The sequence below is a fragment of the Gavia stellata genome, chromosome 11, assembly GCF_030936135.1.
Source record: "Gavia stellata isolate bGavSte3 chromosome 11, bGavSte3.hap2, whole genome shotgun sequence".
Classification (NCBI taxonomy): Eukaryota; Metazoa; Chordata; class Aves; order Gaviiformes; family Gaviidae; genus Gavia; species Gavia stellata.
This window is the reverse complement of record NC_082604.1, coordinates 19755332-19885076: the sequence shown is the minus strand read 5'-3', so window position 1 is coordinate 19885076 and position 129745 is coordinate 19755332. Positions and strand designations below refer to the sequence as shown.

The window sequence follows — 129745 nt, the reverse complement described above, 5'->3', positions numbered from 1 at the left end:
ATTACAGGCAGGGTTGCAAGCAGTGGGTATGGGCATGGGGTACAGGCAGGGGTGCAGGCAGGTTTCGCAGCTTCACTGCTCCTCTGCTTCTGCCCTCAGGTCCATATTGCAGCCCAAGAGCCTGTCCCCAGCACCTCCTCACCCGGGCAGTGCCCAAAATCATGTCCCCTGTCCCCGTCCTGGTCCCCCTCCCCAGCAAAGGCAGCCGGAGGCAGCCCACAAATGGCTGATGTTGGGCCCCCAAAGGCCACCCCGCCGGATGGAGGCCTGGCCACGTTTCAAAGGCATGCTTGTGTTGTACAATTTATCGGCGGCAGGAGATAAAAGCCAAGCGGCTAACGAGGGGGGGGGGGGGGCTGCACCCCGCTCCAGGGAGCTTGGCACCACAGGCACCGGCGACGTCGGGCTTCGCCACGCTGGGGGCACGGGCACCTCCCCGGCCATGGTGGGACAGGGGAACCCCTCCAGTGGGTCCCATTTTGCACTGGGATGTTTTGGGGGTGCCCCAAGGTGGAGGCAGAGCTGGTGCCACCCTGTGGCCTGCTTTGGGGGCACCAGCTGGATGCTAGCCCCTCGGGTCCGCCTGCCCTGGCCACCCCGATGTGCAGAGACCCCAGGGGCTATGGCATGACCAGAGCAAGGGGAGCCCAGGGTCAGCTTTTGGGGGGCTTTTCACCCCCAGGGACTCATGGCCTGGGTGCCCACCACAGCCCAGCATGGAGAGGTGCAGCGGGCATGGGGGAGCCCTGGGTAGGGGAGGGCTAGTCCCACGGTCACAGGGGCAGCGCCTGGCGCCGGATCTGAGGAGGGTTTATTTGATCCCAGATAAGGAGGCGACGCCAGGCACCTGGCTGGCAAATGGGTGCTTCCCCAGGCAACGGCACCGAAGGCAGTGTTGACCCCCCCAGCGCCTGCCAGCACCCACTCCGGGACCATCTGCTTGCCCCCCGGCAACATGGGGCTGGCGTTAGCCGAGCATATGGGTCCCCCTGGCCACCCACGCTCCAGTGGCACAGCACGGCATGGCACAGCACGGCATGGCATGGCACAGGGTTGGTGAGGCAGCAGGCACATGGGCAGAGCCAGGGCAGATGGGGATGTGGTGCAGGGAAAAGTGGAATGCCCTGTCCTGTGCCAATCCCAGCCGGATTTAAGCCAGGGCCAGCCCCCACCAGCTGATCCTGCCCCACAGGCTGCCTGGGTGCATGGCCGAGGAGGGGGCCTGGCACCGTGGCCATGCCGCACAGCTAGCCCTCGGGGGCTCGGGGCTGTGCCAGGCTCCTGCTGCCACCCCGGCCCCGTGGCATCTGGGGGGCACCTGGAAACCTGCCCCTCCCCGCCCTCCACCAGCTGGCCCCACGGGTGGCTGTGTGCCCATGACCCCCGTCTGGGGCCGTGCCCACCTGCGTCCGGGGTCAGGGCTCAGCTGTGCCCCAGTCCTGCAAGGGCAGGGAGACAGACGGTGCTGCTGGCTGGCAGGGGCCACAGCATCCCTGGAGAGCTGCCTCACCGGCTGGTGAGCACAGCCCCAGCTGCCTGCCGACCTGCACCGAACACGCCAGGTCTCAGCAGGGGCAGGCAGGGCCAACCGGGTGGGATAAGCCCAGGGTGAAGTCTTTGTGTCACTGTGAAGTGGCCATGACAGCATCCAAGCAGGGGGCACAGCCATGCCAGGGCCCCCCAGCCTGAATCACACCAGGCTTCCAGCGAGTACCCCTGAGCACAGCAGCGACTGGCACCCAAAAACCAGCCCTGGGCCCCACGCCACCCTGCCCCAGCTGGTTGGCCCCCACCTAGTGGGTCACATCCCTCCAGTACAGCACCCTGGCGATGCTGGCGGGGGTAACTGGTCAGAGTGGTGAGCCTGGCTGGGGTTTGGGAGGGGGTCCCCCTACAGCACACCCCGGGGGTGCTCTGCCATGCTCAGTGTATTGCTGCCACCCCCTGGCAACATGCACAGCCCCTGGTGCCCCCCACAGCCCCCCCCACAGGGGTACCCAGGCCCCTCGCAGCCCAGCCCTGCACCCCCCAGAGTGGGCAGGGGCACCCCAGGATGCAGGATGCCAGGGAGGGTGCAGGGAGCTCGTGGGGGGGGGGTCACACCCCACGCATTGCACTGGGCGGGGGCCCTGGGCATGGCCACGCACATGGCCCCACGCTCAGGCAGGGAGGTTTGTGCCCCCCCCAAAGTGGGCAGAGCAGGGATGCGGTGTGGGGCTAAGGGGGGGTCACCCACCCAGCTGATGATTTGAAGGAGCCGAGGTTATGTCCCAGCGCATTAAGGCTGTCCCCGCTGAGTGCCACCGCCGCAGGGTGACCCCTCTGTGAACCGCCCGCACGCCCCCCCCGACCAGCCGTCAGCCCCCTCATGCCACCCCCCCGTCACGCCAGCATCCCGGCTGTGTGTCACCGTGCTGCCCCGTCCCGCTGCCTGCGCTGCAGGCACACAGGGGGATGCACTGGCACCACGTTGCGGGAGGGAGACGCGGTGGAGAGGTCACACCTGGGTGGGTCTGGGTATCACAGACATTTTGTGACGGGCATCCCGTCGCAGTTGCTGGGGCCACCTCGGCTCCGAGTACCACCCTGAGCAATGTCCCAGAGACGTCCGGCTCCCGGGGAAAGCATGGGCTAGGTCCCCCCACAGCCACCTCGCTGCAGGCACCAGGGCCACGCATGGGGACCCGAGTCCCATAGATGCCCCCGCTCACGGCCTCGCAGTCCCCAGCGAGCCGCTGGCATGTGCCGCGCACACGGCGCCATGCCACTCGCCTTCCCCGGTCCCTGTCACACCGGGGCACCTGCCCCCACCACTCACCTCCGTGCCAGCCCCCTCGGTGCCACATTCGGGCGGGCACCCCCTGCCCAAACGGGGCGCAGAGTCCCCACTGCCGCGTCTCGCCTGAGCCAGGGCAAAACCGGTTAAGGCAGGCCAGCAGTGGCATTCGGGGGCCAGGGGGGTGCCAGGGCCGAACTCTCGACCCCGCATCGGCAGCTCCCGACCAGATGCCAGGCGTGCAAGCACCCCGTGGCGCCCCAACGTGCGAGCCGCCTCCAGCGCTGCCAGACACCCCCCCCCCCGCTCCCCTCACGGTTCACCGGCAGGCCACGGGTGATGGCCGTCGCCCGTCCCTCCCCCACGGGGCTGGCGTGGGAGGGGGAGGGAGCCGTCAGGGGCTGCAGCTTCCCGGCTGCATCGCTGGCTGAGGCTGCGCAACTCATGACACTGATGCCCAGCTGCGGCCGGGGGAGCCGGGTGAAGCCCCTCTGTCCCACGCCTCGAGGGGGGGGGAACGGGAGCTGCGAAGCCCCCGTGGGGCAGTCCGGACCTCCCCGGGCGGGGGCCGCTGGCCGGGACGGCTCCGGGCTGGGTCCCGCCCGTGGCCGTGGGCGACGCCGCGGCGTGCGCGGCCCCGCGCAGTGCCATCCGCGGCCTCGCAGCTCCCCCTGCCGGCAGGCGGCCGGGCGGGCCAGGGCCCCCCCGCGGCACGGGCACCCCGAAGGCGTCCCAGCGCGGAAGCCTCCCCGGGGACAGGCTCTGCGGGACCCTCCGGGGACAGCCCCAATAGTGCGGCCACGCCAGGGGCGCTGGCAGCCCCCCACTGCAGTGCCCCTTCCTCTGCAGCGCACCCCCCCTGCAGCGCACCCCCACTGCTGAGCACCCCCCTACTGCAGCGCACCCCCATTGCAACGCCCTCCCGTTGCACAACACCCCCCCCCGCAATGCACCTCCACTGCAGTGCGCCCCCACCCCACTGCAATGCCCCCCCATCTCACCGCCCCCCTTTGCAATACCCGCCCCCCGGGAATCGCAGAGCTCCGCAGCCGCAGTGCCGCCGCCCGCCCCGGCTCCGGGGGTGCCAGCCCGTTCCCAGCCGGGAATCTGTCGCGGCCCGGGTGCTCGGCGCTGCACAGCGCGGCGCAGCGTCCCCCGCCGGCAGGGCGGCCCGGGCTGCAGCCGATGGTGGGTGCCAGGGCCGGCGGGCACTAGGACCGCGCGGACACCCGCCGTCGGTCGGCAGCAGTAAGCGGGCGCGGAAATCGCCCCGCCCACGCTGAAGCTACTTCCGCCCCGCTGCGGAAGGGCGCCTGCCTGGCGGCGCGCGGCGGAAGTGAGTGTGCGTCATCGGCGGGCGCCGGGCCGGAGAGGGTGGTGGAGCCGCTGCCATGGCCGGGATCCTCTTCGAGGACATCTTCGACGTGAAGGACATCGACCCCGAGGGCAAGAAGTTCGACCGCGGTGAGTGGGGCCCTGCGACGCCTCCCCGCCCGCCCGGCCCCGGCTGCTCCCCGCCGGGCCCCAGCCCGGGCCTGCACCGCCTCAGGCCGGGGCTGCTCGGCGTTGCCCTCCCGCGGGGTCCTGTGTCCTCCCTCAGCCCGGCCTGCCTCCCACCCTCGCCTCTCCTGGTCCCCCCCTCTGCCCTTCCCGCTGACGGAGGCCCCTGTGCCCCGTCCCCTCGCCATTGTCTGGCACCGGCTCCACCGTGTATTGCTGCACTCCGGTGCACCCTGCTTCCCCAGCCCGGCTTCTGTGCCCCTCCACACCCTTGCGACCCCCGGTACTCTCCATTCCCCACCCCACCGTATTCTTTTCCCTGCTGCACATGCCTCAGTCTGTTCCCAGGATCTAGCATCTGTCCCTGAACCCTGTGCATCCCTTCCCTCCAGATAGCTCGGGTGCCAGCCTTGGGTGGTGTGGGAACAAGAATGGCCTGGCTCCGAGACCCTGTTCCCACCCAGCCCCTGGGGATCTTCTCTGTCGTTGTCCCTGACTCTGCTGCTCTCCCCAGTGTCCCGCCTACACTGTGAGAGTGAATCCTTCAAGATGGACCTCATCCTGGATGTGAACATCCAGATATACCCCGTGGACCTTGGTAAGCCATCGGGCTGTTAGTCCAGAGTGTGCCAGGCCTGAGCCAGTGTCAGCTTGGATGGGCAAGGTTAGAGAGGCACGTGCTGGTGCTTGGAAGAGGGAGACTGAATTTGCTGTCAACAAGGAGTGAGCTGTCTCAGACTTCCTTGGGTCCCTGTGCTGTCCCCAGGTCACAGGAGGTGCTGGGCACCCTTGGTGGGCTGGGGCTGAACTAGATTCTGGTTCGCCTCACTGTATTTGTTTGGGCTCATCTCTGGCCCCTTCCCCAGAGATGCTGTCTGGTGAAACTGCCTCAGCTGGTGGCAGCCAAGCTTTAAGGGAGACCTTTGGAAATGAGCTGCAGTGGCAGCATATACTAAATGGGTGAAAAAGAGAGTCTTACCCTCAACGAAGCACAGAAGGGCTGGAACTGGTGGTGCAGGGTCTCACATACATGCCTGGGGTCTAGACAAGCCCTCTGGGACTCTCCTGCGCATCTATTGCTGTGTCCCTTGAAAACACTAGCAGTGGTGTCCTGGTGGCCTCTGTGGTGGTGAGCAACGTCTGTGGGGAACAGGGAGCCAGGGGATCCAGTGTGATCTTTTCCTCATTCCACACAATCCTGTTGGAGGACTGAAGGCAGGGATAGGGTTTGTCCTAAACCTGCCGGGGGGGCTCCTTGTCACCACCCCAAGATCTGCTGTGGCTGCTGCTGCTCTGGCTGTGCCCCCTGCCTTCTCACCACTCCTCTGCCCTCTCCTCCCAGGGGACAAATTCCGCTTGGTCATTGCCAGTACCTTGTACGAAGACGGCACCCTGGATGACGGCGAGTATAACCCCACGGATGACAGGCCATCCAGGTACGGGTGTCCAGCCAGGACCCACGTGGGAGTGGATGAGGGAAAAGGCGAAGTGCTGAGGGGTTGTGAGGTACCTTCTCCCAAAGGATGCTCAGCTGGGGGAACACCTGGGTTTGACTTTTCTCTGAGTTCCCGTCATCCCGTCACAGGGCAGACCAGTTCGAGTACGTGATGTATGGCAAGGTGTACAGGATCGAAGGGGATGAGACCTCCACGGAGGCAGCCACACGCCTGTGAGTGCCTGTCAGCAGGACGGGGGGATGCGGTGCCCCGGGGTGGTATGGGGGAGGCACCAGGATCCCAGCCTGGGTCTCCTGTGGGATTCCCCACTCTCACCGCTCCTCTCCTCCTGCGCCAGCTCTGCCTACGTGTCCTACGGGGGGCTGCTCATGCGGCTGCAGGGAGACGCAAACAATCTGCATGGGTTTGAAGTGGACTCTCGAGTTTACCTGCTGATGAAGAAGCTGGCCTTCTAGGAGGCCTCCTGCCTCTGTGGGCTGCTCCAGAGACGTTCTGCTGACAAGCAAGCAGAAGCCCTATGACCCCAAATCCTGCCCCAGCTTCTGTGCTGCCTGGTCCCTCCGGAGCTGGGGGAGGAAGGGGCAGTCCCACTCCTCATCCTGGCCTCTTCTGACTCCTGCTGGAATCCACAGCCCCCTCCTGCATGGAGAGAGGTGCCTGATGGCCAAGGGGAGACCGTGCTGGGGGCTCTGCGGTCCGGCCTGCTGGGCGTCTATTCCCACCTCTGCCTTCCTGTGCTTCAAAAGCAGGTTCAGCACCAGCTCTGGCCAGGGGCAGTGGGACTGGGACAGCCAACCTGTCTGCCTTGGGGCTGGGGACCGCTTCCTAAGGAGCTATCCTGAGGCAGGCGGAGCTTGTTCTTTATTAAACTAGGATGTGTTTTCTAGGTCTGGCTCTGCTGCCTGAGAGATGACGCTGATAGGGAGGGGTACACCTGCATGGGTGCAAAGGGTGCCCGTACCACTTTCCCAAAGGACAGGCAGTCCAAACCTGCCACGGGCTCTTCTCTGCCACCCCTCTGGGCACGATGCATGCTGGGGCTAGGGAGAGGCAGGTGTGTTCAGGGGGTGAGGAGTGGTAGCTCACATCCCCGAATGGAGTCTGGTGCTCTACAGAGCCTGTCTGCCGTGCAGAGCTGGCGTCTGCCGCAGGAGGGAGCTGGGCATTGGGGAGAGATGCAGAGCACATCCCTGAAGGGCTGCCTCTTACTGAGGCCCCTTGGGGTGTGCAGTCCCCCTGCTAGGGCCACAGCAGGGAGGAAGGGAGGACACAAAACACGCTCTAGAAAAATAGCTCTTTAATTGTACAGCATTCACAGTAGAGGGGCCTGCTTGGGTGGGAGCAGGGCCTGCGCCTGCTGGTGCATGGGTGTTGCTGCTGTCTGCCTCTGGGCCGTGTGGTCTCTGAAGGCTTGAGGAGCAGGAGCCAACCCTATTCCTGCGGGCACCTTCCTGGGCACCTAGAGCACAGCTGGGTGTCTGGCAGGATTACTCTGACCTGGGATTGGGGGTGACCCCTGTGCGCAGCCTCACCGGGCCCCGCACCGGGGTTCTCTGCCACCTTCCTGGCCTTGCTTGCATAAGTCCTTGGCCAGGTCGTGGAAGAAGAAGCGCAGCTTGCCCTGTATCAGCTGCCGGTAGGTGAGGAAGATGCTGGTGATGCGGGTCTGCTCCATGGAGCGTGGGGAGCAGCCTGGCTCCCCGGATCCTACCTGAGGGGCGAGAGTGGGACAAGAGGGGTGACAAAACGCCATTGTACCCAGCCCAGGGTGGTCTGGTTCACATGGAGAGGTCTCACCTTCCAGCTGAAGGTTTGCAGGAGCAGGAGGAAGGAGTTGGCGTGTCGGTAAAGCTGGTTTAACTGCCTGGTCCCACACTCCTCGGTCACCTGGCCCTGGGCCCCCGCCACGGCACCCACCAGCAGTGCCAGGTCACACAGGATCTCCTGCCGCTTGGTCTCATTCTGGGGGAACAGGCACTGAGCGGGCTGGCACAGGAACATGGAGCTGATTCATTCCTATGCCCACCCTAGGTCTGGATAAGGTCCTCCACCCCGCTGTGCCACCAGGTATGTCCATAGGCATCTTGTTTAGCATTTCTGGTGCCTGTGCCAATCCCAGGGGTTCCTTCTCCAGCCCCGTGGGCTCCCTGGTGCCAGCACCATCCTCCCAACCCCTCTCACCGATTTGGATTTCCACTGCTGGAGGCTGAAGTCCACCAAGGGCAGCACCACGGGGCGGCTGAGTGCGGGCAGCGCCTGGCACTGGGGGGCAGAGGAGATGCCGAGGTGAGATACCAGGAGCTACGCCCATCCCTGTCTTGGTTCTGGGGGGACTGTATTCTCACCGCTCTCTTCTCCATGTCCTTGGCCTCCCTGATGTACTTCTGGATGAGTCTGTTGTCGCAGACCAGCTGCGTTGGGCTGGCGTGGCCGTCTTCCATGTGCAGGAGGACAGATGTGAGGAGGAGCAGTCCTGCGAGAGACAAGGTTACCTTGGGCACTGTGCCACCCTCCCTAGGCAGCTCCAGCCCAGGGCCATGCCTGCAGTGGCAACCCCTCGCCCAGCCTGGTGGTGGCCTTGATGGCCCCGTGGTGGGGGCACAGGGGGAGGTCTAGGGGGGCTGAGGAGCGCCTGGTGCTGCCCTCTGGTCAGTCAGCGCGGGTGCCTGGTGCTCACTGGGGAGAGCTGGGGTTTCTGTGCCAGTGGTGCGTCCTGAGGGGCCACACGGCTATGTCTGTGCCAGGTTTTTCGGCTCCACTCCAGACTGGGCTGCAGGCAGGGAGCAGAGCCACACTCCCTGCACAGTCCCGGGCCAGCCCTCCGGATCTGTGCCAGGAGCAGCTCCAGGCGTCACGTGCGCTTCGGGGAATCCCTGCCTGCAGCGTATGTCTGCTCGCCGCTGCTCCGGCCAAGGGCTCGCCTGCCGGCACTGCCTTCCCCAGCGGCACCAGCACACTGCTGTCCTGGGCACCTCTCAGCTGGGTGGCTGCTGTGCCCAATGACTGCCCATCCTGGCAATAGGCACGTCCTCTCCACAGGCCCTCTGTGCATCCACCTGCCTTGCTGCCTGCCTTGGTACTACACCTGTCCCCAAAAGCCCTCGGCACAGCCTGTTTCCCTAGGACGGGCATGGAGAGATGCTCAGCTGCCCTCGCACACCAGGAGTGGCCAGCTCCAAACAAACCAGAGCCATCCTTGGGGTTTGCTGCCCACTGGTGGGGCTCATCTCTTTGGGTGCCCGTGCAAGGTACGTTCTGGCTGTGTGGGCACGGTGCTTGCTGCCAGTGCAATGCCCCTTCCTGCTCGCTCCCGTCCCCGCTTTTAGCCGCACACTCACTGTTCAGCTCCATGCTCAGCTGGGGGCTTCGGCCCTGCATCTTCCACCCTGGGGCCAGCAGCTGCTCCCCGGCTCCCGTCCCCCTTCCATGGAGGGTGGCAGTGGCGCGGGCTCCCCCCGAGCCACCCAGCCGGGACGGAGGGCCGGGGGCCAGGAGCACCCTCCAGGCGGCACAACGCAGCTCTCTGGCTCCGGGCCGGCCGCCCAGCCGAGGCAGCGCGATTTCCTGTTGTGTCGCCACTGACCTTCGAGCAAAATCGCAGTGGGGGCCCCGGGCCCGGGGGACGGCTTCCTGCCTCTGGCCGCTTCCTCCCTTGGCTCGGGGCGCGGGAAGGGCGTCCCTAGGCACTCTCCCGGGCTACTCACCTGCCCCTGGCCTGAGCTCTTGGCAGCCGGGACCTCGGTGGTCAGCGCCTCAGCTGTGCCTGTCCAGGGTTACGTAAAGGTGGCACTGGTACCAGCAGAAGAGATGGCATTGATGACCCTGCGCTGGGTGGCCCTGGAACCGTCAGCCCTGATGGGGTCCTGCTCCCAGCTGTGGCAGCCAGGCATGAAGGCCACCAAAAACCCTCACCCAGAGGGGGGGTCCAACCCTGGTGACAGTCACCTATAGGTGGACCTCATCCCTGGTCACCTTCAACCAGAGGTGGGACCCAAGCACAGTTACCCTCTTCCAGAGGTGGACCACAACCCTGGTGACCCTTGCCCAGAGGTGGACCCCATCCCTGGTGATCCTCATCCAGAGGTGGACCCCAACCCCAGTGACCCTTGCCTCGAGGTGGGCTCTGACCCCTGCATCTGTCACCCAGAGGCAACTCAGGGAGCTGGAGATCCCTGGCAGGGCTGCAGTGCATGGGGACCCCTGGGGAGGGTGATGGGAGCACAGGGGCCTGGCTGGCATGGGGCCCCCGGGGCTGTTTCACCAGGGGTATTGGTCAGAGGGGCAGGTGAAGCACCCGTGGACATCCCCTCTCTGTGTGAGAGAAGCACCGGGGGTCTGCCCAGTGCCAGGCCCTGGCATGGCCATGACCCAGTCCCCCCCAGGGCACTCTGACCTGGAAGTGGGGGGGGGGCAGGTGTGCACACCCCCATACCCGTGTATATATGCACGTGTGTGTCCGTATGGCACACGTGTACACACACTCCATGTGCACCCTTAGACCTGCGTGTGCACATACGCACTTCCTGTGGCATGCATCGGGGTGCAGGCTCAGATAACCCCCAGGGTCGGGCAGCCTCCCCCACACTTCCCTTTTGGGGGGACCCCCCCCAGCTCACATCCTCTTGCCCCCAGTCTCCCCGCAGCCCGTGCGTTTCCTTCTCACACCCGTGCTCTCGCACGCTCCCACCCCTGTCCCTGCGGCCGGCGGTTCCCGGCAGCGCCTGGCCGGGTGACAACAGGCAGAGTAAACACCTCAGCCCCGCTCTGCCTGCCCCCCACCCCGCTCGGCCCCCGGCAGCCCACCTTGCGGGTCACGGGGTGCATGGACAGGGGGTCCAACGGGTGCCGTGGCTGTAGGGACGAGGCTGGCAGCCTAACTTGCCTGTGGCACAGCTGGTAGCTGCTGGAGCCACGAGTACCGGGGTCAAACACCGCCCGGCTTCCCCTGCACCGCCATGCCCCGTCTCTGCAGACGTGACAAGCTGCAAATGCGCCCCGCCGGCACCCTCAGCCCCTCTGCCAGCACTGGCCCTGCTCCCACTGCTGGCCCTGTGCCAGGCCCCTGCTGTGCCCAGGTCCTCATCGCTCCCTGGGTGCAAAACCCTTCACGATGCTGGGCTGGAGAACTGCGGTGCCCTGTGCTCCCTGCTTGCCCTCATAATTAGGCAAATGAACCCATTGGGGGAAACTTGAGGCTGACTGGTACTTGGGAAGATGCTTGCTGGACCCCAGTGGGCACCAGAGCACCCCAATTTGCCTAAAATAGTCCCTTCACTCCAAAATGTTCCTTTTCAGTCGTGCCAGAAGCTGACGGGCAGCAGGAGCCCCTGGCCAGGGGCAGCCTAGTATTCTGCTAGAAAGGGTAATGCCAGCATTTGCTGCCCACGCCAGGGGAGGCAGAGGGGGATGTGGGGGGGAGCCCCTGCTGCTGGCCCACCACGTTTCCCCCAGACCAAATCCAGGGATTCCGCGTGCCCTAGAGGGCAGGGGAGCAGGGCAGCGAGTGGGGCTCAGGGACCCCAGAAGGGCATGGGGGCTGTGGCCGAGGCGGGCAGGGCTCTGGCAGGGGGCAGGAAGCTGGGCGGGGGCCATGGGGCTGCACAGCTGGCCAGATCCCGGTGCCAAGTTTCCCACCTCTCCTTACAGGGTGCAAAGTGTCGGGAATCCCACTGCGGGGGGCAGCCGTTCGCACCCACTTCGCCAAGGTGCCGAGGGGAGCTAGAGGTGCCAGGCGGTGGGGGGACTGGGGGGATGACCACGGGCGGGTGGCACAGCTGCTGTCCCTGCAGGCCACCCAGATGTGCCCAGTGGTGGATGTCGGCACAAGGCAGGGGGGGCATGGGAAGCAAACCTGGGCTTCCAGGGATGGGGGGGGGTGGTCCCAGCCCTCTTTGAAGCCCCCATAAAAGGGTCCGGCATAAAGGGAGGAGAAAGTCAAAGGAACAAAGAAAGCGGCTAATCCCGGCGTGAGCAAACAGCCCCGTTTGCTCAGGGCCCAGCTGGCCCCAGGGCCAGAGAAAGGAACACAGCAGGGCTCTGGGGGTGCCAGGCAGCGGGGGACCCTTTACCCAGGCTAACCCTCTCCCTGAGTGCAGGCAGCCCCGGGAGCTGGGTGCCCCCTGCCCCCTCCAGGCCTTTTTTTACATTTGCAAATTGCCAATAAACATCCATGGACAAATCCTGCTCCCCACGCTCTCCGCACCCTACATCGCTCCCTGGCAGCCTGTCATGGCAAGGCACCACGGCGCTGCTGGGTAAAGGGGCACCTTGGCTGGGGTGCCACAGCTCAGGGGTGAAGGCTGGCAGGGTTTCCCCCACCTCTCCCAATTCCTGGCAGGCCACACACTGCTTGGCACCCTGGCACGAAGCCCCCGGTTCTGCCTCCATGGGCAAACCCTCCAGCCACTGCCTTGCACAGGGCACTCGGTGCCGTGGCCCCACTGGCATCCAGGGCGATCCCACCCTGCCCCTTCCCCCATCCTGCTCCTCAGCCAAGCTCCCCACACCGATGCAGGGCACAGGGGGTGCCGGGAGGGCACCTCGCCCCCTCTCCCTCCATCCCACGGGGTGGCGAAGGGGTTAATGCCAGGCAGCCAAGCCGCAGGTGGGCGCAAGAATGAAATTCCTTCTCGCTGTCCTGCGAAGTCTGGGCACAAATATTTGCCTGCATGTCCGGTGGGGAGGGGGGAGACCACCATCACTCTGGGAGTTTGCTAATCCCCATGCCAAACACGGCCCCCCCCATGCCCTGCACGCCCCCCGCTTTCCTCCCGCCGGGGTCACCCCACAAGGCCTTTGGGGAGGGGACATTTGGGACCAGAGGGACACCATCGCTTTTGGGTGCTCCTATACGCAGGGAGCTCGATGGAGTTAATAGGATGCTGGGAGCAGGCACGGTGCCCCAGGGCACAGCCAGGATCTGCTTGGCCTGGCAGGCAAGGCTGCTTTGGGGTCTCCATCCCACTCCCCCAGCTGAGCCGTGCCCACTGCAGCAGGCTGAGACGAAGGCAAGAGCCCCAGTCATCCCCGCAATGCCGGCAATGCGCCCTCCATAATAAACTCCATGTGTTCGCAGAAGGAAAACAGCCACTTTTCCTCCCCTCCATCACCCCCCCAGGCTGCATCCCCCTCCCCGTACCTGCCACCCCCAAAATCCCCTCCATCCCCAGACCCCCCTGGCCTTCGTCTGGGGCAACCCAGCCCTGCAAGCCGCCTACCAGTTGTGCAAATATTGCCGGAACGGCTGTAATCCCCGTGTCCAACGTGAATTATGAGATATTTCCACCCATTACGACAGCCCCCCCCGCCCCGCCGCGTGTGTGCGAGGCCGGGGGGATTAGTCACGGGGCAAGCCGCGCTCGGCACAAAGCTTTGGGGAGGCTGACGGCTCTCTGCACCCCGCGCTGGGGCGGGTCGGTGGATGGGGGCTCTTTTTGGAGAGGGGGGGTGCCCCCTGAGCCTTCCCGGCTCCAGGCTCACGCCTGGCACGGGGATGAGGAGGGGATGTCGGGGTGCCAGGGCGGCGGTGGGAGGCTGTGGGAAGGCGGGGCCGGGCCATGCGGTTTCACCTCGACCCCATCCCCGGGGAGCGGAGGCTCCTTCCTGCCGCCCCAAGCCCGGCTCATGTTCAAAGCCGCGAGCAGGCAGCGGCTAATGAGCCAGACAATGGGGAGCTGCGTGGGGCAGGAGCGCTGGCGAAGGCCCGCCACGACGCCCCCATGCCAGGCACGGCACGGCCCCGGCACCGCGGCCTGCCGGGACCCTCCGTGGGACCCTCGCCACCGGGCCGAGCATGTGCCCACGAAGCCCCGGAGGCACTGCGGGCTGTTTTGGAGGGCGCCACCGGGGTGACCCACCCGCGCTGTGCCAGGACGGCACCCCACAGGGCCGCCACCTCCCCACCCGGGGACGAGCCAGGCGCCCGCTCCGGGTAGAGGTGCTGGAGGGTTGTGGGTGCCAGGCGGGGTGACGGGGCTGCCCGCAGCCGGCCGGCTCCATCCCCGTGCGGCTCCAGCTGCCCGCAGCCGGCGGCCCCGTTGGGGCTGTGCCGGCGCCAGGCCCAGCTCCGGAGCGCCTCAGAGCCGCCTTTGTGCAGGGCGCTGCCGGCACACATGTGCGGGCGCTGGGAAGCAGCTGGCGGGACCGGGACCCTTTCCCAGCGCCGCCCCCGGCCGGCGCCACCCCCTCCCCGCCGGCACAGGGACCCCCGAGGCTCTGGCAAGCTGCCCTCTGCCCCTCGCCTGGGGGCACCCCTTGGCATTCCCAGAGACAGCCAGGGCATGGATGAGGAATGCCCGGGCATGGCTGGGGCATCCATTTCCTCCCTGCCCACCTGCCCCCACTGCGGTGGCGATGCCCCCTCCCCGGGCAGGGATGCCCGGCACCCTTCTGCCCTGCCAGGCCCCGTGCCAGCATACCGCCCCAGTCCCAGCCTGGCAGTGCCAGGACACCCTTGCACCCCCCCCCCCCTCACGCTGCCACCCCGTGCCTCAGTTTCCCCCATGACGGGGGCCACGTCCAGGCAGGTTCCTCATCTAGGCAGGTTCCTCGTCTCTCCTTCCTTTCCTGGGGAAAGGGGAGGGAGCTTCCCCCACCGCTTCCCTGCATCCCGCGGCCAAGCCAGGAGACTGTGACGAGCTCTGGGTGCGCGGAGCCAGCGCTGGATTCCTGGCACCGGCGGAGCGGCCGAGAGCCATCGCCCGCCTCCTCCCTGCTCAGCCCCGCTCACGTCCCGCTGTTCCCCAGGGCTGCTGCCGCGCCGCAGCGGGCACCGCGTGGTGACGCTGGCACAGCCACGCAGACCCCAGCCCTCCCCTGCCCACTGCACTGCCGGATCGCAGGCCAGCGGGGACTCCAGGAGAGAGGAGAGGGGACAGGTCAGTGGCACCTCTGGGGACAGTGGGGAGGGCACAGAGCCGGGGGGTGCCATGCTACTGGGCATGGTACCCACTTGCAGAAAGTGCTTGCAAGCAGCAGGGCGTCGGGCACAGCCATGCCCGGGGGATGCCTGGAGCCCTGGCGCTGTCCCAGCCCTGGCAATGCCAGCAGGCTGTCCCGCCGGGGGAAGCCCAGCTGCTCCTCGCTGCCTTGTGCCAGCACCAGATCCTGCCATGGGGCAGATCCCCAGCACGGCCAAGCCCCCGCGTCCCACTGCCCTCCCTGGGAGAGGTGCCCGCTGCACAGGGACGCGTGCCAAACTAGGGCAGGGAACGGGATGGAGCGGCTGCCGGCGAGCCAGGGATGGGCAACCCCATGTGGGCTGGCATCGGAGGCACGAGGCAGTGGACTGCAGCCCCCCCAGCCACTCGCTGGGCTGTGGGGAGGCCCAGGAGGAGCCTTCTGGGGAGGCAGGGGCCTGTTGTGCTCCAGCTGTGCCGTGTTTCCCTAGCTACACCGCGCAGCTGGCCGGGTGTTTGTACCGCCCGGAGTTGATTTTGGCAGCCCTGCGCTTCCCCCTCTTCCCCTCCCCACCCGCCTTCCCCTCCCCGGGCGCCCGCCCGCCGTGCACCCGCCACCCCTCCCTGACGCCGTCAGCAGGGGTGGCAAGGCAGGGATATGGGTGGCACACGCTGGCTCCCCTCCCCACCGGCCACCCCCCGCCCCACAGTGTGTGCCTCAGTTTCCTTAGATGGATTATGCTCTCCCCAGGCCTTTCCATGGTGTCTGCTCGCTGCCCACCGCCACCACCCTCGCCAGCCCGGGCACATGTGGGTGAAGAGTGGGACCAGTGCTGGGTGCTGCTCTCTCAGCCTCCTCCACGGCTGCTCCCTCCTCTCCCCGGGCAAGGGAATGCAGGCATCCAGGCTCCTGTCCCCCCACAGCCACTGTCACTGGTGGGCAGGAGCCTGGGGTCCTGCTCTGAAGCATTCCTCTGCCTGGGGTGGGCAGCAGCCAGAGGGATTTGGGGATGTCGAGGGGACAAGTTGTGGGGTGCGTGTGACTTTGCAGAGTGCCGTGTGGATTTGGGGGGGCCGTGCTTTGGGGGCCCATGCTGAGGGGTGCTGAGTGGATGGCGGATCTGTATGTCCTGGGGAGGGGCTGGAGGAGGGTGGAGAGGTCTGCAGGTGGTCCACTTGCCACAGGGGACTGTGTGGATGGATGGTGCCCTGTAGTACCCCATGTCCTGGGGTTCCAAGCAGCCTGGGAGGGGGCTGAGTGGATGGAGGAGTGCCCAGGATGTCCCATGCCTGGGGGGCCCAATGAGCCCTGGGGGGCTTATGCCTGAAAGTGGGCTGTGTGGATGGGGAACCCCCAGGATGCCCCGTGCCCAGGAGATGCCCCATGCTAGGGGAGAGTCTATTGGATGGGGGGGGGCATTTGAATTGGGGTACCCTAGAAATGCCTTATTTCTGAGGGGGCTATGTGGCTGGGGGGCTCCCAGGGGGCTCATGTCCTGGCAGGGGGGGGGGGGCATGTGGATAGGGCTGTACCCTGGATGCCCAGTGCCCAGGAACGCCCCAAGCTCTGTGGAAGGGGTGTGGATGGCCGTGGCGGCATCTTGGGTGTTGTGTGGATTGGGGGGGATGTCCCCAACACGGCCGGCCCCTGGGGGTGCCCCGTGCCCTGAGGGAGGGTATGTGGATGAAGGCATCCCTCGAGTACCCCGTGCCCTGGGGCTGGCATGTCAGTGGGGATGTTCTACACCCGGGGGGTATCCCATGCCCGGGGGAGGGGGGGCAAGGGAGGGGGGGGGCCCCCAGGACACCCCGAGTCCGGGGGTACCCCATGCCCGGCGGGGCAGCTGCGTGCCCCGGCGTGAGGCAGGATGGCCCGTGCCCGGCCGGGGCGGTGGGGCAGGGGCCCGGGGGGGGGGGGGTCGGAGCGCGGCGGGGGCGCGTCCCCCCCCGGCCGGCCGCTGCCTGCGCCTCATTAGCGGGGCCTTTGTTTGCACAGGGCTCGCAGCTCCCGCTTGCCCATGCCGCCGCCTATAAAGCGGAGCCGGAGCCGGCGGCCGGGCAGAGGCGGCGGCAGCGACAGGCAGCGCCCGGCCCCCCCTCCCCGCCCCCGGCCGCCTGCCTGCCCCGGCCGGCCGGCACCATGCGCGCCGCCCTGCTGCTGCTGCTGCTCGCCCTGCTCCTGCCCGGCCGCGCCGCCCGCCCCAAGCTCGCCCTGCCCATCCGGCCCGACACGGACCCGCTGCCCCCCGGGGGGGCGGCAGGTAGGAGCCCCCCCCTTCCTTCCCCCGCACCCCCCTGCTCCGGGCACCCCCCGTCCTATAGCAGCCGCTGCCGCATCCCCCCTTCGTGCATCCCGCTTCGTGCTCCCCCCCTCCCTGCCACCCACGGTCCCGTCCGTGCACCGCATGCCTGCACCAGCACCCCCTTTTCCTGCACCACCACCCCCTTTTCCTGCACCCCGCATCCAGCTCCGGGCCCCGCGGCTGACCGGGACCAGCACCGGGAGCGGGACCGGCCGCCGTGCCCAGCGGGCGGCGGGGCGGTGCCGGCCGCTGTCCGGGGCTGCGGCAGGGGGGTGCCCGCGGCCCGGAGGTGACCGGGGGTGGCGGTGGTGGTGGGTGGGTGGGTGGGGGTCTCCGCAGGCTGCGCCTTCGGGGGGCACTTCTATGCCCTGGACGAGACGTGGCACCCGGACCTGGGGGAGCCCTTCGGGGTCATGCGCTGCGTTATCTGCCACTGCGAGCCGGTGAGTGCCCCCGCCCCGGGACCCCCCCTTCCCCCAGGAGATCCCCCAGGATCTGGCCCTGCTGGGGAGGGGACTGGCGGGGAGGGAGGTCGACCCCTTCATTCAATACACTCCCCCCTATGGAAAAGGGGAGCGGGGATCCCTCTAGCCAGCCGGACACCTGGATGTGTCCCCCCCCGCCGCGGCAGTGGGGAAGAGAAGGGGGATTTAAAGGATCAGGCTTCATTCCTCCTCCTCCTCCTCCTCGGGGATGGCCCCCGGCCGCCTCCCTCCCTCCGAGCAGCCCCCCGAGGCCGGGGCTGGCGGGGCCGCGCACAGCTGGGCAGGGGGCTGGGGGCCGTGAGGAGGGGGCCGGGGCTTGGCTGCCGTACAGGCAGCTGGGGGCTGTGCAAGGTGTCCGGGCTGCCCGCGGGGGCTCCAGATGGGCCGGGATGGGGGGAGCCGGGCTGTGCCGGAGGGGGCACACCTTGGCACGGCCCTCCCGGGCTCTTCCCACCCCACCCCACCCCCCCCCCCCCCGCAGCAGAGGAACCGTCGGGGGAAGCCAGCGGGGAAAGTGAACTGCAAGAACATGAAGCAGGACTGCCCCGTGCCCGCCTGCCCCCGGGCCACGCTGCTGCCCGGGCACTGCTGCCACACCTGCCCCAAAGGTGAGGCCAGCGGGTGCCTCCCTGTGGGGAGCCACCCTGCACCCACAGGGACCCCCGGGGGCACGGGAAAGGGGACAGTGCGTAAATCCCCCCAAAAGGTGCTGTTTTCTTAGTTATGGGACTTGTCAGTGCCTCTGGGGTGCCCACAAGGTGCTGGGCAGGGGGAAGCCCCCTTAGATACAGCTGTTCCTGAACCACCCTGGGAGGGGTGCAGAGAGGGTGCACAGGGCTAAGCAACCTGCCTGTCCATCTGCCTGTGCCCAGTGTGCCCCCCGTCACCCCAGCACAGAGCCCTGCTGTGATTTGCAGGGTACATCTCTTTCTGTCTCGGGAGGGGGGCCTTATTATTGCCCCCCCACCCGAGCTCTTGAGCACAAGCAGCCTGGTGCAATGGTCTCCCCCTGTGCCCACCGCATGCCAGCGTTGCCAGGCCCCCCGGAGAAGAGCCCCGTGCCCCCCTTCGACACCTTCGAGTACTTCCAGGACAAGGAGGACGACCTGGACAAGCCCTACAACGACCGCTCCTACCTCAGCTCCGAGGGGCTGGCCCGCGACGATGCCCGCACAGGTGAGCCATCCGCCCAGGTGGGCAGCAGCAATGTGGGGCACCCCCCTGCACTCCCCACCATCATCGGCATCCCCTCCCCAGAGTTCGTGGCCTTGCTGACGAGTGGCCCGGAGCCGTGGCACCCCACGTCCAGCGCGGTGGCCAAGGCTCGCTTCACCCTGCTGCGCTCCTACCTGCTCTTCTCCATCAGCTATGAGCGGTGAGTCCTGTCCTCTGCCCAGGCTGGCACAGTGGGCACTCCCCTGGAAAAGGGTGGGGTGCAACGGTGCTTGTGCCTCAGTTTCCCTTCCAGCGTCCCCCCGTGGTGCCACAGCCTTGCATTGGCAGGGCGAGAGATTTGGAGAGGGGGGCGATGTGCTGGGGGTCCAAGCCGGGGGAAGCAGCCAGGATTTCGGCACACCCACGGCGCTGGCCCGGCCTCACCCCTTCGCCTCCAGGTCTGGAGCAGGAACAAACAGAACAGCTCCAGGGCTCCCGGAGGACAGGGGCACAGCGGGGCAGAGGCGCCGTGCTGCCCTGAGGGCTCTGCCGGTGGGCATCGCCGGGGCACTGCTGCCAGGGTCCCCCATCCTCGCTGTGCCCTCCCCGGATGCCTGCTGGCAGCGGAGCCTCTCCTCTCCCTCCCTCCTTCCCGCTCCAGTTTCTTCTGCTCTTCCTCGCTTCCAGGCCCCTTTGCATAGTAAAGTGGTGACTAATTTCCAGCTCTGACCGGAGGAGCCAAACGGAGCTGAAAATGCTCCTAATTTACAGCCGGGCCTGAGCGCTTGACTCCTGGCGGGTCCTGCCCTGCCGCCTTTCCCAGCGGGGACCCCAATCCCACTCGGTGCCAGTTTGGCATTGCTCTGGGGTAGAGGAGCCCAGGGGACCCGTGCCCAGCTGGCATCTGGTGGGACGGCAGCGTTGAGCCAGCCCGGCCGTGGGCAGGCAGAGCGTGGCACTTGGCACCCCAGAAGGACAACATCCTTCTCTTGCCCACCCCAAATAGCTGGGAGACCCCCATGTGCCCTCCCCAACACATCCCGGTGCTGAGCGAGGGTGGTGGTGTCGTTGCTTACCCCCGGGTGCCCACAGGCTGGGGCGGCCGAGTCGGGTGCGTTTCAGCGACCCCGAGGACAACGTGCTGTTTGAACACCCCGTGCAGAAGAGCGCTGCCCCTGAGGACGGCATGGTGAGAGGGGCTGGGAGGGCAGGGGGGCATGGTGCCCCTTCCTCCCCCTGCCTGGGCATGTGGTGCCCCCCAGCCCCTGCCCAGCCCTGTCCTCGCCCACAGCTCTGCGGGATGTGGAGGACGGTGTCCAAGGCCAATGTCCAGCTGCTGCGGGGGGAGCAGCTCCGCGTGTCCCTCATCACCCGGGCGCAGCCCTCCGGAGAGGTCCACGGGCACATCCTCAAACACCGGGCGCTCTTCGCAGGTAAGTCGGCTCCTGTGTGCCCCCCCAGCCGGGGCCCACCGGGATGCCCCTCACACCCCCTCTCCACGCACAGAGACGTTTGGTGCCATCCTGACCTCATCGGACCCTGCGCACCTGGGCGCGGGGGGCATGGCCATGCTGACGCTGAGCGACACCGAGAACAACCTGCACTTCATCCTCATGGCCCGGGGGCTGCTGGAGCCCAGCGCTGGTGGTGAGGGTGGGCACAGGCACCCCGCGAGACCTGGCACTGCCTGGGGGGGTTGCATGGGGCTGCATAGGGCTGGGGGGGGGAGGCGTGCATGGCAGGTTTGTAGCTTGGGATGCATGGGTTGGCACCTGTGGGCTCAGGGTGGGTGGGTATAGGGGCTGTGCATGGCATGGGGGGGGTTGAGGTGTGCATAGGGGTTGTGGCATGATTTGGGGTGTGCATGGGTTGGGGGTGTGTACCTATGGGGGGGTGGGGCCAGGGGGTGCTGGAGGGCATAAGGGGTGTGTGGGTTGGTGTGCAAAAGGATGGGTTTGGGATGTGGGTTGTGCAAAGATTTGGGGGGTGGGAGGTGGAACGGTGGGGGTCACGGTGAGTACAGGGGTCCAGGCATACAGGACAGGCAGCTGGAAAGAAAGCGGGGGATCGGGTGCAGGGGTTTGGGGGCAATGGGCACAGAGGGGTGGGTTTGGGTGACAGAGGGACAGTGGCTGCAAGCCCCTGGTCCAGCGGGTTCAACCCCCTCTGCCATGGCCAGAATCCCCGTGGGTCCCGCTGCGGGTCCGCATCCTGCACCAGGCCCAGACACTGCGGGAGGTCCGCGCCAACATCACCGTGGAGGTAAAGCCGTCTGTTCCCCCACATGCCCCGGCAGCTGCGGTGCCCGCCGTGCCAGGGCTGAGCCATGGCACCATGCCCCCCCCAGCAGGACCCTGAATTCGCGGAGGTGCTGAGCGAGCTGTCTGCCAGTGAGCTGCAGTGGCTGGTGCAGGGGCAGCTCCGCATCGTGGCTGAGACGGAGGGCCAGCATGCACGCCAGCTGGCGGGCACCATCACCACTCGCCGCAGTTGTGACAGTGAGCATGGGACGGATACCCCGGGGTGCAGCGGGGGTGGCTGTGCCCCCCCCCATGCCAACCTCACACACCCCACCCGTGCCTCTCTCCCCGGGCTGAAGCCATCCAAAGCGTGCTGTGCGGAGCGGACGCCTTGCTGCCAACTAAGACGGGGGCCGTGGGCTCGGCCAAGCTGGCACTGCATGAGAATGGCACCCTGGAGTACCAGGTAAGTGGGGGACACCTGTCTCCCTCCTTGGGGTCCCAGGGGTGTCCCATCCCCCTCCCCCGGCACTGCCCCTCAGCACCCTTCCCACAGGTGCAGGTGGTGGGCACCGCCAGCGAGGTGGTGGGCATCACTCTGGAGACCAAACCCCGGCGGAAGAACAAGAGGAACATCCTATTCGACATGACGCCCAGCTACAAGGATGGGCTGGTGAGTGCTGGGTGGCACTCGGGGGGATGGCATGGGGACCTTGGACGAGTCCCCATCCCAACCCACGTGGTCTCCTGCCGGCGGCAGGCCCAGGGCGCCTGGCAGAGCCCCAGCGCCCGCGATGCCCATATGCTGCTGCAGAATGAGCTCTTCCTCAATGTGGCCACCAAGGACTGGACAGAGGGCGAGCTGCGGGGCCAGGTCATCTCCTTGCCCTACAGCGGCCTGCTCGCCCGCTACACAGGTACCTGGGGGGCACCAGGGGTGGCGGTCGGGGCGGTGGGGCAGCCCTCCCGTCCGCCACCTCCCACAGCCCCTGTCTGTGCACAGAGATGCCCGTGGCACTGGCAGGGCAGCTGGTGTCCCCCCCGGTGAGCAGCGGAGCCGGGGGGCATGCCTGGCTCTCTCTGGATGAGCACTGCCACCTGCACTACGAGATCTCGGTGGCGGGGCTGGGCCGCCCGGCCGACGGCACTGTCAGTGCCCACCTGCATGGGGTGGCTGAGCTGGGCGAGATGGGCGCCCGTCCCCACCAGCACAAGCGCCTGCTCAAGGGTTTCTACAGCACCGAGGTGAGGCAAGCACCTGGTCGGGGCACCCCACAGCGGGGACCGGGCCAGCCCTCATGCCCCCCACCTCCCCGGTGCCCCTCTCGCCCCGGCAGGCGCAAGGGGTGGTGAAGGACCTGGACGCCGACCTGCTGCAGCACCTGGCCCAGGGCACTGCTTTCCTGCAAGTCAGCACCAAAGCCCACCCCCATGGGGAGATGCGGGGACGGGTAGGTCCCCACCTGGGAAGGGCACCCCTACCCATCCCTACCACTGCCCAGGGTCTCCAGCCAGGTGACACTGCCCAGAGCAGGGTGGGAAGGGAAGAGGATGGGGGGCACGCCATGGCACAGTCCCAGCAGCCTGGCGTGGTGTGTACTGTGGTCGTGGGTGCTTCCTCCGCCAGCCCTGAGCATGGAGGGCAGGCGGGCAACTGCATGGGAAGCAGGGTCCCCCCCCGGCAGTGTCAACCCTCCTGCTCCATGTCCCCATCCAGGTGCACATCCCCAACCGGTGCCATGCAGGAGGGACCCGCCTGGCCCCGGGGGAGGCCGAGCTCTCTGAGGGTGCCAAGGCCAGGGACCTGGAGCAGCTGAAGAAGGACCCCAATTCCTGCTTCTTCGAGGGGCAGCACCGGGCACACGGCACCCGCTGGGCACCCGACTATGACAAGAAGTGCTCCATCTGCAGCTGCCAGGTACGGGCCAGGGAGGGGGGCAAGCTGGGGGGGCAGCACCTGTCAGCAGTGCCCCCCAGTAATGAACCCCGTATCTGCTGCCCCCAGAAGCGCACGGTGATCTGTGACCCCATCCTGTGCCAGCCCCTCAACTGTACGCGCCAGGTGCACCCCGAGGATCTGTGTTGCCCCATCTGCGAAGGTATGTGGGGGCCAGAGGGGTCCCAGGCAGGGGGCTGGGGAGCAGGGGTGTTCCCCATGGGTACAAGGTGGGGCGTCCCTCTCTGAGCATCTGCACCCCCTCATGGCCTCCCTCTTCCTTGCAGAGAAGAAGATGGGGCAGGAGGAGCTGAAGCTGGAGCGGGCACGGGACAGTAGTGAGGGTGAGTCCCAGCAGGCACGGCCTGAGCAGGCAGCTCTGCCCCCCTGGCCCCCCCAGCACCCTCAATCCCCCCGTGGGGGCTGTGCCCACCTCCTCTTCCTCTCCCAGGCTGCTACTTCGATGGGGACAAGACATGGCGAGGCTCTGGCACCCGCTGGCACCCCGTTGTGCCCCCCTTTGGCCTCATCAAATGTGCCATTTGCACCTGTAAGGTGAGTGTGGGTCTTAGTCCCCCCCCAGGCCCCCACCCTGGGTCAGCAGCAGAGCTGCCCCGGCACCTGTGGTGGCTGCCCTGAGCTGCCAGGCACTGTAGCAGGGGCTCAAACCAGGGAGGGGGGTGCGTACCTTGTACCGACTGCCCCATGAGCCCCCCATGCTCCCTGCAGGGCACCACGGGTGAAGTGCACTGCGAGAAGGTGCAGTGCCCGCGGCTCACCTGTGCCAACCCCGTTCGCGCCAGCCCCTCTGACTGCTGCAAGCAGTGCCCAGGTACCTGCACCCCCCTCCTGCTCTCTACTCTCCCAGCACGGCCACTGTACCTCCCCATGCCACCGCCGACGATGCGGCAGGGTGCCCCTGCTGCGTGTGTGCCCCCTCCCAGTGCCCTTTCCTGCAGCCCCGGAGAAGAGCGTCCCCGAGCTGGCTGACACCATGCAGGCGGATGGGCCGCGGGCATGCCGCTTTGGGCGCCGTTGGTACCTCAACAACGAGAGCTGGCACCCCTCCGTACCACCCTTCGGGGAAATGAAGTGTATCCTGTGCTGGTGTGTGGTGAGTGTGCCAGGCCTCGGGCAGCACCAGAGGGAAGGAGACGTGCGCCCGTGCTAGTCCCCAGTGCTTCGGGGACAGGTGGGAGAGCAGCCTGGGGTGGCACCCTGGGGACCCACCACACCCTGAAGAGCCACCGGCCCCCATCCTCAGACCCTCTTTCTGCCCCGCAGTCAGGGGAGACACACTGCCAGCGCCAGGAGTGCCCACCAGCCACCTGCACCAGCCCCAACAGGAGGGACAACCCCTGCTGCGCCAAGTGCCGCGGTGAGTGCCAGTGCTCGCACGTGGGCACTGCTCCCCCAAACACCCCGCGGTGGCCCATGCACCTCCCCGGTCCCCTTGGGTGCTGAGCCAGGGCTGGGACCAACCTAAGCGCCCCCCTGGCACCCATCATGCCTGTCTCTCAGCCCCGCTTTCCCCCCCCGCAGCCCCGGATGCCCCCCCAGATGCGCAGGAGAAGGTCCACGATGCCAGGGTGGAGGCGTGGAGCCGCTGAGCAGTGACCGCTGCCCCGAGCGGGGTGAGCGCGCAGCGAGGCCGGGCGGCCGTGGGGTGTCCCCGCCGCCCATCACCCCCGTGCAGGGCGGGGGGGGCACAGAGGAGCATGGCGGGCCAGACACGGCCAGGCGCCCAGCCTGGGCACCCCGTCTCAGCATGGCCCCAATACCAGGGCTGCCCTGCCCACTCGTGCCAGCGTGCAGGGGCTAGGCTGGCAGAGGCTGGGGCACCCACTGCCCTCCCCCTCTGAGCCTTCCTGGCCAGCGGGCACAGCGGACATCATGCCCGCCTTGTACATAGTGTAAAATCTCTCTGGCCCCCGTCTCACTGCGCCTGCCCTGGCTCAGCCGGGCTCGTCGCATAATTTATGGTGCCTGTGGACGGGGGTCCCAATATATTTATTAAAACCAGAGATATTGCCCACCCAACTCCCCGCCTCTTCCTAGCATCAGCAGGCACAGGGCTGTGCTCCCGCATCCCATGCTGGGCTCCGGTGGGATCTGCAGGTGCTGGCCTTGCTGGGTTTGGGGATGCATATGCTTGGGTGGGGGTGTTTGGGGGGTATGGGGCCTGGGAGCCAGTGCCAGGCTCAGAGCACCCCCGGTGGGCTGTGGGGTGGTGCTTGTAGGGTGGCACTGGACAGGACCAGAGCAGGATCCAGTGCCCGCAGCCGGGCCCGCAATGCCAGCCCTGCTTGTGTCCATGGTGGGGGTTGCAGATGCAGCGCCTGGCGACGGTGCCTGCTGGCACAGGGACAGTAGGGCTCTGTCCCCTGCACCTCCGTGGTGGCACAAAGAGACCAGCCCAGGGCCCCAAGCCAGCTGACGCCCACAGAGGCGCCGGCCCGCAGCACCCACAGCAAGCTGAGTGCCACACAGCCACCCATACTGGTGCCAGGGCAGACCACGGTGCGTGCTCTGGGGCAGCGCTCCCCCAGTCATCCCAGTACAGCTGCACTGGACTAAGGCCTTAAGTGGCTCATGAGGCCCATGGGAGCCCCAGTGCTGCCACCTGCCCTTCAGTCCCCACTCTAGGGGACTGGGGCACCTCTGGGGACATGGCTGTGCTGTGCGGGGATACAGTGGGATGACTGGCACAGCACTAGAGCTATACTGGGCTATACTGGAACAGTGCCAGAGCTGCAGGGAAAGTAACACTGGGTTCTACTGGGACAGCGCTGAGGCATACTGGCACAACACCACCACCATAGTGGGACAGTGTTAGCCTATACTGGGACTGCACCAGAGGCGACACTGGGCTAGACTGGGGTAATAGTAGGGCAATAGGAGGATGGCACTGGGGCATACCGGACTGGCACAGACCCCTGGGTGCTGAGCCGGGTGTCCTGCCCACAGCCACACGGATGCCTGTGCCAGCAGGGTGGCAGCATCCGTGGTGGCCTTGCAGCGTGCTGGTGGCCCGCAGCCGGGCACACTGGTGGCAGAGGGCAGAGCGAGTGTCCTGGCACAGGGCTGCCCCTCCGGATGAGCGTCACGGCTGCCACGGGGCAGTGCCAGGAGCTGACAAGTGAGGAGGGAGCTCCGTGCCCAGGGACACAATTAGCGGGCAGCCCATTTTATCACCTCCCTGCCGCAAACCGGTTCATGTCCAGCGATGAACCCTCCTGGGCTGGCGCAGGGCATATCCCAGCCCCCAGTCCAGCCATCATCACCCACCCTTGGGGGTGCCGACGTCAAACTGGAGGGTGGCACCCGGGCGGCAAGAACTAGCCCATTCCCGGTCTTGCAGCACCAGCTGGGCAGTGCCACGGCTCCATCTTTCCCTGCACTCGGTTCTTGCCACGAAGGTGCCATGCGGTGCCCCAGGGAGGAGGGCAAGCTCAGCCCTGCCAGCTGCGCCAGCTGCCCCTGAGCCCGTGGAGGTGGTGAGACGGAGGTCCCGGCAGCCAACCTGCCATGCCGAGTGCCTTGCCCAAGGATTGCCCGTGCCAAGCGCTGCCCGTGTGCCCCTCTGGAGAGGGCTGAGCTGCTGCTGTCCAGCGGGTTCGGCAGCAAAGAGCAGAGCCCACCTTCCTTCCCTGGGGCTGGCAGTCCCAGGACGCTGAGCAGCACCATGGTAAGGACAAGCTCCCTGCCAGCTTTGGGGTACCTCTGGTGAGCCCCCGCAGTGCCGAGGGGGGTGCATCCACGGGTCCCCCTGTGCCCTCAATGCCAATACCTCAGGCACTCTGCCCCCCAGATCTGCCCCCCAGCCAGGCATGGCCATGAGCATCGGGGCTGGCTGCCTGCGGTGCCCCCGGCGCGGTCCTCCCTGCCCCCGCCCTGCTGCCCACATCCCCCCGGGGACAAACCACGCGGAAGCAGGGACCAGTGGCAGTGCCAGCCCCACGCCAGCCCCTCGTGCCCGTGGGAAGGGGGAGCAATGTGTCCCACAGAGAGCTGTACCCGCCGTCACCCCACGCCAGCTTTTACCCCCGCCCTGCACCCACCGGCTGCCCACGGGTGCCATCCTCAGCCGGGAAACCCGCGGACAAAGACCACGGGTGGAAGGGACCCCGCTGCAGGGCAGAGCCCCCCGGCCGGGCACCCCCTGCCCCTGCCCGGCGCTGGGTGCTCGGCGCTGGCTGCCGGTGCCGGGCGCTGCGGGCGGAGGCGGAGCGCGGCCACTCCCTCCCCCGGGCAGTGCCCCGGGCCCGCCCCGCACGGCCCGGGAGGAGCCGCCGCCGCGGGCACCGGCACCGGCACGGCCAGGAGCGGCGGCAGCAGCGGCGCCATGGCCTCCGAGAGCGAGGCGCAGCGGGCGCTGCAGTATGAGCAGACCCTGGTGAGTGCGGCCGGCACCGGGCACCGGGGGGGGGGGGGGGCACTGGGGGCGCCGGGGGGCACCGGGCAGCGGGGGGGCACTGGGCGCGGCGGGGCGCGGCGGCACGCCTGGGGGAGATGGGCGGTTTGGGGGTGCTGCCCTGCTCGGGGTGGCAGTGCCGATGAGCTCCGTGGTGCCCGGTTTGGGGTGCCGTCTGCGGGCTGTGGCTGGACAAGGCACCGGGGCAGGGGTACCACCCCGCAGCCCCTCCGGCGGTGGAGGAGCCCAACTGAGCCCCTACTCCCAGGGCAGGACTTTTGCACTCACTTCATCCTTCCCCCCCAAAAACCCATCATCACTGAGGGGGGTGATGCCCACCCTGTGGGGGGCTCCCAGAGGCACCGCCCAGGCACCCTTCACCCCCGTGCGCTGTGCATCCCCAGCCCTCTGCCCCCAAGATAGTGTATCTCCCCCGCCTGCAACCTTAGCCCCATGTTTACGATGCCTTCGCCTTCGAGGCCTCCCCACTGGCACCCGGGTGCCCAGCTGCCCGGGGGTGTCCTCCCTCCCCACCGTGCCTGCAGCCCCTCCACTGCCCATGGCCCTCGGACATCCCGGGCAAAGGTGCTTCTCCCTGGCCTCTGCTTGGGACAGTGCCCGGGGCGGCTCAGCAAATGGGTACTTTGCCCTGGAAAAGGCATTCAGACAGACGGGGCTGGGGAGGTGGGCAGGGAAGGAGGGGTTGAGCCACTGCAGGGCACCCGTGCCCATGGCTGCCTGCGTTTGCCAAGAGCCTGAGCTGGTTGCTGGAAGTGGAGCTGGCCCTGCTGAGGCTTGCCCACCCAGCATGTGGGCACGGGGCAGCATGGGGGCACTGGTGTGCCGGCCAACCTCCGCATCGTCTTTCCCAGCACCCAAAGCCCTGGTTCTGGGGATCCCCCTCAGTGCCCACCCCAAGCTGCCCCCTTCCCCATCGCTGTTGGGTGGCTGCGGGGCACCGGCCAGCCATGGGAGCCCTGGCTGTGCTGGCGTCTCCACGATCTTATCAGCCCCATGGTGCCTCCCCAGCAGGGCTGAGCCAGGGAGCAGCCGGGGGCACGAGCAGGGGTGCACGGCACTGTCCGATGCAAGCCGTGGGGGTGCCTCTTCCCTGCCCCCACCAGCACCAGACTGCCCCCCTCGGTGCTGTGTCCATGGTGGGTGGGCAGAGAGGCCAGCCCAGCCGGGCACTGCGGGACGGAAGAGCCTGTGGGCAGCGTGGGACGGGAGAGGCACACTGGGCTGGCATCTGGGCAGCCTTGCATGGTGCTGGCAGACTTTGCCCTCCTTTCCTCCGGGCGGGGTAGCACCCGTGCCCTGGGTGCCCCAGGGCGCCCATCCCCATGGCCTTCAGGCTGCAGCGAGACTCATGAAACCTCCTGGGGCTCATGGGTGAGGCTTCTGTCCCACAGTCTCACGCCTGGCTTTCGGGAGCCGCCTGGGCACATGCCAGGCACGAGGGGCGCCCAGCCCTCCCGATTGCATCTGAGCCACCACCAGCTCCTGCTGGCACCTGCCAGGAGGGTCAGGATCCAGCTGCAGCGTGGCATGGGCTGGTCTGAGCTGGACTGCCCTGGGGACAGCCCTGGAGACAGCTCTTGTGGCCCGTGCCCACAGCCGGGGCATCACAGCCGGGCTGCAGGGCTGTGCCCAGCCATGCTCAAAGAGCCCTGTCCCCACCCCACGTTCTTACACCCCCCCCCCCCAAGATTTCACCAACCCTGGGGTGCCATGGCCATGGTGCCACTGAGGGCTGGCACAGCCCTAGCCCTAAAGGTCTCCCCAGGCCGCAGCGTCCCTCCCTAGGGACCCCATGCTGGGGGGTGCCCGTGAGAACCCCCGGCCATGCCAAGGGTGCCAGGGTGCGCACCAGTCCCGGTGCCCCCCTCATGCCAGGCTGCCGTGGCGGGGAGCAAAGGGCCCCCGGGGGGCGGGAGGGATTAAGCTTGACAAACTGCCCTTGTTCACTGCGGAGCCACTCAGGGCGATTAGAGCCCGGCTAAGACGGGCAGCGTGACATACACCCCCCCAGCCCTCTGCCAGCCCGGGTGACCCCACCCCCCTGCCTTTGAATATCTCCCCCAGGCTCACAGTTTTGGGGGGAAGGTTGGCTGGCATCAGCTGTGTGGAGGTGGGCACCACTGCCAGGCAAGCTCGGTGCTATGGGACAGGGTGGCACGGGGACATGGTAGTGCCAGATGCCAGCGACCGCCCCAGGCACCGCATCACCCAGGCGCAGCGGGCACCGCGGGCTGGCACAGCTCAGGGGCTGCGGCACGGCTGGTGCCTGCAGTGCAGGAGCCCGGGACCGACATAGCGGCCTTGGCCCGCGCCCGTGTCCCCGGGTGCCCCCCCACCAGCCCCCCCGCCCCATGCCCGCTCCCTGCCGGCCCGGCACTGTGATTGTTCAGCTGCTTCACGGCGGAGGCCGGAGTCCCGGGGCTGTTTGTGTTTCAAAAGGCCTTTGTGGAAAAATAACCAGAGCGGGAGGAGGAGGAGGAAGGAGAGAGCCCACCACTGGCCTTCACCACAGACCTACGGTCGTGCCAGGGCTGCGGGCACCTCGGCTGGGGCTGCCCAGCACAGGGCACCCCTGGGATCCCATGTCCTGCCTGTGGGGCCGTGGCACAGGGCAGCAAGGTGGCACAGGGGCAGCAGGGTGGCACGGGGTGGCACAGGGTAGCAGGGTGGCATGTCCCCTTCACGTGCATCCCCATTGTTGCAAGGGGGTTAGCTGCAAACAGGGGCAGAGGGGGAGCAAAATCCTCCCACCCCCAACCAGGCTGGACCCCCTGGGACTAGGCATCCCTCCGGATGCCCCAATACCCGGGGGGGCAGTGTGCCAGCCTCTGGCACGGCCCCAGGGGGTGGGCACGGGACTGATTCGGGAGCACTCAGCCTGGGTTGCCCCGGTCCCGACCAAGGCTGGCCGTGGGGCAGCAGCGGGGCCAGGGGAGGCGGCCGCTTGGCTGGGGTACAGCACTCCTCGGGGTGCCGGCCCGTTTCATCTTCCAGAGGAAACAAGCTTCACCCGAAGGGAGCCTTTGAACACTGGGCCCCGTGCGGGGCCGGGGTCCTCCTCTGGCAGCTGATGCTGAATCCAGCCCCCGAAGTGGCCATGCCAGCATCTCCACCCGGCTCGTGCCTCCCCCACGGCACATTTCCATAGGGCGAGGAGCTGCTGAGCAGGAGTTTGGGGGGAAATCCATGCCAGGAGGGGGTCAGTAATGGAAATCGATGTGTGTCCCCCCCGCCTGCCTCCCCCCCCCCCCCCCCCCCCCCCCGCTGCTGAGCACAACCCAGGTATTAGACAGCGGAGAATCCACCTGGCGCCACTCTGGCTTCTTTCTGCTCCCTGCCAAAGGGACCTGGGCAGGAGTGATGCCCCGTGGGAAATGCACCTTCATGCTGTCCCCACGGGGAGCTGACACGTGCCAGCAGGGCAGGGGGGTGTGAACGGGACCCAGCCATCCGGGGCAGGCACCGCCGCTGGCAGCCAGGGCTGGGCTGCCCACGTGCCAAGCGCGGTGCCCACCCGTGGCATTGCCCCTCCGCCAGGCGCCGGCACGGGCCGTGCCGGAGAGGACGGCGGCTGCGCCCCGGCTGGGCAGCCACGCGCTGCGCTGGCATGGCACGGCGGGTGGGCACACCATCGGCATGGGGCTCACGTCGCCCCGACGTGGGAGCCTGGCAGGGGCCCCCGTGGCCCTGAAGCCTCCCTTTGTGCTGGGCCAACCTCTGGCGCTTGGCATTCAGGTCATGCTGGGGGGAGCGAGGCGGAAACCAAGCAACCGAGTCCTTGGCTGTGCCCGCCAGCGCGGGACAAATGCCCCTGGCTCGACGGGGAGGATGGGCACAAAGAGCTCCTGGCTGGCATGGGAGGCACTGCCAGGGTCACTCCCCTGCCAGGGCCAGGCCACGTGCTGTGGCCAGGCAGGAGGCACCCAAGCAGTAAGGGGTGCCCCCCACGTGGACATGGAGCCCCTTACACCCCCTTGCTCCTGAAATCCTCTCCTCACGGCTCAGGGACCACCCCATGCCCGATGCCGTGCCCCCGTCTCCCTTGGGACTTGGGGTATGTCCTGCCCCCGCCACTGCTCTCCTGCCTCCCTGCTGCTGGCTGAGACCAGCCAGCTCGTGTCACAAGTAACTTGCCAAGCCTGCCTCCTGGAGCGGGGGACCCAACCCTGCTTTTAGTGATGCCAAGGGGAGGCACCTGCAGAGCGCCAGCACAACCCCAATACCAACCCTCTGAGAGACTCCCGGCCAGGCTGGCATTGCTCCCATTGCCACAGGCTCTTCCCCACCCTTGGCCAGCCCAGCCCGGTGCCCGGGGCACCTGGGCAGGGCCGGTGACTGGTACCAGCGGTGCCGGCTGCTGGCACTGGGCACGTGGGCGAAATGATCGCCACCGATCCCCGCACGCCTTATCTGCCTGGCCCCTTCTCACGCCCCGGTGAGCAGCTGGGGACCCCCCAGATGCACTGCTGCCCCTTCCCCTGGGGGTTCCATGGCCACCTGCCCCCTCGCCTAGCACCCCGCAGTGCTGGGAGGCCACGCCAGCATGCCTGCTGCTCCCCTGCCTCAGTTTCTCCACTTGGGCGCAGGAGCCAGGCTGCCAGCCCCCCCTGACGCTCCTACCCGCTCCTTCTCCCCCAGATGTATGGGCGCTATACGCAGGACCTGGGCACCTTTGCCAAGGACGAGGCGGCCCGGCTGCGGCTGCAGCAAGGCCACAGGGAGGGGGGCACCCCCCGGCCACGACGCCCCTCCGAGCTGCTGGAGTACACCCAGGGTCGCTGTGCCCCCTGCCGTGGTAAGGGCCACCGGGGATGGGGACACAGGGGGGCACACCGGTGGACACAGCCCCACAGCAGCACGTACTCTGCATGGCTGCCCACCCAGCCTCAGTGGCGGCGGGTAGGGTTTCTCCGGCTGTCATGGGACACCGGCACCAAGGACAATGCCACCTGCCCGCCAGGCAGCGGGGACACAATGGCCCAGAATAGCTGCCAGGACCAGTGCCCCCAGCCCCTCTGCCTGGGGCTGTGCCAGGGGGGCTGTGCTGGTGGGAGGTGCACGCCCCGCGGCGCCGTGTGCGGCTGTGCACAGCCAGAGCCCACCGTTCCTGCCTGCCGGTGGTTGTCGTGTGGCTGTGATGGCTGGGCCTGGCAGTGCTCCTGCATCGGCTGGTGCCGGCAGTGCGGGATCGGTGCCGGCGGTCCAGCCTGGCCCCACCGCCCCGGTGTGCCCATCCTCGGGGCATCCAGCCCTGAGCCTGCCCTTGTGCCCACAGTCTGCGCCTTGCAGTGCCAGCGGTTCCTCATCTCCAAGGTGGGCGAGGACTGGGTCTTCCTCATCCTCCTGGGGCTGGTCATGGCACTGGTCAGCTGGGCCATGGACTTCGCCATCGCCACCTGCCTCCAAGGTGAGCATGCACCGGTGGGATCCCCACGGGGGCAGGGGATGGCCATGCCACAGGGCCGGGCCGGGCCGGGCACCTTACCACCATTCACCTGCCTTGGCCAACTGTGCCCGCAGCCCAGAAGTGGATGTACGGGGGCCTGGACACCAACGTGCTGCTGCAGTACCTAGCCTGGGTCACCTACCCCACCGTGCTCATCACCTTCTCAGCCGGCTTCACCCAGATCCTTGCCCCCCAGGCTGTGGGTAGGGCATCAGGGGGGCTGCCTGTGCTCTAACGGCATGTTCCCTCCCTGGGGCTGTGGGCTGGCAGCTGCATGGGTGTCCTCCTGAGCTATGGGGTTGATGGTCCTGAGGGTCTTCCAAGAGCTACGGGATGGTCTTCAGAGGGTGTCTTGGGGGCTATGGGGTGGATGTCCTCCTGGGCTATGGGGTTGGGGTTCTGGGGGTCTTCCAAGAGCTATGGGCTGGTCTTCAGAGGGTCTCCTGTGGGCTATGGCACTGGGGTCCCCACAGGGCTATGGGTTGGGGTATCCCTACATGGCCATGGGGCTGTTCCTGCAGACTGTACTGTGGGGCGAGGTGTCTCTGGGGTCATCCTATGGCAGTGGAGGATGGCAGAGTGTCAGGGATCCCCCCAGAACTATGGGGCAGGGGCTCCCCAGTGTCACCCTCCACGGCCATGGGTCAGGGCTGTCTCCACGGTGCCAGGCTCGGGGATCCCTGAGATGAAGACCATCCTGCGGGGTGTCGTGCTGAAAGAGTACCTCACCTTCAAGACCTTCGTGGCCAAGGTGATCGGGCTGACGTGCGCCCTGGGTAGCGGCATGCCCCTGGGCAAGGAGGTGAGGGCAGTGCCCGGGGCAGGGCAGGCAGGGGGCTGGGGGGCCACTGTCCTCAGCTCCCCTGCTGTCCCCACAGGGTCCCTTTGTCCACATCGCCAGCATGTGCGCGGCCCTGCTCAGCCGCTTTCTCTCCCTCTTCGGGGGCATCTACGAGGTGAGTGGGGTGGGATGGCCCCAGGGGGGCTCCGCCTGTGCCCCCCAGCAGGGTTGGCAGTGCCCGGGGCAGGGGACGCAGTGCCCGCTCACCCCCGGCTCGCCCGCAGAACGAGGCAAGGAACATCGAAATGCTGGCGGCCGCCTGCGCCGTCGGTGTCGGCTGCTGCTTTGCTGCACCCATCGGAGGTAGGGTCACCCCGGGCCCCCTGAACCCCCATGCACACCCCACCCGGGCACAGGGGTCTGCCCAGAGAGGTGAGGAGGACCCCCAGGACGGCTAGCATGGGAGAGGGCAGTGCCACTCAGCGGGGAGGAGGAAGGGAGACACAGGCACCATCCTCCTGGAGGTGTAATGTCTGCTTTCGTCCTCTCCCCTGCCGCCCTGCGCTCCAGGGAGCTCCCCACTCCGGCCCCGCTGAGCCCTGCCCGTAGGTTGGTGACGTGTCCAACTCTTTCCTTGCCCCCTGCCTGCTGTGCTGCCCTATCCAACTGTCCATCCATCTGCGTGCGCCCCCTCCACCCCAGCGCCACCCACCATATCTCTGCTCACGTCCCCATGCTACCCTCTTGCTCATGCCAACTTCTGCTCTGCCATGCCCACTGCCACCAGCCGGGAACCGGCTGTGCACTTTGCCAGGGAAGCCCTTGAACCCTCCCATAGCGTGTCTGCGGACCGTGCACGAGTGTGGGCTCGGGATGGGAAGCATGCCAGGCGCTGGGGGCCTGCCTGGGTTTTGTCGCCTCCCTTGTGCACTTCCCCCCCGGTGCCAGGCGTCCTCTTCAGCATCGAGGTCACCTCCACCTTCTTCGCCGTCCGCAACTACTGGCGCGGCTTCTTTGCCGCTACCTTCAGTGCCTTCATTTTCCGTGTCCTCGCTGTCTGGAACAAGGACGAAGGTATCTCCGGTGGGGTGGGGGGCACGGGGGTCCCCCCGCTTGGCCCTGCTGACTCCCACTACCCCCCCAGAGACAATCACGGCGCTGTTCAAGACCCGGTTCCGCCTCGACTTCCCCTTTGACCTGCAGGAGCTGCCTGCCTTCGCCGTCATTGGGTGAGTGCGGCCACCCCAGCACCCATCCCATGGCCCTGGGGTAGCAGCGGCGGAGCTGGTGGTGGTGGTGGCGGTGGTGGTGGCAGCAGGCCACCTGGGTGCTCATCCCCCCCCCGCCCCGGCCCAGGATCGCCAGCGGCTTCGGGGGCGCGCTCTTCGTCTACCTCAACCGCAAGATCGTGCAGTTCATGCGCCGCCAGAAGACCATCAACCGCTTCCTCATGAAGAAGTAGGTGCCTGGTGGTCCTCAGAACCAGGGTGGTGGAGCCGGGGCTTCACCGGCATCACCCCCACCCTATGCCACCCCACCAGGCGCCTGCTCTTCCCTGCCCTGGTGACGCTGCTCATCTCCACGCTGACCTTCCCGCCCGGTTTTGGACAGTTCATGGCTGGCCAGGTACCAGCTGTGGGTTGACAAGATGGTCCCCACCCCGGGGCCACCGCCAGCCCTGGCTGACCCCTGCCCCTCGCCAGCTCACCCAGAAGGACACCCTGGTGACGCTGTTCGACAACCAGACGTGGGCCAAACAGGGGCTCAGCGATGAGTTCGAGTACTTGGGCATCCTGGAGGCCTGGCGCCACCCCCGCTCCAACGTCTTCATCACCCTCGTCGTCTTCATCCTCATGAAGGTGGGTGCCTCCTGCCTGTGCCAGCCCCGGGGTGCCACCAGGAGGCTCTGGGGAGGGGCTCCTGGATGATACCAGGGAGGTGCAGGTGGTTGCCAGCAAGGCGGCACTGGAAGGCACTGGGTGGCTGCTCCCAGAGGCCACCAAGGTGTTGGCTGGGTGCCACCGACATGCCGTCAAAGAGATCTTGGCTGGGAGCCACCAAAGTGCCAGGAGAAGGTGCTGGCGGCGTGCCCCCAGGTGCCACCAGGGAGGTGCTGGTTGTCTGCTCCCAGGTGCCACTGGGGAGGTGCTGGCAGGGTGCCCCGGGGAGGTGCGGGGCTGCCCCTTGGCACAGTGCAGTGCCCACGTGCTGCTCCACGGCAGCCAGCTGTGGGGCACGGCGGCGGCGGGAGGCAGGGCTGGGACGGGGGGAACAACTAACGGGTGCCTGGGTCCCCTGTGCAGTTCTGGATGTCGGCCCTGGCCACCACCATCCCAGTGCCCTGCGGAGCCTTCATGCCCGTCTTCGTCATTGGTAAGAGTCTGTACCCCATGCGGGCACAGCGGGAGGAGGGAGCTGCCTGCCAGACCATGCTGGGGCACCCCTGGGTGTCCCCTTAACCAGCAGGGAAAGGGCAGAGGAGAGGGCGCGAGGCTGGATCGGGTGCCAGGAGAGCCCTTGCACCCACTCCCAGCCTCTCTCTGTGTGCAGGGGCAGCCTTTGGGCGCCTGGTGGGGGAAAGCATGGCAGCCTGGTTCCCCGACGGTATCCACACCGACAGCAACACGTACCGCATCGTGCCGGGGGGCTACGCCGTGGTGGGTAAGCACCAGGCTGGCACGGCGACACCACAGTGGGCATCACTTGGAGATGCTCCAAAAGGAGCCAGTGGGTTCCCCAGGGCTGAGGTGGTGTCCCCAGGGACTGGGTGTGATCCCACCATCAGGGATGTCCCCAGGAGGTCCCAAAGGCTTGGGGTGTGGCGGATGCCCCAGGTTGGGGACCCAGCCCTGCAGGCAGCACCTGACAGCAGCCCCCGTGTCTCTCGGGGACGGGCGCAGGAGCGGCTGCGCTGTCGGGCGCCGTCACCCACACGGTGTCCACGGCCGTCATTGTCTTCGAGCTGACGGGGCAGATCTCTCACATCCTGCCCGTCATGATCGCCGTCATCCTGGCCAACGCGGTGGCCCAGAGCCTCCAGCCCTCCCTCTACGACAGCATCATCCGCATCAAAAAGCTGCCCTACCTCCCCGAGCTGGGCTGGGGCCACCACGAGTGAGTGTGTGTCCCCTGCCCTGTCCCCAAGCCCCTCACCAGGCACGAGAGGAGGGAGTGGCATCACCCTGAGGGCACCGTTACCCACCCCGGGCAGGAAATACAATGTGCGGGTGGAAGACATCATGGTGCGGGACATCCAGTATGTCACCCTCAACTGCAAGTACCGGGACCTGCAGCACGTCCTGCACAGCACCAAGATGAAGAGCCTGCCGCTGGTGGAGTCGGCTGGTGAGATGCGGAGAGGGGGCTGTGCCCGTGCCCACCCTGGCCGTGGGATGTGCTGGGATGGGGCGGGGGGGCAATGGCAAAGGCGGCGTCGGGAGCCAACATGGCCCCTTGCTGCTGCCGGCAGAGTCCATGATCCTGCTGGGCTCCATCGAGCGGGCGCAGCTGGGGGCCCTGCTCAGCCACCAGCTCAGCCCCCAGCGCCGGCTCCAGGCCCTGCGGCAGAAGGCGCTGGCCGAGGATGGGCACCGGCTCTCCGACGCCAGCATCCGCTTCCAGGTGAGGGGGGGCAGCTGCCTCGGGGGATGCCCAGCCACAGTGCCCCCCGCTGCCATGCCCCCACCACCCCATCCCCTTGCAGATCAGCACAGAGGCCTCCTCGGGTGCCCCCACCCGTGCTGCCTTCCGCAAGCCCCTGAAGCCAGCGCTGAAGCGGGTGCCCAGTGGCCTGGTTGAGACCTCCCCGGGTGAGTCTGTGCCCGCCCCCCCCCAGCCCCTGCCTGCACTCCCCCGCTGACACCCCCTCCCCGCCCGCAGCCGGCACCGCCGACCACACCGGCATCGCCCTCAAGAGCCTCTTCTGTGCCAACACTGCCGCAGAGCCCACTGAGGTGAGCGCCTGGCCCTGCCTGGCCCTGCCCATCCCTGCCTGGCCCTTTCTACCCACTGCCATCCTTTCCCATCACTCCCATCCCTTCCCACTCCTTCCCAGTCCTTCCCAGTCCTGCCCATCCCTGACCATCGCTTTCCATCCCTTCCTACTCCTGCCCATTTCTCCCCATCCCTTTCCATCCCTTCCCACTCCTTCCCAGTCCTGCCCATCCCTGACCATCCCTTTCCATCCCTTCCCAGTCCTGCCCATCCCCGACCATCGCTTTCCATCCCTTCCTACTCCTGCCCATTTCTCCCCATCCCTTTCCATCCTTTCCCACTCCTTCCCAGTCCTGCCCATTTCTCCCCATCCCTTTCCATCCCTTCCCACTCCTTCCCAGTCCTGCCCATCCCTGACCATCGCTTTCCATCCCTTCCCACTCCTTCCCAGTCCTGCCCATCCCTGACCATCGCTTTCCATCCCTTCCCACTCCTTCCCAGTCCTGCCCATCCCTGACCATCGCTTTCCATCCCTTCCCACTCCTTCCCAGTCCTGCCCATCCCCGACCATCGCTTTCCATCCCTTCCTACTCCTGCCCATCCCTGCCCATCCCTTTCCATCCCTTCCCACTCCTTCCCAGTCCTGCCCATCCCTGCCCATTGCTTTCCATCCCTTCCTACTCCTGCCCATTTCTGCCCATCACTTCCCATCCTTTCTTATCCCTGCCCCATCCTGCCCACCACTGCCCGTTCTTGTCCCATCTTTCCCCTCCCTGCCCCTCCCTGCCTGTCCCATCCCTCCCATCCCTGCCCATCCCTGACTGTCCCATCCCATCCCTGCCCATCCCTGCCCGTGGCACCACCACGCCGTGCCCTAACGCCGCTGTCTCTCCCGCGTGGCGCCAGGCCCAGGGCACGGCCTATCGCAAGGCCAAACGCGTCCGCATTTCCATTACGGTAAGCTGCAGCCAATCGCAGGCTGGGCACGGCTCCTCTCAGCCAATCGGAGCCCAGCATGGATTCTCCGAATCAATCAGGGGCCTGGCAAGATTCTGCTTGGCCAATCATGTTTGGCCTGTGTCCGTACAGCCACTCTCAGACTGTCCCGATTTTGCTCAGCCAATCACAGTGTGCGCCCTCCCAGTCCCAAATCTTCCTGGCGAATCATAATGTGACCTGGAGCCTCTCGGCCAATCACAGCCATGGGATTTGCCCCACTTTCCTCAGCCAATCATGGCACAGCCTGCATTCTCTCCACCAATCACAAACCTTGCTTGTCCTGCCTTGGCCAATTGTGGTGTGACCTATGTCCTCTCAACCAATCGTCTTACCTGACCCGTGCCCTGCCCGCAACCTGCCCACGTGCTGCCTGCCTGTGCTGCCCGCACCCTGCCCCACCACTGCTGCTGTGCTGCCCGCACCCTGCCCCGCCACTGCTGCCGTGCTGCCTGCACCCTGCCCAACCACTGCTGCCTGTGCTGCCCGCACCCTGCCCCGCCACTGCTGCCGTGCTGCCCACACCCTGCCCCACCACTGCTGCTGTGCTGCCTGCACCCTGCCCCGCCACTGCTGCTGTGCTGCCCACACCCTGCCCCACCACTGCTGCCTGTGCTGCCCACACCCTGCCCCGCCACTGCTGCCGTGCTGCCCGCACCCTGCCCCACCACTGCTGCCTGTGCTGCCCACACCCTGCCCCACCACTGCTGCCGTGCTGCCCGCACCCTGTCCAACCACTGCTGCTGTGCTGCCCACACCCTGCCCCACCACTGCTGCCTATGCTGCCCACACCCTGCCCAACCACTGCTGCCTGTGCTGCCCGCACCCTGCCCCACCACTGCTGCCTGTGCTGCCCGCACCCTGCCCCACCACTGCTGCTGTGCTGCCCACACCCTGCCCAACCACTGCTGCTGTGCTGCCCGCACCCTGTCCAACCACTGCTGCCGTGCTGCCCGCACCCTGCCCCACCATTGCTGCCGTGCTGCCTGAAGCCTCGCTGCGCCCTGCCTCCACCCTGCCTGCGCCCTGCCTGCAGCCGCGTGCAGAGCTGCCTGCCGGGCCACTCACGCTCGCCCCTTTTGCAGGAGGAGATGGATCTGGGTGACAAGATGACCGCGGTGGAGGTGAGGGGGTGGGCAGGGGCAGGCAGGACCCTCCTGCCCACGGGGACCCAGGAGATCCCAACGGGGTGCCGAGGCATGGCGGAGGGGCAATGCCCCCGCAGTGCTGGGTGCAGGGAGGGTGGACGGCCTTCGCTGGTACCCTGGGGGGGCTGTGCCCCCTCGCCCTGCCCCATAGCGTGTCCCCCCACCCAGATCCTGGAGTGGGAGGAGCAGCAGCTGGACCAGCTGGTGGACTTCAGCAGTGCCAAGATCGACCCCGCGCCCTTCCAGCTGGTGGAGCACACCTCGCTGCACAAGGTGCGCCTGTGCTCCCCCAGACCCCGCCCAGACACCCCCCCCCGGACCCCCAACTAAGCCCCTCTTCCTGCAGACCCACACCGTCTTCTCACTGCTGGGGCTGGACCATGCGTACGTCACCAGCATCGGGCGCCTGGTGGGCATGGTGTCCCTCAAGGAGGTGAGCGGGCGGGCGGTGGGGTGGGGGGCACGGGGTGGGGGGGGGGCCAACTGGAGCCGCCTACCCATGGGTTTGGGGTGCCCGCAGCTGCGCAAGGCCATCGAGGGCTCACTGACGGCCAAGGGGGTGAAGGTGCGCCCGCCACTCGCCAGCTTCCGTGACAGCACCACCAGCGCCGGTGAGCCCGACACCACCGCCCTGCGTCAGCTCTGGGACTGCCACCAGCACCACCCCATGCCCCGTGAGGCCGGTCCCGGGGGCAACGACGAGGACAACACCACTCCCGAGGGCCAGTGAGACTGGGTGTCCCCCCCATGTCCCCAGGTGCTGCATGGGCCCCCGGCGGGCGCTGGGAGATGCCTGCCCTGTGCCCACCTGTGCCGGGTTTGGCATAGGAGTGGGAACCCTCAATCCAGTGCCACTGCCCCCACCCATGCCAGTGGCTGGCCAGGTGCCCCCCAGCCTGCCCATGGCCCCCCCCTGCCTGCCAGCTCTTGGGGCTTCCCACTTCGCTACCTCTGCACCCCCCCAGCCCTGGTGCCCCCTGGCATAGCCACCACCCTCACCCCCCACACCCACAGGCACCCCAATGCCCCTGCTCAGGGTGGCACATGGGGCAGAGGGGGATCAGGTCAGGGTGCCCACGGGGACATGGGTGGGCACTGCCCCCCTTCCCAGCACCTTATGGCTGGGAAGGGGGGTCTTGCCACCTCTCCACTATGCACCCCACCTCCGTGTAAATACAGAGATTTTTATATTAATTTAATAAAAGGACTTTATAAACAGAGCCAGAGTGCTGAGCGGACGGAGGTGGGGAGGGGGCACAGCCAGCAGGCACCGGCCGAGCCGAGCCACAGCACCAGGATTGGCATCACTTGGGGCAAGAAGCTTTTCTTTACCCAGTGCCAGTTCACAGCGTGGCCTCGCTGCGGTACAGTGGCTGCGGAGGCTCGCCAGGGCGGGCACCGGCACGGCGCCGGGCGGTGATCACCAGTGTGCCGGCCTCGGTGAGGGCGCAGGTCACCGACAGCGGGTCTGTGTCCTCGGGCAGCTGGCACTTGTGGGTGAAGGTGTCACAGACAGTGCCATCCTCGGCCACCTGCAGGGAGGCAGCGCCGGTGTGGTGGGCCATGGCATGGCACAGCACAGCACGGCACGTCACAGCAGCACATGGCATAGTCCCAGTTACCCTAGTGCTAGTGATGGGGCAGCTCCCAGTCACCCTGGCTCCGGCAGGCACCTCAACAGGGCAGTTCCTAGTTACTCAGTGCCTCAGGGGCAATTCCCAGTTACCCCACTGCCAGCAGAGAGCAGCTCCTAGTTGTCTCAGTCCTGGGGTGGGGCAATTTCCAGTTACCCCAGCGCCAGTAGGGACTGTTCCTAATTGCCCCCACCAGCAGAGAATGCAACAGGGCAGGAGTTCCCAGTTGTCCCATTCTCAGTGAGGACAGCTCCCAGTTACCCCAGCGCAGGCAGGGCTCATTCCCAGTTACCCCAGTGCCAGCAGGGGCCATTCCCAGATATCCCAGTGCCAGGGGGGCAGCTCCTAGTTATCCCAGTGCCAGCAGGGGCCATTCTCAGTTATCCCAGTGCAGGAAAGGTGCAGTGGAACAGGAGCTGCTTGTTGTCCCATCATCAGGGGGACAGCTCCCAGTTACCCCAGTGCCAGCAGCGGCCATTCCCAGTTACCTCCCTGCAGGAAGGGGTGCCATGGGGCAGAACCCCCTGTTGCTCCCAGCGGAGGGGGGATGGTGCCCCCCAGGGTGCCTCACCTTCTCAGCCTGGATGGCGACGTGGCAGTTGGAGGTGGTCACCACGATGTCGGGGGGCTCGAACTGGCTGACGTCGGCCACCACCTGGTAGGTGTCACCCTGGGCACGCACCCAGGTGCCCAGGCTGCAGGGGTACAAGGCGCCCGGGGACCCTGCGGGCATTGGGAGGCTGGCGGGCACGGGGGCATGGGGGCACGGTGCCCGGGGGCATGGGGGCACGATGCCCAGGGGCTGGGACACTGGGGGGCTGCAGGAGAAGCTAGGGAGGCACTGGGAGGGGGGCTGGGGGTGGCACTGGGGGTTTAGGAACCTTGGGGATGCTGGGGGGTTGCAGAGGGAACTGGGGCCCCCAGGGGTATGGGGGGGGGGGGTACTGGGTGGCCTGGGGTGGGGGACCAGGGGTAGCAGGAGGCACTGGGGGTTCTGGGGGCACCCAGGGGCACTAGGAGGGTCTAGGGGCACTGGACCACCTGGGATAGTAGGGGAATGGTGCAGGAGGCTGGGGACACAGCGGACAGCCAGGGAAGTCTGGGGGGAGTGGTTTGGGGGGGGCTGGTATTACTGTGGGGCTCTGGGGTTACTGTGGGGCTCCAGGAGTGTACAGAAAAGGGGGGGGGGGGTAACAAGGGACACTGAGGGGTCAGGGTACAGGGGGGGCTGAGGACATCAGGACAGCCAGGAAGGTCTGGGAGGGGTGGGAAAGGACATGGAGGGGTCTGGGGGCACCGGGAGGCTCAGAAGGGTCTGGGGAGGGGGGAGCTGGGGGCCACGGTGAGCCTGGGGACAGCAGGGACACTGGGGATACCAGGGACTGGGGGGGGGGGGGTGCACAAAGGGACTGAGGGGAGAGGGTTGGAGGACAGTCCCAAGAGCCATGGGGCACTTGGGGGGCAGTCAGGCTCCACCCAGTCCCATCCCACGCTGTGCCCAGGCACAGGGCAGCTGGATAACCCTCGCGGGGGGCCCTCCCTGGGGTAGCAGGGACCCCCACCCCCCCATCCCCGGTACCTGGGTACCCAAAGGCCTCGTGTGCCCGCGCCCTGAAGGGGCCGTGCCGCCGGTCGCCCTCGAAGTGGGGCTCGCCATGCCCCTGGCCGTAGGCGCCAATGCGTTCAGCGCGGTACGCAGAGGCCGAGCCGAGCGAGGCCATGGCGCCTGCCGCCCGCGCCCCCCCAAGGCCCCAGCCACACTGAGGGGGCCGGCTGCCTGCCGCCACCGCCAGATGCCCATAATTAGGCACCCTGGCCCCGGGAATGCGAGATAAGGGCCGAGGCCTCACCGTCACCCTGTGGGGACGCGGCAGGGAAGACACGTCGCTGCCACCGCCGGCCTGCCACCCCCTTACTCCCAACCCCCTGGGAAGGAGGTGCCCCCCACCCACAAGAAGAGACGCCCGGCGCAGCGCTCGCACAAGGGACTTTATTCGAGACCTGGCGGGATGGAGGAGGGGGTGCTGGGGTGTGGGCATCCCATGGGTACCCCACAGGTACCGCTGCAGCAGGGTGGGGGGCTCGGGCAGCTCCCGTGGGTATGCACATGCGTGCACATGCACAGACACTCCCAGGTGCGCACACACACACACACGTGCACATACACACGCAGAGCAAAGCCCCCCCCTTAGGCACCCCGTACCCCCCCAGCCTGTCCCAGCATCATGGGGAGCATCCATTGTCCCTGGAAAGGGGATGGTGGTGGGTGGCAGGGAGCCCATCGGCATGGCGTCAGGCCTGCTGGTCCCTGCACCCCCCACAGGTTGGCCATGCAGGGAGAGGGGAGCCAGCCCTACGCCGGGCACCCCATGGTGGGGAGGGGGAACTGGTGCTGTGCCCGGCAGAGGTTGATGGGGGGTGCTGGGGGTGTGGGAGCAGGGGTGTAGTGGGTGCTCAGGGCACCCCGGGGTGCGGGGCCAGGGGAGGCTGCGGCCAGGCTGGGCGAGGAGCAGCATGCAGCGGGTGAGCAGCCCCACGAGAACACGTGCCATGCGGGAAGGGGGGCACAAGCGTTGGCAAAAACTGGCATTCCTCCCCCAAACGGCGTGCCCAGACCGCCGGCACAGCCCTGGGGGGCCCCCGAGCTGGGGTGCCACCCCCAGCCAGGACAGGGGGGCTGGTCGCCCTTCGTGTAGGCACTTGGTTCTCTGCTAGGGGTGAGTGACTCAGGGACGGGGACGTCGGTCCCGGGACCTGCCGCCTCCCTCCTTTTTCCACCCCACATTGCCCCACAGCAGACTTGGGGAGCCCTGGCCAGGATGAGCCCCCCCCACTGTGGGGCTGGCTTAGGGGTGCTGTTGCTGGTGGCCCAAAGCCCCCAGCCTGGAGGCCCGTGCCCACCCTGTCCCCACCCGGCCCCACAGTCTCCCCGTGCCGGCCCCACGTGCATACAAAAGTATAGAAAGCCCCCGGCACCGCGGCACATCCATGGCCCCCCCAGCACCCCCCACAGGCCCCGTGCCCCAAGGCAGCAGTTCACAGTATAAAACTCGGTCCAATAAAAGCTGTCTGGGGAAAGAGGAGAAAAAAGCCCCCCAGTCCCCAAACCCCCCCCCACTGCCCCGAGCCAAGAGTGCTGGGCACACGGTGGGGGCACCATGGGATACTCGGAGAGGTTTAGCCATGCCAAGGGGGGGGGGTCCATGCTCGAGAGAGGACCCCGAGATGGTTTGGGGGGGAACATGCGAATAACCAGCCCCACTGATTCAGTCCCGTCAGTTTTGGGGGGCACACGTGGGCATTGGGGCAGGGGTTGGACCTCCCCAAGCCCTTCCCCATGCTCCTTCCCCGCTCTCATGCAAAAATCCAGGAGGACAACGATGTGGCCAAGCGGGGCCGGAGCACGGCGGGGGCACACTGGCCGGGGGGGCTGTGGCGGCCCCCCGAACTCCTCCTGCGCCCAGCTAACGAAGGGGAGCGGCAGCAGGGCCTCCTGTCCCTTGCCCAGCGCAGGGTCCAGCTGGGGGGTGGCTGCGGCGGGGGGGCTGGACCCCCGCCAGGAGAGGCAGGGCACCCCTGTGGGGCATCAGGGCTCTTCGGCCTCCTCCTCCTCCTCCAGTGATGCCACCCCCGAGGAGGCGACATCGGAGACTTTCCGGCGGAGCGGGAAGTCCTTTGTCAGCACCACCTCATCCTCAGCGGGCGAGAGGCAGGCTTCGGCGTAGGACACAGAGTAGAGGGAGTCCTGGCACCGGAGCCGTGCCAGGCCCCGCAAGGCACTTTGGCTGGCCGGGGGGGGCAGCTTGGGCAGCAGCAGGTCCTCACCCCCCAGGGAGCCCAGCAGTTTGGCAGTGAGTTCGGAGGGGGACACCATCTCCAGGCTGCAGAGGCTGGAGCAGAGGGTCTCGGGGGAGAGGGTATGCGAGGAGTCGCTCTCAGGCTCGCAGGAGCCGTGCCGCACACCCAGCTGGCACAGGTGACCCTGCAGCAGGTCTCGCAGCAGCGTGCTGGTGGGCACCGTACCGGGCAGATCTGTGGGAAACCAGGATGCCTGGTGTCAGCCTGGGACTGATGGCTCTGGAGGCTGCCAGCTGTCCCCCACCCTGTGCCCCGCAGGATGGGAGCGTGGGATGGGAGCAGCCCCATGGCAGGCACCGTGTCCCCTTTGCCCACAAATTGCTGTGTGCGTGGCACTGGTGACCACCAAAGGAAAAGCAAAATATGCCCTGGCACCAGGGAGGGTGCTGCATTGCAGGGTTTCCCCATCGCAGCACGGGTACCACTTGCCATGGTGCTAGGCAGGAGCACTGCCCCATAAGGAGGTGGCCAGGCTGGGGAATGTGGCTGGGCATCGGGCACCCTGCTTCTTCAACCCTTGGCACTGGCAGCGGGACACCAACACCGGCAGCAGGACGCCAACACCGGCAGCAGGACACCTTGCCTGCCCAGCGGGTGCCCGCTCCCCGTGGTGCTTACCGGTGGGCTGGGAGCTCTCTGTGGAGGGTATGAAGTCCTCATCATAGGACTCGTCGTTGGAGTCATCTCCGTCCACTGAGGACCAGGCTCGCAGCTTGGCCTCAGCGATGGCAAACTGTTCCGCCACACCTGGCACAGGACAGGCACAGGTCATGCACGCAGTGGGAGGTGCCCCCAAAATCCCCCTGCCCTGGCGCCTCTGTGCTCACAGTGCCATGGATGGATGGGGACAACCCGCCGCACCACCCCTGCCCTCAGCCACGGTGGGGAGCGTGCCCACCGGCCATGCCCCACACGGTGCCCACCGGCAGCGAAGCGTGCCTCCTGCTCGCCCTCACTCAGGTGGCAGTAGGAGCTGAAGGCGCTCTCCAGGGCGGTGGGCGGCTCCACCGGCTTGCACCAGCCCTTCCACTCAATGAGGTGGGCGACGCGGCCCTGCGCCATGGCTGTCGGCTTTGTCACGTGCTCCTTCACCACCTGCGAGATGCCTGCAAGATGTGTCCCCATGTCAGCACCCCCTGGGCACCCCGAGTCCCCTCCATGGAGCCCATGGCCCTTGGACCCAGCACCCCCTGCCTCCAGCCCTTGGGACCTGCTACCCCCATGCTCTCCTCTTGGGTTCCAGCAGGGACCCCAGGGATGCCTTAAGCCCCCCCAAATCCCAGGGGATGACCCCAATGCCCTCCCCAAGAGGCCCAGCCCCCTTGCCCACAGGAGACCCCCCCCTTCCTCAGATGGCCCCCCAAACACCCCCACGCCCCAGACCAGGCTAACGTTTACCGTGCAGCGAGGAGCGGGCCAGGGCGGCGATCTCCTGGATGGTCAGCGCGCGCCGTGACTTGGGCAGCATCTCGACAGTGTCCTCAACATTGACCTGCCGGAGCGGGCAGGGGCGTCACGGCCCTCGGCCACCCTGCCTGCCCCCTGCCCGCTGCCTGCTACCACTCCCCCTCTGGGAGGGGGGCTCAGTCCCACTTGGAGCCCACCTCGTGGGTCCTAGGGTGTCCGTGCACACACGTGTTACAGGGACACACACACGTTTGCAGAGGGATGGTCACAGCCACTACACGCAGGGCAGTGGGGTTATACGCGCACCCGTGCCTATGTGCATGCTCCCACGCTGTTAGTACACCCCTATGCTGCTACTGGATGCACATGCACTGTGCACACTCACACCTGCACTCTTATACATGCGTGCACGTATGCGCACACACAGACATGCTCGGTGCACACACCCCTGCACATGCCAGCTCACGTAACCAAGTTTATACACACACACATGTGCACTCGCTGTACACATACACATGCACCTGCACATGTGCACGCACACACGCGTGTGCATGCCCTGTGCTAGTTGGTGCCACTGAGTGTCCTCCCCAGCTTGTGCACACACACACACATGCACATGTGCAAGGCCACCATGGCCGGTCTCCCCAGCGCCCGCTCCCTGGCAGCACCTGCCATGCCAGGGCACCCTGCCACATGTCCCCGTTGCCCGTCCCAGCCACACCAGACCTCCGAGCCTGTGGCCACGGGGAAAGCGATGCGGGATTTGGAGGCGTGCAACAAATTGCATTGCCATGGCAACGAGGCACCGTGGACTGATTTCTCCCAGGATACAGCCCGGCTCGCAGCTGACGTCAGAGCAGCCCCGGAGCCGGCGGCGAGCTGGCAGGGACAGGCGGGCAGCGGGACAGCAGGCAGCAGAGCCCATCGTGCCCCCAGCCACGGCAAGGACGGGTGCCCCACCGTGGGGTACCGGCACATGGGCACCCTGGCCAGGCACGGCTGGGCTTGGTGGTACCTGGAGGAAGTCCTGGCTGTCGAAAGAGGCCTGGCGTGCCAGGTGGGGCAGCGAGCGAGCAGCACTCAGCGGCGACAGCGCTTTCACCTCCTTCCACTCCACACACAGCGTCGTGTCCACGGCCACTGTGGGAAGAGCCGGGGAGGCATCAGCACTTCCGTCCCCCCATCAGCCCCCTCAGACCCTACCCCAGGGTAGCAGCTTCTTGCCTGGTCTGAGACCAGACACAACTCGTTGCAGGGACGCTCCGAAGCAGCCAGGTGCTGCGGCACGGGTGACTCACGCCCGGGCAACTCTTCCGCCTGTGTCAGCGGTAACGCACGGCCCCAGCCTGGCACTGGGGACAGGGCACCCGTCCCCGGCTTGGCGGCTGTTTCCTGACGGCTGGGGGCAGCTGGACCAAGCTGGGGGGGACAGACTGGGCCAGGCGCTGGGTGCGTGGAGGGAGGCAGCGCTAGGCCATTCTGTGGGAGGCTGGCACTCCTCCACCATCTCCAGCACCTGCCTCCCTAGTTCCCCATCTCTGGGGCAGGAGGGAAAGGAACAAAATGGGGTAGGGGGGAATAAAAGCTCCCGCACACATCCTCCAACCCAACAGTCTGACCTCCTGGCATCAGCACCCCAAACGGATGGGTCCCCACCCCCTCGGGCACTGACTCGCAAGCACGGGGGCCAGGGAGGGTCCCCTGTCACTGCGACCCCCAGGCCAGATCAGCCCCCAAGGGGGCGGGGCGGGATGTCCCCAAGGAGCCTCATTCCCCCTGCACTGAGGTGGGCCCAGCTGACATAAACTGGCCATGAGGTGGGATGGGGGGGGGGAACAGTGCTCCCCCATTTGGGGGTAGCACCTGGCTCCTGGAGAAGCTGCTGACAGCATTGCCCCCACCTCCGGCTGTGGGCACGGGCACCCTGTAGTGATGCCCAACATCAACACCCCTGCCCCCATAGCAACAGCACCCCCAGGGACCCCCCCCGGCGTGCCTGCAACACCCCCAGCACCATCCCAGCCCCCACTGGCCCCAGCCCCCAGAACACCCTCAAATCACAGCCCCCATCGCCCCCATCCCTTCTGCAGCTCCCCCAGGACATCTGTGGCTCCCCCATAGCACTCTGTGGCACCCCACACCATGCAGCACATCCCTGCCAGCCCCCATAGCCCCTCAAACACCTCTATCCCCCCCCATAGCACCCCCACACCCTCCCAGACCTCTGACCAGCACCCCAACCCCAGTCCCACACCCCCTTCCCAGCCCCCCGCACCCCCCACACCACCCACCAGGTCCCCCAAAGCTGCGCTCCAGCCCCTCCAATCCCCCCAATCCCTGCACATCCTTGCCCTCCACATCTCCTCGCACCCCTTGGGTCACGCAGCTGCCCCACAGCAGCATCCCCAGGCCCCAAATCCCCCATCCCTCCGTGGTCCCCATCCCCCTACATGTACCCGAGTGCTCCAGAGCCCTCAAGCTCCCTGTATCCGCCCTCCTCATCCTGAGGCCCCCCAGTCCTCTGTGCCCCCCTCCCCACTTCCATACCTCCCCATATCCCCCAGCCCCTATAGCCCCCCAATCCCCATAAACCACCCCATACACCACCACCGCATCCCCTAGACCCCCTCAGCTGCCCCGCCCCCCACCTTCCCGTATCCCCCAGCCCCCTACCCCCCCCAACGCCCTCATCACATCACTCCCGTCCCCCCCGGCCGCCCCTCAGCAGCCTCCCCACAGCCCCCGCACCCCACATCCCCAAGTCCCCCTATACCCTCCATACCCTAAGACGCCCCATGGGCCCCGAGCGCCCCCCCCGGTCCCAGCCCGGTGCCGCTCACCCACCGATGGTGGTTTTGGAGCCGATGCAGCCCATGCTCCCGGGGGGGCCCCGGTGCGGGCACTACCGTCGGCTCCGCGCCTCCCGCATCGCCCCCCGGCCGCATGGGCGGCCCCGGGCAGCGCCCGCGCCCCACCGGAGGCTGCTGCCGGGCCGGGCCGCGGTGCGGGAGCCCCGAGCGGTGCCTGCGCCGGGCCGGGGAGCAGCACGTCCAGAGACGTCACTGCTGGGGGAGGAAGAGAAGGGAGAGGGGGAGGCGGGAGGGGGGAGGGAGATGGGGAGGAAGAGGAGGAGGATGGGGAGACGGAGGGAGGAGGGTGGGAGAGGAGGAGGAAGGGCGGGAGGAAGGCTGGGGAAGAGGAGGCAGAGGGGGATGAAAGATGAGGAAGAGGAGGATGGGGGAGAGGGAGGCTGGGAGGAAGAGGAGGACGGGGATATGAGGAGAGAGAGGAGAAGGGGGATGAAGGCAGCCAGGGAGGATGAAGGAAGAGGGGGGCTGAAGGAAGAGGAAGAGGGGGATGGAAGAAGAGGAGGGGGGGCGCCGGTGGGGAGGAGGAGGATGGACGAGGGAAGAGGAGGGGGCTGAGGAGGAGGAGGAGGAGAGGAAGGCCGGGCACCGAGGAGAGCGCCGTGCCAGCACCGCGGACAGCGCCCCCCCCTCCCCGGCCCCCCGCGGCCCCATGCGAGCCCCGGGGGGAACAAGGGGCGAGGACAGCGACCGGGACCCTCCAGTAACACGGCACCCCTCCATCCCAGGCCTGCCCACGAAAGGGGGGCTCTGGTCGTGCCTGGGCCTGCCCCCCACGCCCGCACCCAGGGGCTGGTGGTGCCTGAGGGAGCACACAGCCCATGACAGGGGGCTGGGGGTCCCGCCTCGCTGGAGCTGGGTTTGGGGCAGGTGGGTGCAGGCTTTAGGACATCACATCTGACAGCACCACAGCAACCTCCCCTGCAGGAGATCCAGGCCAGCACTGATGCTGGGGTTAACCTGCAGCCAAAGATGTCTGTTCATTCTGAAACCTACTGATGGCAATTAATGCTGTGGTACCTTTTCCCTGGCACAGAGGGGCACAAGAGGGCGCTGCCAGGGTGCCACTATCCCCCTTGGCAAGCAGGGTACCAGAGCTGCCCAAAGGCCTACCTCTTTACTCACTCACGCCCAGGCAGGGGGAAGCTGCTGGCCAGCACCCTCCCCACAGGCCCTGCTGGCCTTTACCCACCAACCGCTTCCCAGCATTAGTGCTGCCAGGGCTGCAGCTCAGACAGATCACCTCTAATCTGGGGAACAGCCTCCAGTTAATGATTCTGTACCCTCTGGGCCATGGCCAGGGTGACTCAGCAAGAGGCAGCCCAACACACCAAAGACCAGACCAGCCCTGAGGGGGACCAGACCACCCGCGCCTCCATCCCCAGCAAGAACACCCCCAACAGGGACCCCCAACAGGGCTGAGGGCAGCCCAGGCTTGCCCCATCTCCAACCCCCCCTGCAAGACAAGACAGCTCCCCCCAAGAAAGAAGGTTGTGGGAGGAGCCCTGCTCATCTCTCCCAGCTCCTGCCTCGAGGCAGAGCCCAAGCAGACCACACAGGTCCTGCCGCTTCTGTACCCCCAGGAAAAGGAACACTGGGGGACCCTGGGGCTCTGCTCTGCAAGCAGGGTGCTGGCAGGGCTGCCTGCTCTACCACAGGGCACCCTGTGCCAGGCAGGCAGAGCTGGCAAGGTGGGTCCCAGGGGGCCTGGCTCCAGGCACATCCGACCCCCTTGCCACCCTCCCAGCCCCAGGGTCGGGGGTACCTACCGTCTGCCTTGGGGTGCCAGGGGAGGCTGGCCCTTGTCTGGGCTCCAGGCTGGCACCCCCTCGCCAGCCCAGGCGCAAGGGACATGGGACAGGGGGGGCGGCAACAGTGGCACACGGGGCATTATTTAGCAATGTTCTTTTATTTCCAGTTTTAAGGTGAAAAGATGCCTTTAAATCTTCAATTAAATACTCCATAAAGAAAAAAAAGCAAAAAAAATTATTTACAAATTCACGTGACCAGTAATTGAATCCTTGTTTTAATAATTACACGTGCGGCTCATCACATCCGGCGCTCTATAAATACAGGGGACGCGGATGGGGGGGCCACCCCGTCGCTTGCCCAATTGTGGCCTTAAACGTTTGGGAGGAGGACAAGGGCTTTGGGTGGGGAGGAGGGGACTCAGCCTGGCCCAGAGAGAAGGGGTCACCCCCCCTCCTCCCCGGCACCCTCCCCAGGTGTCAGAGCAGGAGCTGGGGTGGGGTGGGGGGGAATTGATTTATATTTAAAATAAAAAACCATAGAGGGGGGTTCCAGGCAGTGATGGAGGAATAGAGAGAGGACAGGGGAGGGGGAGAAATCACGCTCCTGTCCCCAAACCAAATTTAATAAGTTTATATATATATAATCTCTCTATATTTCAGCAAGAAGTGTGGAGGAGGAAGAAGAGGGGGGAGAGGAGGGGAGAGATATATCCCCATCCCATCCCCCCTCCCCATGACATGAGTCCGGGGGTGCTCTGCCCCGCTCCCAGGGGGAGACCCGGTGTGCCTGCGCTGGGAGGGGGGAGAGGAGGGGCCCCGAGGGGACCCACCAAGACAGCCGCCTCCATCATCGGGAAAAACTAGTACGGGCCTTGCAAACAGAACTGGGACGGGGCGGGGGGAGGAGGGAGAGGAGAAGAACTGAAGAGAGGGGGGCTGTGGGGGGCACAGCAGGTGCCTCGGCCCAGGCATCAGCAAGTCCAGGGGGGCCGGGAGTGGGAGGGGATGGAGTCACTCCCCGGGGTGCCCCGCTCTCTCTCCCCCCCCCCCCCCCCCCCCCTCCTCCTCACGGCTACTCAGTTGTTGTTCAGTTGTTGTCCGACTCATCCTCAGCTTCCCGGAGCCAGGTGAAAAAGGCTGTCACTGATTTGAGAGCCACCCCTTTGCCCTGCTGCTCGGCTGGGTCCTTGCTGGACTCCCACTTGTAGAAAGCCTCCTCCTTGATGACATCCTCGTCGTAGAGGGCATCAAAGAACATCCGTAGCAGGTCTAGGGAGGGACAAAGGGGGACCCCTGCCATTTCGCAGTCACCAGCCACCCTGCTGGGGTGGGGACATGCCTGCCGCCCTCCTCCTCAGCCCACCCATCCCTCAACACTCACTGGGAGGCTGGTCCAACTTCACCACCAAGGCTTGCAGGGCATAGAGTGCCTGGAGCTCCTTCTGCTCGTCCCGCAGGTACTTCTGCAGCAGCTTGGCTTGGTTGCGGATGACCAGGGCGTCCACACGGTAGGGGTTCTCGACTGCGGGAGACAGGGCATGAGAGGGGGATGGCGTGGGTGGGGGATCCCCCCCGTCTCACCCTGGTACTCACAGATGATGGCCGAGTGGCACACTGACGTCATCAGGGCCCTGATAAACGTGTTGGACGAGACCTGCTGCTCACTCAGGTTGGCCTGGAGGAGGGAGGGTAGAGGGGCTCTGAGGTAGGGAGGGAGCCAGGAGGCAGCCCCCAGACCCACAGGTGCTGCACCCACACCCTCACCTCAATCCAGTCGTATATTCTTTGGTTGTTTGGGTTCTCCTTCAGCAGTTTGTCCATTTGCTTGCACAGTTCCTCTGAGGTCAGCTCCTTGCGGCTCGGTGTGTCTGAGCTGTCCCCCATTGTGTATTCCAATTTCTAGGAGAGCGGGCAGAGACGAGCTGTTAAAGGCAGCATGGGGGAAACACCACGCTCCCAGCAGCAGGACCCCTCAGGGTCCCCCCACAGCCCGTCTCTGCCCCTCGCTGCTACCGAGCTCCCAACCTGCTCTGTGACAAATTTGTTGACATCCTGATCCTCGGGCAGGAATTCCTTCCAGCTCAGGCCCCCGTCCCGCCACAGCTTGCCTGCAGTCTTCTGGCTCTGCAGGACAGACAGTTGGCATCAGCACCCCATGCCCTCCATCTCCAAGGAGGGGGATACCACAGCTTGGCTATGCCACCCCCACGACCCAGACACAGCAAGGGATGCCCCCTGCCATCCCCTCTAGTGGCACAGGGGTTCAATCCCCACATGCCAACCTGCCGCCCTGAGCAGGTCGCCAGTCCCGGAGGCAGCGGCCAGCAGCTATACAACCCCCACGCACTTACCATGCCCTTGCACAACAAGCCCAGCACCTCGACCAGCAGCGTGGTGGCCTTCCCAATGGGCACCAGGGGCTTCGTTATCTCCCTGCGGGGTACAAGAGACCTGGTTCAGCTACCTGCCCCCAGGAGCCACCCTGGGACCCCACGGCAGCCCCGCAGAGGGGCACGGCCCTCACCTGAACAGCTCCTCCATGGGGATGCCTTCCTCTTGCAGGATGGGGGTGATGAGCTCGGCCAGGTACAGCCAGATGTGTGGGATGTCAATCTCCATGTCTTCTGCCATCTCCAAGATCTCCCGCAGCCTGCAGGGCAGAGGGGGGCCGTTGGGATCCAGCAGCCCCCATGCCCTTGGCTGGGAGGGACCCTCAGGAGGTCTCAGTGACGAGCCCTGCTCAAGGCAGGGCTGAATTCAAAGCCGGGCAAATACCAGCTCGGGGCCAGGCTGCCCCAGCCCCATACCCTTTGTAGTATTGCTCCTTGGAGAGCGTGCCCGCCTTCACCAGCTGGCACAGCAGGGCCCCCATGTGCTCGCGGGAGATGGTGCTCCTCTCCAGCGTGGACTCGATGCCATTCTGCACAAAGATGTAAAGCGAGGAGGGGCTGCCCAGCTCCTGCACGCACTGCAGGGCCTCCTGTGGGGAAAAGGGGGGGTCAGTACTGCCCCACGGCCAGCCCCAGCTCCCCCATTTCTCACACAGGCACTGTTGGCACCCTGCCCAACAGCACTACCACCCAGGGAAGCAGATGGCCTGTTACAGGGGCCATATGGTGCTGTGCCTGGCCACCCCCTCCTCTCACCTTCATATCATTGATGTGCAGGTATTCCTCTATGATCGCCTTGGATTTCTTCTCCAGCTCCTCTTCCGACAGCGCGGGCTTGGGGGATGCTGCGGCAGGTGCTGGCTCTTGCTTAACTGTGAGGAGAGAACAAGGATCAGGCACCGCCTGGGACAGGCAGAGCCCCAGGCCACAGCCAGATCCCCAGAACACCACTCTTCTCCAGCTCACTGGTCTCTCGGCTCCTGTCCCGTTCCTCCGTCATGCTAGCAGCCTTGCGCACGGTCTCGGGGCCACCCTGCTTCTCCCGTTCTCGGCTCCTGTCCTCTGTCTCTTTGCTGAAGCTCCTCTTGGTGAGGGCAGACCTGTTCCTGTCTGCCCGCTCCCCCCGGTCAGGACGCTCCAGGCGGTCGCTGCCCTTCTCCAAACGTGACTCCCGGTCCCCTCTGTCCCCAGCCTTCTCTGACCTGTCGCGGCTGGAGCTGCTCCTGGGTGGGGGGAGGACAGACACAGTGTGAAGAGCCCATCACCACCCTCCCTGACCCCAGGCTACAGAGCTCTGTGAGGCAAGGCTGTCCCACTCCAATCCAAGCCCTTTCCACAGCCTCTTCCAGCACTTGAACACCCTCAGGGGAAAACACGTTTCTCCCCTGTTCCAACTTTCCCTTTTGCTCTTGTCCCTTGGCATGGCTGAGCAGAGCCTGGCCCCATCCTGCCTGCACTTCCCCCTGCTGCAGACTGTGGTGAGATCCCCCTTCGTTTTCCTCTTCTGAACAAACCCAGCTCCAACTCTCCTCGGGGACCTCGTGCTCCAGCCTCCATGGGACTCCCAGACCGGACCCAGCACCCAGGCGTGATCCCCCCAAGTGCCGAACAGCAGGAAGGAAGCCCACGGTGGGGTCAGACGCCTTTGCCGCAAGGACTCGCCACCGACTCCAAGCCCCTGCCCAAGGCCCCATCCTGCCACAGGGGATTATTCCAGCCCAGACACCATACATTTGCCTACCTATTGACCAACCACTGCCCAATGTGGGGTGTTCCTCCCTGAGCTGCAAACTGACATGCCCACACACCAAGTAGGGCCCACCCCTCACCTCTGCACCACACGGCGGGACTCCAGGCTCTCGGCAGGGGTCGACTGCTGGAGCGCTGAGAAGCGGTTCAAGGTGCTTGTGGCTGGTCGCCCTGAATCAGATGCTGGGCGTGAAAAGAGGGGAGTCTCAGAGTTCAGCACCTCCCCAGTACAGGAACCGCCAGGGGAAGGATCCCCCCCTCCCGCCCCATCCAACAGCACCCAGCCAGCCCCACACTGCCTACCTGAATCTGCAGGCTTTGCGCCAGACCCTCCGCTGCTGCCTTTGCCCCAGCTCAGCCGCCCGCCTGGTGCAAAGAGCTGGTTGTTGGAGTCGATAGATCCAGGCTGCAGGTAGAGAGAGAGAGAGTCAGCTCTGAACCCCACACCGAGGCAGGATCTGGGCCAGGCAGCCAGCTCAGCCGCCTAGACTGCGCCCCCAGCCTCACCTTGGTGATCTTTGTTAGCCGGCTGGTGTCAATGGGCCGGTTGCCCTTGCTGATGGGCACCGTGTTCCAGCCATCGTCTGCGACCAGGCTCCCACGCCCACCTGGACACAAGGGGGACAGACATAAGGCACAGCCCAGCCTTGAGCAGGTCCCAGAGGGAGCAACCCACCCCTGACAGCCTCAGGTGCCCCTAAGCCTGGGCACTCACTGCTGGAGGATGGCCCGGGGGGTCCTCTCCTCTTGTCCTTTGACATGAGCTGCTGCACTTTGATGTGTTCCCGATGCTCCTCCATCTCTGCTTCCTTGTGGATCTGGTCAATAGTTTTGGGGCCCTGGTCTCCTCGCCGCGGCACCCAGCTATTCTGCAGAGGGCAGGGAAGGAGGGAAGAGGACACTGAGATGGCTGAAGGATGAAGGCAGAGATGTTCCCCCTTGCCAGCCATCCCACCCTCAAAGCCTCAGGCTGGTATTCTGCCTCAGCCATTACAGCTCCCCACGTGCTGTGGCAGCTTTTGGCACAAAAGGGCTCAGTTTCTGGAGCCCCCCTGCATTAAATAGCTGCCGGTTACTGTGTGCCCACTACCACTACCATGCTAACCAAGGGCTGGGGGCTAGCATAGTGTCTCTGGGGCTGGCCACAGCTTACATACCCACCTCTCGCCTCCAGCGACACATGGACTGCTGGTACTCAAGAGGACACAGGCCAGCAGCTCCATGGGACCAAGCAGGGGACAGAGGACAGTCCCTGGGCAATAGCAGGCCACGTGCCTTACCTGTCTGAGGTCAATCACATCCTGCAGCATGAAACGGATTCGGGATGATGTCTTCTTCTCTTTGATGATCTTCTCCATCTGATTGAAGTACTGGTCCATCCTGGGCTATATAGGGACAGAGTCACGGTCACATCCCTTCCAAAGGCAAGGGCAGGGCAGGGCAAGTCAAGGCAGGGTAAGGGGTACCTTGGCCTTCTCAAAGTCCAAGTCCTTGCCAATGGTGGTAAGCAGGCGGCAAAGGCACTCAAGAGACTCCTCATCATGGTTTTTGAGCAGCTTCACCACGCAATCGTGCATGATGGCCTCCGTCAACATCTTCAGTTTGAAGAGCTCTCCGATGAACTTGATGTTGCCCAGGGATCGCCGGCGGGCCTTGTCCCGTGCCTCCTCCAGCTCGTCCTTCATGCGCGCCTTCTCCTCAGGCTGCAGGGAGGACACAGCAGGGCAGCTCAGAGCCCAGAGCCGCCCCGAGGACGCCCATGCCAGCCCTCAGCCACAGCCTCCCACCCCAACTCACAGCACTGGCATCGTCCATCTCCTTCTGCCGCTTCTCAAAGATCTCATCATCGTCCTTGTCCTTCTCAAACTCCTTCTGGCAACGGTTGAGCAGCAGCTTGCGGAAGTTCACAGTCACCGTGGGCTTGTCTGTTGTGGGCACTTTGAGCTGCAGGGAGAGGTACAACCCAGGCAAGGAGCGTGAGTCATGTTCTCCCTCAAGACCTGGCCAGCTAAGGCCCAGGCCCTGCTCAAACCAGGGAAAAGCCACCCTACACCCTCGTGATGCCCTGCTAAGACTCTGGACTTGGTCCCCCATCCACACGCCCCAGTTTCCCCACCGCACACAGAAGGACCTGCACCCTGCTGAGCTCAGCTGAGGCCCCCAAACAAACCCCTGCCAGCTCGGCGTAAGACCCCCCAGCTCCTGCTCACCCCCATAAGGCAACGGCACATGTTAGCATAGGCAACAGAGAAGTTTGGCTCCGAGATGGCCTTCTCGAAGACGAGGTCAATGACACCCTTGAGACGCTCCTCCGTGTCGATGGACAACTCCATCACCTGCTTCATCAGCTGCTGGAACATCTGGGGCGTCAGCTTGTTGAGGATGCTGCGGACACGGCGGAGCAGTTCCTGCGAGAACAGCAGGGTCAGCTAGAGCTGGGCACGTCCCCCCCTGCCCTCCCACTGCCTGCCTGCCCCAGCTCCCACCTGCGTCTTGATGTTCTCAGGATCCTCCTCCTCTGAGGCACGCTTGCTGCTGGGTTTCCAGGCCTTCTCGGCCTTGTTCAGCTTTACATCCTCATTGAGGGACACAGTGGCAATGATTTTGCGGGGCTCCTTCCTCTGGCTCTGCTGGGAGCGGCGGGGACCCAACCCTGAGGGCTGACACAGGGAGAAGAAACTCAGCTCTTTGCTTTGGGACCAGGTGGGCCAGCTCCCAGAGTGTCCCCATCCGCCTGCTCAGATCCTCAGCTCCATCACGGACATCAGTGGCCCAGACACAGCGGCTCGAAGGCTTGATCATCACAGAGAGGCAGAGGGAGATGGCATGGGTGAAGCGAGGAGATACTCACCAGGCCTCGGTTGCCCATGACGGGCCGGCCGAGGTTGGCGAAGGAGGGGGTGAAGTCAGGGCTGCAGTTCATGCCACTGAGGCGGATGGGGTCAAGCGCCCGCAGTGGGGTCTTGTTGGCCTGCGAAGGTACACAGGGCTGAGGATGCCCGGGGGCAGAGGAGCGGGACGGATCCATCCCCCAGCCTCAGCGCCGGGACAAGGAACTGGAAAGAAGGCCCCAGAGGTGCCCCCACACACCAACCCCAGGCTCAAGGCTTGTTGCACACGCTGCAACAGGACCCCGAGCACAGCAGGTAAGTCCCTGCCATACCTTGACAAGGCACAAAGAGGAGCCAGACCCCCACCTGGGCACCACCCACGCTTCCCCAATTTCCAGGGCCGCACCGACCTTGTCCAGCACCACGTCTGTGATCTGGGGCAGCCCCTCGGGTTTCTGCATGCTGGCGAAGATGAACTGGAAGCCCAGCAGGAACTCACGGTCATATCGCTTCTTCTCTTCGGGGTTCAGCGGCTTCCATTGCTCTGCAGTGGGGGCAAGAGGGAGACCCTGATGTGGCCTGTCCTGTATCCTCCACCCTGAGCTGTGGCAGGTCCGGGCCCACCCAGGGACCAACGAGGTGGGATGTAGACAACCACAGAGCTGCCCCAGCCTGGTACACCATGAGCACAACACTGCTTGCTTAGACAGAAAGCCTGATGCCACCAGCTCTCTGCCTCCTGCCAGGACCCTTGCACTGAGGCCTCTGTCCCCCACCCCATGCCAGCCTTGGGGACAAGGTGGGAGGAGAGCGTGAGGTTTAGGACAGCTGGACCATGCCACCCCCACCCTCCCCAATGCTGGATCCAGAGGTAGTGGCTCCCAGTGGAGGCCTGGGCCAAGGCACAGCTCACCTTCCTTGTAGCGGTACTTCTGGTCAGCAGCCTTGCCCTTCTCTGGAGCCAGCTTGTCCTCCTTCTCCTCCCACGTCTCCTCCAATTCTTCCTGCGGACGGGTGGGAGCTGCGTCCTCCACTTCGCGGGCAGGGGCAGACACGGGTGGTTTGTTCTCTGCCTCCGAGGCACTGTCGCTGATCTGAGACTACATGGGGAGAGACAGGGACAGCAGTCACCCTGCGAGCCTGGTCCTGCCCCCTCCACCCCGCACCCAGGCATCCGCCACCCCTCAGATCCTCATTACCATCACGGAGCATCAGTGGCCCAGACACGATGGCACAAAGCAGAGTTCATCACAGGAGGAGATGGAACACACAGGGTGACCCCCAGACATCCCTTGGACACTCACCTCTTTAAAGGCATCCAGCAAATCGCCTACTGCCTCCTTCTTGTTCAGCTCCTTCATCCTTCGCTTCTTCTTTGGCACTGACACGGCGACTGGTAGGAGAGGCAGGGGGGTGAAGGACAGGAACCCTCCCATTCACCCACGTACCCTGACTCCAGCTCCAGGGTCACCAGCGAGGCCCCAGTAACACCAGGTGCTCTTCAGGATGGGGCCACGGGGACATGGTCCTGCCACCCAAGCACATCCCCAAACATGCCGTGTACCCATCTGGGCACCTGCAGATCCTATACACAGCCCACCAAGGCATCCCGCTCCCTAAGCATGCACCCCAGAATACACCCCGTACAGACACACCTCACACCTCTCCCCATCTGGCCGCTGCAGCCCAATTTACCCAGTGCCTCTCCGAAGCACCCCATCCACACCTCTTCCCTAGCGCAGCGCTCCCCATCCTCCTCAAGGGATCCCTGCAGACACCCACACCCCTCTGCAGGGCAGCCCTTACCGGGACACCCCCGTACACACCTCTGCCCACATATATGCTCCCCTCCCTGGCACCCCTATACACCACCCCATACAGAGGTGCTCCCCAGAAGCACGTCTGCCCCCAGACCACCCTCCTAGAGCCCCCCTGTATCCCTGCACGGTGTGCTCTGTATGAACATGTCCTGTGTACCCATCTTCCCCATCATCCCTATGTAATCCCCACACTCCTGTGCACGGTGCTTAAAAACAAAGTAAGACATTTTTGCCCCAGCACATCCCCAGGGCACCCCACTTTCCCAAGGCACCCCTACGTACTTGCATACCCCTATGCAGCGTGCCCCACACAGCTACAGCCCCACAGCTCCTCATCTCCCCTGCCACCCCTCCACCCACTGCACCCCCCTGTGCCCCCCCAGACAGCTGGGGACAGCCCTCAGATACAACCCCAATACACCGTCCCTACGCCCCTGCATAAGGTATCACATAAAACACAAGGCACCCCATTCCCCATGACACCCCACACATACACTCCTCTATACCCACCCCATACTCCTGCATACAGATACACTCCCCAGACATCTCTCCCTATCTCACCATGCACAGTCCTCCCCCAGCACCCCATACCCACGCATCCTGGGTCACCTAACCCCGTCCCCCCTCCAACATCCTCCCTGTACCGCGTGCCTAGCACCACGCCCAGGTGACCCTCCCCTGTCACCCAACACCAACCCTGGGGCACCCCATGGCCCCACACGCCCCAGCCCAGCATCTCCAACCTTGCGCGGTCGCTTCCGAGGTCTGCGAAGGGGCAGGGGCTGGGCTCGAGCTCCGCTCCTGGGCCTCGCCGGGGCCTTCGCTCTCCTCCTCCTCCTCCTCTGCCGGGGGGGAGGCAGGGGTGCCGGGCTGGGCCGGCTCCTCGGGCTCCGAGATGGGGCTGATGTCCGACTCAGGCTGGTCCTCACTCAGCTCCACTTTGCCGGTGCCCTCCACCCCATTGGGCAGGGGCAGCTCTTCGGGCTGGGCGATGGGGGAGTCCAGGGTGGGTGCGGGCACCGGCATGGGCACCGGCTGGCACACGGGTGCCTCAGGGACCGGCTCGGGCACCTCCTCTAAAACCCCGTTGGCCTCAGCAGTGGGCTCGGCAGCGGGCTCAGGGCAGGGCTCTTCCCGGGGCGGCGGGGGGCTGGGGGAGGCAGGTTTGGCAGGCGCTTCGGGGGCCTGTGGTATGACGGGCGGCGGCGACGGTGCAGCCGGCACCGGGGGCACAGCTGGCATCGGGGGAACAACGGGCACCAGCAGTGCCTCGGGGAGCACAGGTGCCTGCGGGGCAGGCTCTGGGAGGGGAATGGCAACCACCTCCTCCTCCTCCGCGGCCACTGTGTCCATGTCGGGCGCGGGCACGAGGGGCAGCTCCACAGCCCCTGGCACTGTAGTGATGGCGCTAAACGTCTTGTGCGGGTCGGGCGGCGCCTCACCCAGCTCCGCTTTAGTGTCCGCGTCCACGGGGGGCTCCATTGGCACCAGCGTCACGGCCGACAGCACCACGGGCTCCACCTCGGGGATGAGGGGAGGAGGAGGCGACGGGGACGCCGACTTGCTGGGCTCCAGGGAGACAGGCTTGCTCACCACCAGCGCAGGCTTCGGGCGGTCATCTGCAAGGCGGGTGGCATTAATGGGGGGCTCTCCAATGCCCCACTCCCTCCACATCCCCCCCATCCGCAGGAGGGGTAGGGACAGATGTGCCAACCCACATTACAAATGGGTGACAGGGACAACAGGGGTCCTCCAGCGCTCAGAGGACAGGTGGGGTGAGCAGACAGCCCCCATAAGCTCTCCTGGACCCAACATGGGGACACTGGCCCCCAAGTATGTAGGGAACACATTTGACACCACAAGCCCCAGGTGAACTGAGGAATGGCAGGGCTGGCATCTCGCATCCCGGAGTGCCAACAACAGGGAGCCTGGCAGCAGCTGTGCCGGCTGGCACACCCACCCCTGGCACGGGCACTTACCTGGCCGGACAATAACTGCTACATGGGGGGTCTCTCCGTTGGCCTGGGGCTCCAAACCGCTTCCAGCCTGGCAAGGCAAAGAGGGAGTTCAGCACGGCCCCATGCACGTCCCACTGCCCCAGTCAGGGAGTCGGGGGGTCCCCTTACCTGCGGAGGGGTGGGGGTGGATGAGGTCCTTGCTCCAGACATGATTTCTTCAGTGATGTCTTTGCCGCCTTGGTTGGGGTCTCGTATCCGGATCTGTCCGCAGGTCAGGGCAGAGAGAGGGAAGCTGTCAGCCAGGTGAGGGACACAGCACACAGGCCACTTCCTTTCCCTGGGCCCAACACCCCCAGGACACCCCCTTCTCCGAGGAGAGAGGCGAGAGGCTCATTCAGTGCTACGCCTGCCCCGGCCACGCGCAGCTTGGGGACCGGTGGGTGCCACATCCCCTCCCCACAGGGCACAACACCCCACAGACACCAGCCTGTCCTGATGCCTGGCAGGCAAGGACAGCGTAGGGCAGGGCAAGCCTTGCAAGCCATCATGCCAGGCAGCCAGAGTCAGTGCCATGTCCCCAGGCCAGTGCCCATCTCCAGGGGTCAGGGGATCCCAAGGCATCACCACAGTGACACAGAGGCTGTGGGGACCCCTCACCCCCACCTCAGGGACAGCACAGGGGACCAGCCTTGGCACACAAAAGTCATGGCGAGCTCCGTGCCACCCCAGGCACGGCCCATACGCCCGCAGCCTCGCTGGCCCCGGGCCTGCTGTGGGCGCAGCAGGAGCAGCAGTACACCCTACTGGGGGGTGAGCGGGGGAGACACACGGGTCTGTGACTCCAGTGGGGGGCACAGTGCAGCCAGGGGTCTTGTTCTCCTCACCCCAAAACATGACCTGCTCCCAGAGCAGAGCCCGAGTAGCACGGAGGCCCCTCTGCCAAGGAAACACTAGCATCCTCCCTCCCGGCGGCACCCCCTGCCCCCCGGCACGAGGCCATGCCGCAACCGCCCGGCTCCCTGCTATAAATAGGCCCCGCACGAGGCCTCTGAGCACCGGCATCTCCGGGAGCAGACAGCAGTTGGCAGCCGCGGCACCCCCGCCCCCCTGGGAGCTGTGACTCAGCACAATACTGCCCGCCGGGACGGCCAAGGTCGCCAGCACCCGCCGTGCACCCCGGTCCCCTCGCCGAGCCCCCCAGCCTGGGGGGCACAGCCCCATGCCACCTCCCTTCCCCAGCATGCTGCGCCACATCCCATTCTGCACGCCGCGGGCACCTGGGGCTGGCACCATCCCCTCCTGCATACGAGCCCCGCCATCCCTGGAGGCAGATAGCTCCTTACCGTCTTGCGCTCTCGTTTTGGGGGGATCGGCGGCTGCTGGCTCACAATGACCTGGGCGGTGGGGACCCCCGCTGGGAACTGCTGCACCCCCTGCGCCGGGTAATAAGCACCCGCTGGAGGAGAGGAGAGAGCGTCAGACCGGCCAACCCAGATCCTCCAAGCCCGTCCTGGGGACTCCCCAATCCCCCAAACACAGGGGTCTGTCAGGAGCCTGGGGAGCCCGTGCCGCTCTGCAGCGAACCCCCATCACATCCGGCCCAGATCGTCCCAACCCGCCTGACAGGCCTGACCAAATTCCTTCCCCATGAAACAGAGCGTCCCCGCGCCGCTCCCACACCCAGCCGGGCCCCGCGGGCGCCCGCCATGCCCACCAGCTCCACGCCACCAACAGCCCCACCAGGACGCTTGGCCATGCCGGGTACGGGCGTCCTGGCTCCACGGGCGCCTGTCTTCCTGCCGGCTCCCTTATCTCCCCAGGGCCGGCACCAGCCTGAGGGCGGCACCAGGCAGCCCGGTCCGCACCCTCCATTCACACCCAGGCCAAGGGGCTCGGGCTCCCCGGGAAGCCCAAGCTCCCGGCAAGCCCAGCCCAGAGGAGGGAGCTGTGCTGGGGTCCAGAAGAGAGCTGGACCCCATCCAGGGCTGGCACAGCCCTCAAGAGGCGCTCCACTCCTCCCAGGGCATCCGCGAGCATCCCCAGAGTGGTGCCATGGGGACATGGGTGGGGTTGGGGGGGCAGGCAGAGCTGGGCCCCAGCCCCCTCCAGCTCCAGCGCCTTCCCAGCTGCGCTGAGCCTGGAACTTGCCCAAGGTGCTCTGGTGACTGCCTGTCCCTGAGCCAGGGACTCCTCCCTCTGCCCAGGGGGGACGCAGGGGCACCGGATGGGCCTCGCACAGAAGGAGGGAGGGACACCCCAAACTGCCCAGCCCCGGGGACCAGGAGGGCCGGCCCACCTCACCCATTGAGGGGCACGCCACGCCAGGCCACCCACCCAGTCTTGTGGGCAAGGGGCACGCTGCTGCCAGCTCCCCTGGGAACAGTCGCAGCCCCCAAAGTGGAGGTGGGGAGCAAACCCATCCCGGGACCCCGCAGAGACACCCAGGGGATGCCCCAGCACTGGGCACAAAGGAGCAGCTGTGCCCTGGCCCGAGCATGGGAGCAGGCTGCTGCCGGGGTCCACCTCCCTCCTCCGAGGGGCCGGCTGGGCCCTGGGACAAGAGGGAGGGAGGACGGGCACGTACCTGGCTCAGGAGAAGCCCATCTCTGCCCCGGTTATGCTTTGCTGCCGTGCCGGGGCTGGGCCGGAGGCCTCGGCTCACATTTCTGTGTCTGCCAGGCCTCCCAAGACCGACCAAGCCTAAATATAGTCACAGCCCGGGTGGCCACATGCGAGCCGGGGGGGGAAGAAGGGGGGCTGCTCACACTGCTGCTCCCCAGCGCCAGGAGAGGGCAGGCACAGAGCTGCCCCAGCACCCCAGGCTCGGCTCCCTGCGGAGCAGGGAGCTGAGGGGGGGTCAGCAAGCACAAAACTGCTCACCACCTTGACGGTGAGCGAGGGGGAGCAGGGGATAAAGTCTGCCCCAGCCCTCCGCCAAGAGAGTTAAACATTAAACGGCCCTGATTTGGAAAAGGTTGGGGGTGGATGGACCGGTGGGACACAACGTGCAGCCCTCAGTGCTGCTGGGAGATGGGCAACACTCCCTGCCCCCCCCCCCCCCCCCCCAAAACACCCTGTAACAGAGTCACAGACACAGCACCATGTGAAGTGGCAAAGGCAGAGGGACCTGCGCTCAGCTCCTGAGTGCAGGGGGCTGCAGGGAGGCCAGAGGCAGGGGAGCAAAAAAAGGGGGGAGTGCTGGGGCTGGAAGAGCACCAGGGAGCAGAGCAAACTCCACATCTGTACCGTAAGTCCCGAACTCTGTGGGGCTGGCTCCAGGGTAAAAACTAGGGGCGCCGGGCTGGACTGGGTACTGTTGGGTCGGGACAACATATGTGGAGCGACCCTGCAATGGGGGAGAAGAAGAAAGGTCAGTTACCTCCCCTGCAGGGCATGGGCATACCCCCAAACCACTGATGTACCCCCAAACCTGCCTGTGAACCAGCTGGGCTGCAGGGCAGGGAGCAGGACGCAGGCAAAGTGGGCAACAGGCACCTCGGGGGCCTGCCAGGGAGGGGACCAGTGCTGCCTGCTGTCTCTCTACAGAGCTGGGCAACACCCTGGTGAAATCAGCGGGTGCTCAGAGAGCCTGGGGGACCCCTTCCACCCTCCCAAAACATACCTGGGCTCCAACCCCAGGCAACACCCCCCACCGGTGCCCATCCCAGCCCCCTCCCACAGAGCCCAGGGCACGGCCCTCACCTGTCCGGGAATGTAATAGGCTCCTTGGGAAGGTGTGTAGGATATCTGGGAGGGTATCATCATCACCTGGGAAGCAGCCGGATACACATGGGCAGGGGGGCCGGGCCGGGCCGTTGTGTTACTCTGCACGCGGGACGCGCTGGCAGGAGGCTGTGCCCTGTTCTGGTAGAAATGCTTGGGGAGAGACGGGGCACGGCGTCAGCTGGAGCGCCAGCACCCCACCCGGCACTGACACACCCGGGGTGTGACCCCCTCCCACCCCACACTGCGGGGAGCAGCCTGGCAGCACGCATCACGCCGAAAAGTCAGCCCGGGCACGGGGAGAGGGGAGCAGCTCCAGAGGGGATGGGGAGAGGGGAAACACACCCCACCCCCAGCCAGGATGCAGCCCCCACCCCCCCCCGCACTCCCCGGAGCTGCCCCCCACCCTGGCACCATCCTGTACCCACACACCTGTGGGGCCGCCTGGGTCCACCCAACCCAGCTCATGCCCGGCACGGCCCCCTCCCAGCCCGACGGGGGCCGGCAGCTCCAGCGCCCGGAGCCGGCCACGGCCGCACACAGCTCAGCAGCGGCAGGTCCCAGCGTGCTTCGCACCGGTTCCCGGCGCTCGCAGTGAATGCTGGGACCTGTAGTCCCGCCGTACTAAGCCGTGCCGAAGCCGGACAGCCAGGGCGTGCGGAGCCGGCTATTCCCACCCCTGCCCATGCTGTTCATCCCGACCCAGCTTCTTTGCTGGGCAGGAGCATCCCCGGGAGCAGCAGATCATGCCCAGCAGTGAGTGGGCAAGGAAGGGTCCGCGCACGCACCCCGGGGCAAGGAGAAAGTGTTACCTGAAGAGACCTGAATCCTCCCTGTTAGCAAGCGCACACGTACAGAGGGAAAAGGGGAAAGAGAGAGACAGGAGTTACCCGCATTGGGACAGGGCTTGGATGCAGGGTGGCCAGCAGGAGGGGACAGGAGGCTGGGGAGCCCTTTGCCTGGTGCCCACATCCCAAATCCACCAGGGTCCCATATAGGGAGCTCCCAAGGGGCAGGGAAGGGTTTGAGGGGCTCCCAGCCAGTACAGCCAAGGACGTCACCAAATCTGTCTCCACAGCAGCTCCTCCACACAAGAGGGCTGATGGAGGTCCAGAGCCTTGCATGGCACCACAGGGCCTTAGAAGACCCCCGCAAAGTGGGGAGGAAGAGGAAGAGGAGGAAGGGCACAGGCAGAAGCAGCAGGCTGGGCCAGGGTTAGCACAGGCACAGCCACATGCTGCAGACTTCATGCAAGGAGGAAATTGAAGAGACACTGCAGGGAAACCCCCCCCCCAAAGTCGAGCGGGTATCCCCCATTTTCCTCAGACCAGCCCGTCCCCCCGCTCTGGGGTCCCCATGTGCCCCTTCATGCCCAGCGTGGGTGTTTCTGTGCAGTGTCGGGGCAGAGTGCTAGGCATGCGGGGTGGGGGAAGCGGGTTAGTACCTGCTGGTGAATAGCCCGAGGCCCTGCTGGAAACTGAGAGGAGGAGAGGGAAGTTTGGGGCAGGGGAGGAAGGAGAGAAGAGCAGTCACTCGGTGGCCATCCCTGGCTGGAGGCGTCTGCCCCCCCACCCCAGGGCTGGGAGGTCCCCAGGCAGCAGTCATGGTCCGGATCGTGGGCACGCTCCCCCTTGCAGGCGCACACCGGCCCTGGGGGGCACCACGGGGCTCCTTGCACCCCTGGGCACCACGGTGGTGGAGGCTACTCAGCCAGGAGGCAGAAAGCTGCTGGATCTCCCCCATCGCCCCCTCCAACCCGGGGCAAAGCCCTTACCTGGCGCGGCTGAGAAGGCGTATTCATTTGTGAGGTCGGTGCCGGGTTAAAAACCACAGGTGCCGTCTGACCAGGTGGAAACGTCGGCTGGAGGGAGGCAGGGAGGGAAGGAGATGGCACCGCCACCCCCAGCACAAACTGGGGAGGCAAAGCTAGGTGCCCCCCACCCCGAAGGGGCCAGTTACCTGCGGCAGTCCGGGAGAAGGGGCAGGGTGCGGGGCTGTCGGGGCTCCTCCTGTGGGCTGTGGAGCTTTGTTCATTTCATGGGGTTGTGCATAAGGATCCCCTCGCTATCTGCAGGGACAGGGACAGCGGGTGTAAGCAGGAGGCGGGCAGCACCCTGGGCGTCTGTCTCCTGTCCATGTCAGCCCCAAAACCAAGGCATCTCCAGCCCCTCAGCGTAAAGCCAGACACCAGCCATGCCCCATGGACAGCATCACACCAGGGCGCAGACCCCCAGCCACCGCCTCCTGCCCCACTGGGGCATGGGGAGAGGGCGAGCACCGCCAGGCCACCCAGCCCAGGCAGGACCCCATGCCCTGCAGAGCAAAGCCCCAAGTGTGCCCCAAACCCAGCTGTGCCCACTGGCAGAACTGACCCCCCTGAGGTGACTCCGCAGAGCCCAGCTGGGCACCCCACACAAGCAGGCACCGGTGCCCGTGACCTGCCACCAGCACCCAGGACACCACCAACTCCGGGGGGCTGGGTGGGCCGGCAGCACCCCGGCGTCAGCCGTGCTCAGCTCCACCCCGGCTGACCTACTAAGCGCTTCCCCCGGCCGGCCAAACCTGTTCCTGCCAGTGGCGCCGGGTCCCCGGCGTACGCCACAAACGCCTACTGGGGAGGGCAGGGAGCAGCTCCCGCGTCCCCGACGCTCCTGCCCACTGCCCTGCCCGGGGAAGCCCGCAGCCCCCCACCTCCCAGGCAGCCCGGGCACCCTCCTGGCTGTCCCGGGAGGGACTTGGCAGCCGATGCTACTATCCCCGCCCCAGTGCAAAGGCCGACGGGGCAGGAAGAAGAGGCAGTGCCCCCCATCCCGCACCCTGCCGGGGGTCCCCTGCACCCCATGGCACTCAGTGAGCCCGCTGCCAGCCAGGGCACCCAAGGGAGAAACCGCCGGTGCCTCCTGTAACCTGACGCCCAGCCGCGTCAGCACTGCCAGCCCTGCCGGCCCCCAGCCCCGCTGCAGGGCACTGCTAGGCACGTCCCCCCGACACCAGCCCTGCCAACGCACCCGGGGCCACGGGGTGCCCCGACCCCTCCCGGGCTGCACCCTGGCATGGGGAGGTGCCACCCCATCACGGGGGTCCCCGCAGCCACAACCCCAGTGGAGATGGGTCCTGCTGGGGTTTCAGGAGGTAGCAGGGGCTGGGCTACACCCCCCGATGCTCCCCCCAGCCCCCTGCTCACCCGGGCACCGACCGCCGCCCGGCACGCCTGCTCTGCCCAGCCCCGGGATGCGGCGGCCTGGGCCATCTTAGCTCGGCCTTGGCACCAGTCACCCCAAAAAAAAGAGGGTGAGGAGGGGACACCTGGGGACATGGGCAGACCCGGCCTCCCCGGACCCCCTACCGCCAGCACAACCGGGAGCAAGCGGGATACTCACCCCCCCGCGGGAAAAACCTGGGCCGGCTGAGCGGGCCTGCAGAGACCGTTCATCCGACTGACTTGGAGAAAGGAGGGAGGGGGGAGAGAGAGATCAGCCTGGGCCGCGCCGGGGGGGAAACACGCCGGGCCCCGCACTGCCCCCTCCCCGGCCGGCCCGGCGGTGCCCGGGGCGAGGCAGGTCCCGTCCCGGTGCGGGGGGGCATGGGAACCGCCGGGGGGGGGTTGGCAACAGGAGGAGCCGCCGTGGCCGCTGCCTCCCCCGCGCCGGGACAGGCCGGGCTCGCGGCCTGCGCCGGGCCCGCAGCCGGGGCGGGGGGCACCCGGCCGAGGCCAGACCCTGGCGGGGGGCCGGGGCAGCCAGGCCCCATCCCAGCGGGGCCCGGGGGGCGGAAGGCAGGGCTTCGCGGCGGCGGGGGGCTGAGTCGCCGGGCGCCGCGGGGGCATGGCGGGGGGGTCCCCGGCGGCGGGGCCGGGCCAGGCCGCAGCGCCGGCCCAGGAGCAGCCGGCACCGCCAGGCCCGAGCCCGGCCTCGCCCCCAGGCCGAGGCGGCGGCCCGGCCGGCTGCCGCTGCCGGCTCCGTCCCGCGGCGGCGGGCAGGCCGGAGGCGCCGGCACCATCTTAGCGACAAGAGGGGGACGCGGGGGGAGGCCGCAGGGGCGGCGGGGCGCGGCGCGGGGCCCGAGGCGGCATCCGGCGGCCCCGCTCCCCCCCGCGGCGGCGGCGGCCTCTGCCAAGGACACGTGTCACTGTCGGCCGCCGCCATGGCCCGCGGCCCCACCGGCACCGGCAGCGGCACGGACGGGCGCGGCGGGGCGGGGGCGGCGGGGCACGCACCACGTGCGGCGGCGGGCCTAGGCGGGCGCGGCGGCGGGAGCACGTGCGCGGCGGCGGGGCGTAACGGCCGGCACGTGGGCGCGGAGCGGCGCCGCGCGGGACCGCCGGGGCGGCGGGGCCGGGCCGGGCCAGGCCCGGCGGGGAGCGGAGCGGGACGGGGCAGGGACGGGGAGGGGGCCGGCGGCGGCGGCGGCGGGGCGGCGCCCACGTGGTGGTGGTGGCGGCGGCGGCGGCAGCAGCGGCGGCGCGGCGGGGCCCGGCGGCGCGAGGCCCGGGGCGGCGGCGCGCGGCCCGGTGCCGGTACCCCCCTCCCCCCCACCACCCGCCCCCCCACGGCGCGCGCCCGCCCCGCCCCCGCCCGTTACCTTCAGTCTCCTTCAGCGCGCGCGGCCCGACGCAGCCGCAGCGCAGCGCAGCACGACCATTTCCGGAGCCGCGCCGCGCGCAGGGGCGGGGCCGGGCGCCGCCGCGGGGGAGGGGCGCGCGGGGGCGGGGCGCCGGCAACCGCGCCTGAAGCCACTCTGGGCGCCGCCCGCGGCACGTGACGCTGGCGCCGCGCCCCTGCCGCCACTGTCACGTGGCGGGGAGGGGTCTCCGCTCACCCCGGCGGAGGGGTGGGGCGGGGAACGCCCCCTCCCACGCCACGCCCACCGCTCCCGCCCTCCCCCGCACACCCCGTGCGGAAGCACGTGGCGCGCCGCCGCACCCGGCTCCCTCCGGCATCCGCACCGGCACCTCCCGCTACCGGCACCACTCCGACCTGCACCCACCCGGGATCCATCCAGCGTCGGCGGCACCCACACAGCTCCACCCGGCACCCGCACCGGCACCGGCACCCACCCGGGACCCGCATCCGCTGGCATCTGCATTCACCCGGGCCTTGCTCCCCCCCAGCGTCCAGCACCACCCAGGAGCTGCTCCTACCCAGGACCCACCCAGCACCTCGCACCCCCGGCGGACATGGCCTGCACCCTAGAGGACACGGCACCTTACCCCTATCCTGCACCTATCCCACGCCCCTTGGGACTCAGCACCCCACACCCACCCCAACCTCCCAGGACGCAGCCTCCGTCCCACACCCCGTGCCTGGGCACGGCCCCCGCACCCACCCACCCAGACACAGCCTCCACGGCCACCCAGCTGGGACAGGGGAGGGTGCAGATCCTGACGCTTTTGGAAACAGGACAGCATTTTCCTCTCCTTCCTAGAGATACTTCCCTTATGTCCTCCGCTCCGCCCCAAGACCGATTTTAACCCTGATCCCAACTCCGGAGCAGCACAGAACGCCGGCAGAGCCCAATGCACACCGGGGGAGGCAGCTAAATCCAGAGAGTCCTCACCCGAGACCCCCCGGAGAGCAGTCCTGGCCGGGGACAGGCAGCACAGCGCTGAGGTGGGTGCTAGCGCACTGCCAGCCCACCCTGCCGTGCCAGGCACAGGCACTTGGGGTGCCACAGGGGCACAGCCAGGCGCAGGGCGGAGAGGATCGGGAGCCAGACCCACGGGGGACAGGGAGCACTCATGGCACCCTGCAGCTCTGTGGTCAGCCCCTGTTTCTCAGGGTCTGCACTGTGCCTGGTCCCCACGGACAGCAGGTACCCTCTAGGGGATCAGAGTCCAGCCCCCATCCCCAGCACAAGGAGGGTACGGCAGCACTAGAGTCTCCGCACAGTTTATTTCCTTGACTCTCAGTAACAAAAACAAATAAACCAGTTTTTTTTTCCCCCCACCCAAACCACCAACCCACCCCTCCAACCCCACCCCACCCCACCCCCCCAGCTCAAACATCGTAGTTGGGGTTCTTGCGTAGGATAACGAATCCCTCCAGGATGGGTGTTACAGGCACATGCTCCTCCGTGGCCAGTTCTGCCCGCTCTCCATGTGCCAGCAGCACCGGCGTGGTGTGAGTCTGGAAGCCAGTGATGGTTTTGGGCTTGCCCGCCTGGCCCACCACATCCACAGCCTGCGAGAGAAAAGCGAGATAAATGCCGAGGACATACAGGGATGCCGGAGCACCACATCCCCATCTCTGGCTGCCCCTTACCTGTCCTACCCGAACCGACACGGGCAGAGGTCGCAGCTCCTCATCAAAAGTGACCAGCATGCGGGGCTGCATAGCAGCAACAAGCCCGTAGAGAACGTAGTGGGACTTGCCCAGGATAACTGGAGGGGAGGCAGAAGTAAAGGGGCTGAGCGGTGCCCACCCCATGGGACAGAGGGGTGCCAGGGGGCTGAGCCCACAGTACTCACTATTGCGCACGTCCAGGAAGGACACGAGGACAGTCAGCAACCCAGCCACGGCCACCTGGCTCATGAGCTGGCGATCACTGTGGTAGGGGCACAGGGTGAGCGTCCCCTTGCCCAGGTGGGTCAGGCCCTGGTGTGGCAGAGAAAGCACGTGAGAGAGTGGCGGGGTAACGGCGGGGTAACACCTGGGACCCCCAGCCCTGCGCGGCAGGAGGGTGACAGCCCCAGGACACCGCTGCCCTCCCACACCCAGGGCAGGGACCCCAACCTGCCCCTTCCCCACCACGAGCAGCGAGCGCAGGATCATCACCTGGGCTAACCGCACCATGAAGAGGTTGTTGGGGTCCTTGGCATGGTACTGGGCGAGCTGCCGCAGCATCGCTGCCAGCCGGGCATTGTTGGTACCTGGCGAAGAGGGGGTACAAGCAGAGAGTAGGGTACACGGCTCGGGTCTCTCACCTTCCCCGCGCACAAGCCCCAAACCAGGCTGTCCCCCAGGCTTACCACTGCCCACCATGCCCATGGCAAAGATGGAGTTGTAGGAGACCTCAGGGTCAGCATCGTGGGAGAACTTGCTGAGGGTGTCAAGGATGTTGAGCCGGGGGTTGGAGACTGAGATAAGTGCCAGGGCCAGAGGCACAGCACGGCGGAGGGTGGGCTCCCCGTACCGCAGCTGCACGGAGGGGAGGTGGATGTTAGACACAGCTTACCAAGGGCGGCGAGGTCTACAGAGATGTGAGGCAAGACCCAATCTATACCCAGGTCCCTTCCCGGCTCTGTGCTGTCCCCCCGGTGTAACTCACCAGGTGGCCAAACGTGCGCAGGGCCATCTCAGCGCCGATCTCCTCACCCATGGCAATTAGCGCAATCCCCAACACCGCTACGCCCTGCAGGGACACAGGCACTAAGTGCTGGGCAGGGAGCACCCAGCCCAAAACCCAAGCTCTCACAGCCCCTGCGCCCACCCTTGAGCCCAGGGGAACAGGGAGAGCAGGGGAGGCTGCTGGGGGCTGCTTTCCTCCAGCTTTGATCCCACAAGGGCCTTAGGGACCCTCCCAAAGCTGACTCTTGCCCCAGGGACACCGGTCCCAGCCCACACTTCCCCACCTGGTGAGCCCCCATGTCAGCTGAGCTCTCTTTCTTCTCCTTCTCTTTCTTGTCCTTTTTGTCCTTGTCCTCCTCTTTCTCCTTGGAGTCAAAGTGCTCACTGCAGATGTGCAGGAGCTGTTGCACCTTCAGGACATTCCCCGAGCCTGGGGGGAGAGCAGAGAGCCAGGATGAGCAGGCGGGGAGCCCGGGACCTGCTCCTGCCTCCCCCACCTCGATCAGCCCAACTCACCTGCGTAGGCGCAGATGTCCACCAGTGTGTTGGCGAAGCTGCGGAATGGCTCCGACACCACCTCCAGTGCTGCCAAGATGGCCTCGATCGCCTCTCCCTTTCCTGCCAAGGAAGGTGCAGTAGTTAAAGGACAGTAGTGGAGGGATGCTCCCACGCCGTCCCCCAACCCATGAGACGCTGGCACTGCCCAGCCTTACCCAAGTGGTTCAAGCCCAGGCCGAGCGGCAGCCACCGGGCATACGTGTCCTTCAGCTCTGCCTCCGATTTTTCCATGATGGTCTGGAGGATGGTTGAGGTGACATCCCCGTTGCAGGAGCCCACTGATATCATCCCACAGGCCAGGGCAGTCACGCCAGCCACCTGGTGAAGGAGGGAAGGAGATACGTTGTACATGGGGACAGCACAGAGTGAGCTGGCCCACAGCTCGGGGCCAGATCTACACAGTCTGACAGCTGCCCAGCCTGAAAGAGTACTGGGTACCCTTGGTCCCTGCTTTGTGCGAAAATTTGGACTACTGAGAGACCTGATGGCTTCCTACCCTCGCACATCTGCTGCAAGCCCACCATGGGAGCAGCTCAGATGGGGAAAATAGGGTCGTGCTCTTCTGGCACAGCACAGCACAGCACCACGCAGAGATATGTAGCCTTGCTCTTGGAGCCCAAACTGGCTGCAGGACAGCCCCTGTATCCCCAGGAGCTGTTGGGGACTGGGTGGGGCAGCAGGAACCCCAGGCAAACCCTGTCTCGCTTCCTACCTCCATGCTGGACTTGGAGTCTCCCATCACAGGTAGCAGCAAAGTCAGGACATCTTCACGGTTGGAGCCCGCGTATGCCAGCCCCAGCCTGCGGAGAGTCCAGGGGAGCGTGAGGGGGGGAGCTGCACCCCCCCGTGCAGCATAGCGGGGCTGGGGCCGGGCTCTTACCCAAAAATGGCTCCAATCCTCATGGTGTTGCTGTTGTGTAGGACATAGTCGGACAGGAGGGCCAGGGCAGGGTCACATTCATTCCTCACGCCTGAGTTGACGATGCCACAGGCCAAGAGGGCTCCCGACTGCAAGGCAGAAACACTGTCATGCACCAGCCACCAACACACAAAGCTCCCTGCCAGCCAGTGACTAATGTCACCCCACACATTACACCCACTCCCCGGGATGGGCAAGTTGGTACCAAGTGAGCAACGCCCCTCTGGATCCAGCTGAGCGGTCCAAAGCTCATAGCTTTGTGACAAGGGGACCCCAAAGGTGCCTCAGGTAGTCCCCAGGAGCTCCCCGCCTTGCTGTGAGCCACTCAAAAACCTGGGACACAGGGCATCCAACACCTCTCCAAGGCAGGAGCTGAGCCGCACAGCTGACCAAGGCAAGGCTAACCATTCCCCAAGCCAGCTGCACACCCAGCCTGCAGCAGGGCTGCCCCACACAGCCATAGAGCCCATGCTGGGATCGGTGCCACCAACCTTGATGTAATCCTCTGAGGAGTACAGGTATTTGTCGATCTGCGTGAGCCCCCCGTCCACATCCCACAGCAGTATCGTGCCCAGTGAGGCTGCAGCGCTCAGCATCCCTGCAATTCCAGGGGAGAAGAGCCCATGTCAGCCCTGAATTGATGTGCCCTGCCTGGGGCACGTGGTGGCCCAGGCCACGGGGCAGCCCTGTGGCAACTGTGTCCTGCAGCCCCCCTTTCAGCAGGCCCCCAAAAGGGACAGGGTAGGGACCCCAAGCCTAGGGGCACCTCCAGCCCCTGCCCAGCCAGCTCCCTCACCATGGTCCTTGTTCTTGTACAACCATTTATTGCCATCGTCCGTCAGCAGCTTGTCCTGTCCAAACGCAGCATTCACAAAGCCGTTCACGAAGGAGGAGGCCAAATTCATCCGGGCTGAATCCACTTGGGAACCACTCCCCCCGAACCCTGGGGAACGATGTCAGGGTGAGCTGGGCAGCAAAAGAAGCCCTGCCAGCCCTCCACCTCACAGCTGTCCCATGGACAAGGACCTGTCCCACCACCAGCAGGAAGGAGGAGGCCCAATCCATGGCAGGCAGCTGGGTCTGCTCCACGCCAGGTCAGAGACCCCAGGTGGGCCATCTGCCCACCCCAGGGACACACAGCTGACTGCACCAGCCCCGAGCTGCATTGCAGCCCCAGGAGCTTCCCACAGGAGGAAGGACAGAGGCCACAAGAGCCCTTACGGTTATTTTCCAGGTGGGTTTTGTAAATATCATCCGGGACTTTGGGCTCCATGATGTCCAGCTGTAGAGACAAGGGAGAAGGGGGTTACCTCCTGGCCAGCACACCCCAGGGCAGCTGCCTGACAACAGCAACCTCTCCAGGAAGTGCCTGGCCAAGCTCACAGGGATGAAGGATCTCTTCCCAGATCTTGCCACAGAGCCCAGCAGCCAGGGCAGCCACAGCTGGAGGCAGCCCAGGGCTCTTTTCCCAGCCAGGACACTCACCTCTCTGGCCAAGGCCAGGAAGTTGCTGTTGAGCTGGACATTGGACATGATCTCAGTCAGGTCCTCATACTCTTCCACATCCTCGTTCAGCTCCAGGAAGACCCCGTGGCGGCCCAGCATAAAGGCCATCTGTTTCTGGACAACTCTGGACAGAGGGAAGAGGTTTCACAAGTGTCCAGACCCCAGCCAGCCCCAGCACAAACACACGCTCACCAAATGGTGAGCCAGCCTGCCCTGGCACACAAGAGGCACACAAGAGCAGCCCAGAGATGACCCGCTCTTGGCCATCTTGATTTCAGGGACAACAGTCTCATTCCAAACCCCCAGACACCTCTGGTGGTGGCAGGATCCAACCCAACTCTGCCCAGACGGGGAGCCATGCCCCACAACGGGTGAAGGCCCCAGAGGGTGGGGAATGAGTCTCTGCTTACACATCTTTGCAGGAAGTGAAGATGTCCTCCACCAGCTCCACATCATTGAGCATGAGAGCCAGGCGCAGGGCTTCAGGGTAGCGGCTGAACTTGCGGAAGATGCCCAGGGCACAGCGCAGGAGAGCTGAGTTCTCAGGCTCTGGGACGTAGCTTACACAGCTTTGAGGAGGAGACAGGCATGAAGGTGATGACCATGTCAGGCAACCTCAGCCCACCAGGGACCAGGCCCCCTCCAGTGCCTGAGACTGCTGAGCCCCCTCACCTGGTCAGGTAGAGGCACACTTTGGAGTAGGCGTTATCATCGATGTATTTCTCCAGCATGTCCATCTGCTCGATCTCCATGAGCAGGTCACAGGCCTCGTGCTCTGCATTGTGGGCCATGTTGTAGGGGACGATCTCCTTGACCAGGGTGAGAAGCGTGTCCCTCTGAGCCTTGTCAGCCTCATCGATCTCCTGCCACTCCTTGGCCACCTCCCCTGCCAGGTGCCTGCGGGGACAAAGGGACATCACCACCACAGAAACCAACTTCACCCAGCCCCAAGGATGGGGAGCGGCTGCTACCAGTTAGCCGGGGCTGTGTATTGTTTGTGGGGGCTCCACACTCCTGTGAGACCTTATGGGGGACAAGCCCAGAGGAGGAATAGAGTTAAGAGCAGAGATTACAGGGGCCACGGCAGCAAGATCTCTGCAGCTAGCAAATCACTGTGGAGAGAGGGTAAGGCGACATGTGTGCAGATGTGACGGGGCAGCTGAGCACAAGCCCAGCAAGTCGGGACACCTCCCAGGTAGGCTAGAGTTGAAGCACTCAAGGAAATCCCCCTGAGCCCTTGTCCCTCCCCAAGCCCTGCTCCCACCCAGGCTTACCTGACATATTCATGCCCCCAAGATGCCAGCTCCTCCTGGGAGCCCACCAGCCGGTACTTCAGGCACTCCCGCTCCCCGCTCATGGTCATGGCCAGAACAGAAATGATGTCTGCTGCAAAGCGCTGGGGAAAGAGTGCCAGGGGCTCAGACACATGCCAGGCAGGAGGAAGTAGGGGCAGCCAGGGACACAATACCCTCCCTGCGCCCACAAGCTGTCCCAGGTGGCAAAGGCACGGCCCTGGCAAGTTATAATCCACCGGAGCAAGTCACAGAGACTGATATTACACCACGGGGTCCGGAAGACTCTGCGATCACCTGTCCCAGCACCATCCCCTCAGCCACATGGGATGGTGGGGCCAAGAGCCTTTACCTTGTTCTCTCCCGGAGCCATGTTCTCATAAATCTCCTTCAGCTTGCTGTAATGCGGCCGTAGGAACTTGAGGGGTTTGGGAACAGAGGTCATGGAGGTGGTGGAAGAGCGGATTTGCCTCCGCAGCTCCTCCAGGGCTGGGCGGTAGAGGGAAGTATCTTTCTCCTGCAGAGAGAAGCTGCCTGTCAGGGAGCAGGAGGCTGGTTCCTGTGCCACCACCCCCCCAGCCTTCTACAAACGCAGCCGTGGCTCTGAGCAGAGGGAGGTAGAGGTTCCTTGGGTACAGGTCAGACAGGCAGCAAGGCTGGGGTACAGACCACAGCAGACAAGGAGGGGCCCCGCTGAAGATGAAACCCCCCTCATCTCCACCACACAAGGAACAACCATAAGTGAGGGACAGACAGACTCGAGTCCTGGCCAGGGCTCCCAGCTCCACAGCTCCTTGCTGAGGGGCACAGCACAGACTTACCCCCAGGCGCTCCACCAGCATCTCCAGCTCATCCTGCAGCTGCTTGTCCTCCTCAGACTGCCAAAATCCACAGGAGAAAGCAGAGTTAAGGGTGCCCAGCACAAACAGCCCCAGTGTGACAGGGGTGGGGGTGTCACCCCAAACCACAGGAGGACCAGGACACAGTGCCACGCCGCCCCTCCAGGGCAGCACCCTGCCCCAGTGCCGCCACGGGGGAGGTCAATGCTCCCATTACTGGGGATACCCCCCCAAAGAGACCACCCTTTCCCAGCAGGTGAGAAGCACCTCCCCCATTACCCTGTGCTGTACGGAAACACCCCCATGGAGAGGGGCACGGCAGAGCACAGCCCCACGGGGGGGGACCCCCGGTGACAGCAGCCTCTCTACCCAGAGGCAGCCCCCCACAGCCTGTGGGGACCCCCAGCACCAAGGCCACCCCCGTGGCAGACAAAGAGGGGACCTCTCCACAGTCTCTGCTGTCACACACACACCCTGATTACATCATGGCTCCCCTCACCCCATTCCAGCGACATCAGACCGCAGAGCCCCCTGCCCCACCGTGCACACACCCACCCCAGGGCAGGGAGCCTTCAGCTGCGTCACGGGTGCACCCCCAAGACGTCATGCCCCCCTCCGGAGGGAGCTCCTCGCCTCAGTGACGTCACGGCCCCCCTCCGGAGGGAGCCTCCTCGCGCCAGTGACGTCACGCGCCCCCGCCGGAGGTAGCTCCGGCGACGCCACAGGCGCCCTCGGAGGGGTGCCGGCCGCCCCCGTGACGTAGGATGACGTCTCGCCCCGCCGGTGACGCGGGCCCGGCCGGGCCGTGACTCAGCTGCGGCCCGCGGCGCGGCGGCGCTCACCAGCTCCTGCTCCTTCTCGGGCCCCGCGGGCGGCTCCCGGCGGTCCCGGCCCCAGGGCGGCGTGGGCTTCTCGTCGCCGCCCGACCCGGGGCCGCCCTGCACCCGGCTCTGCCCGCCGCCGCCGCCCGCGTCCATGGCCTCTCCGCCGCGCACCCGCCGCCCTGCGCCTGCGCGCCGCACACACCGCCGCCAATCGCCGCCCGGCGCCGCCGTGACGCCGCCGCCGCGCGCCGGGGGCGTGGAGGGGGCGGGGCCAGAGGCGGGGCGCGGGGCGGGGCGGCTCCACGTGTCGCGGCGCTGCGCAGCGTCGAGCACCGGCAGCGGCGGGAGTCGGGGGGGTGTTCGGTACGGTCCGGCCCGGCCCGGGGCTCCGGCACTGCCGGGGAGCGCTGGCAGACGGGGACGGGGACCCGGAGCTCCGCCACCCTGGCACGGGGCACCGGCGCCACCCGAGCCGGGCAAGTGAGGCAGCATGGCCCGGGACTGGCAGGCTCGGTGCGGCCCCGACACGCCACGGACACCCGCGGGCACCCCAGTGCCGCTCCACCCCTGCTTGCACACGCACCTCCTGCACACATGTGCCACGCTGTGCCCCCCCAGCCCCGCAGTTCAGGCAGGGGCCGCTGCCTCGCCCAGCCCCACCGGGCACCCGGGGGGGCAGCTTCCCCCCACCGGGCACGACCCCGGGCTGTGCTAGCTGAGGAACCCCTGGGCAGCGGGTGCGTTTCTCAAAGCGCCGCTGTTGTACACACCCAGGCACCCACACATCCACTGTGTGCCCTGCACCCCAGAGGGTAGGGGGGACCCTACCCAGGTACCTGCACCCGGACACCCCCACACGCCACTGCCCCCCTGGCAGCACCCCGAGCACCGGGCGGGTGACCTGTGGTGACACCTTGTGCCGGGCAGGCGGTCACACAGGGTTGGGAGGTGTCGAGGCGGGGCGTGAGGCTGCGCACACAGCCACGGCCTCCCCTCGCTCACCGCTGCGGCAGTGACCATGGCTGTGCACACCTGCGTGCGTGCGACTGTGTCACGCTGTGACACACAGGCCTGTGGGTGACCTTGGGGTGCCTCGGGGTACCGGGGTGGGGGTGTCAGTCAGTGTGTGTGCATCCACCTGGGCGTGCGCTGGTGCACTGGGGTGTGTGCCCGGGTACTGGAGCAGGGTGTGCTGCTGCGGCTGTGCACCATTACCACCCCGCTGCGGGTGCCGGTACCCGGTGCTGTGCGGTGCCAGTGTGCCTCACTGGGTGCTGAAGCCCAGAGCCGGTACGTGTGTCAGTGTGCCGGTGCCCGGTTCGGGTGCCCGGGTGTGAGCCTGGATGCTGTGCCCCGTGCCGGTGCGGATGCCCGTCCAAGCGCCAGTGCCCTCACTGGCGAGGGTGCAGGTGCCGGTGTGGCTCGCCGTCCCGGTGCTGGAGCGGCTCCCCGTGCGGGTGCCGGTGGGGGTGCGGGTGGCGGTGCCAGTGTAGGTACTGGTGCGAGTGCCGGTGCGGTGCAGGTGCGGGTGCGGCTCCCGTGCGGGTGCCGGTGCGGGGCTCCTCCCGTGCGCACGGCGGTCACCTTGGCGGCGGGGCCGGGCCGGGTGGAGCGGAGCAGAGCGGTGCGACCGGGCTGGGCACCGGTGCCCCCGCTCCAGCCGCCTCGCCGGCCCCAGCCGCCGCCGCCCCGTGCCTGCGGGCCGCGCCCCGCCGGTACCAGCCCCCGGCGGCTCCATCCCTCCGACGCGGCCCCATCCCTGCCCGGCCCCGGTCCCGGTCCCGGCGGCGGCGCGGCGCCCGGTGCGGGCCATGGCGGCGGCGGAGGCAGGCGGCGCTGCGGCGGCGGCGGCGGCGGCGGCCCGGCGCGGCCCGGGCGGAGAGCGGAGCTAGGCGGGAGGCGGCCCGGGATGGCCAGGATGAACGTGGCCCTCCAGGAGCTCGGACACGCCGTGAGTGCCCCGGGGCAGCGGCGCGGGCCGGGCCGGGGATGGCGGCGGGGCAGGGTGGGGGCAACGGGCGGGGAGTGGGACAGGAGGAGGGGGGAACGGGGGGCACCGGCTCGGGGGGCAGAGAGGGCGGTGATGGGGACAGGAGGGGGCCGGGGCAGAGGAGAGCCCGGGGACTGGCGGGCTCAAGGAGCTGGAAGGGCTGGGGGGGGCTGCGGTAGCCTGCGGGAGGAAGGGATAGCAGGGCTGGGGTACCCTGCCCGGCGAGAGCCTGGGGGATGCAGGGGGCTGCGTGGGGCCGGGGCTGGGGGAACTGCATGGCTGGAGGGTCCCTCTCCCCCACGGCGGGGGGGAGAAGGGGGAGGAAGGTCCCCCCCAGATCCCTGCCTAGGGTTGGGCAGAGGGAGCTGGGGCGGTTTGGAGATGGCCCCACAGACCCTGCTCTGCTGTGGCATAAAGCCCACCTGGGGTACAGTGATGCTGCTTGTAGGGTGCCCCCCAAGGCAGCACCCCTGGAGGGAGCAGGGGGCCCTGTCTCCGTGGGTCTCAGCCCCACAGAGCGGGAAGGAGGAGCCCCAGGACCAGGTCCTGCTCCTGCCTCGAGGGTGCCAGGAGGTGCCGGGGGGTGTGTGCTTCTGGCTGGTGCCCAGGAGGATGAGGACCACCCTGGAGGGGAGAGGAGCATGTTGGGGGAGCCAGGGCAGTGGGAGTGCCCAGCTGGCAGAGCTCCCACAGGATGCCGAGCCATTCCTCCTAACGCCAATGGCTCCTGGGAACCCGCCCTGGCGGGGGGCTCCTACCAACTGTCGATCCCAGCCTTGTGCCCTCCTGCCACGGCAGCCCTGAGCAAAATCCCCTCCCTGTCCCGGTGGTGTGGCAGTGGGCAGGGTGGGTACGGGACACTTGCTCTGCTTCACCCCCTGCCCATCATCCTTCCCACCCCAGCTCCTTCCCGGCCCCTGACACCAGCCCTGCAGGCAGCCCCAGCACATCCACCTTAGTCTGCAGCACAGATGGGAATATGAGTCGCAGCCCACCCAGGTGTTAACTCTGAAGCCTAAGGATGGCTTGCGACCAGCAGCATTGCTGATTCCCTTCCAGCAAAGCATCCAGCTTTTTCTTCCAGCTCATCCCCCCCCTCCAAAGCTGCTGGCTCAGCTCCACCACCTCCCTCTTGGCTGAGTCCTTGGCAGCCCTCACAGCTGGGTCAGTGCAAGCAGCCCCTGCCAGGCTGCCCGACAAGGCCAGGAGCGAGGGGGTCCTGCCCAGCCATCTGACACCCCCTGTAGTGCCCCCTCTCCCCCCACATGCTCTGCCTGCATGGGCTCAGCCCTGAGCCGTGGGCACCCCCAGGGCCAGGATGGAGCAGGAGGCACTTCCAGGTGTTTCGGACCGGTGCACATCTGCATGGAAAGTTCCAGGCGGGGAAGGAGGGGCGAGGCAGCAGCAATAGGCAACGGTTGCCTGGCAACAGGGACCACATCTCCGTGGCGATGTGGCACCTGTCGGCAAGGCTGATGCCACGGCTGCCATGGCGACACGGAGGGATGCTCCAGCGAGAGTCCCCGAGCCCCCCACCAACAGCTCTCCCCATGGTCCCTGGGGCCACCCAGGGCTGGGGACAGTCTCTGGGGGAGGTCCGGGAGCACCAAGGGGGATCAGGGACTGCCCTCGCCCCCCTGTGCACCCACTGAGCGGGCACCGGCCCTTGCCGTAAGCACAGGAGGGCATGGCGGGGCAGGGGGGCAGCCACCCCCATGCCCCCATCCCAGCCCGCTCCCTCCCTCGGTAGATGCCTGACTACAAGCGTGCCACGCTGCAGGACGATGAGGGGCCGGAGCCGGCGGGGGACGGCAGCGCCTCTCCCGACAGCGTGGAGGTGAGGTCTGCCCCAGCCCCTCCGTCCTTCTCCTCCCTGTCCTCCTTGGCCCCCCTCCTCGTCCTCAGCCAGAGCCTGCCCGCAGCCAGGTGGGCAGCAGGAGTGGGGCCGGGAGCCAAGCCAGCCCTGGCTGTCCCCAGGGATGTGCTGGGAGGCAGCCAAAATGCGGCAGAGAGTGTGTCCTTGCGGCTGGGGGCGATGCCAGCACCCACTGTCAGCTTGCTGGGGCTGGTGCCCTGGGCACCCGCGGAGGGATGCCCTGGTCCCCACCTCCTCCTGCAGCCGAGCTAGGCACCGGGGAGCAGCAGGGGAGGGAACGGGGAGTGGTGAGGTTCGGTCCCCCCGCGGTGCGATGGCAGGTCCTGCTCCTGCCCAGGTGGGGTTTCGGAAGGGGCCGGGGCCACTGCTGAGCCGCCTGGCCTCACGCAGCCAGCTGGAGCTGGTGCTCTGCGCCGTCGCCGTCTCCCTGGCCCTGCTGCTCGGCGTCGCCGTTGTCGCCCTGGCCATCCAGTATCGCAGAGGTAGGCAGGAGCCCCGCGGGAGGGTGGGGAGGGACGGGTCAGCCTGGGGCTCCTGCCCCTGGTGCTCTGCCTGCCTCGGGGTGCAGGCTGGCCTTGGCCCCGCTCCCTGCCTCAGTTTCCCCCGGCACACGCACACAGCCCTGGGCATGCCTTCCCTGCCAGATCCCTCTCACAGCACGTGCCTGACGGACGCCTGCGTCCGGGTGGCCAGTAAGATCCTGGAGGCCCTGGATGCAGAGACGGACCCGTGCCAGGACTTCTACCAGTATTCGTGCGGGGGCTGGATCAAGAGGAACCCGCTGCCCAATGGGCGCTCCAAGTGGAGCACCTTCAACAGCATTTGGGACCAGAACCAGGCCATCATGAAGCATCTCCTAGGTGGGCACCAGGGGGGTCACGGCCACCGGGGGTGGACCTCTGGGCACAGGCAGGCAGAGCCCCAGCATCCCTGGGGCTGACCCGCAGCCTCCCACAGAGAACACCACCTTCAACTCCAGCAGTGAGGCGGAGCGGAAGACACAGCGGTACTACCTGTCCTGCCTCAAGGAGCAGAGGATAGAGGAGCTGGGCTCCCAGCCCCTCATGGAGCTCATCGACAAGGTGGGCGGCCATCCACACGTGAGCCGAGCTGTCGGGGCTCAGGCCAGCGCGCCTCCCGCTTGGCTCTTCACGTAACTGGGGAGAGGGCAGCCCTCAGGGTCGGACCCTATCCCTCCTTGAGGCACCGGGTCCGTCTGCCAGCAGATCGGGGGGTGGAACATCACCGGCTCCTGGAACCAGACCAGCTTCATGGAGGTCCTCAAGATGGTGTCAGGCACATACCGGGCGACCCCATTCTTCACAGTGTACGTGGGTGCGGACTCCAAGAGCTCCAACAGCAACATCATCCAGGTCGGCACCTTGGCACCAAGAAGTGGCGGGCGCTGAGCGGGGCACTGGTGGGCCCCAGGCTGCTCATGCTGCCCCTCTCTCCTCCCAGGTAGATCAGTCGGGGCTTTTCCTCCCATCCCGGGATTACTACCTGAACAAGACCGCCAACGAGAGGGTGAGGCTGGGCGCTGGGCACCCTGCTGGCAGCAATCAGGGGAAACCCACTGCAATGGGGTGTAAGCAGCACCAGGGCACACCTGGCACCTGCACCCTGCCCATCGAGGTGGCACAGTGCCCAGGCACGGTGCCCAGGCAGCGCGTCTGAACCCCCCGGGGAGGTGGGATGAGCTGCAGCCAGGGCTGAGCTGGGGCTTGGGGTCCCACCAGGTCCTGGCAGCGTACCTGGACTACATGGTGGAGCTGGGCACACTGCTGGGGGGGGCCCCGGAGCCCACCCGCCTCCAGATGCAGCAGGTACTGGACTTTGAAACCCAGCTGGCCAACATCACCGTGCCCCAGGCTGAGCGGCGGGACGACGAGAAGATCTACCACAAGATGAGCATCACTGAGCTGCAGGTGGGCACAGCACAGCGCAGCCTGGGGAAACCTTCCGGGGACACGAGGGGGGGTTGTCCAGTGGGACACTGAGGGCTCTGTGCCCACTGCTGCCCCCCCTGCCCCGGACACCCTGGGCAGCCCCTTCCGTTGTGGGACATGCGCTGGGTACTGGAGTGAGGTGCTCATCCCGCCCGGCCATTGGGGTTTGGGGTGAGCTGCCATCCCACATGGGGAGTCCGGGGGTCCCCTCCTTGTCCTGCAGCATTGAGAGCAGCAGGGACCCATGGGAAGGGTTTGGGGCAGAGAAGGGATTTGGGGTGCTGAGGGACCTTGGGACGTTCCTGGGGAGCACAACCCCTGCCCCAGGGGATCCTCCCGTGACGGGCGGGATGGGGCAGAGCCATGCCAAGCACCAGGGTGCCACGTCCCCATGTCCCCCCCAGGCCCTGGTCCCTGCCATCGACTGGCTGGATTACCTGTCCTACGCCCTGGCCCCAGTGGAGCTGGCCGACACGGAGCCTGTGGTGGTGTACGGGGACACCTACCTCCAGCAGGTCTCTGACCTCATCAACAGCACGGACAGGAGGTGAGGCCCCTGTGAGCCCCCTGCCATGCCCCACTGAGGGTTGCCCCCACGGTGGGGGCACATTTTGGGTTTGCTGGTGTCTGGGGCATCCCCCGTGGACCATGCCCATGCTGAACCGCAGCACCTCTCTGCTCCTGCAGCATCTTGAACAACTACCTGATCTGGAACCTGGTGCAGAAGACAGCCTCCAGCCTGGACCAGCGCTTTGAGACAGCCCAGGAGAGGCTGCTGGAGACACTCTACGGCACCAGGAAGGTAACAGGGGGCCCCGGGACCAGCCCCCTCCGCCACCAGCCTGCAAGCAGCCAGGACAACCTCTGCCCTTGGGATGCCTTTGGAATGCTGAGCCCCGGATACTGCAGAGGGAACCCAGGGACCATCTTTTGGGATGGGGGTTTAGCTGCTGAGCATCTCCCCCCTGGGGAGGGGGCAGAGCCAGGCTAGGGGCAGAAAGGGGACCAGGGGAGGGGGCTGGGGATCTCACGGTCCCCCGTCTTGCTCCCACAGTCCTGCACACCCCGCTGGCAAACCTGCATCTCCAACACGGACGACACGCTGGGCTTCGCCCTGGGCTCCCTCTTCGTCAAAGCCACCTTCGACCGGGACAGCAAGGCCATTGTGAGGATACTTCTGCCCATGTCCCCTCCCCATCACTGTTCGTGGGAACCCCCCCTTTCTCCCCCAAACCCCAGGGCTGGAAGGTGGGGAGCAGGGAAACGGGACCCCCAGCCCCAGGGAGGTCGCATCCTGCTCACCCTGTCCCTACCGAGGGGCTGCAGGGGCAGGGCGGCTTCATTCCCTCCCCTCCCCAGGCTGAGGAGATGATCAGCGAGATCCGGGCGGCCTTTGAGGTGTCCCTGGACCAGCTGGACTGGATGGACAAGAAGACCAGGCAGGCTGCGAAGGAGAAGGTGACCCCGGGGAGGGCAGCAGGTGGGAGACCTCCCCCCATCCCGCTAAGCCCCCCACCCATCTCACTGCCAGGGCCTCTCCCCCCCCCCACCCATCTCACTGCCAGGGCCTCTCCCCGTGCAGGCGGATGCCATCTACGACATGATTGGCTTCCCTGACTTCATCCTGGACAACAAAGAGCTGGACGATGTCTATGATGGGGTAGGGGGGCACCCGGCTTGTGGGGAAGGGGTCTGGTCCCTGCTCATGCCAAGTCCTGGGGGGCCCCTTGGTGGGGTGATGTCCCAATTTGAGGGACCCGTTTGGGACGGGGCGTTATGCAGAGCCACCCTGGTACCAAGCGTATCCTGGCCAGGGTGGCTCTCATCCTTCCTCTTCCTCACCAGTATGAGGTCTCGGAGGACTCCTTCTTCCAGAACATGCTCAACTTCTACAACTTCTCTGCCAAAGTGATGGCCGACCAGCTACGGAAACCCCCCAACCGTGACCAGTAAGGTGGAGGGCCTGGGGCGGGCAGAGGATGTGACACCATCATGGTGTCATAGCACTGTCCCCAGCATGGCCTGGGTGGCACTGGTTCACTGGGGAGAAGGTCCCCCCATGGGGTAGCACAGTGTTGTAGGTCACCTGTGGTGGCTCTGGCTTGTCCCCAGGACAGGGTCCCTTGGTCACGGGGCGGGGGGCGGCAGTGCCAGCCCCAGGCAGGGCAGCACAGGGGACCCGTGGTGGGAGACAGCACAGGAGGGTGCCGGGGCTGGGGGGAGAGGGGACACGTCCCTGCATGTCCCCTGTCCCACCTCCTTGCCCCAGGTGGAGCATGACGCCACAGACTGTCAACGCCTACTACCTGCCCACCAAGAACGGGATCGTCTTCCCTGCTGGCATCCTGCAGGCTCCCTTCTACGCCCGCAACCACCCCAAGTGAGCCTGGCACAGGGATAGGGGGCATCTTCCAGGTGTGGGTGGGCACGGGCTGGATCAGGGCCAGCACCCTGCAGAGCCCCCCACAGCCACAAAGCAAAGCCGTGAGGGGTGAGGGTCCCTCAAGGCTTTACATCCTGCAGCCAAGACAGTTTGCAAAGTCCCCGTGGGGCCACCAGTGTCCCCAACAGGACTGATTCCCAGCTGGATGCCAACCGGAGCAGAGTCTCGCTGGGTGTCCCGGACACAGACAGGGTGCCTGAGCTACAGAGGGGGTGCCTGGGCCAGGGGCAGGCTGTGACGGGATCATCCCCCCGCACTTACCTGGCTCTCCTCTTCGGCCCCACAGAGCCCTCAATTTCGGCGGCATCGGCGTGGTGATGGGGCATGAGCTGACCCACGCGTTCGACGACCAAGGTGAGAGCCCGCGGGCAGCGCTAGTCCTGACCCCCATCACCTTCCTGGCCCCCCCCAGCCCCCTGCCCACCCCCTGCCCTCAGTGTGGGGAGGGGGTGCTGCGGGCGCGCGGGGATCCCGCTTTGCCATCCATTGCATCATGCGTGCTCGTGCCCCCCTGGCTGCCCCCCCCTTCTATCATCCTGTCTCCCCAGGTGGCACCCGCCGATACCTCCCCCCGGCTTCTCTGTGCAGCTTTCGCTCCATCTGCTTGGTGAGGACACAGTGTCTGCAGCCCCAGCCCCCTCCTCATCCTCCTCCTCACGGGGCATGGGACAGGTCCCTCTCGCATCCGCTCTGCTTTGTGCTTTCACTGCAGCCCCAGAGCCGGTGGCGACGAACTGGGGACAATGGGGGAATTTGGGGTGACAAATCCAGCTTGGGATAAGGGGGATGCACCGGGGGGTGGCTAGGGACCCAAGCGCACAGCTGAGACCTGGCAGGAGCCCACCCGGACCAGGGGCTGGGGGACACCATCTCCCCTGGGGCTGTCCCCATCTGGTGTTTCAGGACCCCCTGCAGTGGGGGCTCTGCAGGGGGACGGCGTCCCCTGGTCCCACCTCGCCCCATGGCTCTGTCCCGCAGGGCGGGAGTACGACAAGGAGGGCAACCTGCGGCCATGGTGGCAGAACTCCTCCCTGGAAGCCTTCAAGAACCGGACAGCCTGCATGACAGAGCAGTACGGCCGCTACACTGTCCACCGCGAGAAGGTCAACGGCCGGCAGACACTGGGCGAGAACATCGCTGACAATGGCGGGCTCAAGGCAGCCTACAACGTGAGTGCTGCCGTCTTGGGGGGATGTGAACCCCCATGCCTGTCTGTCCCTCCCTGGGACTTCAGGGCACCTGTCCCACAGGCGTACAAGTCCTGGCTTCAGAAGAATGGGGAGGAGAAGCGCCTGCCGGCCCTGGGGCTCACCAACCACCAGCTCTTCTTTGTGGGCTTTGCACAGGTAGGGTGGAGCGGGATGGTGTGTTCCCCATCCCTCCCCAGCCCCTCGGAGCCACCCCACAGCACCCCATCCTGCCCAGAGGGGGCTCTGCCCCCCTTCCTGAGGCTGCTCTGCCCCCCTTCCTGAGGCTGCTCCCACTCCATCAGGTGTGGTGCTCCGTCCGGACGCCCGAGAGCTCCCATGAAGGGCTGGTGACCGACCCCCACAGCCCCGACAAGTACCGCGTCATTGGCACCCTCAGCAACTCCCGGGACTTTGTCGAACATTTCGGCTGCCCCCTGGGCTCCCCCATGAACCCCGGCAAGCACTGTGAGGTGTGGTAGGGACAGGGAGGGGACAGAGGCAACAATGCTTTGCTGTGCCCCCCCCGAGCCTTTACCAGCTGCCAGAGCTGGCCCACAGGCAGAGAGCGGGACCACCCTCCAGGTCACCCTCCGTCGCGGTCCCCCCCGTGCACACACCGCACGCTGCCTCGCCCCACCTCTGCCCCCCTCCCCAGCACACATGGCCCCACACCGGCCACCCACTGCAGCCCCCATCCACAGCCTAGGGCTGAGCACGGCCGGCAGACAAGCCGTAGCACCCCCAAAACGCAGCTCTGCCCCCCAACCCTGACGTGCTAGAGATGGGCACAGCTCAGCCCCCCCCCCCCAGTGCCGTGTCCCCGGCCCGGGCAGGCAGGTCAGAGGGATCCCAGGGAGAGCGCTAGAGCCCAGCACCTTCCCACTCCTGCCCCCCCGACCTGCTGGAGATGGAGGCTGGGGGCCACCTGGCTCCACTCTTCCCTCACCCCCTCCCGATCTGGCTTGGTTTCCCCATCCACCTCTGCTGGGACCAGCGGGCGGCAATGGGGACTCTGGTGCCTTCAGCTGTGGGTGGCTGTCGCTGAATTTATTTAATGATTAAAAGCAGTTTCCACTTACTCTGGCGGCTCTGGGTCCTTCGCAGTGTCAGGGTGGGGGGAGAGGTGGGATCTGGAGTGGGGGTGACACTGAGGGATGTGTGGGAGATGAGACATCCCGAGGGACAGGAGCTGGAGATGAGAAATCCCAAGGGACCAAGGGAGGGGAGCGGGAGATGAGATGTCGGGAGGGAGGGGAGCAGACACGCGGGGAAGGAGAACGGCAGCCGCAGGGCTGACCCTCAGCCCTGGCATCCCAGGCAGGGTCGGGGGAATGGGTCACCCCTCAGCCACCGGCATGGGGGGGCCGTGCTGCTGGCTGGCACCGAGCGGGGTGCCCGGGGGCGACCGAGGGCGGCTCTGGGTGAGGCTGGGGCTGGGAAGGCAGGAGCCGGGCTGGGACAGCCCCACGACCCCGGCCCAGCCCCAGCGGGGTGGGTTCCCCCCGGTGGAGAGGCCAGCCAAGGGGTCCCATCGCCCCCCAGGTGACCCCATCCTTCCCTGGGGCCAGGCCGTGGCCGAGCCCCCTCCGCAGAGCGCCTGGGGCCTGCCCTGGCCAGGACCTCTCCCCACACCGCGCCCCCAGCCCCATACTGGGGTCGCCTCTGCACTGGGACCCCAACACCCTGCAGGGGCCAGCGGCCATGGCGGGGGGGCGCAAAGGCCGCCGGGAGTTGTAGTACTGTCCGTGGCAGGAGCAAGGCTCGACGGGAGCTGTAGTTCGGCGAGAGGGACGCTGGGGGCTGTAGTTCCGGGCAGGGCTCGCCCCGCTGCCGCGCCGCGGGGGCCGCACTCCATTTCCCAGTAGGCAACGCGGCGGGGCCAGGGTCCGGGCCTGGGCGCCTCCGTCCTCGGGGGGCACGGGGGGCAGCGGGGCCGGGCCGGGCCGGCGTGAGCGGCAGCAGCGGAGCCGGGCCGGGCCTGCGGGGGCTGGGTCCGAGCCGGGGGCTGGGGCCGGGCCCGATCGGGGGGGCCGGGCCCGGACTGGGGGTGTCAGGCCTAGGTGGGACCCTGGGTGTAGCGCCCAGGCTGGGTCACAGGTGCTGGGCCTCGGCCCGATCCTGGGTGTAGGGCACGACGGGCGCCTCTGGAGCCAGGCTGGGCAAGGGGTGCTGGGTCAGGCCGGGGCTGCCGGGCACCTGTGGGTGCTGGAGCTGAACTGCCTCCAGCTGGGGCCACGGGCAGGCTTGGCCCTAGGGCGGCAGCGCCCTGGGGACAGGGGCAGTGGGACATCCCTGCCCTGGGGACAGGGGCAGTGGGACATTCCTGCCCCCGGTCTGACACGGCCCCATCCCACAGCCAACACGCTCACCTTGCAGGCGTGCCGCCCAAGCCTGGCACCATGGACGCACCACCCATCACTCCTGGGGAGCTGCTGTGTCTGGGCTCCAGCCTCGCCTTCTCCGGCCTCTTCTACTACCTGTACAGGAAGAAAGCCAGAGTTGTGGCACGCATACAGGTAGCCCTGTCCCTCAGATGCTCTCTCCTACCCACTGTCCCTTCCCCGCTGCCCTACACTGCTTGGCCCAGAGCCTTTGATTTGGGTGCAGCTCGCAGCCTGCTGCATCCTCTACCGATGTCATGATGCCCAGGACCAAGCAAGTCACATCCTGCCAGAGATCCTCACAAAGCCATGCACGACCCACCCTCTGCCTGCCAGCCTGTCTGCCCCTGCCCATGTTCACACTCAGTCCCTGCTCTTCCAGGAGGCCCCAAAGCTCCAAGTTGACGATGATTTACCAGCGCTGGTGTCTGCAGCTGATGGGAGGTGCCTGCCTTATGTTGCCCTGGAAGGTAAGGAGAACCTGTGGCCCCACACCGGGGACAGGGGCCGGGCTCTCCTGCTTTGTCTGTGATGCATCCCTTGGTCCTTAGGCGTAGTGCTGCCAGCCAAGGCTGCACTGACCAGCCATTACCATGAGGGGCTGCAGGGCGTGATCCAGAAACTGCTTCTGAAAGAGCATCGGCTGATCTGGAACAGCTTGGCCCGGAGCTGGTGAGCGATGGGAGGGGACAGCAGGGGTGGGCTTGCACCGGTGGGTCCAGACCCCCGTCCTCTGGGGCCACTTGGGAAGCAAAAAGTGGCTTGGTTGAAGGCTGTAGTCCCTACCCTCAGCTCAGCCCCAGGAGCTCAGAGTTCCTCTGCGTTGTACACATCCCAGTGCTGTACTCTCTGCTTGCAGGAGCGAGAGCGAGCGGGTGCTCTCAGAGCAGGTCTACACTGTGCCCTTCTTGCTGGCCTCACCGGACACTGAGGCAGTGACGCAGGTGAGCGTGGAGAGCCCGCTCCGAGCCATCTGCCTGCCACTGGAGACGGTGTACGAGCGGTTCCAGCAGCCAGCCCACGGCTTGCGTGACCTGCTGGGCCAGTACTTGAGCGGGGAGAAGCCTAAGGGCATCCTGGAGACAGAAGAGATGCTGCGGGTGGGGGCCGGGCTGACAGGCATCGGGGAGCTGGCCCTGCACCCCGATGGCTCCCTGCATCTCCAGCCACCGGCCCCGGGGGGCGAGTATTTCCTGTGCCTGGGGGACTGGCAGACGGTGCTGGCAGAGCTGGAGTCGGCCAGTGGGCTCTGGAAGGGGGCAGCTGTGCTGTGCGCCGCAGCAGGCCTGGCTGTCCTCCTGCACGCCCTGTGCCGTGCCTACCGCCGCGCCCGCCTCAAGCAGCAGCGTGAGGACAAGGAGCCAGACAGCGAGGAGGCCGGGGATGGGGGGCCTGAGGACTCCTGTGTGATCTGCCTGACACGGCCCCGCGAGTGCGTCCTCTTAGGCTGCGGCCACATCTGCTGCTGCTTCCGCTGCTTCCAGGCCTTGCCTGCCCGCCTCTGCCCCATCTGCCGGGGGCCCATTGATCGCGTGGTGCCCCTCTACCAGGCCTGAGAGCACCTGGGGGGTGGGCCCAGGACAGGCAGCGTGAACCAAGCCAAGCCTGGAGCCTCCAGAAATCTCGGCTGTCTCCTGCCATGCAGCTGAGTGATTCCTGTTGGGAGGGAAGGGTCCTGGTGTGCCCCCCGCTCTGTTTTTGGGAGGGAGGGAGTTATAGCCTCTTCATCCTCCCTTTGCCTGCAGAGGGACACACACCCACCCCCCCCCACAACATGAAGGCTTGGGGGAAAAAAGTACTCAGTGCCTGAGCTGAGGAGCCAAGTCCCCTGCCCCACGCTGGAGTGTTTCTCTGACTGCCAGCTGTTTGATCTGTGCCCCTTTTCCAGCCCTGACCCCACCAAAAGCCACATGGGACTTTACCCTTGTTTGGCTTTTCCAGTGCATGGCTTTGTCTGTGGGGAGGATGGCGGGGGCAAGACCAGGGCTGGCAGGACAGAGAGGGCAGGGTGGGGTGACAGAGATGCCTGAGCCACTGCAGTGGCACATCTTGGTGCCATCATTGTCCTCCCCCACAATCTGTGTGCTTACAGCCACTGCCCAGACCATGCAGGGGCACCTGGTTGCTGGCAGGGATGAACTATGCCCCTTTGCCAGCTGCTCTGCCACCCGGGAAGGGGGACAGTGTCCCTCCATCCCTCTTTGCAGGGTTTCTGTTCTCCTGGAGTGGGAGTACAGCCCTGGGGCACCCCAGAGCCTGCTTGTGCCTCCGGTCCTCACTGGGCCCAGCTTTCCTGCCTGCTTCCAGGCCAGGATCAGGTGTGGGAGCAGCTTGCGGTGGTGTGTGGAGTGATAAAGTCAAGGAGTCAAGCTCGGCCTCGCCTCTTCCTTCGCGCCATGAAGTCAGGGGGATGCGGTGGCAGCCAAGGCTCTCCCTCCCCACCCACGGAGCTGGTCCGGGTGCACACTCACCAGTGGTGGGCAGGAGACCCCCGACTGGGGTGCAGTTCCTCAGGATACAGCCCCAAAGAGGGGGGGAACAGGCCTGTTGCCAAGGCGATCATGCTCCTCCGGTCTCCATGGCAACCGCTGCCCTGGACGGCTCCCCATCGGTGCCTGTCTGCAGTTGCCCAGGCAACCCATGGGCTCTCCTGGCTCCTGCGGCACTGGGGCACCCCGGATTTTGGGGGGGGGGCGGGGGGAGTGCTGACAGGCCTCTGGCAGCCAGACAGCAGCGGGGGGGGGGGGGGGGGGGGGGGGCGAGGTGATGATGTGCCCCCTCCCCAGGGCAGCGAACCTCATTGCTACCAGTTTGGGACTGGGAGCTTGCCTGGGGCAAAGGTGCCCCTGTGGTGTTGCCCCCAGGGCGTGCAGCCAGCCGTGATGCCCCAGAGCACCCAGTGAAACCTCCTGGCACCCATGTGCTTTTTTTTTTTTTTTTGGAGGGGGGGGGTGTCCCTTCCTGTCCCCCCCGTCTTTCAGCCCAGCCCCTTCCCCACATCAGCACGGCAACTGCTGCGCTGCAGAGTGAGCAGTGGGGCCTGGGTCCCCCCAGAGCCAGGCATCTCCCCCGCAGCAGGAGGGATTTCAGGAAGGAGATAAATACCAGATGGGAGAGGGCTGGGCTGCCAGGAACACACTCCCTGTGTGCCAAGAGCTGCTGGTGCAAGTGGGCGCGTGGGCTGCGGAGGGCGGGGGGTGCCCGTGCTCCCCAAGACTGCTCACCTCATTCCATGGGGCCCAGTAGCCAGCTGGGGACAGGGACAGCTAAAGAGGGACCTGCAGCCACCTACTCCCCTCTGTCCCCACAGGTGCTGAGGGTGCCTGGGGCAGGGGACACATCCCCTATGCTGGAGCAACATGGGGAGGTGCCACCTTGTGCTGGGGCACAGCCCTATCCTATTCCCCCCACCCCGCCCTTGGGTCTCTGCCACCCTCGGGAGGCCACCAGCCCCATGGTGGTCTGGGCACACAGATCCCGCTGAGCAGCCCTGCCTGGCACCGCTCCGGGCAGCACCGTGACTCAACTGCTCAGCTCAGCGCCAGCCAAAGCCTTGCTGTGCCAAACCGCCCGGCACAGGGGCTGCCTGGCTGTGCCGCAGCGCCTGTCCCCCTGGCTGAACTCGCTGTTCCCCCCCAGAGATTTTTGGTCCAGAGCAGGACAGCAGGGAGCTCACAGTGCCCAGGCTGAGCCCTGCCCAGCCTCCTTCCCCACCATGCAGGGCCCAAGAGGGACCCAGGCATCCTGCCAGCTGCCCCCACAGGGTCCCTGCAGGTGCCAGCCCGTGCCCATGGCCCCCACCTGCACCCCCCAGGGCTGTCAGCCTGCTCCTGCCTGGTTCCAAGTCTGTCGTCATGGTGACCAGAGATGCGGTGACAGATGAGGATGGAGCCTCGCACCCCAGCAGGGCTGTTCACCCCCCCCCCCCCGGGGTCAGCCTCCCCCCACCCTCCTGCTCCCCCCCACCCCAGGTCTGGGCAGGGGACCCTCCGTGAAGCCCCTGCCCCAGGCACTGTGGTGGGGGTGCCCCATCTGCTCAGATGCAGCCATGGCATTGCTGGGCCTGCAGATGTGCCCCAGGCAGCTCGTGTGAGGGGTGGGGACAGTGCCATCCCCCTTCCACCTGCCCCGACTTACAATCGGAGCCCCCTCAGGAGCAGCCTCTTCCCAAAGCCAGGCTGTGCACTGAGACAGACAAATTCATCTCGCTAGTGACAACCTGCTGGCTGGCCCCAGCTCTCCCGTGAAGGCTTGAGCCCTTCCTCCCTGGGAAAGATGCTTTCCCTCCAGGGAGGGCTTTTTGGCCTCATCTTCCCACATCACTGGCTGCGGGGACAGCACAGGGCGAGGAACATGGCACTGTCCCGTGCTTGCCCTGGGCTCACCCACAGCACAGCTGCCAAGCAGGATGCCCGTCCCCTGTTGCCCCACATCTCCTCACTACAGTGACGAGGGCCACCACAACCACCGGCACGCATGGCCATCCCCACTGCCTGCACCCAGCCCGGGTGCGCGTCTCCGCTACCCCAAAATGCCCATGCAGAGGAGCTGCCCGACCACAGCACAGGCAGCACACACAGCGGCATCCCCACCTGGGCTCTGCCTGCCAGGAGCCACTTGGCTACTGAGAGCTGGCGGCAACAGCTGAGGCAGGAGACATCCCCAACCTTGTCGATGACCTTCGCCAGTCCCCCGCAGCGGGTCGGGTCCTCAGAGCAGCAGTGCCAGCAGCAGGGAGCTGGCACTCGGCGAGCCCCCCTGGGCCGCGGCTGCCACCACCGTGGAGCAGAAGTGCCATTTCACGTTTCTTGGCAGGGCTGGAAGCAGCACAGTTGAAGGCAACAGAGCCGGTCTCCAGGCACGCCTCTGCAGCCCCCAGCCCTGTGGGGCCAGCCCCAGCGCTCCCAGTGCCGGGTGATAGCACTGACAGGCTCCCAGACATGCACTAGAGAAAGCCCTGGGTCCGGTGGCTGATGCCTCCTGCCTCCTCTGAGCCCCCTGTCATCCAGCTGCTGCCTGCCAGGCCACTGACCCCATCCCTGCCAGGCCTTGGGAACCACCAGGTTCTCCCATCCAGTCCAACTCTTTCTGCCAGGGAGTCCCTGCAGAGCCCGGGCAGGACATGCCCCACCACGAGCTGCCTGCACATGCACAGGGCATTTCTCCACCATAAAACTACTTGAAGCACCAGCAACTGCAGGGAAACCCCTTGCCTCCAAAGCACCTGGAGCCAGCACCCGAATCCCCACTGAGGGTGCAGGGCTCAGGGACAGCATCCAGCAGTGGGGCTGGGTCACGGCAGGCACCAGTGGCCTCCTGGAGCATCGCCCAAGGCCAGGTGATGCAGCGCAATCTCCATTGCCAGCCCCACTGCGGCTGGGAGCCCTGCTGCGTGCCTCCCGCCTAGCCCCATATTCGTCCCAGAGGGGGTCACGGCCAGCCCCCAGCCCTTGCATCACCTGCAAGGTGTCCCCGCTCAGGAGCTGTGGCCCAGGTTTAAGGAGCCAGGGCAGAAAGAACCACCAGCTTCCTGCTCCCACGGCCCCTTCTTCCCGCTGGAGCCAGCTTTGTGTCAGACAAAAGGCTGCAAAGGAAGCGAGAAAGGAGATTACGTGGCTGCTAAAAGGCGGATAACGACGGTGGAATGAGAGCCAGGGGAAGGAGGGTGCACAGTCCTCGCTCATGATGCAGGGATGCAACCCGCACTGGTAGGGGATGAGGGTGGTATCCCTCCTGCACCCCCTGCTCACTCACTCACAGTCAGGTCCCCGGTACCTCCTTTCTCCTGCCGAGGGATGCATGGCCAGCAGCACCCTTGGGGAGCCAGAGACTAGAGATGTCCCAAGGAGATGCAGCGCCCAGAGCCACAGCGCTGCCCTGTCCCACCTGCAGCCCAGCTGCGCCAACCTGGATCCAGCCCTCCTCCTGCCTGGGCTGGATGGAAGGTCCCTTCCACATCCCCAAACCCCAGCCAGCCCCATAGAGCTCCCCCCCCCACCCCACAGCCAGGATGAGCAGCTCCCCTGGGTGCAAGGCACTCTACAGTACAGGCATGGGATAAGCAGGGCCATTCCCAGGGTGACCCCTCTCAAGCTTCTCCCCAGGAGCCTGCCGGGCTGGAAACCCTCCTAGAGCGCAGCACCAGCCCCGCTCACATCCCACACAGCCCATCTGCTCCTCTTCTCACTCACCCCCAGCCCCGCGCGTGCCACGGCCTGTCTGTCCCTGCCCACGGGCAGCGGCATGTGGGCTCAGCGATGGGAAAAGCAGGCCACATCTCAGCGTGGGCCTCTCGCCTATTTTCTCAGGCGCTTTTTGCGGGAGCAGAAGCCGTCACATGAAAAAGTTCAAGCTGGTTCCCCAGCAAAGGCAGGAATAAAGGCACTGCCTCGCCAGGAGAATAGGCACCGCTGCCCCATCCCTCCCCATCTCTGTTCTGGGATGGGACAGAGGGGACCTGTGCTCTGCAGAGCCAGGCACAAAAGGAAAGGCATGTCTGAGCCTTCCCAAAATAGAAGCACCTGCCTGCTTGCATGGACCAGCCGGGCCGATGCTCTTCTGAAGCACCTTTCAACAGGATCTCAGGCCATGGAGAGACGGACCACAGGGTTGCCTGTAAAACCCTATTCTTGCCCCTCAGGACACCCAGAGGGAGATTCTCACGGGGCTGGCAAGTGCTATTCCCGCACAGGGCTCTAGCTTTGCTGCACCCCAGCACACCCACACGAGCAGTGGGGCCTGGATGCGAGGAGCAGCAGGAACAGAGCTGCCCCATGACAGGGTGGTCCTCTCCAACCAGCCTGCATTGCTATCACCCCCATTCATCATCATCATCATCATCAATTGACCCAGGTCCAGGGACCAGCCAAGAGCAGGCAGGACCAGGACTCAGGCAAGGAACAGCAGCCCCAACCTGAGCTTAAATAGTCCCCCCAGCCCCAGGTGACTGGGATGGGGGGTTCCAGGTGAGGCCACTCAGGGCCACTGATGCCAATTAGTGCAATCACTGGCCCAGCAGTGGAAAATGCAGGAGGAAAGGGCCAGGGTGGGCCTGGAGCAGGGGTATGCAGAGGGGACACAAACGGGGCTCTGGAGGCTGTTGGGGCCACTCTTGTAGGTCTTTCTTCACCGACCTGTGAGGGTGGCTCCCCTTCCTTTGTCCACAGAGAGCACCCAGGGAAGGGCCAAACCATGGGGCAAGGGACGTCCTGGGGCACAGCCCCCACATGGCCACGCTCATGGGCACCTGCAGAATCACACCCTTGTGCTCCCCACGGCCCCACAAATACCCTCAATAGGCACATGTGTACATACAGGTGTGCACACATGTGCGAGGACCCACACGTGGGGGGCCCAAGGGGGCTGGCAGGGGCTGGGGCAGGACTGGTGTGGCTCCAAAGGGGGACCCCAACACTGGAGGGGCTGGGGGGGGGGGGTGCCTGGATGGGTGTTGGGCAAGGGGCACAAGTGGGGGGCTGGGGGCAACCTGGCTGGGGAGGACCGAGGTGGGAGCCTGCCAGGCTGCAGGAGGCCTGGAGCTGGGCTGGGGGTGCTCGGGGTGGTCTGTGGGACCGGAGCGGGATGTTGGGGGGCTCTGTTTGTCATCACCTCGGTACGCTGGGGGAGGGCCCGGCTGTGCCTGGTGGTCCTCGGCTGTCTGAGACGGGGGTACCCGGCCGTGCCCAGGGCTCCCCGCTCCACAGAGGAATCCCGTGTTCGGGGGCACCCCCGAGTTGGGGCGATCGCACCGGCAAGGCTGTGCCGGGGGGACCAGCCTGCGCTGGGGACGGGGCAGGGGCTGGGGCGGGGGTCCCCCCATCCCAACCGGGCGGGCACCGGGCACCAGCCGCGGGGGTCCCTGTCCCTGTCCCTGTCCCGGCCGTGCCGGGCCGGGCCGCGGCGCTCCGGAGCCGCCCCCCGCCGGGGGGGTCCCCGCTCCCCCCGGATGCATGACTTCATCCTTCCGCCCGGGTTTCCTCCCCGCCGCCGCCGCCGCCGCCGCAGACCGGCTCCCGGCTCGGCGCGGCGCGGCTCGGCCCGCTCGGCCCCGCCATGTCGCAGGTGCTGCCCTACGGCGAGGACAAGGTGGGCCGCTACGGCGCCGAGCCCGAGGCGGGGGAGCTGCCCTTCAGCTGCCGCCTGCAGGACACCAACGCCTTCTTCGGGGGCAACCAGGGCAAGCGGCCCCCCAAGCTGGGACAGATCGGCCGCGCCAAGAGAGGTACCGCCCGACCCCCCGCCTCAGCCCCACGGCATCCCCGGCGCTGCCCCACGGCATCCCCGGGACCGCCGCATCTGCCCTGCGGCATCCCCGACATCCCCGGCAGCGGCTCTTGCACCCCCGGCTCTGCCCCGCGGCGTCCCCGGGACCCCCGCATCTGCCCTTCCATCCCCAGCTCTGCCCCGGGACCCCCGCATCTGCCCTTCCATCCCCAGCTCTGCCCCGGGACCCCCGCATCTGCCCCCCGGGGTCCCCGGCGCTGGCCCGTGCATTCCCAGCGCTGCCCCACAGCATCCTCGGCACCCGCGATTCTGCCCTTGCCTCCCCGGCAGCCCGGCACTGGCCAGTCCATCCCTGGCACAGCCCCCCGGCACCATCGGCATCGCCCCACAGCATCCCTGGGACTCCCGGCTCTGTCTTGCATCCCCAGCACTGTCCCCTGGCACCCCCGGCACTGCCCCACAGCATCACCGGCTCTGCCCCCCAATATCCCCAGCACTGCCCCCGGCATCCCCAGAATCTCCAGCTCTGCCCCACATCATCCCTGGCACTGTCCCCTGGCATCTCTGGGACCCCCAGCTCTGCGACTGGCACCCAGCGCTGCCCTAGAACCGCAGGCCCCCCCATCCCCGGCTCCAGACACCAGCGCTGTCTCCCCAGCGTTGCCCCACACGCCCCAGCAGCCTGGGGCTGCCCCCGGGACTATCCTGAAGCATCCCTGGGGCTGCCCCCTGGCACATCCGCGAATGCCCCAGGACCTCCCTGGAACTGCTCCTCAACACCCCTGGGATTGCCCCCACGTCCCCTTGGACTACCCCCCCCCCCCATAAACAAGCCCCCCCAGTCCCATAAACCTCTCTCCCTCCACATTTCTGCCTGCCGCAGAGACCCCCGTCAGCAGCTACTGGCAATGCTGATCAACAAACACACCCCCCCCCCCGGTTTACTGTCCCCCCAGGACTCCATGAACCTGTGTGCCCCCTCCCTGCTTTAACGCCTGCCGCAGAGACCCCCATCAGCAGCTCCCCTCTTCCATCAGGACCCAAATAAATGTGTCCCCCTCCCCTGCACCCCGATGTCTCACCATGGATTCTCCCCAATGCCTTGGGACCCCCCGAGAATGGCCCCTGCCTTCCCTGCAGCCCCCACCCCACCTGCTTGGGGGACCCCCATAGGCAAACACACCTCCTTGAGCCGCGGGGGCAAATGAAGAGGGAACAGAGCCCCCCCCCCAGCACAAATACACCCCAGCCCCGGGGGGCGATGAGCTGCTGCCTGTTCCACCCGCCCCCCCTTTGCGGTGGTGGTGGCTGGGTCTAGCAGAACCCCCGGGGGTGATGGGGGGGCCGGTTCCCCCTCGGTGGTGATGGGAGGGTCTGGCTGCTCTCCCGGTAATGCTGGTGATGGGGGGGGTGTCTGGCCAATCCGCCCCCAGGGTGGTGATGGGGGGGGTTGCTGAGAACCCCAGTAGTGATGCTGGGGGGGGCGGTGTGTGTCCACCACCCCTGAGGATGATGGTGGGGGGGGGAGGATCTGCCCAGCTGGTGATGTTGATGGGGGGGGGTGTCTGTGTAGCCCCCCCCCGATGGTGATGCTGATTGGGGTCTGTCCAACGGGTGATGCTGATGGGGGGGCTGTCTAGAGGGTGATGCTGGCGGGGGGCTGTCCAGCCCCTCATGGTGATGCTGATGGTGGGGGTCTGTGCAGGCGGCTATGACAGGGGGCTGTCCGGCTCCCCCGACGGTGATGCCGATGGCGGCGGGGTGGGGGTGTAGGGGGGTGTAAGGGGGTGGTGGGGTCCTACCCAGCAGGTGATGCTGACGGGGGTCTGGCTGCCACCCCCGCCGAGCTGGTGGTGCCCCCCCCCCGCTGGGTCATTATCCATTCCAGTCCTGTTGCTCTCATCAGCGCCTGCCGCAGAGAGGAGGGGGGGTCCTTCCTGGTCTTTCCTGCCCCCCCCTTCCCAAACCACTCATCCAGAGGCGGCCGGCTGGCTGCAGCGGGGGATGCTGCCCCCACCCAAGCCATGCAGGGGGGGGCGATCCCCCCCCCCCCATCCCCACTGCACACACCTGCGCCCCTTCGCCCGGCTCTCCAGCATCTGGGGGGCACATCTGGAGCCCTCCGGGGGTGGTGAGCGGGGCGAGAGCCGGGGGGGGGGGGCAGAGGCCGGGCGTGCGCCCCCTCGCCCACGCGCCCCCCGCCTGTCCCCGCAGTGGTGATCGAGGATGACCGGATAGACGAGGTGCTCAAGGGCATGACGGAGAAGTCGCCGCCGGGGGTGTAAGCCGGGACCCGCCGCCAGGACCCGCAGGCCGTGCCCTGCTCCAGCCCGCCCGGCCCTGCATGCTGGCTGGACCGCCGACGAGGAGGGGGAAGCCATGCCCATGCCCCCCCGCCCCGGCCCGGGGGGGGGGCTCTGCGGCCACCACCCCCCCCCCCTCCCCGAGCCATGCACTTTACCCCTCCGCCTCCCCCGGGGGGGGGGGGAGGACAGCCGCCGAGCCCCCCACCCTGGGCAAAGACCCCCCCCCTCTCCGGGGGGTGGGGTGGGGGGGTGTGCCCCCCCCATCCTCCTTGGCGGGGGGGGGGTCCCCAAATCCCGGGGCGGAGCCGGCCCCACGAGCCGGGGGGGGGGGAGTGCTGCTGTCCAGAGACATTTTTTGCTCCATCGTTTTTTGCATGAGCTTGGTGGCCCGGGCGCCCGGCCCTGGGGCCGAGGGTCAGCCCCACCACTCCGGCACGCTTCTTTTTAAACAGAAACTCCTCATATTTGTATTTTTATATCCGAATCTTTGTTAAAAACGATCTGCTGACGTTGAGATGTTGAAGTAACCGCATCGGGGAAAACAAACAAACAAACAAACAAAAAAAATGGTTCATATTTTTTTCCATAAGAAAAAAAAAGACAAAAAAAGAAGAAAAAACCGAGGGGGAAAAATAAAGGGTGGGGGGGCGAGAAAGATGGAGGGAGCGCGAGGAAAGCCGAAGATGCGGGGAGGGGAGCGGGGACCCCGGGCCCGACCCCAACCGCCGGCAGTGGGACCGGCTGTAGGGTTTGGCAGCACCATCGGCCGCCACAGTTCCCTCCCAGCAGCGCCGGGGCCAGAGCCCTTGGGGCTGGCTGTGGGTGCCGGGGGGTCCCAGTGCTGCCCCTTGCTCGCCGGTAGTGGGGCCGGAAGGGGAGCGGGGAGGGCAGGGACCGGCCTGAGTCGTTGTTTTTAATTTTGTACTTTAATTTAATTTTATTTTTTAAGAAGCTTCTCGGGGGGGTCTGATGTGCATGAGAAACTCGTCATCTTTTTCAATAACCTACGAGTGGCATTTATGGAGACGACGACGCAAAAAACACACAACAAACACCAAACAAAAAACAAAACCAAGAAAAAAAACACACAAAAAAAAAAGAAAAAAAAAAGATACTTGTGTCATGATGTTCTACGAATGATCCATTGTAAATTTAAATGCCATTTTTCACTGTACTGGTGAACAAAACGCGATGAATAAAATACATTCATGTACCGAGACGAGGCCAGCAGCCGCCTGCTCCTTTTTGTCCCTCCCAAGCGCCAGCTGGTTTCAGGGTGCCTGCAGGATGGGGTGGCATGGGGGGGAAAGGGGGGACAGGGACGGACATGACTGACCCCGGAGTCCTTCGCTGGCTCCCGGCGCAGGGGGAGCCACCGGCTGACCCACTTACGCCTTTTGCCAGAAATAGCAGCCCGGCAGCTCGCGCCTCTTCGGTATGTTACCATCGTCCCTCTGAGGAGGGGTCCTCTCCACGCCCCCCGGCGTCACCCACCCCAGGGGGGTTTGGTGCCCAAACAGCCCCTGGAGACACCCCCAGTAGCACCTGTGCACCCACCACACCAGCATCCACGCCCTGGCACCCGCGCACAGCCAGCCCTGCCGGCACATGGTGGCACGCCTGTCACCGCACTGCTGGCCCCAGGCACGGGCGGCACACCGGGGTTGTCACCGCAGCCAGGAGTGGGGATGGAGGGGGACAGGGCAGACGTGCCACCCTGCCTGCACACACACGCCCCGGGGTGCCCCCCAGCCCCGTGCTGGCACGTCCCAGCCCAGACCCTCCGACGCCTGGCTGGGGCCGGGGGGTGACAAGGACATGGTGCCTTTGTGCACCCCCACAGCCGAGGTGGCTGGTCCGGGGCCCCATGACAGGACAGAGGGCAGTGGGCACCCCCCATCCTACACCTGCACCCAGTGCCAGCACCCTCCATCCTGCCCCAGCTGCCTGTGCCGGGGCGGGGGGGGCAGGCAGGGAGCCGCTCCCTGCAAGATGGATGGGTGGAATTAAACCCGATTTGGTTTCATTACCAGCCGCAAAGCCCGGAGCCCTGGCTGCTCTCCAGCCGGGCGAGGGAAGGGCTGGGGGGAGCACAGCATCTCCTGCTCCCCAGAGCATCCCACTGCCCCTGGGAGGAGGCCAAGCCCCCACCCCACCTTTTCTCCCATTACTCACATCACTGGGCAGCTTGTGGGGGGAGGCACTGGTTCCCCGTCCCCCACCTGCAATGGTGGAGCAGCTTAAGGCTTTATTGGTTGGGGGGAAGGCCAGGGAAGCCCCCCCAGGTCACAGCTGGATGGCAAAGAGATAGTCCTCGTCATTGTCTGGGGGGGCAGGGGGCGGTGGCGGGGCAGGGGGCGGGGGGGGCTGGTGCAGCCGGCGCCCTAGAGCGAGGTCGGGGGTGTCCAGGGGCTGCCCCTTGCGCATGACGTAGAGGAAGTAGTGGAAGGCGCCGGCGTCCCCGTCCCCACAGGCGGTGTGGCGCAGGGACCAGCCGAAGGCCTCCTGGGCATAGTGGGGCTTGCGGAAGTGGGGCTGGGCAAAGGTGATGGAGATGAAGCAGCCCCCCGGGCGCAGCACCCGGCTCACCTGCGGCAGGAAAACCCCCGGGATGGGGGGGACACACAGTGAGGTTCACCCCTCCGGCAGGGACGGCCCCATCCCCAAGGACCCCCATCACCATCTGCCAAAGATTCCTCCCCAGCCTCTCCCATTGCACCCCCAAATCGCCTGTCCTAACCTTGCCCGCCCTGGTTCTGACATGTCCCCCGACCAGCCGCAGCCCGGTGGCAATGAGCAACGGGCATCCCCATGCACAACCTCTCCCTGCACCCCAAAACTCTTCACCCCCATCCACAGCAGATGGCACAGAGACCCAAACCCGGCGCAGGGAAAAGCTTCACCCTCCCGGGCACAGGGCCCCCAAAGAGCAGCGTGGGACCCCCATCCCACACACCCCCTCCCTGGGTCACCCAGTGCCACCCCCCTGTCAACACCCAGCGTCCGAGGTGCGGGGGGAGGGTTGGATGGGAAGGGACTCGACCCTTTTAATCACCATTTTCTCCCCGCTGGAACTAAGCCCCCGCTAACAGGATGGAAAAGAACATCAATTTTCTTGCTTGGCTTTATCCAATGTCAAAAGGCTTTTACGGCCAGTGCTCGCGTGCTCGGCATGCAAAGGCAGTGCCTGGGGCGGGCAGGTGGCCAGCCCCCCAGCTGGCCCCCCCCCCGGCCGGCCCCCTGCCCCAGGCAAGGACACCCCCAGACTCCCCCCTCCCGGCAAGGGCAGAGAGCCACTGCGGCAGGGGAGAGGGCTGGTGGCCAAGGGGGGGGTTCCCGAGCTCTGGTTTAATCCTGCTGGGAAGCTCCACGGCTCAGCGCTGGCTGGGGCCAGGGGTGGAGAGGGGAGCAGGCAGCGTGTGTGCCCCCGCTGCTGTGGTGGGGGCTTCTGAACCAAACCTTAGTGGTTTTGGCCAGGAAAAGGGGAAGGCAGGTCCCTGCATCCCCGCCCCAGGCACCCAGCTCAGCATCCCTCCTGCAAAGCACTGGATGCACCCATCCTAGAAAGACCCCATGGCTTCCCAACTGATGGGGACGGGGGGGTGTCCCCGGGGCTGGGGGCAGGCAGGGATCTCCGGTTCGGAGTGAGAGGCATCCCGCATCCCCGCATCCCATCCCTTGTTAATAGAGCACTAACAGCTGTTGCTTAGAGACGGGTGCAGGAAACCTTGTCTGCCGGCCGGCACGGGGGGGGGGGCGAGGGCAGCTGCTCCCCGCTCTGGCACTGACCCATCGCCCCCTCCTCATCGCCTCGGGATCACCAAGACAGGGCTGTCCCCGGGGCGTCCCCGCAGGCAGGGCGGATTTTCGGGTCCTTACATCCCCCCCAGGGAGAGCAGGACAGAGGCTGGGAAAACCCCGGCGCCCCTGTGAGAAGGGGGTTGCCAGCCACGGCCGGACCCACGTGGAGGGTCTGGCAAAGCGGCAAGTGGGTGGGAACACCCCATGAATGCCCCCAGGGATGAGGACAGCGGGCACCGGCCACAGGCAGAGGCAGTGCCCAGCGATGCTGGGGGAGGGCAGGGATTGAGTGAGGGATTAAAAAGGGGAAAAAAAAGGGAAAAAAAAAGAGCTAAATCCTCCCTGTTTGGCCAAATGACAAGGACAGGCAGCAGTGCTGGCAGTGCAGGGCAGGGCCGGGCCCGGGTGGTGAGGACAGCGCCGCTGCCCACAGCGCCTGGGGTCCTGCTCCCTCCTGGGCTCGGGGCGGGGGGGCAAGAAAGGATGGGGGGGGCAGTAGCCACGAGCACCCTCCCAGCACCCAGTGCCCACACCCAAGGGCGCGGGGCAGGCACAGCAATTAATTACCCTTGCAGTTATTCCCCCGGGGCGGGGGAGGCTGGCAGGACCTGCACCCCCGCGCCGGGGCAGGTTCAATCCGGTCCCTGCCTCTGCCGCCAATTAATTGGGGCCCGGAGGCATCGCCCGTCCCCATGGCAACGCCAGGGCCCCGTCGATGCTGACGGGGGTTGCCATGGCAACCCCAGACCGGATGAGTGGGACCCCGGCTAAGGAGATCGAAGCTGGGGTGGGGGGGTGAGAGCCTGTCACAGCCCAGCAGAGTCGTCACCTTGCCCTGGGCGGGCAGGGCCACCTCCCTGTGTCCCCTCCAGGTCCCCTCTGGGCACCCTCAGGTGCCCCTACAGCCACCCACGCCAGGATAGGGCCCGTTTTTACTGCCGCTCCTTTCTATTTAGGGTGCAAATAAAGAGGGGAGTCACCCAGTCCCCCAGCAGGACCCGGGGTCCCCAGGGACACACCCTGCTCCTCCCTGGGGAGAAGGCGATGGGGTGGGAGAGGGGTGGTCTCCCACCCCCAAGGGTACCAGGAGCCCCCCGGGTGCCCCTTTGCAGGGTAGCAGAGGGGGCAGATGCACCGGCCAGGGCATCCCCGGGGAAGCAGGGTGGCGAGGGGACATTCTGCACCTTCACCCGCCCCAGACAGGGATGGGGTCCACCCTCCGCCCCAGCTTCCCCCACCCCATACCTCCGCCAGCACCCGGTGCATCGCGGCGGCCGCCTGGGGCGAGACGTCCCACGGGTCGGTCTCCTCCACCATCAGCACGTCGAGAGTGGCCTTCTCCAGCACCACGTCGAAGGCAGCGTCGGGGAAGGCGAGGGCGCGGATGTCCATGACGGCCCAGCGCAGGCCGGGGCAGTGGGCGTAGCGGGCGCGCATGGCCGCGATGCAGGCGGGGGAGAAGTCGATGCTGGTGACGTCGGTGTAGCCCAGCTCGTGCAGGTCGTGGCTCAGGGTGCTGTTGCCGCAGCCTGCGGAAGGCACGGCTCAGCCGGGGCTCAGGGTGCCCCTGGGGGGGCTGCCTGCACCCCAACCCTGTTCCCTCGGACCCGGGAAGTGGGCGGATGGGCCGGGGCAGGTAGAGAGGGAGCAGGTCATCACCTTGCCGCTAATTAGTGAGTGCTGGGCTAGTTCTTAATTACCCCCTTCCTACAAGGCTGGTGCTCAGGGCTCCCGGCCCTGCAGGACCACGGGGTGAGAGCAGCCCCCGCACGCTGGATCCCCCCCACCCCGGGACGGGATGCACGGGCGGCCACAGGGATGCTGGAGGCAGGGAAGGGGCAGGAGGGGGTCCCCAGTCCTCCCCGCCTTGGTGCCATGGGGCAGGAGGTGGCCGTGCCCCCCGAGAGCTGGAGGTGGGGCAGGGGCCGGTGGCAAATCAGGGCAGCGTGCAGCATCTGGGGGGACTTAACCGGGAGGGATGGACAGAAGGATGGACAGAAGGATGGACAGAAGGATGGACAGAAGGATGGATGGCTGTCTCAGGGGGTCACCCTGCCCGGCCGGCCCCAGCAGGATACGGGCCCGCCGGCGCGGTGGGCACAGGGAGAGGCCCCCTCCCTTCCCCTCCCCTCGGGAGCCGCTCCGCCGGGGCTCAGCCGCTCCCCGGGGGGGCCGGGGGGATCCCGGGGGGGGCGGATTTGGGGGCTATTAAGCGCAGCTGGCGGCAGCTGATCCGCTAACAGGATCGGTGATTACACCCGCCTAATCCCGGCTGCCCGGCGAGGCGGGGGGGGGCGCGGGTGAACCTGCCGGGCCGGCGGCGGGTCAGCCCACAGGCGGGACTACGGGGCGGCTGCACCGGCCCCGCCGCCTGCCCGCGCCCCCGAGAGCGGGGCCGCCCCGCCGGGCCGGGCGCTGCCGCCGGTACCGGCACGGTGCCGCACCGCCCCCTCGCGGCCGGTGCCAGCGCATCCACCGGCGGGACGCGGAGCCCCGCCCGCCCGCCCGCCACCGGGCACGTACCGAGGACAAGGATGCGGTCACCGGGGCGCAGCTCGGCCTCCAGCTGCGGGAGGAACCGGGAGAGCCCCCCCAGCCATTCCCGCGGCTCGGCGCCCTCCTGCCGGTACAGCGCGTCCCAGAAGCGGCGCTGCCGGTAGCGGCGGTTGGCGGCGGGCGCGCGCCGCCGCTCCATACCGGGTAGGGCGGGGCGGAGGAGCACCGGGCGCCACGTGCGGCTTCCGGTCTCGGCGGTTGCGCCGCCCTAAGCGCTCCGGCCGGAAACGAGGAACGGAGCGGGGCGGCCATGGCGGCGGGGCGGGGGGCGGCGGCGCTGCGGCGGGTCTGGCGGGAGCGGCGGGCGGCGCTGCTGGAGCCCAGCTACACCCCGCTGGTGGCCGCCTGCCTCTGCCTGGCCGAGGGCGGCGTCAACCTCTGGGTCATCCGCAGGGTCCCCTGTGAGTGCCGGGGCCCGGCCTGGCCCGGCGAGGAGCGGGACCCCGCCCGGGGCAGCGGGAGGGGGGGGGTCCTGCGGGCAGTGACGGCTCGTCCCCGGGCCGGGCAGCGCGGGGGGGGGGGGGTCTCCCCTTGGAGCGGCGGGGGTGAGGGTGGTCCCGCTGGCGGGGTGAACGGGGCTGCCCCCGGCCCCCCTGGGTGACAGCAGCCCCCGGCCGGGGCGGCGGGGGGGACAGGGGTGGTCTGGGGGGCTGGATGGCGCCGCGGGGGGCAGGAGCCTCGGCCGGCAGGGAGGGAGGGGGGCGCAGGGCCGTGGGGTCGGGGGGGGGGAGCCCTCCCCGCAGTGCCCCCAGCCCCCCCCTTGCCCCGCCTGAGCCCGGCCCTCCCCGCAGACACCGAGATTGACTGGAAGGCCTACATGGAGGAGGTGGAGGGGTTTGCTAACGGGACGCTCGACTACACCCAGCTGAAGGGCGACACTGGGCCGCTGGTGTGAGTGACGGGGGCTGCCGGGGGGTCCCAGCGGGGCAGCGGGGCCTGGCCCCTCACTCCCGTCTCTCCACAGCTACCCCGCCGGCTTCGTCTACATCTTCCTGGGCCTGTACTATGCCACGGGCCGCGGCACTGACATCCGCCTGGCGCAGTACCTCTTCGCCGGCCTCTACCTTCTCAACCTCCTCCTCGTCTTCCGCATCTACTGCCGAACCAACAAGGTAGCCTGGAGCCAGGGAGCCTGGCCAGCCGCCTCAGGGCCCTCTCCTGCTCTGCTGAGTCCTCACCTGGGTGAAATGGGCTGGGCAGGAGGTCAGGATTGGGGTCTGAGGTTTGGAGGGGCTTGGTGGCAGCGGCGGGGGGGGTGCAGGACAGGCTGCTGATTGCCCTCGTGTCTCTCTGTCCCCTGCAAGGTTCCCCCCTATGTTTTCTTCTTCATGTGCTGCGCCTCCTACCGCATCCACTCCATCTTTGTCCTGCGGCTCTTTAACGACCCCGTCGCCATGGCCATCCTCTTCCTCGCCATCAACCTCTTCCTGGAGGAGCGCTGGTCCTGGGGCTGCCTCCTCTTCAGGTGAGGGTCTGGGGGCAGGGCGGGGGCTGCTCTCCATGGCGTGCTGCGTGCGTGAGCAAGCTCAGCCCCAGGGAGGAGGCTGTGCTCAGCCCGGGGGCTGCCTGGGCACCCGTTTGGGGGGGCCGCAGCGGTAATGCCACTTTCTGCTCAGCCTGGCTGTGTCCGTGAAGATGAACATCCTGCTCTTTGCGCCTGGACTTCTCTTCCTCCTCCTGCAGCGGTTTGGTCTCCTGGGCTGTATCCCCAAGCTCTGCATCTGTGCCCTGCTCCAGGTGGGTCCCTGCTCACGTTGGCTACAGGAGCGGGCTGGCAGTTCTGTCGGCAGGGGCTAGTGGGCTGCCCTGCCTGCATCGCAGCATCCTGCCCGGATGTCCTCGGCGCTGGAGACAACTGGGTGGATAGACAGTGGCACCAACATCTGAGTTGGCTCCACGCAGCAAGCTGGAGGTTGATAAATAATCTAATTCACGGGGCTCCCATCTTTGGCTGTGCCTGTCACCCCATGTGGTGCTGGGGTTCTCGGGAGGTGGCAGGGGTGACAGAGACCTGCCTTATGGCTGCTGCGAGGGTGCTGGTGTGTCTCTGGCAGGTGGTTCTGGGGCTGCCCTTCCTGCTGGTGAACCCTGTGGGGTACCTGACTCGCTCCTTCGACCTGGGCCGCCAGTTCCAGTTCAAATGGACGGTGAATTGGCGCTTCCTCCCAGAAGAGGTTTTCCAGAATCGGGCTTTCCACGCCATGCTGCTCCTGGCTCATCTGGCTGGCCTGGGGCTCTTTGCACTGCACCGGTGGCACAGGTGAGACCAGGGGTTCCCTGCTGGTGCTGGTCCCCATCAGCCCCCATGATGCAGGATACAGGTCTGCGACTCCACTGCCCCCACAATGCTGCAGTTCTGGGGTTGCAGGCGAGAGTCGGAGGGAGTTACTGTTCCATTTTGGGGAGCATGCTGCCCAGGCATCGTGGCTCACAGTGGAAGGTCAGGGTGGGAAAGACTTTCAGCAGCTGAGATCAATGTTTGTGCTTCCCCCTCAGGTCCAAAGAGAGTATTCTGGCTCTGCTGAAGGATCCTGCTGAAAGGAAACACGCATCCCCTCCCTTGACTGTCAACAATATCCTTTGGCAGGGTGGGCAGCAAGGAGGGGGGGAGAAGGCAGGGCAGGGCAGGGCAAACCTTGGTCTCAGCATTGGCAGGCTCCCAGTCCTGCGGTGCTGTCAGGACCAGCCTGTCCTGGGGGAAGGAGCTGTGCTGTTCGGCTGGGGAGCTGTTGCGGGATCGCACCTCTAGCCTCCTGCGTTTGTCCCCATAACATCAGCGCACAGATCGTCTTCGTCCTCTTTTCCTCCAACTTCCTGGGTGTCTGCTGCAGCCGCTCCCTGCACTACCAGTTCTACGTCTGGTATTTCCACACGCTGCCCTACTTACTCTGGTGCACCCCTACTGCCAAGCTCGCCCACATGCCCAAGTACATGCTACCAAGGAGGGGGACCACCCATCTGCTGGGGGGTCTGGGAGCGAGGGGGGCTGGTGTGTGTGTGTCCCCATGCTGACCCCCAGCTTTCCCTGCTGCAGGGTGCTGCTGCTGGGTGTGATCGAGCTCTGCTGGAACACCTACCCCTCCACGGTCTGCAGCTCCCTCTCCCTCCACATCTGCCACGGACTCGTCCTGCTCCAGCTCTGGTATGGCACAGCCCCCCTGCCAGCGCCACACACACCCCCGCCAAGCAGGAGACCCACAGCCATTTCCAAGAAGGCCCAGTGAGAGCGTGGCCGGCCGGACAATGGGAACCAGCCTCTAGGACTGCCCCTTCTTTCCCCACCTGGCTCCCAGGCTGCCCCTGGCCATCCCAGGAGGGCTACGAGTCCTGGAACTGTGCAAAGGGGGCAGGGTGGGGACACGCGACAAGGCAGGACTTCCCCAATAAAGGGGGCTTCGTGTGCCCTTCCCCGGCCACAGCGTCCTCATGCCGTGATGGTGTCAGGACGGCCGTGCCTCGGCCTGCCCCACCTGCGGGGAGGCAGAGCAGCCGCCAGGGCCATGGCAACTCCCTTCCCAGCCCTGGGAGAGTGCTGCCCGGGGCAGGGGAGCCGCCTTTGGGATGAGGTTAAGACAGAAGATCTACAAAACCGCTTTGCCTCAAAGGTTTGAATCGCCTTGATGCAGCCCAGGGATCCCTCCAGCATGGCTTTTCTTAGTCCCCTGTCTGCTCCCTCCCACGGGAGACGGTTGGGAAGGAGGTGACCCCCCCCCCCAGGGCTTTGGTGAGCCCCAGTGTGGCCTGAACGGGGCTGACGGCTCCCTGCCCGTAACCGAGAGAGACACCTGTGCAGGCAGCGTGGAGCCAAGCATCTTTATTGGCCCCTCCGGTGGCTGTCAAACATTGTTGGGGTTGTAGCACAGCATGTTCAGCTTGATGTTCTCGTCCCAGTGACGCAGCAGCAGGAACAAGTGCCTGGCCGCCCCTTTGAGGCAGCCCACGTCCACCCCCTCGGGCAGCTGCTGCGCCTGCAGCCACCCGTCCGCCTTGGCCGCCACCAGCTCCCACTCCTCGAAGAAGCCAGCACAGCGATGCTCCAGCCAGGCCAAGGCTACTGCCGTGGCCCAGCTGGCACTCTCCAGGTCCTCTGGCCCTATGTCCTGCCAGCTCACGCCAGCCTCGGAGGGGGCAGCCGAGTGGGGGCCGGTGTCGGACTCCGAGCCATGCCCGCTGTCCGCCTGCGCCCACACGGCTGCACTGGGCACCTCGGAGCAAGTGCTCCTGGATGGGGGTGAGCCAGGCTGTGGGGCTGCGGCAGGCTCCTCGCCCTCCTCGCCACCGGGTCCCGTCTCAGGGCTGCTCCGGGGCCCTGGGGACACGGGGCTGAGGCTGGCTCGGTGGGAGGCATAGGGAGAGGCCCGGCGTAGGCGGTCCAGGGGGATCTGCACCACTTCGGAGAAGCTCTCGGTGAGCTGGAATGGCCCCCGGGCTTGCTGCAGCTGCACCTGCAATGGGGGGGCAGGTGATGGGGCAGGCCAGGCAGGAGCACAAACACACCGCGGCCCCCCAGCACTCAGTGGTGGGGGCTGCAGGAGTGTCCTTGGAGCACAGGGACTGTCCAACCCACACACACCCCAAAAGCCAGCAAAGGCCCCCAGGGCCATTCAAGGCTAAGGCAGGACTGAGCACCCACCAGGTTTGCATTCTCAGCTGGGTGCTGTTGCTGGTGCTGCCGGGCATTGTCTGGGTGGCTCGGCTGCAACCCAGCAGGGAAGATGCCTGCTCGGCCCCCTCCCTGGGTGGGATGGGGTCCTTACCAGCGGGAGGTAGTCGTGGCTGGCATGGTTGCTGGAGCACTCACTTTCCGGGCTGAGGCACTGCGGGCGCAGCACCAGGCTTGGCCCCCTGCGCCTGCTCAGGCTAAACCTGTGGGGCAAACAAGGAAGTTAACAGGGGGGTGCAATTCCCGAATGGCAGCCGAACCCCAGCCAGCTGCAGGGAAGGGGCTGGCGCAGCAAATCTCCCCTTACGCCACAGGACCTGGCAGGGCACACTGGACCTGCAGTGCCCAAGAAGTGGCACTGTCCCCCTCTCCCTGCAACGTGCCTTTTTTTGGGCCCTCATGTCCCCCTGCCTCGTAGCCTCACCTGGAGCCAGCGATGCTCTCCGTGGATTTCTGGGAGCCCATGGAGGTGGTGGAGGGGCTGGTTGGAGGCCCTGCAAGGGGGGAGAGCTGAGCACGGGGGGGGCATTATGCACCCAGAGGTGCGTCCTGCTCACCAGCACCTGTGAGGGTGGTTCAGCCCACACGGGCAGCAAGGGCAGGCGTGGGCACAGCAGATGCTCCAGCTCTCAGCTGCCAGCAACAGGGTGCCGAGGACACCCCCTGTCCCCCACCATGCAACCCTTGGCCCCCTCCACCCTGGACGCACCGTTCGAGCAGTTCTGCTTTTCCCAGCCATAGGTAGGGGAGGAGACGCTGGCCGGAGACCCGGGGGTCTCATCTCGCTCTGCAAAAGAGCAAAGCCTTGAGAGACCCTGGGCTCCCAGCACCCTCATGGCCCAGAGCTGCTGCCAGGGGCTGCTACACTGCCCCGCCATGTTCCCCCCCACCTTGTGGGGCAGAGACCAATGCCTCTTCCTGGGCATCCACAGCGCTCCAGCTGGGACCAGCCCCATGCAGCCGTGAGGTGAGGGTCCCCAGGGACCCTGGTGCTCAGACAGGTTCCTGGGGAGCATAAGTTGCTGTAAGGGCCCATATCGGTACCTGCAGCGACAGGGGCCTCATCCTGCTCCTCTGCATTCCAGTGCTGGCCCAGACCCGCTGAGGAGCTCCTGTGGTGCCAGCTCCTTGCCACAGTGGCTTGTGGCCGGCTGGCCAAGCTGGCTGCAAGGGACGATGCCACCTCAGCCCTCCATCCCCTCACTGCCCCATCCCCAGCATTCCAGGCCCCCCCCCCAGCAATACCTGTGCCCCACACCTCGGGGACTGTGGGCAGGGCTCCCTGCGTGGCACTGTCCACGGGCACCAGGCGGGTGTAGAGAGAAGGCACGTTGCAGGCTTTGCTGGTTTGCATGGCTTTCAGGCGAAACCGGCGGGCGAAACCTGCCCGGAGCGAGGCGGTTAGAGGTGGCAGGATGCCGGGGCTGCACTGGGGCGGGGGGGATACACACTGGCACCCACCCTGCTCCAGCTCGGCTTCCCGCTGCGCCGCGTTCTCGTTGTCCCGGATGACGGAGCGTGCTGCCAAGCGGTGCAGTGGCTTGTCCCAGGCCTTGCCTGCCCATCGCGGGGGGTCCTCCCTGCCCGGCCCCTCCCGGGACTGTAGCAGTGACTCCAGCGACGCCGTCACTTCCCAGGACACTGGCTTGCCAGCTCGCAGTGCGTGGATCACCACCTGGCAGCGCAGGGGCAGGCCAGCATTGCCCAGGTTGGGGTCCCCTGGCTCGGGTGCCGGCGAGGCGCTGAAGAGGTAGGAGGGCTCCACCAGCATGTCCCAGTCCAGGTGGGTGGGCGAGAGGAGGTTATCTGGGCAATGGCAAGACGTGGGCTCAGCAAGGCAGGGGCAACTGGCTCCGTCCCCACCGCCCTCGTCCCCTGGAGCCAGCACACACTTGACTCCACTGTGCTGGGCTGCAGCTGCCGTGCCCGGGGTCCTAGCTCGTCCAGCCGCCCCTCCAGGGACTGGTTCCTCTTCTGCGACACCTTCTCCAGGGCCCGGCAGAGCCGGTGGGTGTCCAGCTCCCCGTGCGGCGAGGAAAAGCTGCGGCCAGCCAGGGCAGTGCGTGCCAGCGTCTTCTTCTGCCGCGCCAGCTCCTCCGTGCTCAGGGCCACCGTCACCTGCGGTCGGGGGGGAGGCTGACGGCGAGCCCGGCAAAGGCACTGGCACAGAGCCCAGACGGCGCCAAACTGTGATGGGGCACCTGCGGCCCCGGCCGGCTGTTGGCTGGAGCTGCTGGCTGATGCCCAGCCCCGCCGCTCTGCAGGCTGGCACCCGGCAGCCTCCCAGGGCGGCGGGCAATGCTCGCCAGGCTCCTCATACACGTGGGAAGGACCGACGGCACCAAGACAGGAGTTTGCAAACATCCCTGGGTGCTGACTCAGGCTGACGCTGAGACAGGAGGAGTTGGTGGGGATTTTTGTGCGTGCAGGGCGGAGGGCTTAGCTCAGTTGCTCAAGCTGGATGATGCTACAGTGGGATGCAGCCCCCAGCACAAAAGTGATGTCCCCGCGCTGAGATGCTTCACCTAAAAGCTACGGCAGGGCAGCAGCGCCCATGCCGCCTCTCACCCCAGCAGCGGGCAGCCGGGGAAGATCATTTACGCTGCAGGGAAATCACTTACGCTTGACATTTCGGCAGCAAAGGCCACCAGCTGTGTTGTTGTGCGGCAGGTGCGGGTTACCTAACCAGTGCCACCGGGAAGGAGCATGTCCCAGAGGTGGGTGACAGCTGGCCTCACCTGGCCTCAGGGCCATCGTCACCGGGGGAGCTGCCTCTCCCCATCCCAGCGACCTGGCTGGGTTTTAAACCCAGGTACCAAGCAGGGAGGATGTGGCCCATCGCTAATGAAGTGTCGGGTGGCGTTGGCAGAGGGCTGAAGGAGCCAGGCGGGAGATCAGCCAGCCCACCCCCCTCCTCTCCAGCTTGGCAGGTTCATTACCTGATGCCCGTCCCGATAGTTTTGCTTAATTTCTGTAGCATCAACAAGGATCTGAGATGGCTAGGGTGTTTGTTAGCTACCCAGCTGACTACCAGCCCGGGGAGCTGGGGGAACAGCTCCCTGGTCCCCAGCTGTCCCATTCCAGTAGGACAAAACCACCCAAGGAGCTGCCTCGTGGCACCCACGGCTGATCCTTCCTTGAAATCCAGGCTACAACGCTCTGGTTTCCATCCCAGCGGCCACGTGTCTGGGCACAATGGGGCAGCCAGACCCCACCTAAGCCAGGAGCAACCCCCCCATGCATGAGCCCTTGAACTCCGTTGGCATCCTTACCTTGGTGCCAGCCAGGGCAGAGGGCAGTGGGGCGGATTTGGTGGAGGACTCACAGAGGGACAGGCTCTTCTGACCCTGCTGGGAGGCAGCATCGGTGCCGCTGGGGGCTGAGGAGCCGCCCTCAGGGGCCACGTCTCGGGAGCCGGTGGACTCGCTGCTGGTGGAGCTCCGGGAGAGCAGCCCCCGGCTGTGGTTGGTGCTGACGGAGCAGTGCGTCAGGACATACTGCTCCTGGATGTAGGAAGGCTGGTAAATCCGCTTCCAGATGTCTCCCCCCGAAACAGGATCTGTACCTGCCCAGCGAGTGCACACCCTGTCAGCCCACAGATCCCACGCCTGCCCCCCGTCCCGGCCCCAGCTCCACTCACTCCGCTCTGACACCTCCGTGCCCCCGGCAGAGAGCTCCAGGGAGGCATCCCTGGATCCCGGGGTGCTCCGTAGCAGCTGGTGGCTCTTCCCAGGACTGGGCACCTCCTCCTGGGAGGGGAAGGCTGAGCCCTGGCGAGCCCCTTCCCGGCCCTGGCAGAGAGAGGGGCACTGCCATCAGCCGCCCTGGCACGGGGAGAAGCCGGCAACACCAGGAACATGCCGTCCTCCCTATGCCAGTGCAGTGCCGGTCGTACCGGCGGGCGCCTGTTGCGGAAGCGAGCGATGCTGTAGAGGACGCAGTAGCTGACGAGGCAGTCGCCGGGGTAGAGGGCTGGGAGCTCAGTGGGTGAAAGCAGAGCCTCCATGCTGTCGGGGACGTACCAGTCGATGGTGATGTCGCTGATGGCCGGCTCAATCGCCTTCTTCAAGGACTTGATCAGCTGGGGCGGGGAGAAGAGCCAGTGTCAGACACCACGGTGGCCCCTGTGGCCCCGTCCCTGCCCGGGCGTTACCTTGGGCTGCAGTCTCTCGGCTGGGCTCAGGAACTCAGCACGGCCACGGCTCACCTTGGCCATGCCCTTCAGCAGCCGCCGGCATGCCCGCGGGCCCATGCCGAAGCTGAAGCACCTGCAGGAGAAAGCCAGGTGATGAAAAGCCATGGCCGGGATGGTGCCAGGGGCTGGGCAGCCCGGTGACGAGCCCTGCAGCAGGGATGGGCAGGGGTGTCTCACAGCCAGAGATGCCACCCCAGCTGCGTGCCGGGTTGGGGCACCCCGGGGAAAGCCAAGCTGGTGGGGTTGGGGGATGTGATGGGTGAAGGACACCCTCGGGGCTGGCAGAGATGAGATGTGGGGCTGTAGAATGAGAAATTGGTGGGAACAGCCCAGGGCACATGGAGAGCACCGTGACCCCACCGCGATGCCGGTGCCATACCTGACGGTGCTGGCCTGCCTGCGCACCAGCCGGAGGATCCTGCTCACATTGCCCGCTGCCACATTGGTGAAGAGGAAAAGCTGGCGCGGGTAGCCGTGGTGGAGAGGCTGCGCCAGCGCCCAGCCCAGGGCCGCCAGCAGGTTGGTGCTGCCCGCGTCTGCCCGCAGCCCGCCGAGATGCTCGCAGGCGCGCCGCAGCGTCTCCTGCCCACACGGAGAGCCGGCCTCGCAGCGGTCCCCCAGCTCGCCAGCCCCGACCCCAGCCTTGGGAGGGGGGATGGAGAGGGGCTGGTGGGGCAGCACTCACGTTGCTGCAGAGGCGGCTGGACGGGAAGAGCGGCTTGACGTCGGCGCCAAAGCCAGCGATATTGAACAACGTCCCCGATGGGAGGCTCTTCAGGGCCACCAGCAAAGCCTCCTGGGGTGACAGCAGGGACCGGGGAGGGCTGCTAAGGACCGGCCACCCAGGGAGCATCCCCAGCCCCACAGTGCCCCACGGCCACGCCTCACCTTGACCTTCTCGAGGTCGGGGCCGCTCATGGTGCCGCTGCGGTCGACGAGAAAGAGGACCTCGCGGGTGATGCTCTGCAGGTCCCCAGGGACACCCTCCGCCACCGGGCAGAAGTTCAGCATCAGCACGGGGTTGGGGAAGATGTCTTTGTGGAAACGCTTCTGCACGAAAGCCACCTGCGAGCCAGGCGGGCCGGGGGCTTTCTCGCACCCCCCCGGCCCACACCAAGGTCTTCCTCACCCTGCTCCCACCACCTCCCCCCACGCTCCTCCTCCTCCTCCCTGCCGGGCTGGTGGTGGCCATGCCCTGTCACCTGTCTCTCGCTGCTGCCATCCTTCCTGGCGATCCGCACGTAATCCCGGCGGCTCCGGATGTGGGCCTCGTACTCAGGGTATGTCATGGTGCCGTCCTCCATCACCAGGTGGGGGTGGTGGGGCTCTGGGGGGCACAGGGGGTTCAGAGCCACCCCGTGTCACAGCGGGGTGGGGGATGCTCCGGATGCCCCCAAACCTGCCAAGGGCATCGCCCCCCCTCACCGCAGGGATACAGGATGATCTCCAGGTCCCTGTCGTAGCGGTGGGGCTCGGCCAGGGTGACGCAGGTGGTGGTGGCAGAGCTGGCCCAGGGGTCAGCGTCAGCTCGCAGGGCATGCGACGGGCTCTCCAGCCCTGTGGGGAGGAGGAGGTGGTGGGGCAGCCCCTCGTGCCCCCCGCCTCAGCCCCCCGCCCGCTGGGCTCTGCACCTGCGCCAGACCCGGCATCGCAGGGGTGGCTGCTCCCTGCCAGCTCTAATGGGATTAACTGGGCCGGCAGCCAGGAGCACGTCCCCACTGCCCCTCATCCCCTCCTCGCCCGTCCTCTCCGCCGTCCATTGCGTCTCCCCAGGGAAGCTGCTGTCCCAGAGCTGCCCAAAGCCATGTGTGGGGTGACTCTGGGGGGTCCCAGCCCTGGGGGTGGGATGGGGAAAGGGCTTCTTTGTGGGTAGGGAGTGCAAGAGACTGCCCAGGAAGGGGGCTTGTGTCCCCCTAGAAGCACAGAGGGACCAGGGGGACGCCGTCCTGGGGGTTGTCACCCATATTTCGGGAGGTTTTACCCAACCAACCAATACCGCCCAGGCTGCCCCCCTACCTGCCAGCAAGCAGGGGCCCTTCACCAGTAGCTCAAAGGCAAACTCGTAAGGAAAGGGGTTGCAGGGTCGTCCCCGAAAGACATCCACACTCTCCGCAGGCACCATGGGGGACGGCTGGCTCCGGGGACCCGGCCCCCCGAAACAGCTGGTGGGGCTGCAAGGGGAGAGGCAGTGATGGCTCCCGCCCCCCTTCCCCGCTCGCCCAGCGTCGGCATCAACCCCCCGGGATGGCGGAGACTGAGGAAGCCATGAAAATCACCATAGGGCCAACCTGTCGTCACACAAGCTTGCCGGCTCGCTCTCGGGGACGGCGGGAACACGGGGCGTGAGGACGGGGGGGAGGAGGAGGCGCAGGGCCCCATCCGGCAGCGTGGCCAGCTCCTGCACCGTGCTTAGGGTGACGGCCAGGCTCTCAGCTGGGCACAGCGCGCCTGTGACGATGACGAAGGTGGAGCGCTCTGTGTCTTCGTCCAGGACGAGGTGGCCTGGGCAAGGGATGGATGCAGGGGCGTCAGTGAGGTTGGGGAAGGGGGGTGTTAATTGCACTAATTACTCTCAAAGGGGACAACAGAAGCCATGTAAAGGGTAAAGACCCAGGAGAAGCGGGCAGAGGGGAAGGGGGACGGGGCTGCCCTGGCACAGGGAGCAGCAGCAGTCCTCATGGAAAAGCAGCAGTGAGGATGAGGAGCCCTCCATGAGCTCTGAGCCTTCCAGCCAGGAGGACTCAACAGGCTCACCCGTGCCATAGCACTTACCGCTGGCACAGCGACGCACCCGGCCAGGGCTGGGGCTGCACTGGAGGCAGCAGTCCTGCGCCCGGTGCCGGTTCTGGACCTGGAATGTCACCCGCCGGCTGCCCGCTGCCGCCTCGAAGCCAGCCACCACCTCCGACTCCTCCAGCGGGTAGATGAAGATGCCTGGGGGAGGGAAAGAGCCCCAGGGCAGATCCCGGCACGAGCGCGGGGCAACACACAGGAAGGACCCAGAGCCTCACTAGCCTGGAAGAGGGCAGGGAGGATGAAATCCCCCTCTTCCTCAGCATTGGGAATGTTTTTGCCTAGCCTCACTCTTCCCTTGCCTACAGGGCGATGCTGGGTATGGTCGGCACCCCCACCACCCAAACTCTGCCTTCGCTCCCCAAACTGATCAAAGTTTGGGGGCCAGGACACAGGTGGGCTGGAGATGGGATGCTCTCCAGCATGGGTTTTTTTAGGGGACCGTGCAGGCAGCCTGGGTCCCTGCCAGCCCTGATAGCTCCCCCTTACCTTCCACGGGCTCCTCGTGGGGGTTGGTGTACATGAGGTGAGCAGTGATGCTCAGGGTGTACCCGTTGGCACAAGCCTTCACCCTGGAGCTCTTCAGGGGCAGAGCCTCCCAGGAGGAGAGGGCGTACAAGCCTGGCATGGTCCCTCGGCGGGCAGCTGCAGGCAGAGGGGAGGCAGGCACTGGGTGCTCAGGGACAGGGTCTGCTGGGAAGGGGTTTGTGCATGCGAGCTGATTCCATCTGCCCAGCCTGCAAGGGGGGACCAGGTCCCCAGCCCTCCCCATCCCAGGGATGTTGCTCTGCAGCATCCACAAAACACATGCACCTGGACCCAGGTCTCTGCTCAGACCCCAGCCCACCTGCAAATCAGGTCTGGAGCCATGCATGCCCGCAGAGAGCTCTGCCACCCCACAGGTAAATAGACCTAGCTGCTGGGCAGCAAAATGACTTCTTGTGGGTAGCCGCAGTTACATGCAAGCCCTGAGTCCTGGCAGACAAGCAAGGACTCCTAGGCACGATGGATAACAGCCAGCCACATGCAGCCCGTCTCTTGGCCACCCCACAGCAGCTCCGTAGCTCCAGAGCCTCCCCAGACCATCTCCCACACTGGTTGGGAGAAGAGCATCTGCTGCTCCCATCTCCATCCACCCACAGAGGTTACCAGGGTAATTCGTTTTTTAAAAAAAAAGAAGGGCGAGAAGCCCACAGCGTAACTAGGACAAAACAGTGAGCAGTGTTTGCTGGGGGTTTAATAATTAACAACAAGGTCAGCACTGCACTGAAGAGCAGCACAGAGGGGAGGCACTGCAGGGCGGGGGGGCGGCTCGGGGGATGATGCTCTCTGCCTCTGGGCAAGTGATGCTCTGCCCAGAGATGGACACGTGTGGCATCCCACCCTTCAGCAGCGGTGGTGGAAAGAGAGGTGGCTGGGGATACCTTCCCGACAGGGCACCAACGTGCTCCACACCTCTCCTTGGGAAAACCACCTGGGAGCAGCATCCTAAACGATTGCCCAGAGCCAAGGCATCTCTCTAACATTGCCTTACCCCATTCCATCACATAATTGTGAAAAATATTCGGGTCAGCCTTAGCCCTACCTCTCCGTGGATAGTGTGCATGGGTCCCACTCCAGGCATGGGTCTGCACCTCCACACTGTATCCCCTGCCTGCCCCAAGTGCCCGCTACCCAACGGCAGCGAGGTCCACGCATCATGTCGTGTGCCAGTGCTTCAGCATGAAACACACCCGGCACGAGGACAAGGCCAGGTACAAATGAACCATCTGGTCCCCCCACTCCAGTGGCCTTCATCCTGGGAACAGCTTGTACGAGCATCAGTAACAGGAGGCTCGGCGTGCCCTCGGCACGTGGTCACAGGGTGCCTCTCTCAGAGCATCCTTGAAAGTGGAGCAGGGCTACATCCTCAGAGGCAGCACCAGGACCGAGCCCATGGCTGGCACAAGGCAGGGAGCCCCCAAGAAGCACAGAATTGTGTTAGCAATGTGGCTGCATCCCAGGAAAATAAGTCCATTATGCCGGAGGGAAGCTGTTTATCTGCTCAACCAGCATCGCAGGGTTATGCTGGCAGGTCCTGGCCACCCAACCACCCCCTGCCATCTCCAGCCCTTCACCCCACGTGCAGGATGCTGCACACCCTGCTGAGCTGCCCAAATTGCTATTCCAGCACACAAGGCGGCACAGGGGCAATGCACAGCCTGGTTTTCCTCCACGCTGGCTGTGCCACCACCGGGAACATCATCAGCCAGGTCCTGCCCTGAACACAGCACCCAGCCAGGCTCTGGGTACCAGGACTCCCCCAACCCAGCCGCATCAAGCCATTAAAGATGAATTTCACCCCAAAGCCCTTCCATTTGTTCCCAGGGTACCCGGCTTAATGCTCAGCAACGCACCTGCTATTTGCCATGCTGCCCATTGGCCGGGGCACCACCAGCTTGTTTACCAGGGACTTACTGGAGAAGCTGTCCTGGCTGCTTTTTATCACTTCTCTTTACATTTACCCTCGCAGAGTAAACAGGGCCCATCTGGCCATGCTGCACTTCGTGCTGGCTGCTCTAAGCCCCGTGGTAATGAATAAAACCAGACCCGACAGTCCTCACCCCGGCCTCTTCGTCCTCTTCCCCTGGGGCAGCAAACTGTCCCTAGGTACCAGTGCGGCATCACCAACAGGTCCCTGGCCCCCTCCCCATCCCCAGCATGGTTGCCAGTGCCTTCGCAGCCCCTTCTTCTTCCTCCCTTCCCACCTACTGCCCACAGGAGCTGGTTTAACCAGCAGCATCCCCGATAGGGAGGGGGCCGTAGCAGGAGCGGGGCGGGGGGTGGTTCACCGTGCCAGCGGCAATAATCCCTCAATGAAGGCAAGAAGGAGCTAACTCTTCTCTAGGTCAGAATAACTTAACGTTTCTCGCCCGTGGGCAGGTTGAGTTTTGCTGCAGCGAGCCAAGCACCTGAGCCCAGCAGACCCTCCTTAGCTGCCTGCAAAGTTGTCAAGAGTTTCACCTGCTACAGCAACAGCCGCCTGCGGCAAAACGCAGCGTGGTCCTGGGCAAGGGTGAGGCCAGCCCCAGCACACGCAAACTCAGTGGAAATTTCCACTGGTGACAGAGGCACAGGCCAGTACAAGAGAAGGATGGAAGGAGAGGAGCCCAAGCCTCTGCGGCAGCGCCTGGAGCGAGGAGGCATCGCTGCCCCTCCTGCTCACCCATGTTACCCCCTGCTTCCCTCACCTCCCCTCCCTGCGGGACATCCCTGCATCACTCCGCTGGGATGGGGCACAAGGGCAGGAGAGCAGGATCTGCCCCAACTCCTGGAACAGGGAGGAGGCCACAGAGGCAGGAAGTTATGGCACTGCTGCGCGGGGCACGCCGCTTTGCAGAGAGCCCAAAGAGGGGGAGTGGAGGGGAAAGGGATTTCCCTGGCAGCTGTGGGTGAAGGGCTGTCCCCAGCCTGAGCCTCCAGCCTTCGGTGCTGTTCCCTGGCTGGCACTGCTGCTTCGTCTGCTGGGAAGTCGAAACAGAGAGCAGAGTCCGCTGCGCGCACACACACACGCGTGCGTGCATGCACACACGCCCCGGCACACACGCCGCATCCAGAACCATCACGTCCAGGACCTGTGCTGCTGACCTCGCCTACCCAGAGCCACTAAAACCCCTGGAAAACCCCAGCCCCATGCCAGGGCACAGGAGTTACTTGCCCTCCATGCACCCTAACACAGGTACCCCCCCAAAAAAAAGTCCCAGCCCCACGGATTTCCCCCAACACAGGCACGTCCTGGTAGGGCAGCCTGGCAGAAGGGTCCCGCTGCTCCTCCAGCCACGGGACATTTGTGGTGTGGGCCAGGGACTGGTTGCTGATATCCTAGGGCATATTTCCAGCAGTTATTAGAGCCAGCCCTGTTGGGTCCCTGCCGGACGGTGATTTCAGCACTTCTGTGACCCTGCTGCCTCATCTTCCACCTCTCACCCCTCCTGGGATCCGGGGCTGCCCCAACAGCGGGTGTGTGACCCTGGGGCACCCAGGAATCACAGGATACCCTCAGGGTCCCGGGCCCCGCGGTCGCAGACTCCCCTCCACCCCAGCCCTTACCTGGAGGAGGATGACACAGGGGCTGCAGGCTCGGCTCAGCACCCGCTGGGTCCCTGCCCTCTGCAGAGCCCTCTGCTCCGGGGGTGGGTTTCCCTGCCCCTCCGGCTGGGGGGCTGTGGTACCCAGAGGGGATGAGCGGTCCTTCCCTGCCTCTCCCTGCTGCAGGCTCCCTCTCTGGCACTGGCTCCTTCACCGCCCTCGCTCCATCCCTCGCTCCCTGTGCCAGCAGCAGAGCTGCTCCAAGCCCAGCCTCATTAAAGAGACATGCTCCCTGGTACCGCCGCCCCAGGGAGGGCTGGGGGATGCTCTCATAGGTGGTGCTGGGGGTCTCAGGGCACCCCCAGAGGGTCACAGGCGCTGACCAAGAGCAGAGCCCACCCCCATGGGCTGCTCTGCATGCACAGTGTGGCAATGTCCAGCCACACTCGGGTGCTGCTGAGACCCCGGGGGTGATGCTGCGGCACCCACGAACATGGGGTTTGGCTGACCAGGACATGCAGTGATCCCCCATGCCCCCCCCAAACAAACCACTGGGCAAAACACAAACCCCCATCAGCCGGCTGAACTCTCCAGTACAAATACCATGGGCCACAAGTGTCACAACCAGCTTTGCTAGGCAAGGTCTCAGCTGCCCTGAGACCGTCGCAAGAAGGCTGGGCATAGGCAGATGCCGAGCATCCACCCCAAACCCAGACACCCTGGGGACCTACCGGGGCCGTCCCCGTCAACCTCCATGTGCTGCAGTGAAATAAATCCCAGCCCTGAAGAACAGGAAAGAAGGGGGATTTGGGGAGAGCCCAGCCTTTGGGTGACAAGCGTGACAACAAGCCCCTGTGGGGAGGGTGCAGACAGTCAGGAAATCCCGGGAAAGCCAGGACACATCTGCTGGCAGGGAGATCTCACAGCCCAGGGCACACTGGGAATCCCTCAGCCACCAGTGCCAGCCCGGCATTCCCAAACGGGACCAGAGAAAACCGTCAGATTTGGGGATAATCCCTGCCCTGCCTCTCCCAGGCAGCTCCCTCGACATGCTATAGATAGGGCTGTGCTGCCACGGCTCTTTTTATAGTGCACGCAGAGGGGAGCCACCCTCCTGTGCACCGCAAAACCCACCGTCGCAGCTGCGCCGAACCTGGAGCCAGCCCAGCCACACAGGCACTAACCGGGACAGAAAGAGTAGGCAGCACCAGTGGGGGAGTGGTTCCCGGTGCTCGGCAGGTGATTTCGGAGCAGCGCTGGAGCAAGGAGGCCTGGCAGAGCAGTCCCCCCACCGGATCTCACCTCTAAGCTGACCCACGCACCGCTACGGCTTTGGCTCCTCGGCACAGGTTTCACAGGTGATGACAGGAGCAAAGGAGGAAAATCTCAGCGGAAGACGCCCTTTGCCACATGCGGTAGCACAGGCCACGCTCCCTCCTCCCGACCCCTTACCCCGTGCTTCAGCCAACACAATGATCTGGCAGAGAGGCACTCTGCATGTCCCCGGAGTGCTTGCAATGCTGAGCCATTCCCTCTCCCTGTGCTGGATGCCCTACAGCATGCCGCTTCTCCTCCTTGTGCTGCATGGGGAGAGAGGAGCGCTAAAGCATGCAGCTGCTCTCCTTCCCTATCATTTACGACCACAGCAAAAGGATGCTAACCCGTATATTACCCCCCCTACATGACAGACGCCAGCTCTGCGAGCTGCTGGAGGCACAGCGCGCACCATAGCACGTCCACCCAGCCTGCGGCACGCATGGGGCTCCCACTCCCATCGTCACAGCAAGCACCACGGCTGCTCCGGCCCCAGACAAAAACCCCGCAAGCTTTGATTTTTCTCTGAAATATTGTTTCTAGGTCAAGCTGAGGCGAAGAAGCGTCCGAATGCAAGCGCTGGGTCGGTGCCACCAGCCAAGGGGACGGAGCTCGGCCAGCCCACGGCATCAGACGCTGTCTGCGGCCCTGGTGTTACAGCAGGCGAATAACCACAGCGTGCGCAGCACCGGGGACTCAGCTGAAGCCTCCCTGAGCCCGCCGGCGATGTGCAGCAGCCCCGGTGAGACGCAGATGGGCTTCATCCCGCTCCGTACAGCGCTCACACCAGCGTCAGACAACAGGCATGCGTGTCCCTGCTCTGCACCGTCACAGCTGCACTACAGCAGCTTGTCGCAGCCACAAATAAACCCGCAGAGAGCTCGGCATTGCTTTTCAGCAGAGTGCTGAGCTCAGGCATGCATTAAACCCTGCTAACGCAGGTCTGGCTCTGCCCCACAGCTCCGTTAAGTGCCCTTGCACCCCAACAACCCCATGCAGCCCACACTAGAGGCTGCCGTACCACCCAAGGGACTGGTCACGAGCTGGGTATTTATCTCCGGATCACCTGTACCTTGTCCTGGGTTTATTGAGCTGAATTATCACCCAGAGATAGGGCTGGCTGGAGGGAGCACGGACCATAAAGCTCTCATGGATGCTCTCAGCTCCTAAGTCACTGATAAGCCCTGCGAATGGAGTGCTATGGGAGGAAATAACCCAAAGCCCGAGGAGATACCAGCCGGTGTTAGGCTGGGAGCAACGGCGCTTGATGCAGCTGCAGCTCCACAGACCCAGCTGAGGGCTGCACAGGCAAAGGCTCTGCCTGCAGGGAGAGGGGAAGGGGTGTCCCCTTCAGCTGTCTGCTGCTCGTTCAACAGCACAAATTAAAGGAGAACCCGAGGACAAGTAGCCATGGAGGAGGAGGAGCCTGATCAAAATTAGGCGCACCTCGGTTTAACCTGTGCAATGTTGGCGTGCCCAGCTGCAGGGAGTTACAGAGAGGCTGGAGGGAGCAAGCAGCAGGAAATGAAACATCAGCAGAGGTAGAGATGGCTCATGGAGACATCAGGGATCCCTGGGGAAGGGAGCTGGGAAAGCTGCCAGCACTCTTCCCGCCCAGACTTAACCAAAAGCCTCCCAGGATGCCGGCGCAGGCAGACCCAGGACACGCATTGGCAGCTGCTGGGTTTTCTTTCGACAGCCAAAAATAGCAGGGGCTTGCAGCCGTGGGGAACTCGCAGCAGCCACCCTCGGGCAGCCGGGCTTACTCGGCGGTGGGCTGGCTGTAGCGTCGGCCTCGCCGCTGGAAACGAAACTCTGTGGGTTTGAGGAACCTGAAACTCCCACGCCCCTGACGCCTGCCTTGCTGCGCAGGGTCTGTCGGTGGAACCGTGGCGTTCCGTTTCAGCTTGGGCCAGCGCGGTACCGGCAGCAGTCGGGGCTCAGCAGCACAGTGGGGTCCCCTCAGGTCAGCCTGTCCCTTCGCACGGGGGCCCGAGGGCCAAGCTGGGGTGCGGGGTGCCAGGCGGGGCCGTGCTGGCCTGCTTCCCTGCCGGGCTCGGAGCCCTGCCTGCGGGCAGGGATGGGGAACACGGGGCCGGGGCCCTCTCCCGGGAGCGGTCAGGCAGGAGCGATGGGGCCGGGAGAAGAGGACCGGGAAGAGACAGCACCCCGAAAGGCCACGGGGGGGGGGGGGGGGGGGGGCGGGGACTGGGCACGGAGAGAGCGGAAGGGGCCCGTCCCCAGCCCGGAGCAAAACGTTCGCGGCACCGCGGGGCCGGGGGCAGCCGCGGGGGGTGCGGAGGAAGACCTGGGAAGAACACAGAGGGATAAAGGTAGGGGAGGGGGTGGCGGGAAGGGGCGCGGGCAGATCCCCGGCGGGCGGGGATGGCCGAGCGGCTGCTTCCCTCTAGCGGGGAGCGGCGGGCAGGGCGGGGGGCTCGGCCGGGCCCAGCCACGGCCCCCTGCCCCGCTCCCCCTGCCCCGCTCCCCCCCCCCCCCCCTCCCCGCGTCCCGGGGCCGCCGCCGCCGCGGGCACGTGGTGCGGGCGGGGCGCGCTTCCGGAGCGGCGGCGGAGCGGTGAGAGCGGGCGGCGGCACCGGGCGGCGGCACCGGGCGGCGGCCGCTGGGGGCCGGCGGAGCTCCGGGCACCGCGCCCCGGCCCGCGCAGCGCGCGTGGGGTCCCCCCCCGGGGCGGTGCTGGGCGCCCCGCCCGGCGCGTCGGATCCCCGCGCGCTGGGCCCGCAGGGAGCCTGCCCGGTCCCCGAGCAGCCGCGGGCACCACGCCCTGGTCCCGGCGGAGGCGGCCGCGGGGTGACCGCGCGGTCCCCCAACCGCCTCCTCCCCTGGGCTGGCCGGGCCGCCACGGGGCGGGAGCACGGGCTGCCGCGGGCGGAGCCGGGCCCAGGCAGCGCTGCGTTCCGGGGGTGGGGGCCGGTGCAGGCACCCCAGCGCCGCTGAAGCGGCTGGCGTGCCACCGTGGTGCGCCGGTGTCACCCGAGAGGAGGCGTGGGGACAGAGCCGCCCTGCTGGCAGCTGCACAGGGAGGACCAAAGAAAGGGGAGTTTGCGTTTTGGGGAAGTGCATTCAATTTTATTCAATACCCACAGCGTGAGACCCTCTAACACGCTGCGATGGGGAGACCCAGGAAGGAGCCCACCGGCACGTCATCCCCTCGTCCGGCCACAGCCGCCTCCAAAACCGCCCCCCGCCGCGCCGCCACCTTCCGCCTCGGCCACCCGGGCCAAGGCTGCGGGCAGCCGATCCAGGAGCGCTCCGGCTGCCGGGGCTGCTGGCCCCAGCCGGGGGCGGGGGGCAAAGCCAGAGTCCTCTCAGCTGAGACCCGCAGCATCCCACGGAGCCCAAGGAGATGCGGGGGACCAGCACAGAGCATCCACTGGGAATTGCCCTGCAACCCAGAAGAAGCCACCTGATGCCAAAGGAGCCGCTGGTCCGGCCAGACCTGACCCACGTCCACAGAAGAAGCAGCCCGGGGCTGACCCAAGCGGGGCCTGGGGCCAGTTCCTGCCCCCCCTGGAAAGCCAGGACATCCTGTGGGTGGAGAAGGAGACCCGGGGCCAGCGGAGCAACCCCAAGTGGTACGAGTGGCGGGAGAACCGTATCACCGCCTCCGTGGCCCCCAGGATCGCCAACAGCAAGTTTGCCAACGGCAAGACGGACGAGGTGCCCCAGTCCTACCTGAAAGCGGTGGTGAGCTCCAGCCCCGGGGTGCAGACGCCGGCCATGTCCTGGGGGCTCCGCAATGAGAAGGCGGCCGTGCAGGCCTATGAGCAGCTGAAGTCGCACGCGGTGGGCAAGCTGGTGCGGGTGGAGGACTGTGGCCTCTTCATTCACCAGGAGAAGAAGTGGATTGCCGCCAGCCCGGATGGCATCATCAAGGAGGCGGCCACGGGGAAGACCCTGGGGCTGCTGGAGGTGAAGTGTCCCTACAAGCACAGGAATAGGACAGTGCGCGAGGCCTGCAAGGACAAGGACTTCTGCCTGGAGGTGGACGGGGACTCCTATGCCCTGAAGAAGGATCATGCATACTTCACCCAGGTCCAGTGCCAGCTGGCAGCTGCTGGCTTCCAGCGGGCCGACTTCGTGGTGCACACCACCAAGGAGACGGCCGTGGTCCCCGTGGAGTTCGACGCCGAGTTCTGGGGACAGACGGTGCCCAAGCTGGAGAAGTTTTACACTGAGGCAGTGATTCCCCACCTGGAGGGGAAGGCAGGCAGCTCCACATGGGCCAATGAGGAGTAGATTTTCCCTGCCTCGCTCGCCAGGATGTTTGTTTGGCCGCACAAACCCAGCTTTGGCCCCTAGCATAGAAATTATACCCTATATTGCTGCTGTTCTTGGACCATTCGCTGCCTCTGCCCCCATACAACTGCCTCGAGAATGAAACGATGCACCAGCAGGACCCTGCTTTGGTAAGGGCCCCCTCAGTGACTTCTTCTTGCCCCAGCCAGGCCAGCACTTGGCCCCCAGTGCCTTCCTGTCCTGTCTCTCTCACTGCCTCCCCCATTTGACCCGACATCACTGCCCGATAGAAGCTGGCACACCTCCAGGTCTGCAGGGGAAGGCGGTGATGGTTCTGTGCTGGAATAACACTTATTTTGTGGAGAAAACTGGATCCTTTGGCACCTCAGCTGCTGTCAGGACTAAATCATAATTCCACTCTGGAGTGGAGACAAGAGCCAGGGAAGGTTTATCGGCACCCAAGAGCAAAATACAGCTTTTGAGCTAAATCATGATGTACATCAAGAGTCACCGCAAGCGTGCGTGGACACCCTCCCCCAGCCATCGGACCTGCTGTTTCTTTGGGGTAACCCATGATGCTCACGATGAGTTGGCCGCAGCCTCGGGAAGACAGCACCCATCAAAGAGGTTGTCCCCAAGTCCAGAGGACACTCCTGTGGAGCACGCCCATGCGCCTCAGCAGGGTGGGGAGGTGGGCATCGCTCTATTAAATACAAGATGCACTGGCCCAATTGTTCCCTGTTGTTTGTGCAGCTCGGTGTTTACCTGGGGGGCAGGCCTGGGTGGGATCCCCACGCCAGGTCCCCTCCCACCCACAGCAGAAGGGGAGCAGGGGAGCACTCAGGTCCCAGAGGGAGGTGAGATCTGAGGCCATCGAACTACGCCAAAGCCACCACCATTATGGCAAAAGTACTTTATTATATACATAAGACTCCAGCCACACTCCACAGGGCAAGGACCAGAATTTGCTATTTTACAGATCAATACAAAGTAACTATAAAAACATAAAGCACTTTTGGGGCCCAGGCTTTCCACAG

General features: G+C 66.1%; 14 protein-coding genes and 2 non-coding genes across 19 annotated transcripts; 7 read left to right on the top strand and 9 right to left on the bottom strand.

Moving 5' to 3' along the window:
- The first annotated feature begins 4164 nt into the window (after window positions 1-4164).
- On the top strand, window positions 4165-6613 carry POLR2H (RNA polymerase II, I and III subunit H). Of its 2 annotated transcripts, XM_059822739.1 has the most exons (5): window positions 4165-4240; window positions 4791-4874; window positions 5619-5712; window positions 5862-5945; window positions 6071-6613. In XM_059822739.1, the coding sequence occupies exons 1-5, from the start codon at window positions 4168-4170 to the stop codon at window positions 6186-6188; spliced, it is 453 nt and encodes a 150-aa protein (XP_059678722.1). In that variant the 5' UTR covers window positions 4165-4167; the 3' UTR covers window positions 6189-6613. The 2 variants fall into 2 exon arrangements, with proteins under 2 accessions (XP_059678722.1, XP_059678723.1); XM_059822740.1 differs by lacking the exon at window positions 5862-5945.
- A 648-nt stretch (window positions 6614-7261) lies between these two features.
- On the bottom strand, window positions 7262-9084 carry THPO (thrombopoietin). The gene is made up of 5 exons (XM_059822871.1): window positions 9072-9084; window positions 8079-8206; window positions 7915-7995; window positions 7531-7695; window positions 7262-7444 (listed from the first exon to the last, which is right to left on the bottom strand). The coding sequence occupies exons 1-5, from the start codon at window positions 9082-9084 to the stop codon at window positions 7262-7264; spliced, it is 570 nt and encodes a 189-aa protein (XP_059678854.1).
- Window positions 9085-16770: 7686 nt separating this feature from the next.
- On the top strand, window positions 16771-24359 carry CHRD (chordin). Its single transcript, XM_059822772.1, has 23 exons — window positions 16771-16891; window positions 17273-17376; window positions 17900-18026; window positions 18448-18594; window positions 18676-18793; window positions 19666-19762; window positions 19865-20006; window positions 20080-20220; window positions 20753-20835; window positions 20924-21071; window positions 21173-21279; window positions 21370-21500; window positions 21594-21730; window positions 21817-22058; window positions 22151-22264; window positions 22531-22731; window positions 22819-22912; window positions 23037-23093; window positions 23201-23304; window positions 23479-23581; window positions 23709-23863; window positions 24034-24127; window positions 24292-24359. The coding sequence occupies exons 1-23, from the start codon at window positions 16771-16773 to the stop codon at window positions 24357-24359; spliced, it is 2835 nt and encodes a 944-aa protein (XP_059678755.1).
- Window positions 24360-26579: 2220 nt separating this feature from the next.
- CLCN2 (chloride voltage-gated channel 2) lies at window positions 26580-40218 on the top strand. The gene is given in 26 exon segments (XM_059822870.1): window positions 26580-26792; window positions 26794-27065; window positions 27067-27145; window positions 31823-31979; window positions 32460-32591; window positions 32705-32833; window positions 33299-33432; window positions 33509-33586; window positions 33696-33774; window positions 34360-34485; window positions 34556-34640; window positions 34768-34869; window positions 34953-35037; window positions 35115-35270; window positions 35715-35784; window positions 35962-36072; window positions 36312-36525; window positions 36623-36756; window positions 36881-37032; window positions 37115-37220; window positions 37291-37364; window positions 38251-38301; window positions 39426-39464; window positions 39657-39761; window positions 39835-39921; window positions 40009-40218. Coding segments are annotated over 26 exon segments (3180 nt in total).
- A 448-nt stretch (window positions 40219-40666) lies between these two features.
- Window positions 40667-42848, bottom strand: LOC132317707 (heat shock protein beta-7-like). The gene is made up of 3 exons (XM_059822766.1): window positions 42702-42848; window positions 41694-41845; window positions 40667-41020 (listed from the first exon to the last, which is right to left on the bottom strand). Exons 1-3 carry the CDS (start codon window positions 42841-42843, stop codon window positions 40832-40834), a joined length of 483 nt encoding a protein of 160 aa, XP_059678749.1. The 5' UTR covers window positions 42844-42848; the 3' UTR covers window positions 40667-40831.
- Window positions 42849-44708: 1860 nt separating this feature from the next.
- On the bottom strand, window positions 44709-49262 carry FAM131A (family with sequence similarity 131 member A). Its single transcript, XM_059822868.1, is given in 8 exon segments — window positions 44709-45154; window positions 45599-45727; window positions 45904-46086; window positions 46379-46472; window positions 47403-47527; window positions 47591-47663; window positions 47666-47786; window positions 49228-49262. Coding segments are annotated over 8 exon segments (1206 nt in total).
- A 1995-nt stretch (window positions 49263-51257) lies between these two features.
- Window positions 51258-67540, bottom strand: EIF4G1 (eukaryotic translation initiation factor 4 gamma 1). Its single transcript, XM_059822810.1, has 31 exons — window positions 67436-67540; window positions 67251-67337; window positions 65456-65629; window positions 65000-65099; window positions 63097-63209; window positions 61922-62014; window positions 61775-61841; window positions 60539-61414; window positions 59280-59368; window positions 58889-59075; window positions 58386-58519; window positions 57996-58115; window positions 57631-57804; window positions 57355-57552; window positions 56942-57088; window positions 56611-56847; window positions 56425-56529; window positions 55860-56013; window positions 55652-55752; window positions 55448-55550; window positions 55225-55327; window positions 54362-54618; window positions 54152-54267; window positions 53813-53985; window positions 53530-53655; window positions 53357-53438; window positions 53031-53129; window positions 52770-52904; window positions 52599-52680; window positions 52387-52527; window positions 51258-52274 (listed from the first exon to the last, which is right to left on the bottom strand). The coding sequence occupies exons 1-31, from the start codon at window positions 67508-67510 to the stop codon at window positions 52093-52095; spliced, it is 4830 nt and encodes a 1609-aa protein (XP_059678793.1). The 5' UTR covers window positions 67511-67540; the 3' UTR covers window positions 51258-52092.
- On the bottom strand, window positions 57879-57951 carry LOC132317789 (small nucleolar RNA SNORD66). Its single transcript, XR_009484189.1, has one exon. It is a non-coding gene; the product is annotated as a small nucleolar RNA SNORD66 (small nucleolar RNA).
- On the bottom strand, window positions 59156-59232 carry LOC132317788 (small nucleolar RNA SNORD66). The gene has a single exon (XR_009484188.1). It is a non-coding gene; the product is annotated as a small nucleolar RNA SNORD66 (small nucleolar RNA).
- Window positions 67541-71472: 3932 nt separating the features above from the next.
- PSMD2 (proteasome 26S subunit ubiquitin receptor, non-ATPase 2) lies at window positions 71473-78771 on the bottom strand. The gene is made up of 21 exons (XM_059822981.1): window positions 78719-78771; window positions 77859-77915; window positions 77390-77554; window positions 77020-77141; window positions 76418-76642; window positions 76156-76314; window positions 75725-75869; window positions 75461-75521; window positions 75036-75182; window positions 74731-74837; window positions 74201-74328; window positions 74033-74120; window positions 73476-73638; window positions 73279-73380; window positions 73047-73192; window positions 72743-72826; window positions 72444-72612; window positions 72250-72344; window positions 71943-72069; window positions 71737-71855; window positions 71473-71655 (listed from the first exon to the last, which is right to left on the bottom strand). Exons 2-21 carry the CDS (start codon window positions 77877-77879, stop codon window positions 71473-71475), a joined length of 2556 nt encoding a protein of 851 aa, XP_059678964.1. The 5' UTR covers window positions 77880-77915; window positions 78719-78771.
- Window positions 78772-80609: 1838 nt separating this feature from the next.
- ECE2 (endothelin converting enzyme 2) lies at window positions 80610-88627 on the top strand. 3 transcript variants are annotated; one of them, XM_059822938.1, is made up of 19 exons: window positions 80610-80651; window positions 82441-82527; window positions 82904-83048; window positions 83211-83426; window positions 83524-83648; window positions 83793-83939; window positions 84028-84093; window positions 84306-84494; window positions 84920-85062; window positions 85203-85317; window positions 85570-85680; window positions 85875-85973; window positions 86098-86175; window positions 86361-86464; window positions 86785-86895; window positions 87245-87312; window positions 87937-88127; window positions 88209-88304; window positions 88451-88627. In XM_059822938.1, exons 1-19 carry the CDS (start codon window positions 80610-80612, stop codon window positions 88625-88627), a joined length of 2310 nt encoding a protein of 769 aa, XP_059678921.1. The 3 variants fall into 3 exon arrangements, with proteins under 3 accessions (XP_059678921.1, XP_059678922.1, XP_059678923.1); XM_059822939.1 differs by having other exon boundaries at window positions 80619-80657; XM_059822940.1 differs by lacking the exon at window positions 82441-82527 and having other exon boundaries at window positions 80619-80657.
- Window positions 88628-89503: 876 nt separating this feature from the next.
- LOC104260996 (mitochondrial ubiquitin ligase activator of nfkb 1-A) lies at window positions 89504-92788 on the top strand. The gene is made up of 5 exons (XM_059822867.1): window positions 89504-89569; window positions 90425-90664; window positions 90912-90999; window positions 91081-91201; window positions 91389-92788. Exons 1-5 carry the CDS (start codon window positions 89504-89506, stop codon window positions 92083-92085), a joined length of 1212 nt encoding a protein of 403 aa, XP_059678850.1. The 3' UTR covers window positions 92086-92788.
- A 5793-nt stretch (window positions 92789-98581) lies between these two features.
- CAMK2N2 (calcium/calmodulin dependent protein kinase II inhibitor 2) lies at window positions 98582-101042 on the top strand. The gene is made up of 2 exons (XM_059822919.1): window positions 98582-98750; window positions 100967-101042. Exons 1-2 carry the CDS (start codon window positions 98582-98584, stop codon window positions 101035-101037), a joined length of 240 nt encoding a protein of 79 aa, XP_059678902.1. The 3' UTR covers window positions 101038-101042.
- Window positions 101043-103344: 2302 nt separating this feature from the next.
- On the bottom strand, window positions 103345-107554 carry EEF1AKMT4 (EEF1A lysine methyltransferase 4). The gene is made up of 3 exons (XM_059822889.1): window positions 107383-107554; window positions 106105-106388; window positions 103345-103647 (listed from the first exon to the last, which is right to left on the bottom strand). The coding sequence occupies exons 1-3, from the start codon at window positions 107552-107554 to the stop codon at window positions 103345-103347; spliced, it is 759 nt and encodes a 252-aa protein (XP_059678872.1).
- A 111-nt stretch (window positions 107555-107665) lies between these two features.
- On the top strand, window positions 107666-110798 carry ALG3 (ALG3 alpha-1,3- mannosyltransferase). The gene is made up of 9 exons (XM_059822759.1): window positions 107666-107816; window positions 108207-108306; window positions 108380-108527; window positions 108720-108880; window positions 109032-109152; window positions 109470-109675; window positions 109912-109988; window positions 110198-110342; window positions 110450-110798. Exons 1-9 carry the CDS (start codon window positions 107666-107668, stop codon window positions 110637-110639), a joined length of 1299 nt encoding a protein of 432 aa, XP_059678742.1. The 3' UTR covers window positions 110640-110798.
- A 453-nt stretch (window positions 110799-111251) lies between these two features.
- On the bottom strand, window positions 111252-119694 carry VWA5B2 (von Willebrand factor A domain containing 5B2). The gene is made up of 21 exons (XM_059822773.1): window positions 119556-119694; window positions 119046-119207; window positions 118550-118775; window positions 118290-118444; window positions 117699-117830; window positions 117476-117600; window positions 117162-117338; window positions 116959-117069; window positions 116653-116855; window positions 116232-116346; window positions 115974-116159; window positions 115719-115869; window positions 115351-115643; window positions 113971-114196; window positions 113540-113884; window positions 113324-113461; window positions 113123-113242; window positions 112788-112865; window positions 112503-112572; window positions 112173-112281; window positions 111252-111860 (listed from the first exon to the last, which is right to left on the bottom strand). Exons 1-21 carry the CDS (start codon window positions 119692-119694, stop codon window positions 111252-111254), a joined length of 3870 nt encoding a protein of 1289 aa, XP_059678756.1.
- Between the last annotated feature and the right edge of the window lie 10051 nt (window positions 119695-129745).

What these genes read in the sequence shown, in the direction of transcription:
- PSMD2 (XM_059822981.1), bottom strand. Translation starts at nt 77,879, where the DNA reads ATGCTGGTGGAGCGCCTGGGG. An exon ending in TGGGGGCATGAATATGTCAG is followed by an intron (nt 76,643 to 77,019) that starts GTAAGCCTGGGT and finishes TTGTCCCCGCAG; the next exon opens with GCACCTGGCAGGGGAGGTGG. An exon ending in GTGTGCCTCTACCTGACCAG is followed by an intron (nt 76,315 to 76,417) that starts GTGAGGGGGCTC and finishes TCCTCCTCAAAG; the next exon opens with CTGTGTAAGCTACGTCCCAG.
- LOC104260996 (XM_059822867.1), top strand. Translation starts at nt 89,504, where the DNA reads ATGGGGGGGCCGTGCTGCTGGCTGGCACCGAGCGGGGTGCCCGGGGGC. An exon ending in GAGTTGTGGCACGCATACAG is followed by an intron (nt 90,665 to 90,911) that starts GTAGCCCTGTCC and finishes CTGCTCTTCCAG; the next exon opens with GAGGCCCCAAAGCTCCAAGT. An exon ending in AACAGCTTGGCCCGGAGCTG is followed by an intron (nt 91,202 to 91,388) that starts GTGAGCGATGGG and finishes CTCTGCTTGCAG; the next exon opens with GAGCGAGAGCGAGCGGGTGC.
- EIF4G1 (XM_059822810.1), bottom strand. Translation starts at nt 67,510, where the DNA reads ATGAACAAAGCTCCACAGCCCACAGGAGGAGCCCCGACAGCCCCGCAC. An exon ending in TGCTGGATGCCTTTAAAGAG is followed by an intron (nt 59,076 to 59,279) that starts GTGAGTGTCCAA and finishes CTCCCCATGTAG; the next exon opens with TCTCAGATCAGCGACAGTGC. An exon ending in ACAAATTTGTCACAGAGCAG is followed by an intron (nt 52,905 to 53,030) that starts GTTGGGAGCTCG and finishes CCGCTCTCCTAG; the next exon opens with AAATTGGAATACACAATGGG.
- CHRD (XM_059822772.1), top strand. Translation starts at nt 16,771, where the DNA reads ATGCGCGCCGCCCTGCTGCTGCTGCTGCTCGCCCTGCTCCTGCCCGGC. An exon ending in GTGTTGCCCCATCTGCGAAG is followed by an intron (nt 22,913 to 23,036) that starts GTATGTGGGGGC and finishes TCTTCCTTGCAG; the next exon opens with AGAAGAAGATGGGGCAGGAG. An exon ending in GTGCCATTTGCACCTGTAAG is followed by an intron (nt 23,305 to 23,478) that starts GTGAGTGTGGGT and finishes TGCTCCCTGCAG; the next exon opens with GGCACCACGGGTGAAGTGCA.
- VWA5B2 (XM_059822773.1), bottom strand. Translation starts at nt 119,694, where the DNA reads ATGCCAGGCTTGTACGCCCTCTCCTCCTGGGAGGCTCTGCCCCTGAAG. An exon ending in CCACGAGGAGCCCGTGGAAG is followed by an intron (nt 119,208 to 119,555) that starts GTAAGGGGGAGC and finishes TCCCTCCCCCAG; the next exon opens with GCATCTTCATCTACCCGCTG. An exon ending in GAGAGCATCGCTGGCTCCAG is followed by an intron (nt 112,282 to 112,502) that starts GTGAGGCTACGA and finishes TTTGCCCCACAG; the next exon opens with GTTTAGCCTGAGCAGGCGCA.
- POLR2H (XM_059822739.1), top strand. Translation starts at nt 4,168, where the DNA reads ATGGCCGGGATCCTCTTCGAGGACATCTTCGACGTGAAGGACATCGAC. An exon ending in ACGGATGACAGGCCATCCAG is followed by an intron (nt 5,713 to 5,861) that starts GTACGGGTGTCC and finishes ATCCCGTCACAG; the next exon opens with GGCAGACCAGTTCGAGTACG. An exon ending in ACGGAGGCAGCCACACGCCT is followed by an intron (nt 5,946 to 6,070) that starts GTGAGTGCCTGT and finishes CTCCTGCGCCAG; the next exon opens with CTCTGCCTACGTGTCCTACG.
- ECE2 (XM_059822938.1), top strand. Translation starts at nt 80,610, where the DNA reads ATGGCCAGGATGAACGTGGCCCTCCAGGAGCTCGGACACGCC. An exon ending in CCACGCGTTCGACGACCAAG is followed by an intron (nt 87,313 to 87,936) that starts GTGAGAGCCCGC and finishes TCTGTCCCGCAG; the next exon opens with GGCGGGAGTACGACAAGGAG. An exon ending in TCTTTGTGGGCTTTGCACAG is followed by an intron (nt 88,305 to 88,450) that starts GTAGGGTGGAGC and finishes CCACTCCATCAG; the next exon opens with GTGTGGTGCTCCGTCCGGAC.
- CAMK2N2 (XM_059822919.1), top strand. Translation starts at nt 98,582, where the DNA reads ATGTCGCAGGTGCTGCCCTACGGCGAGGACAAGGTGGGCCGCTACGGC. An exon ending in GATCGGCCGCGCCAAGAGAG is followed by an intron (nt 98,751 to 100,966) that starts GTACCGCCCGAC and finishes CTGTCCCCGCAG; the next exon opens with TGGTGATCGAGGATGACCGG.
- ALG3 (XM_059822759.1), top strand. Translation starts at nt 107,666, where the DNA reads ATGGCGGCGGGGCGGGGGGCGGCGGCGCTGCGGCGGGTCTGGCGGGAG. An exon ending in GGCGACACTGGGCCGCTGGT is followed by an intron (nt 108,307 to 108,379) that starts GTGAGTGACGGG and finishes GTCTCTCCACAG; the next exon opens with CTACCCCGCCGGCTTCGTCT. An exon ending in TCTACTGCCGAACCAACAAG is followed by an intron (nt 108,528 to 108,719) that starts GTAGCCTGGAGC and finishes GTCCCCTGCAAG; the next exon opens with GTTCCCCCCTATGTTTTCTT.
- LOC132317707 (XM_059822766.1), bottom strand. Translation starts at nt 42,843, where the DNA reads ATGGCCTCGCTCGGCTCGGCCTCTGCGTACCGCGCTGAACGCATTGGC. An exon ending in CGAGGCCTTTGGGTACCCAG is followed by an intron (nt 41,846 to 42,701) that starts GTACCGGGGATG and finishes CAATGCCCGCAG; the next exon opens with GGTCCCCGGGCGCCTTGTAC. An exon ending in TCGCCATCCAGGCTGAGAAG is followed by an intron (nt 41,021 to 41,693) that starts GTGAGGCACCCT and finishes GCCTCCCTGCAG; the next exon opens with GTGGCCGAGGATGGCACTGT.
- THPO (XM_059822871.1), bottom strand. An exon ending in AGCAGTGGAAATCCAAATCG is followed by an intron (nt 7,696 to 7,914) that starts GTGAGAGGGGTT and finishes CTGTTCCCCCAG; the next exon opens with AATGAGACCAAGCGGCAGGA. An exon ending in TGCAAACCTTCAGCTGGAAG is followed by an intron (nt 7,445 to 7,530) that starts GTGAGACCTCTC and finishes CTCGCCCCTCAG; the next exon opens with GTAGGATCCGGGGAGCCAGG.
- EEF1AKMT4 (XM_059822889.1), bottom strand. Translation starts at nt 107,554, where the DNA reads ATGGAGCGGCGGCGCGCGCCCGCCGCCAACCGCCGCTACCGGCAGCGC. An exon ending in TGACCGCATCCTTGTCCTCG is followed by an intron (nt 106,389 to 107,382) that starts GTACGTGCCCGG and finishes TGCCTTCCGCAG; the next exon opens with GCTGCGGCAACAGCACCCTG. An exon ending in TGCACCGGGTGCTGGCGGAG is followed by an intron (nt 103,648 to 106,104) that starts GTATGGGGTGGG and finishes TTCCTGCCGCAG; the next exon opens with GTGAGCCGGGTGCTGCGCCC.